Source organism: Protomyctophum parallelum (genome assembly GCF_964188405.1).
Source record: "Protomyctophum parallelum genome assembly, chromosome: 18".
Classification (NCBI taxonomy): Eukaryota; Metazoa; Chordata; class Actinopteri; order Myctophiformes; family Myctophidae; genus Protomyctophum; species Protomyctophum parallelum.
In genome coordinates, this window is record NC_139716.1 from 17,591,081 (window position 1) to 17,735,259 (window position 144,179).

At 42.6% G+C, this 144,179-nt stretch overlaps 2 protein-coding genes across 8 annotated transcripts; one reads left to right on the forward strand and one right to left on the reverse strand.

The window, feature by feature from the left end:
* Positions 1 to 2,119: 2,119 nt before the first annotated feature.
* Positions 2,120 to 98,085, reverse strand: LOC310875650 (protein phosphatase 3 catalytic subunit alpha). Of its 6 annotated transcripts, none has more exons than XM_083788938.1 (15): positions 97,793 to 98,085; positions 59,138 to 59,338; positions 41,167 to 41,291; positions 40,232 to 40,343; positions 39,607 to 39,752; positions 38,398 to 38,537; positions 32,422 to 32,499; positions 28,993 to 29,087; positions 20,224 to 20,349; positions 16,984 to 17,055; positions 15,781 to 15,807; positions 13,319 to 13,403; positions 13,043 to 13,140; positions 7,627 to 7,656; positions 2,120 to 4,069 (listed from the first exon to the last, which is right to left on the reverse strand). In XM_083788938.1, the coding sequence occupies exons 1-15, from the start codon at positions 97,860 to 97,862 to the stop codon at positions 3,867 to 3,869; spliced, it is 1,608 nt and encodes a 535-aa protein (XP_083645064.1). In that variant the 5' UTR covers positions 97,863 to 98,085; the 3' UTR covers positions 2,120 to 3,866. The 6 variants fall into 6 exon arrangements, with proteins under 6 accessions (XP_083645064.1, XP_083645063.1, XP_083645066.1 ...); XM_083788937.1 differs by having other exon boundaries at positions 15,781 to 15,810; XM_083788940.1 differs by lacking the exon at positions 15,781 to 15,807.
* Positions 98,086 to 103,877: 5,792 nt separating this feature from the next.
* LOC310875378 (B-cell scaffold protein with ankyrin repeats-like) lies at positions 103,878 to 139,811 on the forward strand. Of its 2 annotated transcripts, none has more exons than XM_083788585.1 (15): positions 103,878 to 103,914; positions 105,046 to 105,447; positions 107,968 to 108,092; positions 109,010 to 109,148; positions 109,709 to 109,851; positions 111,386 to 111,506; positions 114,906 to 115,102; positions 129,550 to 129,616; positions 130,547 to 130,804; positions 134,772 to 134,834; positions 135,827 to 136,029; positions 137,172 to 137,232; positions 139,022 to 139,101; positions 139,311 to 139,349; positions 139,505 to 139,811. In XM_083788585.1, exons 1-14 carry the CDS (start codon positions 103,902 to 103,904, stop codon positions 139,341 to 139,343), a joined length of 1,905 nt encoding a protein of 634 aa, XP_083644711.1. In that variant the 5' UTR covers positions 103,878 to 103,901; the 3' UTR covers positions 139,344 to 139,349; positions 139,505 to 139,811. The 2 variants fall into 2 exon arrangements, with proteins under 2 accessions (XP_083644711.1, XP_083644710.1); XM_083788584.1 differs by having other exon boundaries at positions 139,311 to 139,345.
* Positions 139,812 to 144,179: the final 4,368 nt, after the last annotated feature.

Sequence of the window (144,179 nt, forward strand, 5' to 3'; positions counted from 1 at the left end):
ACAGTGGCATATCTACGGACAGGTGTCCGCCTGTCCAAATCCATTTTCTGCCTGGCCAAAATCCATACACTGAGGACAAAAACAAGACCTGAGAACTATTAGTGGACAGCGGATGGCCGAGCAAGAACCTCAATCACCCATTTGAATGCAAATGCGCCTTTCAGCATTTGTATCCTATACTGTCTGGCAGGTATATCTCTTTGAAAACCTTTAGTGCTACCGATTGTGCACAGGGGGGACGACAATTAACACATCTTGCCTGCCCAAAATGTAATTATTGCCTGCCCAAAATGTAATTCTTGCCTGCCCAAAATGTAATTCTTGCCTGCCCAAACTGTAATTTCTGGAAATGCCACTGCTTCAGGATACAGAAAGCATTAACTTCTCCACACACGCGCACACACACACACACACACACACACACACACACACACACAGGGTTTTGTCGTGTACAATAGGAAACATCCCTGAGGGAGCCGTTCAAATGGCAGCCATGACGTTTCCCCATTCTTCATTGTGTTCACAACGGTATACGGGCGGTGACACGCCTGCAGATGACCACTACCAAGGTCACCTTTTCTTTACCGATCTTCCTCCTGAGTGACCACAATCAATAATGTAACAGTCAAGATAATAATGTAATAATAACTGTATGTACCGTAAAGTAGCAGACAACCATAATAACCATGTAAATGTTTCTAATCAATAAACCTCTGTCATCATCAACTCCAATAGAAATACTATTGACATTGGTTCTTTGCACAGTCAAATGTTCCTGTAGTCAAGTGGAACTCCATTGGGTTTATTTCTAAAGGCAACTGGAACAGTGTTCTCAAAACAGGATGCTGCCGGTTTAGCTTCCTTCCAGTCGAGCATTGTGCCTCAAGTCTCCCTGCCTGGGTTTTTAGGGACTATATACAAATGGTACACTAAAAAAACAAAAAAAGTTTTTTTAAGGAATCGTCATAATATCTGGCTAATAACGTTATGCTATAACACATCAGCCCTTCCAATAATGTCTGGATGTTTTATGGAGACTGTCGTTTGAAAAGCAGTGAATGACTGGCGTCCTATACAGTTTCTTAGATCATAAAACATTTTGACCAGAGTAAAACACTATCAGTGATCTCCAGTATGTCGTTTTATGATCACAGACATAGGTACAGCATAATAAATATGCATGTGTGCAGTAGCCTGTTGCAATGCATTCTGTCCAACGATAGCACAATGCATGCAATGCTTACAAACATTTCCTGCTATTTTGTTGTACTGTACTGTACTGTACGTTTCCAAGGTCAAAAAGAAACTCACACCACATTTAGAATCTCCTAAGATGTAATACTGTATGTTTAAACTGGACACAACTAATGGGCTAAATCATCTTTCTTGCTAAGCACACACACAAAGGTGTTTGGACATTTCTTGGCATGGCCCTCGTTGAGTTTTTTAATCAGGGTTAATAACTCCATTCAGAGGAAACACCTTTGCTATGCGGAAGTGCCAAGTTGTCATTTCCGTACACTGAGCAGTCAGAGCCAAATTCCTTAGTGAAGTCTAGAACGGCGAGAGCCAAATTTATGTTCCGTCGCGCGACAGTGTCTCGCCCTCGAAAATAGCAGGTCTACGTGCTCTCAATGCACCACGGCCGAGATGCGTTGTGAGTTTGTAGATCTGCTATTTTCAGTGGGCAAAACTGTAGCAGCAACAAGACCATTGTCCTGAAGTTTGCGCACAACAGAGCGAGACGTGTGATTTATGGCGAATACTGTACAAGACCTATACCAGTGAGATAAACGTGACAGTGGAAAACGCAAACAATAGACTAACTGAATTTAAGAAATCCTAGTCCCTCTAAAACTGCATAACCTTGCCCTATTCGTCATTCATTGCACAATGAATTACGCACAGCGAAAATGGCCGATATACAAGCTCAGAATGCGCCACGCGTTCTCGCTCACTCATTTAAATGTGTTTGGTCTAACGAATACATAATATGAAAACACGTTACTTTGTTATTCAGTGTAGGTTTAAGATTGCTAATGCAACAGCAATAAGTAAAGGATTATTACATTTTATGTGTGATGTTTGCATAACCACCCCCATCCACACAAATTGCCTCTTTTCAAGTTGAAATTCATGCACATTTTTATTGAACAGTTATATAAAATACTTTTTCCATAGTTGCAAGTGCATGCCTCATCTGCCAACAGTTTTGAAGTTAAATTACAAAAGCAAGGCTTCATGTTGTGTAGTGAATTACTTGGGCACTTAAGCAGTTCTTAAAAAAGTTTGAAGTTTTTTTTCCTTGTTTCATCTTAAAGTATTGAGCAGTATCAAACCTGTAACTGATATACAAAGCAGAGACCCAAATAATAATAATAGTAGTAGTAAGTAGTAATAATAATAATAATAATAATAATAATTATAATAATAATAATCAAATTACACTTTCTGTGGCACATTTACAAAACAGAACAAAACTGATTAAACCGTTACATGACACTAACAGCTATCATGCATTTTGAGTTTCCACATGTAACCACACCTCACAAGAATTGTCAAACATGCTTAATTGGACTGTGTGCACGTACAAGCGTGGATTAAAAATATGACTTCCTCATTCATCGTAGATAGGTAAATGCTTCAATTACAAAAGAAGTTGAAGGCATCGCATTATTATGGTGTTAATTTAAAGTATGCAGGTATACATTTCCAGTATATGATCACTAAAGCGCAATATATTTCAAACCAGGCCACTACAGCCAAGGTATTCAATTTCTCTATCTCAGTTTGATTTTTATAAAACATGCATAGGCAGACAACTTTATTGTACTCTTAGTTTTTACACAATATAGGTTCTCTATTTTTTTTTCTTACTTTGTTCGCAATACTTAAAAAGAGAGAGAAAAATAAAAACACTCAAGATTTCCAGCAAGCCACAATAAATCTACCCCCCATTCCCCAAAAAGAGACAAAAAAATATTTGCAAATGACAGATAAATGTAAATTCCAGTTATGAAACTCAACAAAATAGGTATTCATTACCAAGTAATTTTTAGCCATTATACAGAAAAATCAGGTCAAAGCACACACCAAAGGAACCTGAGGTAAGCAGAATCTGTACAAAACCAGAAAACGTTCCATTATTTGGCATTTCGACAATGTTGCAACATTCTGTTTTTAAGACTGCCTAATTCATTTCAGAGCTATTGTTTTTCTTTTATATAAGAATAGCAAAAAAAGTCATCAATAAATAGTCCTCATTTAGTTTGTACACCCTTATATGTTAAAAACATAATCTTATGTTCTGTCTTTTTTTTTTAGTGCTGTATTTTGTAAACGTACAATAGTTAGTAAGAAGTTACACAAGCCTTACCATTTCCTTGTAAATGAGCGAGGGCGCTTCGATAAAAACATTGTTACTTCTCTGATCTTACTCTCTTCCCTCCATCTTCCATCGACATACCGTATGTGTGTTGTGTACAATCACGTTTGTGGCGGCGCGATCGTTCCGAAATGTGAACCCACAATAATTTAGCAGATTGTTTGACTGTGTGTGAACTAAAGATTTTGTTTTTTGTTTTTCTTTGAAGGCATATCCAAAAAGACTAGCAAGTGAGATGTCACGCGCCCTGAACCCCCCACCCCCCGCACGCATTCTGAGAACTCTGCCTCTCCACACACCTCTCTGCATCTCCATCCATCCCTTCTTTGTCCCCGTTTTTTTCTGCGGTACCGGCCGAGACGAGGATGAGGGTGGCATGCCCCACGACCACGCCAAACCCACCCCACACCCCCATCCCCAGCAGTCATGTTGGGCCCCAACCCAATACCTCCACCTGTCCGGTAGGAGCGGAGGGGTCCCCTCACTGGATGTCGCTGGTGCTGGTGGTGCCCCCCTTGGTGTCCGTGCCGTTGGTCTCCGAGGACAGCGCCTTGTTGAGCGAGTTGAGGCTGGCGTCGGTGGGCAGCGCGTCCCGCCGCGGGGGCATCCTTTCGTTGATACGGTCCAGGCCCTTGGCCTCAGCGAAGCTCGTGATCTTGTGCTGGGGCGAGAAGCCCTTGATGGCTGTTTTTGAGCGTGAAGGAGAGGGGAGGGGGGGTTTGAGAGGGGGAGAAAACAAAAAAACATTCAGGAAGTGGTTGAGAAGCCAATTGAGGGATTTTCGTTAAGAAAAAAATGTAACGGGCCGGCACTTTTCTTGGGACACACTCACGAAATACGACAATGTGCTCCTGTCTGATGTTTGGCTTCATTGCATATCACCGATTGTAAGTTTTTTTTTTTTTTTCTAAAGATGTTGCGTAAATCTGATTGACAGTTCAGATAAGTATCTTGACAGGCCTAATGCTCCACATTAATCTTCATTCATCTGTAATGAGCCCGAAAGAGTACTGCTGAAAGAGGCATTAACAAAATAGAGTGAAAAGTGTGTGAACTAAGAACTAATAGATCAGGCGTTATCGAATGTTTTACTTTCAAGGTCACCCAAAATTAGTTACAGACCTGTAAGGGTCCATTTGGAACCCCCTCAAGGAACCTGAGGGTCGCTGGACCCCACGTAGAGAGTGCAGTACTTGGACCACAGAGAATATTAGCTCCAGCCTCAGTAGTCAGTTTGAAAAGTGAAGATTCTGCTCATACCGTAGCTTTTATAAGCTTTTGCTGCGGCCTTGCTTGTCATCTCCATATTTGAGCTTTCATCTGACCACCATGTTTCAATAATCAGGAAATATATATATATATAATATACACCGTAGGTCTAAAATGACCAAACTTACCCTTCACGTCACAATTAACTCTTCTACAATAAAGCAATAGTTTAATTTGCGCGTGAATGTATTCATCGTGTCGAGCGTGAAGCATTTTAAGGGCTTAACACATGGAACACTTAATACAAACTCATTTGGGGAAACAGTGACAACACAATATCAATGTAGTACCAATTTATCATTTTTCAAAGTGATCTTAACCCGAAGAAAGGACCTTCTAAAACTACATGGGGATGCTCCTGGCATTAGGGTCAATAGGTGTTTTGTGCCATCAACAAATAATAATAATAATAAAGTTAAATAACACTGTCCAATCAAAAATAACTGTTGCTTGAAATAAAACTAATGTGTTTGAAACGTTAATTTATTAAGTTTGTTTTAAAAAGTAAAGGACTGCCATTTCACTGAAATGTGTGTCCTGTGGACACAAATTAAAATAATTATAAATGATTAAATAATGACATAATAAAAAGGCACACAAAAAGAAAAACACCCGGCGACCCCAAAACAACCAGAGCTCCACACTAGCCACATCACAGATTAAAACACAAAAGATTGACAAAAAGGAGAATAGTCAAAGAGAAGACAAAAAGATATGAGATTTTTAAAAGAAAATGTACAAGAGTGAAGTTCACTCCTACAAGGTATTTCCACAGAGCTCAATATATACAGAGACACTACAAAAAAGGTACTTGGGGTGCTAACCACTTGTTACGCCTGGTTGGAGCATGCAGCAAGTACTGGGAGGTCATTGGAAGTCCATTTGAGGGGTGGATGGATGTCCCAAACGCTATTTTCAAAGTGGATCGAATTAAATGGAAAACGGGATTGAGGCAAACTCAATGGATTTTGCCACGCGTTGGTAAATAAATAGGAACCAATTTGGCATATACGTAAATCAAACGAATAGAGTATGTTTACAGGTGCGTATGGATTTCAACACCAACCCCTGCGTAGTTGTATTCAATCTAGTGAGATACGTTCCATATCGTTGATGTCCGGAAGAAAACAAGACAACTAATGTTGTCTTTTTTTAGGTTTTCACATATTTATTTTTCATAAATCAATGCTGTTGAACTCCCTTTACGTCTGTGTTGGTTAAAAACATATTGAACCAATGGAAAAGTATAAAAAAGTGCTTCGGCGAAAACCTCCTAACTCCACTTGAGCTGGATGTCTTTTCATTTCCTGAAACATTTACATTTTGGAGTTAAGTGGTTTCTTCCAGACAGCAGAGATATATTACACTATTAATTTGTTTAAATGGTGAATACACCCACCTCTCATAGTGCTCTGTGCTGTAGTGGTGGTAAGAGTTAAGTATAGCATTTTATAAAAGGGGATTCTTTGCTGATTGATTATTGAGGGACACCATGTTTTGTTTAGAACACAAATTGGATGCGGGTGTGTGGAGAGAGGAGGATTATGGGTAGTGTAGTTGCTTTGCTGCATAGCACAGGTCAGACACAGGTTATTAGCAACTCACAGCAGTGAACACAACACAGCAGGGCAGGGCCACGGAGGAGCCACATGAAGAAAATAAGCAAGAAAAAGTGTCTTGACACTGCAACGCACCGTCCTCTAGGGGGTGCTAAAGAGGAATCACTGAACAATTCCAACGTAAATAGCAGCTGGCAAACTACTATTTAGCTCACAGTTGAGGTTGTTCTTGCGCCACAGGTGGTTTTAAATTACATTTTCTTTTTGGAGAGAAGAAAATCCAATTATCGGGTGGAATATCTTTTTCCCCATCCAATTCAGATGTACAACTATGGCGAATTTCACAATATGCTATTGCAAAAACAATACACAACTGCTTTAATTGTTTCAAAGGGGAAATGTGATTGTAAACATTCATAGCAAGATTTAAATTTTATCGTGAGGGCAGAGCAGAGGCTAGAGATAAGATAAAGGTGAAAGATGCAGAAAGTCTCAGAAAAACAAAATTTCCAACATCTTCCTGCAAAACAGAACAGCTTCTATTTGTGTCAAATACAACAGCACTGATGAGCCCTCAAATTCAACTAACTTCTTTAATATATATCCTTCCGGTATAGCTACAAAATAAAGTCTACAAAGCCTCCTATAGCTTCAATAGTTCAAACATGCTTATGCTCGAGTCTGTTTCGCTGTTCCGGTTTAGAGTTGGAGAAACATGGCTAACTTCCTGACTAATTTTCTAAAAAAAGTGAAAGGGATGAAACCTCAATCCTAATCCCTATTATTGCAACGCATTCGAGTTAACTGGCATTACAGAGAGGCTTCCATTCCAGGGAAAACCTTGTTGTGCAAACTAACCATTTCAGAGAAATAGGATTATTGACTGATGTGGTAATCTTCAGTGAGCTGACAAAATGCAAGGCCTAATAATGAGATTCCCCTAGAAGCTGCTGAACATCGTTTGATTTTCATACCACTATATATATATATATATATATATATATATATATATATATTTTTTTTTTATTATTATTATTATTATCTGGAATTAAAGCAAACAATCATGCCCATTTCAGATAATACAACATGATGTCATTTACTTTGCACTCTCAAAAACATAATAAAATAATAAATAAAACTAGAATTACATGAATTCACAGTTTATGAAATCTTGATAATGAAAATCTGTGCTATGAAATCATTTCCCCTTTAAAACAAAGTGCACAACTTGTAGGATTTCCGTACTTACTTACTTTTTCTTTTTGTGTTAATAATTGTGCCACAATTTTTGTTAGCCCAAACACCCAACACACTCTACTCAAGCACCAGCGAGATGGATGGAAAAAAACCCAACGGGAGCCCAACTGTCTATTGCGTTCACAGCAACAGAAGAGGGCGGCCGGCCCCATTTACCTTCGTCAGCCTCAATAGCTTCAATAGTAGCTGAAGAGAAGAACAGGGGGGAGGGGGGTTGCAAAACGAATGAGAAGTGAGCAGAGGAGTTCCATTTATTTGTTTGTCTTTTTGTTTTGTCCCAAGAACAATGAGCAGAGAGAGAGAGAGAGAGAGAGAGAGAGAGAGCCAATGCCAGACAACACTTAATGTTAAAGAAAACAGCCTTGTTTGTGGACACTCAGACACACGAATGTTAGCAAAGGGGCGGGCGGGAGGGAGGGGGGGCGCTCTGGGGGAGGAAGAGGAGGATGAAGAAGAAGACAGGGAGGGTGGAAACAGATTTTGTTTCTTTTTTTTCTTTCAGACTTCCAAATCTGTCGGGTGGAGGGAGGGCGTCACTGTGGGGAGGAACGTTCATGGAACTCGACCTGAACTTGAACCCGAATCGCCTGATTAAACGGATGGTTTAATCACAGTCTAAACTGTGGGGCTGGAAGGTGATAAGCAGGAGTGCATGAAGATCACAATGGAGATAACGACTGGAGGCAATTAAGACCACTTCTTTTTTTTTTAGAGGCTTGGATTGTTCTTACCTTGTTATGATCAAACTAGTCCATTGTATGACTTGTTTCAATCCTTTGTGCAGTTTAATAGCAAATTAAGAAATAAAAATAGGGTCTCGTTCACTTCCATTGTAACGGGGAAACAGCTCTCAAAGTTGCCCTTTCAGCACATAAACGAATGCAAAACAAAAGTGGATTCTGACAATATATTAGGAAAGCGAGCATGGAATGTTTTTTTTAATACAAAATTGCAGCTTTGTGTTATTTTTAGTATTTTATGTAGAAAGAAGATCCGGTATCTGCACAGCTGAAGCGAATGATTGGAACAGAGCCTGCTGCTACCATAGGCAGCCATTTGATCATAACAAGGAGAAAGCAAGAGATATGGGGGGGGGAGATACTCCCTGGAGAAAATAAATGTATAAGCTAGAATATTTGATGATCTCAAAGGGATGTCCCTTCAATAAAATCTGTAAAAATCTATTATGTTTGTCCAACATTGACTAAATCATGCTAAGTTCAGCAAAATCTTAGCAACATTTACGGGACAGTGGTCTGTTTATGTGCATTACAATATATTGCCATAAGCAGTGACCAGACAATGATACTACTGCCACTTTTGTGTCCTAGTGATTAACAATAATTCTAAAACACACAGCATATTATATAATATAATTGCTTGTAGTTGCGGTTTAGTGTAGTGGAAGACTTCCATTGGGTAACAACTTACCAGTAATATCGCGTGCTTGTAACACAATTCAACGATGCTTAAATAAAGAAAATTTGGGAAGTGCTGACATATACATGTTCACATGTGGGAATAGAGCTCTTCTATTATTAACAACTAAATTACCCACTGGAGGGAGATAATGCAGAATGAAAGGGTTTAATCCATTCTGGGCGGGAACCCCTTTTGGTGTTTTAAGTGTGTTGTGCTTTAGCTATTGATCTTTTTTTTATTTATTTTTTGAAAATGTGGCGCAAATCTATATTCTTTCAGAGTGAACGTTTTTTAAATCAAATCTTTGCTTCTGGGGGAACAACATATTTTCAGATGGGGGTCTGCGGCCAATTACATATATTTTTGGGGGTCCTTGAAATGAAAATGTTTGAAAACCACTGACATAGAAACATAGGGTTTTTCAGAAAACTGTCAGAATTTAGAAGGCATTTGTAGAATCGTCCTCAGGTCTAAATGGGTTAAAAGAACGCAGGCGAGACAGAGATAAGGTTTGAGGGTGACTTTGGATGGAAGCAACATCATTCTTGCAGCAGTGTGTATGTACAGTATGTATGGGCTGCAGTTGAATGACAGCTGAACAGATGTCACACTCAGTGTTCTGGGGGCGGGGCTGGACAATTAAACCAAAACATAATATCCTAACCGAAATTTAATTAGAACTTCTAACAGACTCTTGTGGGTTCATCGAATAGAAGCCGGGGTTTTTTGTTTTGCGAGAATGTAAAAAAACAAGGCTTATATATCAACGAATCGATGCCAAAAAAAGGTTGAATAGAATTTTTATAAAGGGCTAAATCGATTAGTCAGATAACACTTGAGATACCACTTTCACTTAAGCTCTCTGTTATACAGTACGTCGTACAATTGTGGCATGCAACAATAGTGAAAGCTCACAACGCGTTGTAGATAAAGTCCATTAATCATAATCGAGGCAAAGGTTTTTAATAATAGTGATATTGATTTATCGCCCAGCCCTAGTTCTTGGGGTGGAGGAGGGGTGGGGGTGGGGGGGGTGGGGTCTGGAACTGCAGAAGCATCCTTTGATAATAAAGAAAAACTACTACACAACAACTTTTGATCAAGAGTGCCGACATACCTTCAGAGTGCGCGAAGGAACGATAGGAGGTGAAAACCTTTACCACTTACCACAGTCTCAGAAGTAAAGCCAAATATTGGTTTACCGTGTCAAATACTCATCCTTGAACGTAGTTATTTAGTTTAAGCTATGTACGCCAGATGCGCGCGCGCACGCACACACACACACAAACGCACACACAGAGACACACACATACAGACACACACACACACACACACACACGCACACTAGATAGATGAGGTTGACTGCAAAATAATAAAATACAGCTCTACGATACTTGGGAACTAGACACTGGCATGTATAGAGGATGGGAGAAAAAACACGGGGAGGAACACAATGACAGTGGACGGCTAAAGCAAAACCAAGTGGCTGATGGATAGATAGATAGATACACAGCATTAAGGTGGAAGCGCTCAGGCTGTGTCCGTGCGGTGGTGGTGGTGGGCGGACAGGGCTGGGCATTTCCACTAATGCTGGAGCAGGAATCCTTCAATGTCACTCTGCCTTCAAATCGAGGCTCTTTTTTTCCACCCTTAACCCCATCGTGTCATTAAGGTAATTTGCCATTTCTGAACGGCCTACTTAACCCATTCTGGGAGGGAAATCCCCTTTCGGTGTTTCAAGCTTTATTTTATACTTTAGCTATTGAAAAATAGCTATATCTACAAGCTCGTAGCGCGGCACCGAGTACCACGCTACAAGCTTGTAGGTCTGCTATTATTGTGGCGCAAATCTTTGAATATATATTCTTTCAGAGCGAACATATTTATTTTACTCAAATCGTTACTTCTGGGGGGGGGGGGGGGGGTCCCCTGGAACAACATATTTTCAGATCGGGGTCGGCGGCCAATTACATATATTTTTGGGGGTCCATGACAGGAAAATGTTTGAGAACCACTGACATAGAAACATTGAGTTTTTCAGAAAACGGTCAGGATTTAGAAGACATTTTGTTCCCAGGTCTAAATGGGTTAAAGAGGGATGTAATGCACATGTTAAGTTAACCACAGGCACCGAGGAGGGTTCAGCCGACTATGGCGAGCGTTCACGTTCAATGTTCTCTTACGCTGCTATAAGAGCAAGGAAGGTCCTTTACACCAACATTATTATGCTTTTTAAACACATTATCTATCTTTTTACTATATTTTATACCATGGATGGATATTGTGACAAAATATAAAAATATAAATCACCGAAATCTAAATCAAGTGATATGTAACCATAATAACGGTAACAAACAAACCACAGCGGCAGTTTGTTGGACTAGACAGCGGTTGCCAGGACAACGCAGCACTTTTTCTTTTTTTACTGCTCTAACACTGGTGATATGTAACCATAACAACATCTAATAAACAAACTGTTGTAGCAGAGGTTTGCTGGACTTAACACGGTGGTTACCAAGACAACTAAGCCTTCGTCTGCCGTTATAATATCATATTTCACACTCGTCCTTAACATTTCTGGTATCAATATCTAGTCCAATAAACTAACTTAGCATGCAGTATAGATGGCCAAAAGCATCCAATGGTTCACATGTCAATTTAATCAGCTCTCTGTGCGAGAGAACATCCTATTGCTCAAACGTAGACTGAACCCTCCATTCTATAGCCATGTGGATAATAACACTGTGTCGAGTGGTGTTCACAGTCTAAAAGAAGCGGCGCAAAATGTCTTTTTCAGTTAACTATGAGGTATGTGGGGCCTACACTTGCGTTACATCTGATCAAAGAGATGTCTGTGTTGAGAGCCTACATCAGAAGAGTGTCATGATGGATTTCTGCTCTATTTCTTTGTTTTTGTAAATGACAAGGTAGATAATAACTATCCCCTTTCATTCACAATTCTTTTTTTTTTAATGTCAATTCCAATTCATCCTTTTAATCAAAGTCAGTCCCTTGTCTCACCAGACAAGAGCACTGCAAATAATCTATTTAAAAAATAACCTTAAAAAGAAACAAATGAATAAATACTACGACTACACTTCAAACGTATAAGACAATAAATAAATAAATATGCCCATTGCTGTTTTAGGAACTAAAAGAGCTCCAGCTAAATTTGATGTGTTGCCAAGAATGTTCTGGATTGATCCAGAATGCTTATATCCAACTTCCTGATAGCGGTAGCGGGCTGTCAGATCTACTGGAGTGTTTGGAATGTAACATGTGGAGGATGAATTCTATTACTGGAATCACAATATGAACACTCTGGACAGAATACTTGCACAACCGATTATACCTGCAGTTTCTAGTGGGGAGAAACAGAAGAAGAAGAAGAAGAAGAAGAAGAAGAAGAAGATGATGAAGGAGAAGAAAATAAAACAGTATTTGAGTCGGAAACCAAAAACAAAACAAAGGGTTGGATCGCAGAGAGAAACAGGGATGGGTAGATGGGAAGAGAGAGAGAGACATATGAGAGAAGACAAGGATTGGATGCATTCCACATCGTTGGGGAGGAAGGGTGTATAGACTGCGTGAAACAGACCCGGCTGATTTTTGTTTAAATCACTAATCCAGGGTTTACACCCTCCCTCCACCTCAATTTCTCAGCTTTACAAGATTACACAAAATTCCAAGTAAAAGTGTGTACAAAAGTGTGTATTTCTAACTAATATTTATAGAAGTTACCCATGGCAATATACTAACATGAGTGAAACACTTAAATACGTAAATCAATCAAGAGATTTCTCTTATCGTTGGAGGTATCAACTGAGCCTCATTTGAAAGCTAGGTTTACATTTTGCTATAATGTGGCCTGGAGACTTTACCATGCTCGTTAAGAAAAAGTGGCAAGTGAAACTGCAAAATGTAATCTTAAGGAGTAAATAGGCCTACAAGATGCCGAAGCGCAAACGCATAAACAAAAGGAATGGGAGGGAGATGCGGCTGAACAATGAGATAGCAGTGTATTCAAAATGGCACTGGGTGGGGACTACTGAAGCACATTGTACATCGGGGCCCTGTGTGCGTGTGTGTGTGTGTGTGTTACCTTTTAGGGGCAATAGATGGTAAGCAGGCGTGCTGTGAGGGGTCTTACCATTCTGGAGCTTTTCTTTGCCGCCAGACAGGACTCCACTGGGCAGCATGCCTGTCGGGGTGAGGCCCTTCAATGTCAGGACACTCTCACTCTCCTCTCTGAAAGACAGACACAAACAGACACAGACACACACACAGACACACAGTCCACGAGCAGTGTCGAGGTGAATAGGTTGGTCATTAACGGGCAAATACCCGAAACAACTCGCACATGAAAAGTGGCGGTTGAAGAAGATGTCGTGAAAGCTGAAAGTCTTCGGTGCTTGTCTGTCTATACCTGAGCACAGAGAAGACCCTGGCCATCTTTCCAATGGCACGGATCTTGTTTCGAATGACCTCCTTGCGGGCAGAGGCGGTGGCACCTAGACGGGGGGCCAGAGAGCACAGGGTCAGAGAGCATGTCGCAGTAAAGCACACAGTGAGTGACGAGGAGGCATGCGCGCACATCATAGGTGCTTCTCCTAGGCTGATCAATCAATCAATCTCCTAGGCCGATATAGGATATACCCGTAATTTCCGTACTATAAGCCGCTACTTTTTTCCCATGCTTTGAACCCTGCGACCTATACAACGGTGCGGCTAATCTAGGGATTTTTTACAGCTAACGGCCACTAGGGGACCTACTAAATCTATCTCTATGTTATTAAATTAAAACACCTGCGGCTTATAGTCCAGTGTGGCTTGTATATGTACACATTTGTTTTTTTCCCTAAATTTAGCTGGTGCGGCTTATTCAGGTGCGCTTTATAGTCCGGAAATTACGGTAGGTTAAAAATTGGTCAAGTTGAGACTTTAAAACGAATTAAGATTGTGTAAAGATACGTCGGAGTAAGATAAAGAGTAATTTGTGGGTATCAGAGATTTGCTGAAATTGTACAATATCCCAAAACAAAATCAGACCATGAAAAGAAAAACACACACCAGGCGAAACAATGTTTTTTATCCAACAACGCAGTGTTAATTTCGTCGACTAAAATTATGACGAAAAATATTCTTCGACTACCCTTTTCCACTGACGAAGACTAAATAAAAACAAAATAAAAACGAAGCTCCGAGGACAAAAACTATGCTGAAATATATTAACAATTTCGTCAGCAAATACAAACTACGCAAGTGTTAGGTAGGGACTAGTGGAGAGGAGATCCAATAGAACTAGTAAGATATTTTATGATTGGTTGTGCGCAGGTGTCATGCTCTGAAAATAGCAGATCTACAAGCTCACAAGAGTCACAACGAATTGCGTCGTGTTGTGAGCTTGTAAAAGTATAAATCAGGCATTACGACACCATCAGAGGCCGCCGAAATTTATTTCAGTCGACTAAATCAAGTGGAGATTTAGTCGACTAAAATCTTATGATATTTAGTCAACTAAAACTAGACTAAAATCTACTAAAACTTCAACAAAATCTAAATATGTCAAAATTAACACTGCAACCACTCATCACAGCAACGCCAGGATAGTGCTCAGCATTCAGTGCATTCATGCTGCCCGTTTGGGTGTCCAAACTACTTTTTAGTCCAATTTTGCTTCCAGTAGGATTAGGATGTGAGGTAATCTGGGAAATCTGTACGGTGACTGCACACTTGTTGTCTACATGTTCAGATGAGAACACTCTTAAATCTATGAAGTTTTTCCTAATGGAGAGACTCTTAATAGGACTTATATTTTTTTACCCCCAGATTGGAAAAGAAGACTTGTGGAGAGAGAACCTGTTGAGCATAATAGCTAGCTACACACATGGGCCCGGGAGAATACGCTGGGGAAATGACAGCATGTTGAGTGTGAGAGAGATGGAAATGGAGAGAGTGCTTGGTGATAAGTTGGGGGGGGGGGGGTGGGGGGGACTTGCTCAGGGACACCTTGACACATGTCCAGTGCCGAGAATCGAACCCGGAAACCTACTGCCTGCTTCACAGGCGGGCAGCTCTCTGCCCATTCAGCTGGGATCACCCATTCAATTAAATTGATTCAAAACACGGAATTGCATTTTGTTTCAACATAAAAAAAATCTCTCCAATTCAAGCCATATTGCAGAACAAAGCTTTCACTATCTAGTATAATAAAGACTTGTTCGTTTTGGCTTTTTTTATTAATTAAAATGAACAAAACGACTAATTCCATTCCGAGGTACGGATTTTAGTCGAGTCATAGAACAACTGAATGGACTTCTTTGACGGTCCAAAATCTGCTAGGCGACCGGATCTGTACTCCTCAGAGCATGACATCATCGCATCAAACAGCAACTTCCTGCCCGGGAAACGTCTAATTGGTTCCTCTAGCACCACCTCTATTGATTTCTTCCTCTAACCCATTTAGAGCCTGAGGCCCATTCTAAAAAGGCCTTCGAAATCCTGACCTAAGTTTTCTGGAAAACTTCAAATATTTATATAGCAGAATCACATTTTTTACATTGACTTTTAATACTGTAGGTCTACATACTGTACAGAACCCAAAAATGGGCTCCCCGGCCTGAAGGGGTATAAAACACCAAAAGGGGTTCCTGGCCAGAATGGGTGTAAGTAAATAACACCAACAGTCTAAATTAGTACACGCGTTAGAAGGGGTTTTTAAGAAGTGGAGTTAGTCTACAGCTAAAGTGCAGAGTGCAAGCACGGCAACACAAGGTCTAGTTGCTGCTAGGGCTGTCCCCGACTAAGGATTTGTATAGTCGACTGATAGATGAATAAATTTGCTGTTAGTTTGCACACGTTTCCATAGAGCCTGGTGTTTCGTAGTACCTTTCTTGGGGGCATATATTAGCTGGCCTTCTTATGACACACCCCCAGAAGAGAAGAGAAAAGATAGAGTGATCAGTGGATGGCTGTGGAATGGGACAGGGGAGGCACAGCGGAAAGAAGAGGTAGGGGCGCAAAAGCAACAACAACAACAGAGGAAGTGTAAAACAGAAAAAGGGCAATGCCTCAAGGAGACAAAACTCTGGAAAACATAGAAAAGAAAGGAAGGAGAGATAAAAATGACGTTAGATGCGACAACCAAGGTAGTGACAACGTCACAGCATGTGAGAGAAATGAAGAGACTGAAAGAGAGACTGAAAGAGAGACTGAGCGATAGATAGATAGATAGATAGATAGATAGATAGATAGATAGATAGATAGATAGATAGATAGATAGATAGATAGATAGATAGATAGATAGAAAATAAATAAATAAATTGTCATGATGAAAAGAAAAACAATGTATAATAAAACAGAGGCAGTGAAAGGGGGGGGGGGGGGGGGAGTGAGTGAGTGGATAAATGCGTGAATGATGGAGTGGGTTCAGCTGGTCTAACTGTGGGACAACAAGTCCGCCTCATGTTCCAAACTGCCAACGCCCCCCCCCCCCTACCACCACCCCCCGGCAACCAAACAGGAAATGATCTCACCGGTCCTTCCGCTAGGTCTTTGAGCTTTCTGACGCACACAACTGTGGCTTTGTAAACAATTTCAGAGGGTGCTGGGGGGGGGGGGATCTCAGGCACTATCTAGGACAAAACCACCTCTGACAACAACAATAGTAAAATTAATGCTGAATGACACAGGCGGGGTTGCGGGTAGAATTGTCGATTGTCCCTCCCCTTATGAGTCAAGTTGTGAAACTTTAAAAAAAAAGCAAAATAAATTGCTGCTTCTATACTTAGTAGCCTAAATAATGTCCGACTTTTCTGACTATATACCAGACACGTTACATAGCCTACTGTATGCATGTGGTTGTGTGCGTTTTGTGTGATATATGCAATATGCACACAAAAACATTCTGACAGAATACTGAGCGTGAAAAATACATCAGGCTCTGATCTTTCATTGGCAAGGCAGTGAAGGCACACCCTCTAGTGGACATGGTGACCAGGTGCAGTGAGAACGGTTGGCCATGGCAGCACCACCAGTGACTGTAGTCTTGTTTTCCCCCCACTTGGGTCTGTCCTGATTCCACACGCTTACCATCCATCTCCTCCTCAGTCGTCAGCTCATCGTTGGAACAGATGCTCAGCACGTTCACCAGCATCTCAGTGACTGTAGAGCAGAGCAAAACGGAGACAATTGTATGAGCAATGCATTTGTAACAATGGAACGCTGAACAAACAAAAAAAGCGGATTTCTAATTACAAAGCGAAAGTTCTAATCAGTGTGGTTGCCCAAAGGCATAGCCACACTATAGTTATTGTCACAACTTTATTATTATTTTTCTGGAGTAACTTCCGCTGTGATTTGCATAACGTTTGTAGTAGCTAAGTGGCTGTTGTTGGTTACGTAAGGAATCTCTGTTTTACAATCGTTTATAAAGACATAAATTCCCTTGCAGGGGCAGAAGACCAAGCGATTCGAGCGCTATAGACATTTTCTAATTAGCGAGGGGCCAATGTAAGCAGTCAGCTTACATTGGTACAAATACTGCCACACCCATGTGACTATGTCGCACCGCCATGTATGGAGATCTCTGTACCCGTCAGTCCTTGTCCCTTATATGCCCATGTATGTAGATCTCTGATGTCATCATCAGCATATTTCCATATAATCGTTTAAATCGTGCAATAACTCTCCATTCTCCTCTCCGATTTGCCATCCATTCGGAACTCATCTGTGCGCTATATGCCCTCATCTCTTCTAATGGCACAATATATTACATATATATATACAACCACACTCACAACTGAGCAGGATTCCATCTAATCTTTCTAGTTCCAATTATGCGATCAGCCTGTCTGATCCAGCCTGTGCTATTACCTTAAACCCATTTTGGGCGGGAACCCCCTTTTGGTGTTTTAAGGATTACCGGTATGTTATTCTTTAGATATTGAAAAATAGCAGATCTACAAGCTCGTAGTGCGGCTGCTACGAGCTTGCAGGTCTGCTATTTTTGAAAACGTTTTTAACTCAAATCTTTGCTTCTGGGGGGGGGGGGGTCCCTCTGGAACAACATATTTTCACATGTGGGTCGGCGGCCAAATACATATAATTTTGGGCGTCCTTGACATGAAATATTGAGCACCACTGACATAGAAACATGGGGTTTTTCAGAAAACTGTCAGGATTTAGAAGACATTTTGTAGAATCTTTTGTCAGGACTAAATGGGTTAAAGCTTCATTGATCATAAGGCTGGGAAATTAACCAAAAATTTAAGAGCGACTAAAAGACAGACTTAATCTTAATCTTGTTTCTTACATCAACAAATCGACAGAGTTATTATAATGTTTTCTTTATTTTTGTCCGATTAACCACTACCTGTATTGGTTGGATGCACAAATTATTCATTCATCGGAATCAAGGCCAAATCAAAGTTTGAAATGAGGCCTGTATGTAATAATACATGGTAGATAGAAAACATAATACACATAATAGGCCTATTGCACAGAGCAGGTGTAGGGTTTAACCTCCATAGAAATGCCGCCAGTGTAATATTTCTCGAACCTCCAACTTGTGAAGTTGTGGGTGTAGGAACTCCGTCTGTTCACTCCACACAGTGGAACTGAGGGGGGCGATGTGCCATGTAACACTAGCCTGACGGACTGCAGTTCATTAGAATCATGACAACCTTAACCTCACCCCAATGCTGTGGAGAGAAGGGGTGGCTTTACATGACACCGCTACTCTGCTAGGAATGGCCGTGCGTCTGTGCGTGCATGCGTGTGTGCCAAGTCTAAAAACAGGCCAAGCAGTGTGTGTGCGTGTGTGTGATTAATTAAAACAGATAACAAGGGACCTGCACCGAGGAGTGGTAGATGTCAGCGAGACGCTGAAGATCACATTACAGTGACACGGCAGAAACGTGGAGGGAATAATGAGAGCAGAGAGGGACATTCATGCTAGAGGCCGTTCCATCCAAATGACCAAAACATAAAACAATCACTTTTAATAATAAAATATAATATATATATATAATTAATTATATTTTGTTTTTAACCCATTTAGGCCCGACGTCTTCTAAATTCTGACAGTTTTCTGAAATACCTCGTTTCTGTATCAGTGGTGCTCAATATTTCATGTCAAGGACCCCAAAAATGATATGTAATTGGCCACTGACCCCCATCTGAAAATATATTATTCCAGGAACCCCTCAGAAGCAATGATTTGAGTTAAAAACGTTGGCTCTGAAAGAATATAATTTCAAAGATTTGTGCCACATGAGCTTGTAGATCTGCTATTTTTCAATAGCTAAATTATGTTTAAAACACCAAAAGGGGTTCCCGCTCAAAGAATGGTGAAAATAAATGTTGTACATGTGCAAATGAACTAAACTAAACCGCACAAAATGACATCAGATTATGTCATCTGACAATCCTGTCTTTAGTCCTGGGTTGAAATGATTACACGGCAGACCGGGTACTAAGTTGTATATCTTAGAATTAGATGTATCAAACCATGGAACTTAATGAAAACCAACTGATACATGTTTTTTCCCGTAAACACGTGTCCCATCTTCCCCAGAGGCATAATACCGACTGATGCTTGAGTTGAAAGTTGAAACCATCTAAGCCTCTATAAGCGTGTGTGTGTGTGTGTGTGTGTGTGTGTGTGTGTGCGTGTGTGCGCGAATGATGCGTGTGTACGCACATGGTTAAGCATATCTTCACCCTACATCACTAGTCTGTATGTCTGCAAACAAGTGCATTTCCCCCCGTCACTCATCAGCTGCATGTTACGCAACTCCAAATGGATTAGGGATGACATTTAAGTGCATATATAATGTATTTGCAGACAGACAAGCTCCGTGTCAGCTGCCTCGTCGGTTACCTTTGTGTCAATACTGGCTGTTCAAAACGTACGCTCTCATTACAATGTCATATACTCAAAACGTTATTCATATTCACTGTTGTCACTTCACTTGACTGATCATCTCTACTATATGAATGCATATGTGCATGCATATGCATGTATACTATCCATCATTTATTATTATTAATAGAGTAGTGAGCTTTTAAGTAATTTTAATATATATTTTTTAATAAAACGATTAGCCCAATTAAACCCCTTGAGCCCCATTATATACTTGGTCATACAATATGTATAAATAAAAGACAAAATAAAATACAGAAAATAGCCGATCTACAAGCGATTTGAAAATAATTGACTATTTGAGTGGTGCTAGCTACTCCTATATGCAGCAATGTGTGTATGTGCCTATCTCTGTGTCTGAGCACAGTACCACTCTTTTTTCTTTTATGCATGTCAGCGTCGCTCACCTTTCTCTCCGACGAAGGGCAGGGACCATGTGAACACGTCCATGAAGTTGGGCAGCCAGTAAGGGTGGGGCGAGCAGTTGAACTGTCGTATGTTCATCACGTTGTTCTCGTACTTCAGCACTGCCGCTGTTTGGACACACACACGGACACACACGGACACGGACACACACACACACACACACACACACACACACACACACACACACACACACACACACACAGAGAACAACACGTAAGAGGTTTGGTGGTGAAATTCCGGCACATCTTTTCTTAGTTTGAGTGCGGCAAACAAAAAAGACTGTTTGCTCAAACTCGCTGACATCACAGACAGAACATAAATACACACCATCTGTTTTTTATTGACCGACCACAAAGTAGAGGTGTGATCCAGTGGTTAGAACTTCTAACCAAACTATTCAGTGCACCAAACCAACGGTCCAGTGACCTGTGTATGACTCACACGTATAATTGACATTACTACAATTTCTTACACGAAAATCTGTGTTCAGTGTAGAGATGGCCCAGTCTGACTTCGAAAAGAGGGAAGCGGAAAAAACAAGAAAAGCGTTGGCAACCCTTCAACCCCTGTGCATGCAAAATTCTGTTAGTAGCAAACAACAGCATGCAAGCCTTTGTTTTCAATTTAAATGGTCCCCCATTAGCAATTCAGCAAAACCGTGCTTACCTATCTATCGCGGCCGGCCTGCCCACGCCCCGCTCGCGATGCTTGGGTCAAAATGTTCCCCATCGTCGCACAGTTTTTAAAATACATGCATGCGCATACTTGTAGGTTAATAAAACAAAAGGTAGCTGGAAAAATGTTCCTAGACAAGGGAAATCGTCAGTGTTCACTGTTCATTTATCCGAGTGTCAAAATGCGGCCAATACACAGCCCCAAAATAATTCTCCATGGTGTATTAATTAAAACTGCATTTTACAAAACCAATCTTGGGGTTTTAGCAAGGTTACATACAACTATATGTATATGTCGGCAATGAACAGCCAGGTTAGGTGGATGAGCATTCCTCCAGTTCTTGGCTTTGTACAACATGTCCTTCACGTACAGGACCCTCCATGGACTATTGACATACAAAACCCACCTCCCCCAAATCCCGACCTAGGTCTCATGCCAATAACCTTGGCCATGACTGAGGCACAGCGCAAATTTAGGCACCGGGGACAGCCCAGCACCACCCGTACATAAATATATCCCACAGAGCGTACTGTATATAGACGCCCCCACCCCCCACCCCACCCTCCCCAACACAAACACGCGACGCCCACACACACGAGGCCCGGTCACAGTGGCCAGAGATCTGGACGGGGGGAAAGCGGACACCGTTGGCTGGGTCACCACGGGGGACTTTCCTGCCTCCCCGTCTCCCGTCCAGAGTTCAGAATAGCAAGTCATCAAACCCGGCATGCCAAGCAGCCAGCTGGCTGCTGCCTGCCTTCCAGGCAGTTCAACGCACCCTGTGGGTGGGGGTGTTTCTGTGAGTGTGCATGCGTGCGTGACCGTATGCATACAGTCGGGCAGAAAACCTCATATGTGCCAAACAAACGGTTATAAAACCGTTTGTGAAAATGAAAATAAGAACCCGTGAATATTTCAAAAGGGGGGAGGGGGGGCGAAAATAGCCGTTCTATACAAGCTCACAACGAGAGACTGTTGTGGCTCGTTGTGAGCTTGTAGATCAGCTACAACTTGTACTGCTTCTCATGTACGACGGATTAGGGCATTCATTTACAGTTGAAATAGATGCGAGGATGTACACTCTGCCCGGCAGCGAAGATATACTGTACAGTGCACAGTAAAATAAATCCTGCAGTGCTCAGTTAACGGTGTGTGTGTGTGTGTGTGTGTGTGTGTGTGTGTGTGTGTGTGTGTGTGCATGCCGTGGGTGATGAAATGAGCATGGCTAAGCATTAGATTCTGTGTGGAGCACTGTGGCCCTTTTCTTTTCGTACATTAAATGCGCAAACGCACAATCTATAGACCGGAAATACCCCTACAGGGAAACGCGGCGACCCACTGAATTATTCACACGGCATTTGGTATTATCAATATCAGCAGAATAGACAATGCTAGTGGAAGGCACTGCATTAGTCGGATTGTTCTCAGACCAAGGGCTGTGTGTGTGTGTGTGCGCGTGCGTGCGTGCACAGCACACGTATATAACAAAGCGAGAGAGAGTGAGTCCCTACAAGAGTTTGACAGCGCGTATAAAAGCGCACACGTGGGCAGTCATTGCATAAACATCACACCATTAAGGCACTTGATCAAATGCAGCTCCGGGAGCCGAGAGCAAAAAGGCGTGGGGGGGGGGGGGGGGAGTTCGCATATCGATGCTCTCTCTCCTCCATATCGGACTCCCTTTAGAAGGAGCAGAACCGCAGACGAGACGCGTCACCTGCACTAAACAAACACGACCGTCTCCAAGCTTTTATACAAGGACGGGCTTGACCAGAAAAGTGACATGGGATTTTTGTCCCTCTTATATTCAGCTATTAGTGTAGATTTTCGTCTCACACAAACATTAAATTCCCATAGACAATGACTGGAGAATTCACGTTATATGGGTCTGAGCAAATCAGATATTTACGTCCTACACAATTCAATTCCCATTGAAAATGAATGGAGCAATGCGTCACATTGCAAGCTTGAAGTTCTGCTATTTTCGGTAGGCCACGACTCTTAAATGACTAACCCTGGCTCCAACTTGAATCTTTTCCTAATTATTTCCCTAATTTCAAAATTGTAATCATCAAACAACCATTAAATGGTTGACCTCTATTCTTCTGAAGAAAATCGGGTTCACAATGTGACTGACACACACACACACACACATACACACCTTTGAAGAGTGAACAAAGGGTGCCTACAGAGCCACTAGATGTCTCTGTTGTCCCGACAGAGACGTGAGGGGGAAGGGCAGTGGGGCGGTGCCTGCCTGCTGCCATGGTAAACGTGTACATTCTGATGGGCAACGCCTGACCATTCATTATTCATGAGAGAGAGTGCCTCGACAACGCTCGGTATGCCCACAGTAAACGCCTCACCTGGGGAGCACGGGGAGATTCCCCTCCATGATGTACAGTATATCCCAACCGGTCTGTCTCTCTCTCCCCCTCTCTCTCTCTAGCAATTAAGTCTCCGTCTTTACATCTGTCTGTTTGTCTCTCTCAGTCTCATTGCCTTTCTTCACCTCCCTCTCCCCACAAGCTCTCCGATATCAAGCTCCAGCAGGCTTAATATTCCACACATGCCGTCGTTCTTTCTTCTTCCCAAGTCCATTATGTTGAGCTGTATCTGAGAGAGCAGATATTTCTGCCATTCCAAAGGGAAATAAATTAATGCTCAAGTGACGGGAGAGCCCAACTAGTGAGGCAACATGTGTGGGTAACTGTGAAAGTTGGAGCTCACCTCAACAGTATTTATTTTTGAATGATGTACTGTGGTTTTGAAAGACTATACACTGGTGGAATGTCAACTTTAATGTCAGCATTTTGGACAGAAACCCATTCCATGTGACGTTAAGTCGCGTTATGAACGCTACAGAAGAGAATACAGAATACTACGGTTCAAACTAGCTGCTGCGTGAATGCATTCTTCACAGCGTGCGTATCATGCTGTTGGCATGGCTACCATTAGCAAATATATAGCTGGTTAGCGATGCCGACCGCGGTTCATGTACTCGGTTGTCACTCACGCGAGCCCATTAGACTTTGTCACTCTTCGTCAATAGAAGTCTATGTAAAGAAGACCCCGCCATTGGACCGGCCCCATGAAGTGAACGGAGATGTCGTAAACTCTCCTTCAATGGCTCTGGCCCCGCCATTCAATCGCAATCACGGGCTAGTTCTGGGGAGATGGTGTCGTGACAAGGGAAAGGTTTCCGTCACAGTTTGGATGGAAAAGGAAGAGGGTCTGTTTTGTGTCTTGGCTCTGTACCCCCCTGCCCCACCCGCCTCATTCGCTTTAGGCCTTCTTTCCTGTCATGTGCTTTAATCAATGAAGGCCACCAGTGAATGAATGCTGCAGTAGAAAAAGTGCTGCTTTATTTCATAGCTGGATTTATTCCTACGTAAAAGTGACCCAAATGCAAAAGAAACCAGTGATAAAACTGCCGGATGAGGTACGAACAGTTGCCTTTTCCCCCAAAGAACTGTAGGCCTACAAAGATGACAAATGTTCATCGACTTCCTTTTTTCACTGACGAAAACTGGAAACAAACTGAAAACTAAGCTATGATGACTAAAACTAAGACTAAATATACTGACAATTTCGTCAACAAATAAAAACTAGACTAAACTGTTAGGAAGGGACTAGTGGACAAGAGATGAAGTATAATTTTACACTTGGTTGCATGCTGAGAATAGCCGATCTACAAGCTCACAACGCGTCGCAGTGCTTGTAGATCTGCAAGTGTCTGGAATTGCATAGATGTGCAAGTGTAAAATCAGTCATTACGACGACATCAAGGCCCGCCAAAATATATTTTAGTCGACTAAATCAACTGTAGATTTAGTCGACTAAAATCGTATGACATTTAGTCGACTAAAACTAGACTAAAATGTGACTAAAACGAAATGAAAACTATTCAAAGAGACAATGACTAAAACTAAAATCAAGATTTTCTGCCAAAAACAACACTGGTTAGAACCATTGTGTAATAATGTATGACAAAGCCACATGACCTAAAATGAAAAAAAAAAAAGAAAGCCCCAAAAGAAAACCCCCAAAGATTATCCGTGTGGCGACCAGTGGACAGGCATGTGTGGACTGTGGATTCCAGAGAAGGTCCGTTTACCAGTGGCATGCCATGCGGTGACGAGAAGGTCATCACTGTTCCTGGCTTCCATCCTGCTATTTCTTCCATCTGCAGAGCCAGAGCCAGTCATGCCAGCGGCCCATCCCACCCCACCCGAACAGCATCACTCATGTACCTGACCTGTCGCCACACGACCGACCGCAGGTCCCGGGGGCAGGAAACGACGAAAGCGAAGCGGCCCCTGTCAAGTTTGACCCGGGAGTGAACTGTGAACTGTGACAATGAGCTATAAACGCTCAACACTTGGATTTCCCCCCCCTCGACACCGACGGGGCACATTCCTTTCATTCACCTCACTTTCCTTTCCATTCCGTCCCATTCCCATTTTCCGTTTGTTCAAAACGACAGCAGAGAAAAAAAAATCAAGGGAAATGTTTAATTTGGCTGCGAGATGATAACCCAACTCTGACATGAGATGGATTTACAATTTAACAAACTATTATTTCACTGTCCTGGGGGCAGTAAATAACAGCATCAACATGGCTTAAGCCTTCTGTTATACACAACAACGCAATGATGTTCCACTTCTTATTTCGCACAGTCCCAACTGGAGGCTGAGCAGCATCATCATCATTTTTCGACCGCGGTCGAGTCCATGGATTTCACAATGCCACGCCAGACTTTCCGGTCCTTCATTGCCATCCCCAGTTCCTGCTGCTTACTGATGCATGTGTCCCTACAGCGATGACATCAGGGAACGACAGTTGTCTACCTCTGGTCTGCTTTGAGGCAGGACTCCAGAGAAGAAGTACCACAGTCTGTTACTATTGACGAGACCAAAACAGCGTTGTGGAGCCTCAGCACACAAGAGTTATCTCCTTATTCACGTTCCCTGCCAAGGACCAGGACCTGTTGGCCTAGAGGTCTTACGGTCACTCTCAAGCTGTGTGTGCGTTATATCGCCTCCCTTGCCTTTCGTTGGGAGGAACTGCGACCATTACACTACAAGGACACGGACGCGCAGTTTCGTAAACAAGTCAAGTGACGCAGCGGAAACACGCGCCGTTAATAGATTAGAGACTAAAGAGTCGAGAAAAACAAAAAGCATTACGACTGCCAAGAGGTCCCCACACCCCCACCAACACCAGACACCTGTCTCCCTTCACAGTCATTTAAACACTTCAAAGTAAAAAACTGCACAATCACGGCTGCCTTGCACACACACGGACTCCCCTTCTGTTAATGTGCATCTGCCCGCGGTTCTGTTTCCATGGGGGGTGGGGGGGGGGGTGGGGGGGGAGATAGTCAGGCCACAACAACTCCCGAGCTATAGCAGACTGAAAGAGAGACAGACGACGGGCCAGAGCCAAAAGGAGAGAAGAAGGGATGGGGGGGGGGGGGGGGGGGGGGTTGTTTATCTGGCAACCCCCAGAGCTAGGATTGATGGGACCTGCTGATGGGCTCCACATCCCCTCCCCCACACACCCCATCTTTAGATTTATGTGATCGCTCGATTGACCATCAATCACCAGGCAATACTCTAACCCCCCCCCCCCCCCCTTCTCTCCCCAAGCATAGAGCAGAGAGTAATTCATTACACTGTCTTTTGGGTTCCACTGCTCAACCCCGCCCACATGACTGATTAGACCAGCATCAGCAGGACTGCGGCGGTCTCGACCAGCCGGTCCACAACAGCACTGATCTGGCTTTAGTGTTGTGTGTGCGGTGCGTGCCGTGCATGTATGACGTGATGTAGTGACGTGTGGAGGACGTACGCAGTAAATATTAACCACATGACCCCCCCCCCCCCCCCCCCATGAAAATAAAAAATGCAAACATTGGGGAGGGGATTCCTCTGCGAAAACAGCAGATCTACAATTGGGTTGGCTATTTTTGCACAACACAATATGTAGCGTTTAAGAGAGAAGAAGCACATGTATGAAATTCCTGCCATATGCTGCCGCCTCCCTGTTGTTTCCCGGGTCATTCCTACTGCCTGCTCGTCTTTGAAAAAGGACAATTGTGTATTAAAAGATAAAGAACGAAAGCAGCAATCTTTGTCCCGCAGATTACCACGAGTAATGAAAGGCAGTTTATCTCCTTAAGGCCAGCCTGTTGCTGCTAACATAACCGTGCGCTTACGGAGCTCCGAGTAGGGTAACAAAAGGATCACAAGGGAATTGACTGCCAAAACTGCAAACGCCACGAATCTGACACCAGCGTTGTTTGTTCGAGTCGCGTGGAACGTGAGCCCCGGGTTAGATTAGCCGGGCTTGGCAGTGGCGAATGGGAATCCTGGGCAGATAAACAATAACACAAGGCAGGCCCAAGCAAATTGCCTTAACCATATCTTGATAATCCTATTGTGTGCCCTAGAAGGAGTGGCTGTGTACTGTACGCTTGTGACTCGACCAACAACACCGCCTTAGTTTTGAGCCGAGGAAAATCCCTGAGCAAATAGCAAATAGAAAACGCACCGGCGCTTTTTATCCCGTCATGCAAACATCAGCGAACCCTGTGTGGCCCGATGCCTTCAATATACAGCACGCCTCGGTGATAATATTTCACCAGGGGAGATTCTCATGTTCCGTAAAAAACATGTGTAAACCATGCATGCTCGCTTTGCCTTTTCTATTTCCTCCTTATCTGCCTCCTTGGGCACTTCCCTGGTATGCATTAACCACCCCCCCCCCCCCTCCTCCTCCTCCTTTCTCACTTTCTCTCCCTCCCTCTCTCTCTCTCTCTGGGGCAAAATGCTGACTCACAGCACAAAGGCGAGTCTATCTTGTCGCGTGGGTACCACAGTGCGGTGACAGGCTTTGCCACAAGAGCAAAGTGGACCGGCGCCAGCCCTGCTAAGAGCGGACCGGGCCTCTTCCCTAAGTTGAACCGACCCCACCCAACTTTTTCATCTACTGGCAAGAAGACTCTGCGGCACTGAGTATTACATACCTCGGGTTTGGGTCGTTTTGCAATGGATGTAAAGTAGGAATGTACTCTTAACACTCTTAAGTCTGTCTGGAAATTAATGATTAAAACTAGGGTTGTCCCGATCCGATCACGTGATCGGAAATCGAGGCCGATCACATCATTTTCAAATAATATTGATAATAGACTATTGTGATAGATGGCATAAGTGTTCAATGAAAATGAAATATATCGGATCGGGGGGAAAATCCGATATCCAGATACTCAAAATCAAATGATCTGAATCAGAGCAAATAAAACATGATTGGGACATCAAAATTAAAACCTACTGTAACCTTAAGATGTGTAGAACTTGAAACCGGTCGGTGTCCAGACTCTCAATCATTTCACAAAGCACTAAGAAATATGGGACCTTGTGGCTCTAAAGGTCCAGTAGAATGCTTGTGATTTAACTGTATATGATGCTTGTAGGAAAGCTGAATTCATGACTACTTTTTTGAATGAGTGACAATTATGAGATATTTGCCACGAGGAAAGCAACGAGCCGTGGCATATTACATGACTCAATGATATTTAACTACATTCCAGGAGTCTTTAAAAAGTCACATGAAAATGAAAATAAAAGTAACTACATAAAGTGCCCCTCGGGACACAGGTCTCCACCAGGGCAGGTCAGGTTGTGGCCTCCTGGTGGCGCTATAATAGGCCAATGTGAAAAGGGTGCCATTTCTTCTTACGCCTTGGATGGCAATTGGATGATTTGAGGCACACACACACATGGACGGAGTGCAAAACATACTCTCTCCCCATGCCTTCGGCCTGGTGGAGACAATAATATAAATAAAAACATACCGGTAGGCTGTTTGGTACAAACCTGCTGCTCAACGACGAGCATCAATAAAAACATTGCCTCACAGAGTGCCTGTCAAATGTGACTTGTGTGATGTGAGCACCGGTGCTGAACTTCAGATTCTGTGCCATTCCCAACGTGGACGACCATTCATCGCCAAGCACAATTTATACTTTGTCAAGACATACGACAAAAATCTGCTATTATGCTCTGCCTTGCCTTTGTTGTTGTAGACATCCAAGTAGTTGGGTGCAGAGAAGATGGTGATTAGGGAGGGGAAGCCAGTGGTCTGACTCTTCCTGTACATCCGATATCTGGCAAAAAAAAGAAAAGCGAAAGAGAGATGAATAATACAAAAACAGTACAGTATGAGCAGATGTTACAACATGATTACTCATCATAGCCCTTTTAAACCCCCCAAGGGGATATGATTAGGATCAATCTTCTCGTAACATGTTTGTGTGTTCTCGTCCTCTTGATAAAACAGTCGATGCATCAGCGAGGGAACCAGTCACCCAGGAGGCCAGCTCCCAGAGAGGCAATTCACCCAGGAGGCACCTTCCAGCAGTGTTGCCATGTTCCAATGTTTTAAGGTTTTATTTTGGTCTTCAGTTCATGTACAGAATGAAAAGGTTTTATAAATAAAAGATACTATGACCAAAAAAGGTGTAGGCTGAAGCCCAAAGTCACTCATAATTGTTATGAGCGACTTCGGGCGTCTTTTTATGTAAGGTTGCTTGTAAATAATAGTTAAGACGACAATACGACATATAGAGGCTAGATGGCACAAGGCGGAGTCTCCGGCGTCGTTCACTGGCGGCCATCTTGCTACAGTCCTACAGTATGTTCTATGGCAGCTCAAATTAAAAATACTTGCTCATAACTTGCTCAAATCTCGACGGGTTGGTTTATTACAGACGTTGTCAACGTGGCTATGATTCAGGACGTCATATAAAAGCATATAGCTATGCTGACGTCTCTGGCGTTTATAACAAACCAAACCGTTTGAAATTCAGTTGACCAAGTTATGGTTATTTAAAAAGAACAGTCACCATAGACACAATATTATGAGCGGGCGAGCGACCTGAAGCAAGATGGCCACCACATAGTGATGTCGATCCCCATTGGCCAACAGCGCAGGTGAGCCATCTAGCCTTTCTTATATACTGTAGGTTGCAGTTTGTGGGCTTGTTTCTAAAGTTTAGTTGCTTATTTGGGCTTGCTTCCCCTTTTTTTAAACTAAAGAACTCTGCGTTTTTGGTGAAAACAAGCTATATTCAACTCCCAACAACTAAAGCAGGGGTAGGCAACCTTTGGCACTGGTGCCAACCTTGGCACAAAGGACGGTGATCACTGGCACACTGGCATGGAAAAAACCCCCAATTACCGGTAAATAAACAATTAAAAAAGTCAAATAAATGAATTCACTCATATTTGTATGTAAATTACATCCTGCACATCATTCAACATTCATTAAAACTCTGAACTCTGACTGGGGAGGGAGATAGGAGGCCTATGATCTAATAAGTCTAATGATCATTATAACAATGTGAAAGAATATTTAAAAAGGGAAAAGGTTATAATCGTGGACAATCAAAACATGTTGTGGTGTCATTAAAGTGACACACTGACTATCTACTTATCTAGAAACTAAAAACATGGCACTTTGTTTCAAAAAGGTTGCAGACCCCTGAACTAAAGAACTGAACAACGCGGTAACACTCTTTTTTCCCCGATGAAAGCAAGACTTCTTTCTTTTGAAATATTTGGCGTTTACATAGTCAGAGAACAGAATATTCTGTGGGTCTTAAAAGATTAGTAGAAACGCTGGCAGTGTGTGCAGACTGTTCTAGAGAAGCTCTGGCAAGTAAATTAGTTCATTACAATTTAAACTAGTGTGCATGTCATGGACCCCCAAATAGTTATTTGTCCCCTAATAACCCCCACGTGAAATTGTTCTGTGGCAGGGAGGCCCGTAACTAAATTTGTGGTGTTGTTAGAAATGTTTTAAAAAAATCTTCCAAATATTCCATGTTTTCTTCAAGATGTTTTGAAATGAGCAGATCCACAAGCTCACAATGTTGTGAGCTCGTAAATGGGCTATTTTCAAATAGTATACAATATAGGTTTAAAGTGCCTTGTCGCCCCCCTTTTGAGCTCGTTTTCCTAGACCTGGTTGCTTATTTTCTCACAAAATCTGGCAACCCTGCCTTCCATTCAGGCGGAGAAAGCCCTCTCCATCCTAACAGTTAGGTTCGGCAGAAACAGGTCATTCATTCAAAGACAGATATTGTGTTTTTGTTAACACATTCCAGGCGGGAACCCCTTTTGGTGTTTTAAGCATTATGCTATACTTTAGCTATTGAAAAATAGCAGATCTACAAGCTCATAGCTCTACGAGCTTGTAGGTCTGCTATTTTTGAAAAATCATGAAAATGTGGCGCAAGAATTATATTCTTTCAGAGCAAACATTTTTTAACTCAAATCTTTGCTTCTGGAGGGGTCCCTGGGGGTCGGAGGCCAAATATGGATAATTCTGGGGGTCCTTGATATGAAAAAGGTTGAGCACCACTGACATAGAAAAATAGGGTTTTTCAGAAAACTGTCAGGATATACTGTAGAAGGCATTTTGTAGAAAACGTCCTCAGGTCTAAATGGGTTAAATCTGGACAAAACCTCTGCATCATCATCACATACAGTACAGTAGTACTACATTTAGTACAGTAACTGTGTTGTCTCTGTGTGTGTAGTCGTGTAGTTGAAGCAGCTTGGGGGCGAACTGCCTCGTCCTGTGAGTACAGGCGTAGGTTTCCCCATGTGACTCTGCTCCATGGGAGTGCATCGGTAAACAACCTTGCACTGTGCCTCCCTCCCACCCACACGCCCTCACCCTGCCTCGGGGGAAACCTGCCGACACGTCCACCCACACACACACACACACACACACACACACACACACCCACCGAACCACCCCTCAACCAAACCAAACCGACCGCTTCCACCTCCTCTCCGTTTAGAAGAACGAACTCTTGACAGCAGCTTTCCACAGTCCCTTGGTACAAAGCCAGGGTGTACTGTACTGTACTGCAGGCTGCTTTTGTTTCAAACGCCTTAAAGACCCTACGTGAACCCTAAGCATCCCTTTTCTGGGGAGCAAACATTCAGCTATTTTTTACCGAAGATATTTGGTGTACAATGAAATAAGCAGGGGGGGGGGGCGCTAGTGTAGACCCCTGGGAGTCTCGGTTCAATTAATTATATATAGGGTTTAAGTGTTTGTTTAACCGATTAAGACCTGAGACCAGAACAGATTCTACAAAATGTCTTCTAAATCTTTCAGGCAGTTTTCTGAAAAGCGTATCAGTGGTGCTCAAACCTTTTCATGTCAAGGACCCCCAGAATTGTCTGCATTTGGTCGCGGACCTCCATCTGAAAATATTTTGTTCCAGGTAATGTGATGACACCGGCCACTGCACCCCCTGTGGTGGTGTGGAACGCGTGTGTCGAATTTGAAGTCGGTGGGGAGAGACTTAAAAATAGCAGACCTACAAGCTCGGTGCCTCACTATGAGCTTGTAGATCTGCTATTTTTCAATGGCTAAAGTATAACAATGTTTAAAAGAACGAACGATGAATAAATGAAACTCACCCGGCATCCTGTGCTTCGTGTGCTCGGATCACGGATAATAAATTATTGTGTTGTAGAAAGTCACAGACTGCAGGGTAGCTGTTGAACAGAAACAGACAGAGGGAGAGAAAGAGATTTGTTTACCTCTACAGAGAAATCCCTGTCACATCAGGCAGGCGATCAATTTCAATAATAATGTGTGTGATTAAGCCGAGAGGTGATGTCGCTCAGGTGTTCTCAATCTATGGATTAGGTTTCCCCATGTGACACTGCTCCTGTTCAATCTACGGTAAGCTAAAAAGGGGCCATGACCCAAAAGAAATCGCAATAGTAATCGTTCAAGGTTTCTTATGATCCTTAGGGTCATCCAAATAACATATTAAAATTTGTTGTATTGAAAAATTGTGGCTCATGATAAATTCAGGGGTTGAAAGTCGTGGTACCATTAAAAACCTAAAAAGGCAAAGATAGTAGCATGTGACTTGTCAAACTAGGGTTTTTTTTATGATTCTGAACCCAAGCATTAGTTTTGCACGAAAAACATTCCTTGGGATAAATTCGGCCACAGCGACTTGCCCAAATGTGATGACAGCTATGGCCGTTTTTAGCCAAAGGACTGTTTTTCGTGCAAAACAAAGGCTTGCAATTGATTCAGAATCATGAATAACCCCTAGTTTGACACGTCACATGCTACTCAAAGCATAGTTTTTTGCCTTATAGCCAGGTTTTTACTTTTTTTAATGATACCCCACCCCGGGATCACAGAGCGCTACTGCAGCTGTCTGTACTGAAACAAATGGACGGACGGACGGACGGACGGACGGACGACAGAGACAGACAGACACATCAAAAATGTCAAACATTAGCCAAATTGTCAAATAATGCAAGAAACACAGTGAATAAAGTGAAAATAGCCTAATTTCTCAATCTGATTTGGTGTTGGGAAACACTACTGCGACCACATGATGCCCTTGCTGGCGCCAAACTCACGACCATGCAGCATGAAAGGCGTGTGCTCTGACCCTCAAACAACTCCAGTTATTTGTGAAACAGTGGACATCAAAACAATTACATATAACACTGTACTGTATCTTAGAAACAGCTACGGGAGCATTGAGTTTATTCCAGCTTGTGTATGAATAGCTAGTTTCCTTTTAACCTTTTGTGCTGCAAGAGATTAAGTTTTGCGGAATAAATAAAAGCACTTAATTGTTGTTCACCGAGCTTGAATTTACTTCAGGGAAACGGATATCACAGCTTGGCATATCTTCTTAAAGGATGCGGGGCTTGGGAGGGAAGTCGGGAACCCCTGTGTGTTTTAAACATGTTATAATTTAACTATTGAAAAATAGCAGATCTACAAGCTCATAGCGCGCCACTCGGTGGCACGATATGAGCTTGTAGATCTGGTATTGTTGAAAAATCATGAAAATGGGGCACTAATTTGGAATATATATGTTTTTCAGAACAAACGTTTTTAACTCAAATATTTGCTTCTGGGGGGGTCCCTGGAACAACATATTTTCAGATGGGGGCCGGTGGCCAAATACATATAATATTTAGGGTTCCTGACATGAAATATTGAGCACCACTGATATAGAAACACAGGTATTTCAGGAAACTGGAGGATTTCTTTTTATTTCGAGGTCAGGCCTAAATGGGTTAAGCATGCAGTATTTCTGGTTACAAAGATTCCTTTTAGGCATGTTTAATTTATGCTTTATTTCAGATCAGGTCAGTGTTAAGAGACACAGGAAGCTAAGGGCAGAAAGTGGAGAGACATACGAGACAAGATCAGGGCTTGGATTGGAAACCTGGGCCCTCGATCTCACAGGAGCAGCCACCAGGTATAGTGTTGTTTTTGACAGAATTTTTTGATTTTATATCATAAGATTTCAGTCGACTAAATCTACAGTTGATTTAGTAGACAAACATTTATTTTGGCCGGGGCTTGATGACGTCGTAATGGCTGATTTTACACTTGCTGAAAATAGACGATCTACAAGCTCACAAACCGTGTGAGTTCATAGATCGGCTATTTTCAGCATGCAACCAAGTGTAACATTACTTGTGTCTTACTTATACTGGATCTCTTGTCCACTAGTCCCTTCCTAACATTTTAGTCTAGTTTTTATTTGTTGACGAAATGGTCTATATATATTTAGTCTTAGTTTTAGTCATCATAGCTTCGTTTTCATTTAGTTTCAGTCAGTGACAAAAGGTAGTCGACGAACATTTTTCGTCATAGTATTAGTCGACAAATTCAACACTGCCACCAGGCATGCTCTTGTGAAACATTCAAGACAAGGAGGTGCTGGTATGTGCACAAATACACTGTACATTGTAGTGTTAAATGGCAGCCATGCTCGCATGCCACCAGGAAAAACTACTGCTATTTTATGGAAGGAATAACTGCCAAAAGATATTATATATATATATAATATATATATATATATATATATATATACACATACTGTATATATATAATATATACACACACACAGTATATACACACACACATAAAACATCATGACTGATCTTGACAAAAACATAATGAATGTTTTGAAGGAGTTGAAGCTAGAGTGGTTGCTTAGAAGATGTCTTACTAGACAGCAGATACCAAAACAGAAAGGCACGCACACACACTACTATATGTCAAGGGGGGGGTATCAAGGATGAGGAATAAATATCTTATTTCGCTCATGATTTGCTGCAACAGATGTAGTGTTGATTCATAGCATTTGGAGACCAGCAGACTAAATGCAATTAGGCTTAGTTCTGTTTTTGGCAGTTACCGCTTTGAGCGTTTCCCATCTGCCCGAGAATGGAGTGCAGATGTTAATGAGCTAGAAGTGACAAGCTGTACATTAAAAAACTGAAAAAACTTAAGCAACAACACTTACTTGAGCTACCCGTTTGGGTATATATCAATGGCTAAAGTAGAAGCTGTTTTTGTTTTTCTCCTCTCTTTCATTTTATGCCATTGCAGCTAAGAATGACAGCAAATAAAATTCCAAATTTCATGCCTCAGTTGCTTTTGTAAAAGTGTTACGAGGGGGCCCGTGGTGCTGGGGTAAAAAAATCTGCAAGGCAGGAGGAGAAACAAGGAAACAAGGTTTATTTTGTATTTTTTTTGTGGGAAGGGTGCACGGAATGACTCCTTCCCTCGGTCTGGCTGAAACGGGACTCATAAATCCAGAATGCCAGTGTGATGCCAATTAGTGGTGCACCCCCTCGGGCGGACAAAGTGCAGGACACTGATGAAAACAAGGCACTATAGCCCATTTAGACCCGAGGACGATTCTACAAAATGTCTTCTACGTCCTGACAGAAACATGTCAGTGGTTCTCAAACTATTTCATGGCAAGGACCCCTCGAATTATATGTATTTGGCCGCCGACCCCATCTCAAAATATGTAGTTCCAGGGACACCCCAGAAACAAAGATTTTAGTTAAAAACGTTCGCTCTGAAAGTATATATATTCAAAGATTTGCACCCACATTTTCACGATTTTTCAAGTTCATAACGCGGCACCGAGTGCCGCCCTATGAGCTTGTAGATCTGCTATTTTTCAACAGCTAAGGCATAACCATAATGCTTCAAACAACAAAAGGGGTTCCCGCCCAGAATGGGATAGAGGAAAAGTGAAACCAAATGACTAAGTCATGCTGGCACAGGAAATGGATGGGACGGAGGTGGATGTTTGTCATGTCACGAAGCCCTGTAACGTGTAAGTGTTGTTCTGTCAGGTTGCGTTCAAGTGACAACCAAAGCCGTTTCATTCAAAGTGTCTTTCTGTAGGATATGATTCTTGCAATACAAACAAAAGCACTTTTGTTTTACCACGGGTCCTGGCAATTATGGTATTCATGGCTCATATAACCCAATTTGGGCGGGAACCCCTTTTGGTGTTTTAAGCATTAATGTTATGCTTTGGCTATTGAAAAATACATACTGCTATTTTTGAAAAATCGTGAAAATGTGGCGCAAATCTTTGAATATATATACTTTCAGAGCGAACGTTTTTTTTCAGAGCAATTTAACTCAAATCTTTGCTTCTGTGGGGTTCCCTGGAACAACATATTTTCAGATGGGGGTCGGCGGCCAAATCCAGATAATTTTGGGGGTCCTTGACATGAAAAAGGTTGAGCACCATGGAAACAAGAGGTTTTTCAGAAAACTGTGTAGGGTTTAGAAGACATTTGTAGAATTGTCCTCGGGTCAAAATGGGATAATCTACAACTACAGGTTATAATATAAAGAGTATTTTGCCCATCAGGCAAAATATTTCTTCCCATTAAAAACCGTATCCAATAACAGTGAGAAAAGAAAATCTGTGAGCTGTGACATTATACCTGCTTTCAAATGATCAAAACAAACCATAAAAACAGAGGGATTGCATCTTAGTAGTCGAGGGACTTTTTCTTCAGCCATTTCTGACTGCCCTGGTGTGTGCCTGCTGGCACGCCGGGGCCAAGATGGCATCACTTAGGCCATAATGAGCACAGGGAGTGCTGAATTTGTTTCAAGGGAGGACTGTGCCCTGTGGTGATGTGCAACTTCATTACGTCTCATGACAGTGTGGACTCCCTTCAGGTCACAGCACAAATCTCTCATTTGTTCAGCCGCTCCATTTGAGGTTACATAAACACCACAAAACAGCCAAAGGAGAAGTTTAGTGTTAAATAGCTCTGCGGTATATTCTGATATGGTTAAACATCACTGCTAGAAAATGTTGGAACGACAAGGGTGTCATATAGCGTAAATTCTCCGTTCATTGTCAATGGGAATTTAAACTTTGTGTAGGACGAACATAGCCGACTTGCTCGTCTACATACTGTATGACGTAAGTTCTCCATTCATTGTCAATGGCATTTAATTTTTTGTGTTAGGACAAAAAGCTGAATATGGGAGGAGTGAGGGGCGCTCTTATCATCGTACATCATCAGTTGAAAGCTTCCTATACAACATATCAATGTTTGTGTTAGTCAATGTTAGTTTGTGTTTACACTATGACGTCAAATTGTCCATTCTTTGTCAATTTAATGTTTGTGTAGGACAAAGTTTGTGCACACACACTAAAAGCTTGACATACAGTAGGAGGGGCTGGTGCCCCTAAAAAACCGGGCCGGCAAACGGTTGAGAAATGACAGAGTTACCGTGTGGGGGTCCCTCTACTGTACTGTACTGTACTGTACTGTACTGTACTGTACTGTACTGTACTGTACTGTACTGTACTGTACTGTACTGTACTGTACTGTACTGGCACACCCGAAATGACCATATACACAGTTAATATGTGCAGTTAATATGTGTTTGTGTGTGTGTGTGTGTGTGTGTGTGTGTGTGTTAGCTTGCACACATGTGGTGAAAAAAACAAAACATGCTGTTTCCGTTGCACCACTCCAAGAAAAGGGTAAATAGTCTGCATGTTTATCACATGCCTCCAGAGATAACGTGTAGCATTTTGTAAGCTAGGATGAGTAGCAAAAGGTTATGCTTTGAAGAAAAGGCAGAAAATCAGAGCAGAGCAGAGCATTACAGAGCAACGCAGAGCTGCAGAGAACAGAGCAGAGCATTACAGAGCAACAGAGAGCAGAGCATTACAGAGCAATACAGAGCTGCAGAGAACAGAGCAGAGCAGAGCATTACAGAGCAATGCATAGCTGCAGAGAACAGAGCAGAGCAGAGCATTACAGAGCAATGCATAGCTGCAGAGAACAGAGCAGAGCAGAGCATTACAGAGCAATGCAGAGCTGCAGAGAACAGAGCAGAGCAGAGCATTACAGAGCAATGCAGAGCTGCAGAGAACAGAGCAGAGCAGAGCATTACAGAGCAATGCAGAGCTGCAGAGAACAGAGCAGAGCAGAGCATTACAGAGCAATGCAGAGCTGCAGAGAACAGAGCAGAGCAGAGCATTACAGAGCAATGCAGAGCTGCAGAGAACAGAGCAGAGCAGAGCATTACAGAGCAATGCAGAGCTGCGGAACACTCACCTGTAAAAGTAAGAACATCCACGGACGGTGTTGTGTGTGAAGTGCTCCTGGCTCTTCTCATTCCCAAAGTCCTCCAGGGGGTCGGACCACAGCAGGTCACACATGGGCCCGTACGCCGGAGGCTCTTTGAATCTGTCTAGCTGAGGGAGTAGAACAGAAACAGGCATCTTGTCAACTTGTGTGACACCACCGACGTTCTAACTGGGAAGGCATTGTCATTTCCCAGGCTATTTTGTTATCCGACATGCACGATCGAAAGACACAACAATAATATTGTAGTACTGTATCTATATGTGGCCAAATTTGACTGAGGGACTGCCAATTTTCGTTTTTTTCATGTCATATGAACGCAGGTAATCATAGCTTCTTCAAATTGACATAATTGGTTGTTCAGTTTGACCCACCAGTTTGGGAGATATGGCTTATAGAGTAATGCCTTGCAGAAAACAGCGAGTTGAGAAAACAGGCTTGAAAGGTTCACTTCTGTGGTCTCTAACATTACACCTACATGTTTAAGCATTTATTTACACCTCTGACACTTATTTCAGACATGCTCTAGTATGTGAAGAGTCTGCCTGTGCTATTAACTCATTTTGGATAAAACATTTTTGAGTGGTGCAACCACTCAAAAACCTATTTTGAGTGGTCCTAACCTATGTGACCTGTCCTAACCTATGTGACTATGTCCCTATGTCCCGATGTTTAGAGTACCAATAGGGGGTGCTGTTGCACCACTCGCTTCAGACTGGTCTGATTTTCTTTGTTCTTCTCCTCTGGTGAAAAGCTGGAATTTGTGCGATGGCAGGATCTCAGTCAAATTTGGTCACATATGTGGCTCAGGAGGTAGATGCGGACTTGGATGTTTCCCGTTGAGTATTATTTGATATGCTGCACGATAAACTGCAGAACTCTGTTACACACTTTATGTATATCCGACTGTAGATACAGTGCACATTCTCAACACATTTTATTATGTGTAACGGTATTTGTTTTTATATGTTGCTAATTAGGCACCATTATTGCACATTTAGCTATATCTTAGCTAAAGGCCATTTTTTTACTGTCACATTTTATTCTTACACTTTATTTAATGAAAACGAGTCACATTGATTATGGCCTTTTCAGATACACAACAGCCGCCGCACCGTTTTTTTGTTTTCATTTCTTTTCAAATGGCAAAACAAAAGCGTTCAGCCTGGGAACACATACTTTCCTGATGTCATCAAGATTTGTGATTTCTGGGGACAGTCCTCCGTGTACACACAGGAACTGCTGGTTCATGAGAGCGGCCAGGGGAAGGCAGTCGAAGGCGTCCATACAGGCGTCATACACCCTCTCAGAATACTTAATTCTACCTGTCGAGGGGTGGGGGTGGGGGGGGTGGGTGGGTGTGGGGTGGTAGGAGAGTGAGGGGAAAAACGCCAAGTCAAACACCACAGGACTCACACACTAAGGGCAGTGTTCCTGGGCTGGGACGGAAAGCCTCTCAGAAAAGTGCCAAAAAACATCCCAAAGACATAAAAAAAAAAAAAAAAAACGTAGCATGGACTCACTGTGCCCTTGTATTTTTCACTGCCCCGAGTCCAAGAGCAATAGCTTTGACATGTGTAAATATCAAGGCAAGCAAAGAATGTGCCCAACTCTTTTCACCATGCCAGATCGTGAGGGCACTCATGCATTTGAAGTCAGTGGTAGGAATTGGATGCACAATGAACACCAGAAAGAATCACTCAATTCTTCCTTCCACTGTTTTTACTCAACAGGATGCTTTCATAACATTATTCTCTTAAATAGTAAAATGGAAGTATAACCAGTGATTTTAAGTGTTACTTACATTCCTGCTTAAATGTGAAATACTCTGTTAAATGTCTACATTCATGGTTCCCACGCAGCAAAAACAGTGTTTTGGGGTATAGGATCTTTAAGGCCCACAAGTACAGCACACACTGAAATGAAGACAGAACAAACAAACAAGCAGAAAAAGGAAACAGCAGTTAGGTTTGCATCTTTATACACACTGAAAAAAAGAAACACAACAGGTTAGTCAGTTTCAAGGAGTGACGTACTCTAATAAAAGGAATTACATTGGCTATTAAACATTGATACGGTACAATTTTGCAATATTAACGCTTCCTCCCCCCATTCACGAGTTAAAGCTGCTATAAGCAATAATATGTCAAAATTTGAATGACCTTTTATTTTTTATTTTTTTGTATTCAGACGGCCAGCAATGGGTAGAACATAGAACGCTCCCGAAAATGTTAGTCTCTGTGACACATCTAGGGGCCGCAATCTGCATTCAAAGATTTTCCTAGAAGCTTTGTCATTGGTCACTTTGCCTTTCTGCTTGCTGATTGGTTAGTCATTGCGAACGGGCGAGTGCCATGCTACGAGCTTGTAGTTCTGCTAATTTTTAAAAATCGTGGAAATGTGGCGCAAATCTTGAATATATATTCTTTCAAAGCGAACATTTTTAACTAAAATCTTTGCTTCTGGGGGGGTCCCTGGAACAACATATTGGGGGTCGGGCGGCCAATTACATATAAACTTGGATAGTCCTTAACATGAACATGTTTGAGAACCACTGACCTAGAAACATAGGGTTCAGGAAACTGTCAGGATTTAGAAGACATTTTGTAGAATCAGGTCAAAATGGGTTTCAATAACACGAGGCTTCAGAGACGGGAAAGTGGCGAGGCGTGAGCGTCAAACTTAATTCCGCGCTCGTGGGAGGGAAATGGAAAACGCCAGCGCACAGATAGTACTTACTTCAATACTGAAATACCCTCTGTCAACGTAGTCCCCCAGGAAAAGGTAGCGCGTGGTTGCTGGCGACCCTCCTACTTCAAAGAGCTTCATGAGGTCGAAGAACTGCCCATGGATATCTCCGCAAACTGCAAAACGAGAACAACAACAGGAGAAGGACACACATCAGAAGGCAGTAAGGCACATTGGGGGGATGGCAGCTATTTCCCCCGCAAGCAGGATTTGGCGAGGAGGAGTGACGCCGAGTGAAGGCATCCGCTTGTTTCGCCAGCATTTTTTTTCTTTTTTTACCACTCGTGCGCGATGTCAGATCTTCTGAAACACTGTCAATCTGTTCCCGGAGGATGTTTTTCTGTAGCTCAGTGGTTTTCAAACCAGTGGTCCTTGAGGTGGTCCCCAGCTAAATGATGAGACAGGTGGAAACTCAAATGGACCCTATTTTGATCTTTAAACTCTTGAGAGCGTATAATGAGTTAAATTATTGTTAAACATCCGCATTGCTTAATTTACAAGAAGTCTACACAATTAGGCTAGAGACTGTAAATTAATTGTTATTTTGATCAACGTTTTCCTGTCATCTCTTCTATGGTACGACGTCAATATAGCATGGAATTGTGGACGATAACCAAATTTGGTCTGCGAGGCTAAATGTCATCAAACGGCGGTCTGTGGCTCAAATGCCGAATAAATAATGGACCTTGATATGAAAAGGGTTGAAAACCTCTGCTGTAGCTCTCCATGAGGATCTGCGATGCTGGCAGTTGTATTTTCACCAGATCCAACTACAGTAGTCTCTACATTTATAGTACATCTCCGCAAACTGCAGTTGGTCGTGGCACTTTTCAGTCATGTGACTCATGTCACATCAACATGCCACAAAGTAGAGGTCAAAGTGGTGATTTACTGTATGATAACTTGCCACTGATCACGGTAATGACAGAAAGATACATTGTCAGTGTGCAGAAAGGAAGAGGAAAAGAATGGAAAGGAAGAGAGCATAAGGATCTGTGAACTTCTAGAACAGCTAGTATAAATAAACCCCCTTCTAACTCCATGTTTTGTCATAAATCAGTGCTATTGAACACCCTTTATGTCTGTGTGTTGTTGGGAAAATATCGAACCAATGGAAAGTAGTAAAAGAAATGCTTTAAAATATAAGGTTTTCTTAATTTCCTGATAAATGTACATTTTGGAGTAAAGTGGTTTCTTCGCGACAGCAGAGATATGTTGATCCTTCCCCACCGGTCCTTCCTCTTCGATGTCTCTCTTTTGACTGACACCCGTCTATTCAAACTCTAAATGGGCCCGCCCAAATGTTATTAGCGCAGACGTGCCCGGAGTTCTCAACAGGCCCGAAAATGAAGGCCCCGACCCTACCTAGGCCCTAACTGGGCTAGCCCGAGGCCCCACCTGGCCTTACTAATTAGCACACATTTTACGCCCTCCCCGGCCCCAAAAACATCAATCGAAAAAAGAAAAGAAAAAGTCCATATATGGGCAATCCCAGACCTGTCGCTTCACGCCCTCAGGGAGTCTTACTGGTGTTAATTATGACATATCACACGCACACGCACACACACACACACACACAGAAATGACACAGCATCTGTGTCATTTTAGATTTTAGCGCTGGCTATTAAAAAATAGCAGATGTACAAGCTCACATCGCGTCACTTGGTGGTACACTGCGAGCATGTACATCTTTGAAAAACGTTTCCGAATTACGTAATAGTTTGAGCACTACTGATTTAGAAGGCATTTGTAGAATCAGTGTCAGTCAGGTCTCAACAACAAGCCAGGAAGTAGTGTCTGGGGATTTGTTTTGTAGAAGAAGAGCCCACCTCCGTGGAAATCAAGAGCCAGTGATTTAATACTCAAAGTGGACGATTGCTTTCCAATGGCCCTAGTGTGACCTACACCCTATTGGTCCCCTGAGAGGCCAGCAGGAGAAGAGAGTTCCAATGTATCCATTCCAATGTTATGATTTAGTCACAAGCGCTTGTTAACTCTTTTGATTGATTAATCCATTTAGACCTGAGGCCAATTTAAAAAAAAAAGTCTTCTAAATTCTAACAGTTTTCTGAAAAACCCATGTTTCTATGTCAGTGGTTCTCAACCTTTTCATGTTAAGGACCCCCGGAATTATCTGTATTTGTCCGCCGACCCCCATCTGAACATATGTTGTTCCAGGGACCTCCCCCCAGAAGCAAAGATTTGAGTTAAAATGTTCACTCTGAAAGAATATATTCAAAGATTTGCGCCACATTTTCACAATTTTTTTTTTTTTTGCAGATCTACAAGCTCGTAGATGAGCTTGTAGATCTGCTATTTTTCAACAGCTAAAGTATAACATAATGCTTAAAACACCAAAAGGGGTTGCCGACGTCCAGAATGGGTTAAATATTTATATATAAGAAATTCACGGAAAGATCACGTTAACTGAAGAACAAATTCAAACTGCAAATACAGCTCACAACGTGCCCGCATGGCAACGCACTGTGAGCTTGTAGATCAGCAATGGATTTTAGCTGCGTTTGTTTTGTGTGACAATATGAGGAAGCAGAGTAGAGAAAAATAAATAAATAAATAAAGTAAAAAGCTGAAATGATAAGAGATATAAGGTGTCCTGCTTAGCGATTGCATTGGGACAGGAGGCCAGGTGGGTTGGCTGATTAGAGCGCTTGTTGCAATGTGTGTCAAGACAGCGACTGTCAATATCCCACAACACATTGATCGCCAGATTTTACCTTATTTTGTTGACCCCCGATGTGTCCACGACTGTTCATGTTCGCTGAAAATTTTCATGTAATGTAAATGTTCGCTTACAAATATATACCGTATTGTGCCGAATATAAGACGAGATGATTCTGATTATAAGACAACCCCCATTTTTCCAAGACTCATTTGTGGAAAAAGAACATTTGAATGTCAAATAGTTTAGTCCCCGATTATAATACAACCCTGTTTTTTAGGATATTTCCATTGAAAAAAAAAAAAGTCTTATATTCAGAACAATAGATTAAATTCAAAGCAAATTCCCTTTTTTTCCCTCTCTTTTTATTAAAATAGGAGATTTACAAGCTCATATCACAGCACAAAGTGACGGGCTATAAGCTTGTATATCTGCTATCTCTGAATAGCCAATCAATGTGCTATGTCTAGATACTGTAAATAAAATCTAAAAAGACAGATGCTTTCCCGGCCTCAATGGGTTAAGCCTGAATTCTTAATGCTATCGTTTTAAATCATTAGTTATTCCATATTAAGATCTGGTTCATGTTTAGGGCTCAAAGTTAATATTTTGTCAAGAGTATCCAGTTTTATACTCTGGCTGTGTTTTGTTATTTTGATATTTGGCATGCCACTCTGGAGAGTCGAGTTGGTTTGTAGAAATAAATACAAATACATAATAATTATATAATGCATACCGTCATTAATTAATGAATATACCATGTCATTTCCACATGACATGTTCTTATTAGGTCAAATTACTAGCAAGCTGCTTGGAACACGGTGCTGGTTAATTGCTTCGTCTTCATTTCTGACCTCATGTGACCATCGTGAAAAAAACTGCGTGTACACTGCCATTAGTGATGCTGCCCGTTGCAGGCAACTGTAGCTTTGAGATAGAGCAATTAACACGACTCTTCAGGCAATTATCCAGCTAGGTAGTTAAAAGGGTGACTAGAGTGACATCTAAATGTGAAGGATGCGACAGCTAACGTTACTCGCGTTCGGTTGATGCCGCTTCATGAGCTCAATCTATATGTAGCTGTGCGAATTAGACTTGAAACCTGTAAGCAAGTCTTTCAGAGAGACAGAGCTAATTAAGAGCTAATTAAGCCACATGAAACCTAGTGTCCTTATTCTAGGCATCCCGACACGTTGATTTCACAAGTTCACAACGGCTCGTTCGTTGATAACTTGTATCTATTTTTCGGCGAAGAGATGTGGTCGGTGTAGAGAAGGGGTCTTTACCCCTATAGGGCAGGGGTGTCCAATTATTTTTCAAAAGGGGCAATATTAGAAAATATAATTTAGCTTCGGATTTAAAGGATTCTATTTAACTATGACCATCAATATTTAATATCAATTGGTCTTTTGTCAGGTGTGTGCTGTGAACAGAAAGTCCTCAGCCTTTTTTCAGCCTTATGTCACATTACCAAACTTAACCAAGCAAGCAAGGTAAAAAAATTAAAAAAATACAAGGAACACTGACAAATAATAGTTTCATTTGCAGATGTACAAGCTCACAGCGCATCGCTTCGTGCCACGAAGATCTACTATTTTTAAACATTTTGAAAATTTGTGAAAGTGTGAGAATACCGATGTAGTAGAATCGCCCTTGGGTAAACAGATGGTGTAGTAGTTCTCACAGCTCTGAACTGGCACATACATTTCCAGTAAGTTAGTTTATTTACACAGGAGTAACATGGCCATTGATGTGTAAATAAACACATTTACAGTAAATTAATTTAACCAGTGGGATCATTGTTCCGATATCTGCTCATTAGGATCTCTTGTCAAGCTGGCCAATTTGGCAGGAAGGAACTGTATAAGCGCATCTCTAATGTAAAACGTACGACCTTGATGCACCATTTAATAGTTGCTATAAAACATATTCTGTGCCAAAGACAATAATTAAGTCATCTTGATGATTCATCTGGCTCGCTTCATCCCGTCATTGTGCGCAAGGCAGGGGAAATCTCTCTCATCCTAACCACATGAACCCCAGCATCCCTGTTCTGGGCATGCAAAGATAGGCAAACATTTGCTGAAAATAGCATATCTCTGCTGTCGGGAAGAAACCACCTAACTCCAAAATGTACATTTTTCAGGAAATGAAAAATATAAATTTTTCAGGAAATTAAGAACACCTTATATTTTGAAAACAAAGCAATACAGCCTCATCAAAGTTGCTGTTGTGACTTTATATATTCTCAATTACTTGGTGTTCAATAGCACTGATTTATGCAAAAAATTAATCCCAAACCTAAAAAATTGAGTTATGGAGTTTCCTCCCGACAGCAACGATATTATCTAAGTTCACAACGCGCAGTTGCTAAGTGATGAGATTTGGTGTAGATGGGGGGGGGGGGGGGGGGGGGGGGTGAGCGGACCAAAGAGAGCCCCCATGGGGGATCCCGGTCAACCAATATGAATGTGGGGTTCAAGTGGTTTTAATGGCATGGAAAACATTACTCTGCAGTTCAACGATGTCAACTCATGTCACTGAAGAAGAAATTCTAACCTGACATTAAAAGGATATCCTGGAGTGAAGCCGAATACAATACACAACTCTTCCATTGTTGGTTGGAGGAAAAACAATGGAGGAATGCTGTTGGTATTAATGTCTTGACATTGTGCAACTCTAATTGTCCTGAAAACATCCACAGCACTTCCATGAATGCAGTGTACACAACACAGCACTCTATTGTGTCAAAGATAACTAATGAGTAGACCAATTATGGTGGAAATACATTGTTTACTGTTAGCCTCTGAAATATGTGGACCAGATTCAAGTGACATCTACAGTAATCGGGGCTGTCAAAGAAAAAAAAAAGCAGCCCAGTTGTTTGAGATAAACTCCACATTCTTTGAAAGTTCCAACAGTTCAGCTCTGCCACGGCTTCTGGGACTGGGGAGAAGCGAAAGGTTGCAACCAGCCTAGCGCCACCGAAATCAACCTTGGACAAACAAATGGTTGTGTGGGGAGGATGGATGGATTTAGGGGTGCAACGGTACATTTTAACACCCTGAGCGCACAGGACGGAGTTCTCCGCCCCTATCAATTAGTAACGCCCAGCGCTCAGGACGGAGATTGATCAAAAGGACGGAGATAATTGATATCAAAACCGATCGCATTGCCCCACAGGCTGGGAGCGTCTTTTGTGCAACACTCGATATTATTAATTAATAAAATAGTTATTTTAATTTCCGGTGGGACGTCATCGAAAATGCCCCCCCCCCCCCCCATTTTAGCCAATTCTAAGAAAAGATTATGTGTTAGACGGCCCACCGCGGTCACATCGCTAGTCGCATTGCGATATGGAATGAAAAAGTAATTATAAAATATTTGCTAAAAATTGCTAAATACAGCACACAAGTGCTTAGTATTGACAGTCGATTATTTGCATTGCAAAACGATTCAATACAGATTATTTGCATTTCAAAACGATACGATAATATGTTGAGTTTCCATTTTGAAATACTTTGATTCATGAAATTAAAATAGATTTTTCGATGCAGTTACTATATCGTAACACCCCGATCTACATCTCTGGACAAGACAACCCTTGGTGGTGGAAACAACAGCGAGGACTCTGCAATGTCTCCCGTTCAATCACAAGGGGGACATTGCAAAAAGGCTAAACGATGATATTAATAATAAAATAATATATTTTGCGTGTCATTATAGGCAAAACAAATCAGTCACTTTCAAAAATATTGAATGTATCAGATCCACAAGGTTGTGAGCTTGTAGATCTGATATTTTCACTACTGGAGGTTATCAATCGTCACACTTCTTCTAAAATTGCACTTAGTTACTGTCCACCAAACCAATTCATAGAATGAAACACAAGTTAATCTGTTAGTTTTTTTATTAAATTTTATATATTTTCTAAAGCATGCTATTATTTAGGGGATATGATTAAATGACACCTCAAAGTAAATGATTGATTCACGTGGCTCATGTTTGTGCAAACCAAAACACAAAATACTAGGGCTACAGCTACAGTACGTGCGCACGCACGCACACACACACACACGCACGCATGCACGCACGCACGCACGCACGCACGCACGCACGCACGCACCACTCATTCCGTCTGCTTTTGTCTCTCGTCTCTCTCACTCCATCACGACCTGACACACACACACACACGGACAGAAACAAAAAGCCCACACAAGGAGAGCAGGTGGGAGTACATTATATGAAGTGAGATTCAATGTGTTCTGTTGCTGCTGGAGTGATCTCCCTGAGCTGCAGGGTAGAGTGAGGGGGCGCCGACCATTACACAACTGGGCTTCAGTCAGAGCCTGCACAGGCCACTCCAAATCGACAGGCTCCTCTGAGCTGAGAGAAGTCTGGGGGAGGGGGGGATGAACCTGACTCAAAAACCTGACACCACTCGAGAAGTATAGTATGAAGAAAAAGTGGGAAAAAAACGTGTTTTTTTTGTTGTTGCTAAAAGCTGCAGAGATTGCAAGTCTGTTGAGATGTCTGAGGCATGACATGTCCACAGTCAACCGTCAGCGCTAAGCCCTATATCTGGTCATCTGGGAGGATGGAAACTAGCATGTGTAAGGCTGGGCAATTAGTCAAATTTATATCATAGTCCGGCAGCCGACAGGCTTCTTTTGTTTAAAGTGGGAAATGTGGTGTATAGTCTTTTTTATTGGCCAAGAATATTGTCTATATACATACATTCATGAATCCACTTGCTGACCGGCTGTTAGTATTGAGCCTTTTTTTATAGAGGTTTCTTGTGACCCTACCATTAACATCCAATGGCAGGCAAAATTGTCAAACTTTCCTTATGCTTTAAGTAGCATGTGACTTTATGATTCTGAATCCATTCCAAGCATTAGTTTTGTACAAAAAACACTCCTTGGGCTAAAAACGGCAATAGACGTCATGACAAATGTGATGAGGTCAGCACATTTTGGGCAAATTTGGGCTATGGCTGTTTTAGGCCAAGGAGTGTATTTTGTGCAAAACTAATGGAATGGATTCAGAATCATGAAAATCCATTACTTTGACATGTTACATGCTACTTAAAGCAAAAGGAAAGTTTGACATTTTTAACATGTTTGCGGATGTTAATGGTAGGGTCACAAGAAACCCCTATACAAACATTGCTCAATACTGACAGCCGGTCAGCAAGTGGATTCATGAATGTATACATAGACAATATTTTAGGCCAATAAAAAAAAGACTATACCAAATTTCCCACCCGTCCACCTCGGCTGCCGGACTATCAAAACCTGTATTTGGAACCAATAACCACATTCATCTTCCCCATGTATATCGAATACTCAAATGTCTCATACAACGAATCAACACAAAAAAACAACATTCTTAGTTTGTTTATGATCAACTAAATGGATGCGTGTTGGGCCTCGACAGTCACCTCAACAGTTTCAACGTGCTTTGGCATACACAGTGGGTGTACTGTACAAGTATCTGGAACTCTATTGGAGGGATGGCATGGAACACCATTCAAAGAAAAGATTTGATCGGGCCTACATATCCAACCACAATCGGCAGGGCTCATCCTCAGGTGAGCATTAACACATTTAGGCCTGAGGACGATTCTACAAAATGCCTTTTGAATCCCGACAGTTTTCTGAAAAACCTGTTTCTATGTCAGTCATTCTCAAACATTTTCATGTCAAGGACCCCCAAGCTTATATGTAATTGGCCGCCGACCCCCCCCCCCCCATCTGAAAATATGTTGTTCCAGAGACCCCCCAGAAGCAAATGTTAAGACAAACTGAAGGATCTACCAACAGCCATAGCCATCCTTAGCACCACTAGCAGGGATAATAACTCCATATACGACATCATCATATCCTTTATTTAACCAGGTTGAAAGAATTCAATGAGATTCAAATCTCTTTTTTTTTTTCTTTTTACTAAATTTTTATCCCACGATTTTGTAACCCAGTTTTCTTTTCACCCAGTGCCAATTATCTAATGTAATCCTGGGCGCTACACTTCCAAATCTCTTTTCCAAGAGTGACCTGGCAGCATGAAACACTACAACAAATGGTACACAATGTCCAGTTAAAGAGCAAAACAGGATCAGGAACTAAAATAAGGTTGTAAGGACCATGACGACCTGATGACCTTATCATGCAACGAAGGCAGCCGGAAAACAATGCAGGTTCAACCACGAACGAGTGCCTTCTTCCAAAGCCCATTCTCTCTGTGGTTGTACACACTACCGTCTAAGAAACAGCAGGGTTCTGTTGGAGCCCAATATAATATCAGTGTCTTTCCTCCCCCCCCCCCCCCCCCCCTGCAGGCTCTCAGACTTGTTTTGGTTTAGTTTTCACCAGCTAATCTAACCCAAATCAGTGACAACAACATTGGCAGCAGTAAAAGAAACAACACGTCTCGTAATAACGTGTTTGTTTTTCTTCTTTTTTGCTCTGCCCACAGCCAAGTTGTGCGAGAGCCATGTAGGAGCAGCTTGCACTCCCTGGCCTTAGCCTTGCTCCTCCTGTAACACCACCCCGTCACCCACCCACCCACCCACCCACCACCCCACCCCCCTCCCTGAAACCCCCACCTGCCATCTGGCTCAACCAGGAAGTGACTGTGTCGTCCGTGTACAGTACAGGGGAGGGGCTCCGCGGTGTTGTGATATCGCTGGCGCGTTGTTCTGGTCTCCTGCGTTCCGTGATAAAAATTTAGGCCCCCGAAATGTGCTGACTGTGTATTACATACTGATTGCAGGGCGGGTGTGATCAAGGGGAGAAGGGGGGGGGGGGGGGAAGAGAGAGAGAGAGAGAGAGAGAGAGAGAGAGAGAGAGAGAGAGAGAGAGAGAGAGAGAGAGAGAGAGAGATGGTGAGGAGTGAATCGGAGAGAGCCAGACGGGAGAGACGGGGGTGAGGTTTGCATACAACAGATAGGCAAATATGGCGTGTGCGCGGGCGGGGGTGTGGGGCTGGTGAAGAGTCTTGTTGAACAGAACTGCTGAGTGGGCGAGAGGATGATACAGAGGCGTTGTGTGGGTGGGATCAGTGACTCACACTGCAGCCTCATAACGTACACAAACACACACGCTCGTACACTGGAACGGCAACTTATTGTAAGTACCGTCTAGTGTCTACTTTAGGGGCGAAACAAGTAATCAAACTAATCGATTTAATTGATTATCGATAATTTCATGGTACAATCGATGAACCAATTTTGGGCGGGAACCGCTTTTGGTGTTTTAAGCATTATGTTATGCTTTAGCTGTTGAAAAATAGCAGACCTACAAGCTCGTACGAGCTTGTAGGTCTGCTATTTTTGAAAAATCATGAAAATGTGGCGCAGATTTGGAATATATATCCTTTCAGAGCGAACATTTTTAACTCAAATCTTTGCTTCTGGGGGGAGGTCCCTGGAACAACATATTTTGAGATGGGGGTTGGAGGCCAAATACATAGAATTCTGGGGGTCCTTGACATGAAATAGTTTGAGAATCACTGACTGAAACAGTGGGTTTTTCAGAAAACTGTCAGGATTTAGAAGGCATTTGTAGAATGGTCCTCAGGTCTAAATGGGTTATAATCAATCCCTATTTTGGGGATATAGGTGAAAAGGTACAAATTAAAAAAATGTATTTGATATTCACAAAAATAGTGAAAATAGTACGGTGTATCTAGTACAGTACAAGACAAATAGTACATATACTGTATTCTACAAACCAGTTAATCAGACCAGCCAAACGACTTCTCCCTACGTACAGGCTGTACTGTACACTTGTGTACAATATGGGCCTTATGGCTCGGCAAGGCTTACTACTTATACTGTTCCATGGCGTCTTCACAGCAGTGTTGATTTTGACAGCACTTTTTTATTTTAGTTGTAGTCATAGTCTTTTGAATAGTTTCCATTTAGTTTTAGTCACATTTTAGTCACCTGGAATGTTTTAGTGTTAGTCTAGTTTTAGTGGACTAAACATACAGATGATTTAGTCAACTAAAATGTATTTTGGCGGGCCTTGATGCTGTCGTAATGGGTAATTTAACACTTGCTGAAAAAAGCAGGTCTACAAGCTCAGTGTAAAATGACTTGTGTCTTTTGCTTATCTCTTGTCCATAGTCCCTTCCTAACATTTTAGTCTAGTTTTAATTTGTTGATAAAATTTGCATCTGTAGCTCAGCGTTGGCAAAATCAAACATGTTTGTTGCCAACAAGTGCCTGCAATTTGAGCAAGCCCCACCTCAGCATACATCTAGATAGGACACTGCCCTTCAAGCAACACTTAGAAGAAGTTAAGACCAAGGTGTTATCAAGGGTCTCACTGCATGACCTGCACGGCGAGTCGCCGCCAAGACACTGGATTTACAAATATCCTTGCAAGCCCTGGATCTTATCTGCAGCCAGTCAAAAAGGTTGACGTTGCCATCAACAGCTCCCTTCACATCATAGCTGGTTGCCTGAAGGCCACCCTGTGTTCCTCATGGGACGACACCAGCCATCGATGGGAGGCTGCTACCCTCGCCCTGGAAAACGAAAGCCCAGAAACATGACTGGCACATCCTGCATGCTATCACAACGACAGCAGCACTTACATACAGACTCAAGTCCTGCCATCCCTACAACAAGAGATGCTCCGTTCTATCCCCGAGGACCTGTCTATCAATGCATGGCTGACGAGATATTGGGAGCAGGAGTGGGAGATGGCCGGACCCACACAAATCCATCAGTACATCCGGTGCCCAGGGGATGCCATCACAGTTGAAGGCAATGGACCCTCCTGAACCACCTACGCACTGGGGTTGAATGCTTCAAATCATCAATGAAGTGGGGCTTGGAAAACACCTGCACAAGCCTGCCTCTTGGACGTATAGGGCCAGAGACGAGGGTATGGATATGTGATGTAATGTTAAGCTGGACATCTGACAATACATCAGATTCTCTTGAGTAGCTCGAGTGATGGTGCCACTATTGGACACATTGGATGTGGTCCACAGTACATTTATACCACACAGTTAAAGTTAAGTGGTCTGATGATGATAATGATGATAAACATAATTATTCCTTCATACAGAAAATGCAGTGCTTTCCATCAACAAAATCACATGAACAGTACTTCACATAATAATGCATATGAAATTAACATAAAAACCGAGTGCTTACTGTAAACATAATATAGCCTACAGAAATGGCACTTGAATGGTTATTATTATTATTATTTCTTTCTACAAGCTGCATCCAACACACTTTATGGTTAATTGTGGACAGTTCTGAACCTTTTCTGTAGAAATTAAACAAGAAACGAATGCAGCATTTACTACATGGTGACAGAAATGCAAATGCCACTTCTTGCATGTTCAGCATTCAGGAGAATAGCTTTTTTTATCCGAAGTCTCCTGAACTTGAACACAGTATTTTGCGTTGAACAAATTTGTTTAGAAATCCGATGTCGTACACCGCATCTCCCAATACCTAAAGAGTGCTGTGTTGCGCCCCGAAAATAGCTGCTCTACAAGCTCTCAACGCATTGCAGCGCGACGTGTTGTGAGCATGTAGATCAGTTATTTTCGCTATTTTTGTCCAAAAGTGCCCCCTCTTACGGGATTTCAGCCCCTGCCCCTCTTAACGCTCTCTGCACGTCCCTGCTCACCAGTGCCGGCTCCAGAGACCTCAGTACACCCCTCCTTCATGACCTACACGGGCTTCCATCCTGAATGTCAAGCACCGCTACAAAACCCTGCCTCATGTTTCTCACCACCTTACGAGTTACTCAATAATCTGGCACCGTCTCTGACCTGCTCCACCACTACGCCCCCCTCCCGTTCCCCTCAGGTCCAGTGAAGCCAAGCCAACCGCCTGGAGGTCCCCCCCCCCCCCCCCCGCCCCCCAAGACCAAGTACCAAAATTGGGCGTGATATAGGGCTTTTTCTCTGTTGCTGCGAATACAAGAAGACTCACCCCGTTTCTGTTTTCCTCCCAGAATTTTCCCCAGTGAGGGGTGGGAGAGGCTGGACAGCAGACGGCTGGATTTTGAATTTCTCTAACTATAAACTTTCATGAGAGCAGACAGCCTAAGTACAAATATAATTTATGAAAAGCTACTACAGGCCCAGGCCGTAGCGTAACGGTCTGGGCACCGGACTGGTGATCCAGTCGCGGTGTGCCGCGGGTTCGACTCCCGGACCCGACACGGCCTTTACCGCATGTCATCCCCCCATCTCTCTCCCGTTTCCTGTCAGCCTACTTTCTATCCCTTAAAAAATCAATAAAGATAAAAATATCTTTAAAAAAAAAAAGAAAAGCTACTACAGTGAAGTCTGTTCACAGAAGTTGTTGTAGGATATGTGAGGATTATCTGACGAGGTACCATTTGAGGGGGCAAAACCTTACATATACTAAATAATACTAAATTGTTTATAGGGTCAATATAAGTAATATAATATAGCCTTTCCACAGGAGTATCTTTTTATATTTTTCCAAAAAGAATACAAACAGCCAATAGCATATTACAAAGTTATCCCCTCACTGGGGAAAATTCCGGGAGGAAAAACGGGCACGCACCGGGGTGAGTCTTCTTGTTACCGTTGCTGCAGCCCCCTCCCTCTGGAACGCACTCCACAGCCATGCTATAGAGCCTCTTCCTTCCTTCAAAACCACACTCAAACACCCACCTCTTTAAGATAGCTTTTCTACAGCTGAGGTTGAGTTAAGAGGTCTCTCAAGACAGGCTTAACCTTTTTTTATCGATTTTAGACTAGAACTTTTATGTAAAGCGACTTTGGGTACTTAGAAAAGCGATATATTAATCGGAACTATTATTAATCAAATTAATACATTTATATTTAAAACATAATCTCTAATAATACATTAATAATAATGAATTCATTAATAATATCGCCGAGTCACTGAGTCACCTACAAGCTCAACAAGTTGTTAGCGTGTAGATCTGCTATTTTCAATGTTACACGACAATGTTTCACAATGAAGCTTACAATTATTTTATTAATCAAAAAAAGTGCTATCGAATAATCACCAAGAAAATAATCCATAGTTAAAGCCCTACTTATCTACATCAAATTGATTATGTCCGTCTCTAATGTGCCAGGTGTTTCTCCAATCAATTATAACTTGTCTTGTTTTTTGGCACGTCGACCAATGAAATCTCGCAGGTCATTCCGGGTGGCCGTGCTAATTTTAGGGAGACTTCTGCATGAGAGATAAAAAATAGCCTGACATTACCACCCATTGACACCAAAGAATATACCATGCAGCCATTTTAAATGACACGCCCTGAAATAATCTTGAAACGCCCCGGTTTTACGACATGAATAACCGGAATACGATCAAACGACGTATGGAAAGCATTGATTATAATTATGATGGAAAGCCAATACAAAAAAAAGTTTCGCCTCGCTGCCTGTCATGTCCGCACCATTTAAATGGTTTAAAGGACCACTTCACCACTTTTCAACCTATCTTCCTATAATAGGTCCTCACTAATAATCATGAAAAAATGGCACGATTTTTTTTCTACTCAGTCTGTGTCTCATAGGAGGGCTGTGGGCAGTTTAAAAACCGTCTTCCAGTGACATCATCATTAGGCAGATCTTTTTTTAAACAAGATTTTTTTACAAAAATGTTGATTTTCATTATCGTGAGAACGATGGCTTCAATTTTCGCATTGCAACTTTTCATGACTAGAAAGCCTGCCGTTTCTATTCGATGTCACTGGAAGACGGTTTCTGAACTGCCCACAGCCCTCCTATGAGACACAGACAGAGTAGAAAAAAATTGCGCCATTGCGTCATGATTATTAGTGAGGATCTATTACAGTATATGAAGATAGGTTGAAAATTGGTGAAGTGGTCCTTTAAGCTAAAAATTTCAAATATTGTTTTTAACCCAGTCTGGGCGGGAACCCCTTTTGGTGTTTTAAGCATTATGTTACACTTTCTGCTATTTTTGAAAAATGTTAAAATGTGGCCCAAATGTTTGAATATATTCTTTCAGAGCGAACGTTTTTGATTCAAATCTTTGCTTCTGGGGGGGTCCCTGGAACTACATATTTTCAGATGGGGCACGGCGGCCAATTGTAAATAATTATGGGGGTCCTTGACATGAAATAGTTTGAGAACCACTGACATAGAAACATAGGGTTTTTCAGAAAACTGTCAGGATTTAGAAGACATTTGTAGATCTAAATGGGTTAACTTGTAAAATTTCAAATATTGTTTTTAATTGCTTGTACACATACACACATACCAACTTCATATGACATGCGTTTACAAAAATAAAGAGTGAATACATTATGTTTAGACAGAGGCCTGTCAGCTAGTCAGACAATGCTGCTCCACTTGTCTACGACAGAACGACAGCTTCCAACCAGATTTGGCGTGAGGTACGTCAAAGTCACGTTGGAAAATGAAAAAATGCCGGAAAATTGTGCCATACGACCATGATTTGGTGTAAATCACGTTGATAAATGAGGCGTTGAAGAGCGGTACAAATTGGTTCCTGGAAGAAAATAATGTATTTGGTACAGCTCTACTGATATAATAGGCTCCTTCTCATTGTGGGTTACAAGATGGAGGCCATGCATGCACTCACTCACTCAAGTCACTGAGGATGAAAGCCAGCGGAAAATAGATCCATTATTTGAGAATGCTCTCCATTAGGAGATGATTGGTTACCATTGTTCCATCGAGAGACTCTTTGCTGCCTCTGATTGTGAAGACTTCAAAGGCAGCCTCATCACAAAGTCTGATGGGACTTACCAGGCACTTGACCAGTTGGACAGGCAACAATGGATGCTTTTTAGGCCCATGCATATGCATCAATCCACCTCCTACTGTTCCCACTTTACTTGCAAAGGGAGACCAGGGAATTGGCTGTCAAATTACACTAGGTGGGGTTGGCAAAAAGGTTGTCTGTTCTGTTGAAAGGTTCAGTCACCAGGTGTGCTGAGCTGACGACACACGTTGTGAGCTTGTAGATCGACTGTTCTTGAGGGTCCTCTTTGGCTTTTTGAAAATATGCTCAACCTAAATGTGTCTCTTTTTTTGTTTTCAGACGCTATTGACTGTGAATGTTGATATCCCTGAAGGAGGCTTGAATGCTTTTCTTTTTGGTTGTTTAAGATTAACATTCAGGGTTCAGCAAGCTGCTATAGGAAGGAACTGTAATTGACCCTTGTTCCGCAGAAGGGCGATTTAATGTCACCTACAAAGGCACCATGGCGAGTCAATGTCAGGAGAGCTTGTTAAGTTTTGATAAACCGACTTTGACCCTCTATGCTTGTTAAAATATACTGATAAACTGGCTTTGACCCTCTATGCTTGTTAAAATATACTGATGAACTGGCTTTGACCCTCTATGCTTGTTAAAATATACTGCCATGATGGCACAGCCACAAGACCCATGCAAAGCCTCAAGGTGCACCGAGTCACCTGTTGAGTTCTAATATCACATCTAAAACACACATCACCCTCCCGGGAAGGTATTATACCATCTCCGCAATTAGCACAGGGGTGCTGTCTCGCTTATCTGGCAATATAACAAATGTTCTCTTATGGGAGTAATGTATAACCAAACAACAAACACTAAGTGAGTTTTTAAGTAGTGTACATAAGGGTCTTATTGTCAATATCCGTGTGTTGCACCTGCTATAGTCAGTGCTGATAAAAGTGCAAAATAAAGGGGGAGAGGCACGCACCAGAGCTTGCTGTATCTTTGTCGAACGGAAACAGCTAGCTTAATATTACATCTAGATATAAAACTAAAATGCAGTAGAACACTTAGAGTTATGGGCTAATGAATACCAAACTGGGGGTCCGTGGAATTAAAACGTTTGAGAACCACTGCCCTAGATTAGATGATTACATTTAACGAGGTCATGGTCTGGTCATGGTCAAGGGCAAACGTCACAAAAATATCTAATCGTTTTTCAGTCTTAACTTCATCACAAATGTGACCAGATTTGGCTGAGAGGCTGCCATCGTGCAAATTCCAGCACGATGGAGAAAAAGGGAAAAAATCCTCAAAATGAGGCACTCTTCACATACTAGAGCATGTCTGAAATAAGTGTCAGAGCTGAAATCGACATGTAAATATGAAATAAATGCTTAGACATGTAAACATGTAGGTGTAATGTTAGAGACCACAGAAGTGAACCTTTCTAAGCCTGTTTTCTCAACTCGCTGTTTTCTTTTATTACTCTATAAGCCATATCTCCAAAACTGGTGGGTCAAACTGAACAACCAATATGTCAATTTGAAGCTATGATTCCCTGCTTTCGTATGACATGAAAAATGAAAATTCAAACTAATCCAATGGCAGTCCCTCGGTCAAATTTGGTCACAAATATGTCTGACCCACCGCACTGAATATAAGAAGACAAAGCTCATCTATTATTTGTTCTATTGAAAGGGGGTTTATTTGCCCTTGTTAATGCAACACAATTGCAATTATGCCAAATAATTGCGATTAAGCGATTTTTCAGGCTGCTACGCAGCTACTCCAGTCCTATATTGCGCAGCTCAGAGGAATCGTCACCAAGTAATGGCCATGTGAAGTGTTAAACACTGCAGTTGTGTGTGCAAATTTGTTTCTTGGGTGCGAATATTTTCATGGCAGAACCTTGGATAGCGTTTGTGCCATCTTTGGTGCATGCAGATTGGAGCAATGGGGTACCTGTGGCCCCCCCGATGCCCCACCAACTGGTGAAGCTGGTATGACCATTCTGATGGCAGACCACTGACCAGTGTTTGGCAGCACATCTTGATTGTAGTTTTAGTCATAGTCTCTTGAATAGTTTATCTAGTTTTAGTCACATTTTAGCCACCTGGAATGTTTAATGTTAGTCTAGTTTTAGTCAACTAAATCTACAGTTGATTTAGTCGAAAAAAATAGCCCGCCCTACAAGCCCACAACGCGTCGGAGCGTGACGCCATTGTGAGCTTGTAGATCGGCTATTTTCAGCATGCAACTAATTGTAAAACTCTCTTGTCCACTGGTACCTTCCTAACATTTTAGTCTAGTTTTTTGTCTGTTGATGAAATTGTCAGTATATTTAGTCTTAGTTTCAGTCATCATAGCTTCGATTTTATTTAGTTTCCATTTAGTTTTCGTCAGTGGGAAAAGGTAGTCGACGAACATTATTTTGTCTTAGTTTTAGTCGACGAAATAAACACTGGCCTCCATGTAACGTTTGTAAATTTCCCCCACCCACCCAACTAGGCAGTGTTTACTGTAGGATTGTGACATGGGAGGCCTACCCGTCACAGGTGCCTCGATGTCCAGAAGGTTCTTCTCTGCTCGTAAGATGGTGGCGCCCTCGCCGATGAGCCTGAGGGCGACCGCTTCGTCCACCCGACCCTCCTTGGTTAGGTGGGCCTTCAGCACGTCCACCTTGGGCTTCCCCTCGCTGTCGAACACCTCCTTGGCTAAGAGCCGGTGGCTGGGAGGGAATGGGACCGCTGCAGAAAGAAGCACACACAAGTTGCAGTTTACTCCTCCAAACGTTTTCATATCAAGGACCCCCAAAGTTAGTGGTACGGAACCCCCCATCTGAAAATACTTTGCTTTGCCCCCAGGGGCAGGATTTGTGGTGTTAAAAATTATTTACAGTATTCAAATATAGCCGACCTACAAGCTTGTAGATCTGCTATATTCAAATAGCCAATTTATATGCAGTATGTATGGTTTTAAACTGGTCAAACGGATTTTGATGCCGATTTTGATACTTTGAAAAGCACCGGTTTACTGATTTTGAACAGCGCCTGAACTCACAGCATCTTCTTAATCCTGATAGACTTGAAATAATGGTGATGTTTGAACAAGATGCCACGGTTCATTGCACATCAACGAGGAAATTGTGGTCAAGCTGTTTGATTTGCATAATGCACTCCACGGGATGCACTCAACTCGGCGGTGCTCACCTCCCCTGCTTAGAGGCCGCCCGCTGTGAGCCTCCACATCTATTTGATTTGCTGCTATGACCCGTCAGTTCATTTTGAATGTGAACAACAGACCCATACTAGCTTGAGGTGCCAAAGCACACTCTGGAGAACAGTGAGTTGGGGATAATGCGTCGGACTGGCTGATTCTGCCGTCCCACAAGCCACGACCACCTGTGATAAACCTTTACAAACTAGTGTCTTGCTAAATTCCCCCATTTAGGCCTGAAAAAAATGTCTTCTAAATCCTGACAGTTTTCTGAAATACCTATGTTTCTAGGCCTATATCACTCAATATTTCATGTCAAGGACCCCAAAAATGATCTGTAATTGGCCTCCGACTCCCATCTGAAAATATGTTGTTCCAGGGACCTCCCTAGAAGCAAAGATTTGAGTTAAAAAACGTTTGTTCTGAAAAAAACTATTCCAAATTTGAGGCACATTTTCACGATTTTTCTAAAATAGCAGACCTACAAGCTCGTAGATATGAGCTTGTAGATCTGCTATTTTACAATAGCTAAATTATAACATGTTTAAAACACCAAAAGGGGTTCCCGCCCAAAATGGGTTAATGAGCTGTAAAGCTTAGATACTTTCCGATCTCGAATGCATCTGTCCAATGTTAAGCATAGACAATGGGGATAAAAAAACGACACTGTTGTGTGGCATTTGTTTTCTCATATGTCACTCAGAATTATCTAATAGTCTGATTACAAATTTCCATCACAAAAGCAGTTGGAAGCACACAGTAAATTAGTGTGGCATATTTCCACAACAAATTGCATTACTCTCAATTTTCCATAATTGGACGACTTGAATAGAACAGTGTGTCACTTCAATTCAATTAATTCATGTCCCAGTGAGTAATACTGGATGTATTGCAACCAATCTGTTCAGAAGACTCAGGGCACACTTGTGGATTTTCCATCTGTAACCAACCACTTTACACAAAGTGTGGTACGTTTAAAGGAGAATTCCATACTAGAAGGCTTTCTTACCTTTATTTGTAGTCGTTATATCCCCACCAAAGAGGTCCAGGTGTTATTTTGTGCAAAAGTGCATTATTGACTATTTCCCTTTCCCCTAATATAAGCCCTCAATAGGAGTTGGGTTTTTGTGCTAATTCGCTTATTTCCATCGAAATAAGTAGTAAAATATATATATACAAAATTTTCAAAAAAAAGTTGAGCGATGGAAATAAGCGAATTAGCACAACACCCCATAGCTTCATTCAATTCAATGCAATTCAGTGAGGGCTTATATTAGGGGAAATAGCCAATAATGCGCTTTTGCACAAAATAACACCTGGACCTCTTTGGTGGGGACTTTTTTTGTGCTAATTCGCTTATTTCCATCAAAATAAGTAGTGCTGCTTGGGCTACTATTTACATTATGAAAATAAATAGAATTTTGAGCGATGGAAATAAGCCAATTAGCACAACGCAATGAATTGCATTGAATTGAATGGGGATTCAATTCAATACAATTCAATGCAATTCATTGAGGGCTTATATTAGGGGAAATAGCCAACAATACGCTTTTGCACAAAATGACACCTGGACCTCTTTGGTGGGGACGTAACAACTACAAATAAAAGGTAAGAAAGCCTTCTAGCATGGAATTATCCTTTAATATTATTCTATTTAATGCAAATAGCCCGTCCTCAAACCAAATTTGAACTGAAAGGGAAGGTTTTTTCCATTTACCCTCCTGTCCATCCCAATACCAAAAAGCGTTATGTCAATCTCGTGATCCACATGGAAAGCTTGTGGCTCCAATGTGCACCTCGGACTTTGTGTGGTCACCCTGCTGCGACATCAGTCATCTATGACATTATCTTATCATTGCTTGTGTCACACACATGAAGCACCAAAAGAAGCAGATCTACAGGCCTGAATCGCGGCGCGAATCGATGCGTTTTCAGCTTCATCTACTATTTTTTGGACATAATGAGTTTTCCACCTGACAAGACGTTTGTGATGTATGATTCCAAATAATGGGAAAGGTTTCAACTTTCAACCCAATCAGCTCAAAGTTAATCCATTTTCCATTCTGCTATTTTTTGAAAGAACATGACAATGTGGCGCAAATCTTTCAATATTATTTCAGAATTCAAAGCGAACGTTTTTAACTCAAATCTTTGCTTCTGAGGGGGTTGGGGTCCCTGGAACAACATATTTTCAGATGGGGGTCGGCGGCCAATTACATATAGTTTTTGGGGTCCTTGACATGAAAAACTTTGAGCACCACTGGTTTTTCTGAAAACTGTCAGGATTTAGAAGGCATTTGTAGAATCGTACTCAGGTCGAAATGGTTTTTAGCTTTTTTAAACAAAGCTAAAATAAAAAGTTGTAATTCCTTTATAGAGACCCTCCACCATGACACATTGCATTACTTACCAACTAAAAAACATTTCCCCCGTCTCCAAACAAAGCTGCAGGGAGAACTTTTTACTGAACCCCCCCCCCTTCCCTACCCCAAAAAACAACAACAGATAAAAGCATCCAAACTGCTACCCCAATGACTGCAACGTAAACTAGAGTATACAGTTAGTTCTCTTCACAAAGCAAAACTCTAATTAATAAGTTCTAAAATAAACTAAGGAGACCTTTATGAATGAGTCACAATTCCCCCCACAGACTTTTCAATTCAGCAGTTTCTCAGAATACATTAAAAAAAAAAGAAAAACTCATTCTTAATTACCATCCCCACAATTAGGCACATTGCATACTGGCATGACTAACCCATTTAGACCAGAGGACGATTCTACTAAATCCTAACGGTTTTCTGAAGCCCTATGTTTCTATGTCATTGGTGCTCAAACATTTACATGTCAAGAACCCCCAGAATTATCAGGTATTTGGCCGCCGACTGAAAATATGTTGTTCCAGGGACCCCCCCCCCCACCCCACCCCCAGGAGCAAAGAGTTAAACTCAATCTTTTGAATATATATTCAAAAGATTTGCCCCACATTTTCACAATAAAAAAAAATCAGCTATTTTTCAATAGCTAAAGTATAACATAATGCTTTAAAACACCAAAAGGGGTTCCCGCCCAGAATGGACTAATGTGCTCTGCCACTGGGCAATGCAGGCATTATAAAATATCAGCTGACAAAACGAGGGGGGGAGGTGGATTTCACGATTAGGACCCATTGATTTCCCAGAGGCGACATCAACAGTAATCAGATCCTCACTTTATATTCTCTGTGTCACACCATGCTAATGACGTCTGCGCAAGTGTGCAACGGCGCTGTCCTAACGACAAGGGTGAAATCTTTCTAACAGGTGTGTGCCAATTAACTGCAATGTCACTCAGTAAGGAGGACCTCCTGGTGTTTTGTTGTGTGGTCTTAACAAAAAAAATGTTTTATCGCAATTGGAATACACATTTTCTGCCATTTTGTATGTACTGTATATGATCTTCTTGATTATTTGATTCAAACCCATTTAAACCCGTGCACCTGACACTGATGCTACAAATGTCTTCTAAAATATTTTTCAGAAAAAACCTATGTTCTATGTCAGTGGTTCTCAAACTGTCAAGGAGCAGCAAAATGATGTGTGATTCGCTCGTAAAGAATATATATTCAAAGATTTGCGCCACATTTTCACGATTTCTCAAAAATAGCAGACCTACAAGATCGTAGCGCGCTTGTAGATCTGCTATTTTTCAATAGCTACAGTATAACATAATGCTTAAAACACCCAAAGGGGTTAACGCCCAAAATGGGTTAAGGTTCAAGGTTAAAAAAGGGGGTTCCCGTCCAGAATGGGTTAACCAACATGAGCAAGATTAAGTCTGTTTTTGGTTCTAGATTCAGTTTCAGGTTGTTGTTTTTTTTAACTGTCCAGGCCTAACCTCTCCCGCAACCACCACCCGCCATGGTAGTACCAAAGCAATGCAACAAGCCAGAGGTGCATCAAGGTGTCCTCAGAGCCAGTCCTATAGCAATTTTATATTGCATCTGGGGAACAGTCAGTGAAAGACAGCTATAATCTGGTCTATTGCTAGTGCAGAGAGGAGAGGAGACAGATGGTTGACATTTATAACGAGAAGAATTATAATAACTGATATTGTGCTATTCACTTCAACTTCACCACTCAGAATGCTGTTATATTACTTGTGTATATATAACTTGTTACAAACAATTACCATTATTGTGTACTACTCACTACTTCATAACTGTAACCCTCTATAACCGCCAGGATTTATTAATAAAACACATTTCCTGCCGACATGTTTTGTACAAATCACGGGACCTGTGACCATCCATCTTAAACCGGGAAGTAAGAGTCGCATGATCGCATCCTGTCCGTCGGTCAATCGGGTCCCAAACTAGCAATGCAAGACGATAATATGCTAACCAGAGCGAAGCGCTAGCCTTTTATTAGCATCCAAAGAGCATAATTTGTCACCAAATCTGAGGATTTAATTCCGAGATATACTCAGCTGAAGATCGCGGCCATTATGGGACTCTATGGACGGAGAATGGACTGAGATCGGATGACCGTTTTAACATTGTGACAGTTATCCTCTGGCAAAATGCGGAGGGAGCCCTCTGAGGCAGTCGAAACCCTTCAAACCTCAAACCAAAAATAATTGACAATCTGATTGACCTTTGCCTTGATTGATCTTTGAACAATATCAGTGTCACCAGACAGTCATGCATCCGAGGCATTCAGAAATCCCCAACTGATATAGAATTACCGTAACACCCCCTTGTCTGGCCTTTCCCAAGCACCTGCTGTGCAACTCTAGCCCCAGGCCTTAAGTGACAGGCTTGGTGGCGACTTGAGGAGCAATGTCATAGTGCGAGTATGGTGATGGTAGCCAAGGCTGGGAAATGATATCGGAAACATGTAGGTTCATCAAAGTTCTTAGATGGACTAAATTGATTCATTCGATTAACCACTTGACCCTGCATTATACTTTATTGTACTTTGGTGGATTATAAGAATAACAATAGCCGATCTACAAGCTCACAACGCGTCACATCTTGAACCGTTGATAACTCATAGATCTATAGATCTTTTTATTTTTTATTTTTTTTATCATTCATTACCGGTACTTGCTTTAGTGATCACCAGGTATCATGAGCCCGACTTTGACAAACTTAATAAACATTTTGACAAACATTTTAATAACATCTTTAAAGTCGAAACAGATACAATTTATAGAGGGATTCCAGGAATGTGGAATGTCAAAATAGCATCATAAAAATGGCCAGTGTGATGGAATTATGCATTTTTATAGAGGACATGCTGTCAACACTTTGCATTTTTGTATTTGGAAGTTATGACGCTACATTTTTTCCAAGACTGGATTGGGAACATAGGTATTTACCTAACCCATTTAGGCCAGACGTCAATATTTTAAAAATGTCTTCTAAATCATGACAGTTTTCTGAAATATCTATGTTTCTAGATCAGTGGTGCTCAATATTTCATGTCAAAAAAGATTTTGGCCACCAACCCCCATTTGAAAATGTTATTCCAGGAACCCCCCAGAAGCAAAGATTTGAGTTAAAATTGTTCGCTCTGAAAGAATATATATCCAAAGATTTGTGCCACATTTTCAAGATTAAAAAGAAATGGCAGAGCTACAAGCTCGTAGCGCTGCACTCGGTGCCACACTATGAGCTTGTAGATCTGCTAGGTAGAGCAGGTCATCCAATGATCCCTGGGTCGGCGGTTCGAATCCCGGCTCCTCCTGTCCACATGTCGAAGTGTCCTTGGGAAAGACACTGAACACTACATTGCCTCCAATGAGTCAGTCGGTGTGAGCTTGCCACCATTGGTGTGTGAATGTGGGAAGTGAGGACGCTGGCGTCGACTGTTCGCCGCGTCACCTCCCAATGTATGAAAGAATGAACCATTGTAAAGCGCTTTGAGCACTTGGAAACTGCGCTATAAAAATGCAATTCATTATAATGCTTGAAACACCAAAAGGGGTTCCCGTCCTGAATGGACTAAAACACTCCCATCACAGCACTAGTCTAAACTAAATATGCACCCTGACAGAACAAAACTCTCAAAGGCTCAAAAACTTTTTTGTCACCATGATAGGCTTTCAAAAAATATCCAACCACTTCCACTCACATTGAAGTGACATAATAGCCCACTTGAATGGTCAAAATGGTGAAAAAATAAAGCTCCAGAAATGTTCCATGCAAAAGCTGTAGTTCCTGGCTTTGCTGGTAAAACCTCCCAACACAACGATCCCAACAACCCCCTCCCCCCCCACGTTTCCTAGGGTCATGACAAATTGACAATGGAAACACTGAGGACTTTCCCCAGTGGAATTTCTAATAGTTCTCTCCCATTTGTAAGAGCAACACCCTCCACCTTGCCAGAGCATTACATGGCACATTGTTATGTCAGCGCCTACAACCCTCCAAGTTCAGTCGTGTTTGCGGAGGAGCTCGAGGCTGGAATGACGGGTAGCTTCTGACACACATAAATGTTGGAAAAAGTTGTTCAGATGTAAAAGGTTTACATACAATGGCAAAGTTGCGAGACAACATTATAAGCGAGACAGACCACTCAAACCTCTACACACACGTCTTTGAACACACACACACACACACACACACACCATTAGGACCGGAGGCATCCCAGACTCCAGTACATCTCAACGCCGGGCCTCCATTAGCCCCTCGCCTTCGCCTTCATTAATTCACCAATTCTCTCTGTTGTATAACTAGGAAATTGGGCCGCATGCGTGCTTCTAGTGCGAGAGAGAGAGAGGGAAGGGAAGGAGTGAGTGAGTACAGATTAGAAGGAGAGAGAGAGAGAGAGAGAGAGAGAGAGAGAGAGAAACAAGAGTGAGGGAAATCATTGAGAAGGAAAAGGGGAGAAATAGGTGACAGAGAAAGAGTAAGGAATTGGTTTATTTAACACATAGTGGTATAACACAGCGCTGAATCTGGAGGGTGTCAATGGATGTGATAGACTAGAGTGTAATAGAGTAGTCTACTGCAGGGGTTCTCAACCTGGGGGTCGCGACCCCTTGGGAGGGCCCGCCAAATTATTTTGGGGGGTCCACAGATTAGTATTAAAACAAGAAGAAAAAAAAGTGTTCACATAGTACATGGATACACTTTCCTAAACGATTATATTTGGTTTCAGTATTTATTTATGATGATGATGAATTGATAATGAATTCGGTTGGCGGTCTGATGCAGTCTAGAGTGGAAAGCATAATTAATATGCAAAGAACACAAAAAAGCCGTGTGGCTTTGATTCTTCGGAGACGTGCGTTTACCAAAGTGCAGCATCTCTCATCTGGAACAGGCCGAGCCGTGGGAGAAACGGACAGCTTGAATTGTTCGGGTTGGTCTACTTTGAGTGCTTAACACGGTTTCTCCTCACAGTCTCCAAAGGAGGAGAGAGCAGGGGGGTTTGCACAGTCATACGTACTGGACGGATCATCTTAATTGGGAGAAAGTGAGACGGGCTAGACTATAGCGCTGAGTTTGCCAGGCTCACTGAGCACATAACCGCACGCACACACACACACAGGCGAAAGCACACACACACACAGTTTGTAGTGCACACCGAGGGCTTAGCCCCGCTCCGGTAGCATTAGATGTCTGTTCACTTCTCGCCCTTGCCTTTTAAACCGCCACAGAGAGAGCTGCATACTGTACATGTGTGCAATAGGTGTGGAATCAGAAAATGAGCAATCAAGGCTAACAGTGCAGCCAAATCTGAGGGGAGGTCGTTACGCATAGAGTCAAAGCTTGTTTTACTGCATTAATCCTGAAAGGCAGTAGCAAAAAACACTGCTTCACCGTCATATTTCCAATTTAGGCTTTCTGGGTACAAGTGCTCTTGCAGAGAGTGGCTTACACAACAACGCGGCCAACGCTGGTTTGTAAGCTTCAGTTACGATTGAGGCATTTACCAGGCACTCTTTATCCAGAGTGGCTTACAAGTGTGAGATCAGGTAAATGTCATGAACCCTAGTATACAAACAGCAGGATAAGTGGTCACGTAAAGTAGAGTGCAACCAAAAATAATTTTAGCGCTTCAAACTACTACCAATAGTGCTGGGGATGTGAAAAAAAAGTCGACCAGATTTTATTCCCTGACCTTAAAATACAGAATTAATTATAGGGTCCACCAAAATCTCCCGGAGGGGGCGTTAACATATGTGTCACGTGGTAGCGGCCGCCATGTTGGCAGGCATTTCTCGTTTGTTTACAGTCAGCGGCCATCCGTGTGCGTTCTAATTTTTAAACACCAGAGGGAGTTCAACGAGCTCGTTCCTGGCGACAACACAGTGAGCCAACACCAGGATGGAAAGAAAAATCGTCGGCCTCGACATACCTTGCTTACAAGGACAAGCTTAACTTTGAGGAAAAGGAGCGTTACCTCAACAAAATCAAGGATATTGACGGTCTCGACCCCTATGAACACACTGACTGAACAGAGGATTCGATCTTCTACCACCACTAATGCGACTATATTTAATGCTTGTCCTTGTATGGTATGTCGAGGCCGACGTTTTTTCTTTCCATCCTGGTGTTGGCTCACTGTGTTGTCGCCAGGAACGAGCTCGTTGAACTCCCTCTGGTGTTTAAATTAGAACGCACACGGATGGCCGCTGACTGTAAACAAACGAGAAATGCCTGCCAACATGGCGGCCGCTACCACGTGACACATATGTTAACGCCCCCTCCGGGAGATTTTGGTGGACCCTATAGGACGCATTGTTTTTTGTTTCCAAATAGGTAAAAGTGGGAGCTTACCACTGAAACTTGGGCAGGTTGACAACAGAGTCCTACAGTATGTGACATCAATACCGCTCACTATTTTGAAAGCAGATGTTGTGAAGAATGCCATCCTACAGACTCAGTACGGTTAAAGCAATGCCAGAGACATACTGCAGAAAATATGACCAGCACTGGAGGCTGCAGACAGTTGAGTTGGGGCATAGCGGCTAGCATAGCCGATAGTGCTCTCCTCGAGTCTCAACCAGGTCTCAACTGTATAGGAACTTGCAATGGGCCTGGTCTACAAGATACACTACACCTCATTGATACCCATGTACCTGTCCCATACCAGGTAACCATTTAACCTAAAGTAGCATCTGTAAACTACATTACAAATTAGCCCCGGCTTTTATTTTCGTTCGCATTCAGCTCAAAAAGAAAAGCCCGGGGAAACCCATTGGAAAATGTATCTCGCCAACGCTAACCAATAACAGGGCACAGGGGCGGTGTCTCTCCAAATGTGGTGATGACCGTGATGTCAGTGTGTTTTCTACGGGGGAGGGGAGGGGAAAGGGAGGCGGGGGGTGGGTGCTCAGAGCGGTGAGCCGCTATGCTAGCGGCCACCTGCCCCTCTAGACCAGAAATCAGACAGGCTGGGTCTACATGCAAATAAATAACATTCTTAGCATTTGTGGTCAAGCAACCAACATATAACTGCATAGTATAAACTAAAGTAGCATCCATCAAAAAGAAGGGATACTGTACAAGCTCCATGAAATACAATAATGAATTGCATTTTTATAGCGCAGTTTCCAAGTGCTTTACAATGGTTCATTCATTCATACATCGGGAGGTGAAGCGGCGAACAGTCGACGCCAGCGTCCTCACTTCCCACATTCACACACCAATGGTGGCGAGCTCACACCGACCGACTCATTGGAGGCAATGTAGGGTTCAGTGTTTTGCCCATGGACACCTCAACATGTGGACAGGAGGAGTCGGGATTCGAACCGCCGACCCAGGGATCATTGGACGACCTGCTCTACCTGCTGAGCCACAGCCGCCCACAATGAATCAACCACCAATAGTGAGGAGTCCCTTCATCAACTTCTCCAAAGCAAGCCCACAGCAAACTATTTTCTTTCGCTTGGCTGTGTCAGGGAAAAAGACCATAATCCTGACCTTTCCCTTCCACTCCAGTTCATGGGCTTGCCTTATTGCCGCAATGGTTTACTACAGCAATCCCTTATCACACCAGCACTTTTACTTGAACCCCGAGTGCCCCAGACAGGCAAAACAACAATGTGATAAGATAAGATCTGCTTCAACCACCAACACTAAATAAATACTAAATCATTTCAACCCTCGTCGGTATACAGAGTTGGGATGTTGGCCAATAAATGTGCATTATTAGAATGACAGAATGCCTTTGAAAAACAGAAAGCGGGGGGAAAAGTACACTCACTGCAAAAGGTGGTGTCATCCCAAGATAAGGCTTAAATATCGGTGTTGAAATCCTAAATCCTGCAATGTACAGCATCTTTCAATCCAATTTGGAACTGACCCCTGCCCAGAGATTGCTGACAGTGTGTTATGTGGTCAGAGACACAAAGCGTGGGTGGGTGCACCATTGGTTGGCAGTACCCGAACCTCCAAAACAAATGGCCAGACCAGCAATTTCTCTTTTTAGACATTTATATATGCTGTGTGTGCGTACTGTATATATATATATATAGCCACAAGGCGCTTACACCAAGATGTTTCCTATGCAGTCTACGTGTGTGTGTGTGTGTGTGTGTGTGTGTGTGTGTGTGTGTGTGTGTGTGTGTGTGCGCGCGCGCGTGCGGCTGCGCGCGTGTGCGTGCGTGTCTATGAGAGAGAGAGAGAGATTGATCAACAGTCTTTATATGGTAACTTTGGTAAGTAGTCTTATTGGCATTTCGTAATGAGACCCTGGCATGGTAAGGTGGCAAAATAAATTCAAAAGTCTCTTCATCTCTCAACATAATTCAATAATGCTCTTTGCAGCCTTTGTGTTTTTTTCCCCCCAATTGGAAACCTTTTAGTGATGAAGCATCCACTCCGTGTGAGCAGAGGGAGATTGCCTGGCGTTGAACGGGGCACAAAGAGAACGCAACTCCCTCCCAGAATGAGACACTTTCAGGACTCTTTAATTAAATGATGAATTCAATGAAATGATGGGGGGATGAGAGCAGACGAGGATGAGAGTAAAGACGGACCCAGAGGGAACCCTTTTTTTATTTTTTTTACATTCTCAGAGTTTAATTTAGCAGATGACGACGACGAGAGGATAAAGTACGTGAAACGCTGTCTCGACCGTCTTTACACCTTCGGAGTAGAATGAACAGACGGACGCCGGGGTATTTTTTCTGTGTAGGCGTCGTCGCGAGGCAGGCAAAAGGACGTGTGTGTGTGTGTGTGTGTGTGTGGAACAGTACGGAGCAGCAACCAAACTTCAAATGTCATTTGGCGTCGGTTTCATTACTCCATTATTACACGCCCACCAGGTCCATTCGGGAAGGAGATTACTCTGCATGCATAATGCAACAGATTCAGATCATATGGCTCTCCCCGTTCCCGACAACAAAACAAAGAGCCGGAGCAGCTCGACCATATAAGACATTAAACTGGGCGAGGTGATGAATTATTTGCAATGTTCTCTACCTCATTCAACACGGGGCACATCAATATGGTTAACACTGTGTATGTATGTATGGGGCACAGGGCACACACACACACACACACACACACACACACATCGGTACTCGGGAGTCGGTTCTCATTCATGCTTAGTCGCACACGTGGGTGTCACGTGCCGAAAATGGCCGATCCGAAGCATAATGGCCGATCGGCTGTTTTCAGTTTGCGGTGCTATGCGCAAAACCAATTACAAATCAGGATTTATGGAGCTTCACCCTTCTCAACCCATCTTGAATGACTATATGCAGTCAATCTGTCAATCAATAATTCACTCCAGCCTCCAGTTTGCCGCGATGGATTCTCTCTCTCAATTACAATTAAGATGCAATGTATTCTCATTTGAATTACCAAGCATCCCCCCCACCTGCAGACGCCCACGTCGCCTAGACATAGACACGTATGCTGCATTGTAATATAACATGCATGTGATTACAAGCTCAATGAAGACAGGCCTCACGGCTGCCAGTTTCATTCAGAGATCACTCAGAATTCAGAAATTAGCGATATAATCCCACAAAACCATTATTCCCATAAATGGAGGTTCCCAACGCAACAGACAAAAGGACAAGGTGGTCGTATTCAGTGCAATTCTCCATGGTCCAATAAGAAGAGAAGAAACATGAATGACTCGGTCATCATTGCCAGCTGCAGCAAGCTCTCGTTTATGAACATCTATAATCAGTGTGTGTGTGTGTGTGTGTGTGTGTGTGTGTGTGTGTGTGCGTGTGTGTATGTGTGTGTGTGTGCATGCGTGTGTGTGTGTGTGTGCCGCAGGCAGCCTCTGCCTCAGCTCGCGGCTTCACGTGGCGGTGTTCAGAATATGGGTTATATGCCGTTCAGACAATGGGGTTTTATGCGTAAGTCGCCCATTGGCTTAGAGGCAGCCTATAGAGGCAAAGGGAAAAAGTCAAGCCCCTCCAGTGAGGCTCTCCAGCGTTGAAGCACTCCAGTTGGAGCATTTGCCAACCAAAATTTGGTTGGCAAGCGGAAGTAGAGGGTTCTTCCGGGTGCTTCAAAACACCACTGAGCAACCAAATACCCTTGGCTAACGCTCCGGTTCAGTCTCTATCCTTTTATTACTCTATGGAAAAAGTGCCAACTACGGTCGCGTAGGTGAATATGTCCAGACGCTTTTCACGTAGATTGCAACAATGAATAGTGTATATGAAAGCATTGAGGAAGCATTTAGTAACCTGAAAGAAAGCAACTGATAATGCTTAAGACTATCAGGAAGCCAGAATGATTCTTGACAACCAAACCTATACCTGGCCTGGCTCTTCAGCAGCCATCTGTCCACAGTGGGGAATAGGAAGTCATTACCGGACAGGGCAGACCCATTTTGTGTTAAATAAACTGCCTGTAAACTAAATTGGGTCTGGGAGCTGGTCAGCGGCCAGGAGGCGGGCTGTGTGCGTGTGTGCGCGCACGTGTGTGTGACAGGGCGCGTTCGGAAATGGCGCACTGAGCCCACTGCGCAACGCAAACTAATAGGCGAGTGCACTCCGGTGTGGTATTTCCGAACGCGCCCTAGAGAGGAGGCGGAGCACGGAGACTGCACGGAGACGGAGTCAGTGCACTCGTCCCTGACTCCCTGTGTAGTCTGTGAGAGGACTTGATGCAGTAAAGACGGAAACCATACTGGTTTTCCATACTCTGCAAATATGCAGATGAGCAGCAATGGCATTTGAGCTCAGAGAAGAAAGACATCTCTTCTAAACACTAGGACACACATCCCGGTTTCAAAAGCGCTGTGGGCTTCAAGAGCAATCAAAAGGTCATCTAGAGTTTGGAGTGCAAGGCTTTGAAGTCAGGATTGTGGCGATGGTGGGAAATGGGAGTGTGTTACCTCTGTGGCCAGGTCACAAACCATTGGACCAATCGGCGCAAAATGTATTGTAATGTGCACGCTGCCAGTTGGGTCAAGCATGTACATGTTGTGCCCACCAAAACCCCTGCCATCTCCCACATCACCCCCGTTCTTCACCAACTCCACTGGCTACCCATCAAATACCGCATAGACTACAAGATCCTCCTCAACACATTCAATGCCATCCATAACCTCTCCCCCCCTTACCTGTCTGATCTCATCCATATCAACACTCCCACCCGGTCACTCAGGTCTGCCTCCTCCACCAACCTCACTGTTCCCCCAGCTCGTTTGTCCACCATGGGGGGTAGAGCTTTCAGCCGCTCTGCCCCTCGCCTCTGGAACAGCCTTCCCCCCGACATCCGAAACATGGACTCACTCCCCACCTTCAAATCCCACCTCAAAACTCACCTTTTCAGACAAGCCTACTCCCACCTTGAGTAGAAGTCTGCTGCAGGCCTTTTGTGTGTTTTTTAAACTTGCTGTATTTTTAAACTTGCTTTATTGTTTTGTATTTTTCTGTTTTGTTAGGCGACCTTGAGTGACCTGAAAGGCGCCATATAAATAAAATGTATTATTATTATTATTATTATTATATACGGAGCTCGAGGTTAGACAACGCACTCCATATTTAGGCGTAGACTAGTTGCACTGGGAAGTACTTGCGCAAGTCTGCCTGTCCTACAACAAAAAAAAACCCTGTTGTATATTTGCCACCCCGACAGATAATCATTCCGTTTTGATCCTGCTGTTCATTGTTATCACATTCGGTGCAGGGCAGATCCAGTGAGGTAAATAGCTTTTCAATGTAATGAGTCCCGGGATGCAGGGGTGGTCTTTTAGATGAGTCCCAGGGACATTTTATGAGTCCTACTTCAACGACGTTGCAATTTACAAATTGCAGCATTCAATTCCCATTTCATTTTATATGGTTATAATGTGGTTATATTCATGTAGAAAACAGAAGAAATTATTATTATTATAACTAAAGCTATAGCAAAATAAACTAGAATAAAAAAACAGTACAGTAGTACAGTAGTGCATCCCGTGGATGCAGAGGTCGTTGTTTTATTGCGTCCCTTAAGACCTTAAGGGACCGGGATAATTTAATCCATTAATAAAATGAGCCCATCGTTTATAGCACCCGGAGCCCTTTTACCGACGGACCGGATGTTGTTGATTGTTGTGAATGTCTGTGTAGCAGATTTTCGTTGTCGTCGGCTAAACAGGGGGGGAACATTTTCGATGACGTGTCACTGCTGTGCAACACCTAGGATTGCGCAACAAGCGCTCCCAGGCTGTAGAGTGATGCGAACGGTTTTGATATCACCAACTGAACAACATAAAACCCCCTCAAGGACCACTGGTGGTTCCCAGACCACGGGCTGAATGTTCTAAATGGTGGTGGTTAGTGTTTGGGGCCATAGCCGTCTTCACAAATGTGATGAGGTCATCACATTTGGGCAACCCTCAAAGCTGCACATAGGAGGGACTAGCGCCCCTCACAAATCTGGTGTTTTATCGCTATTTAAATAACGACCAGTTCCTGTTTTGTCCGTTTCTTCACTTCACAATAAAAAAGGAGCAGTGACTGAGGGCTCTCATTCCTCCACCCGAGCTCTGCCTGCAAAGATATGAGCTTTTACACTGCATCATCACACCGGAGAGAAATTAGATAGAAGAGAGTTTAAAAAAAGGGGGGGGGGGGGGGGTTGCCAAGGAAACAGCCGTGGAGCCTCGGTCTCAATCTTTCATCAATCAAAATATTGGCTTAAAAGAAAAAGTCCCTGCCTGCCAGCGTGTTATGTTAGTGCCTCCGTTAAGCACACACACACTGCTTTCCAAGGCAAAGGACGACACTTTCTGAGCACGGGTCTTGTAGTTTAACGACCCGGTCCATCCATAAATCACATATCTTCAGATATTTTTTTTTACATGCATGCGAAGAAAAAGAAAACACATTAGCGGCGAGACGGCACAGACACCAGAGAAGATTTTTTCGACTGCCATCGAAGCTCCGAGGTCAGGGTCAGGGTACTTTTTTCATGTCTCCTGTCAAAGTATACCCTTGATTAGCAAAATTACAACAAGAAGAGTTTCACGCACACGCGAGGGCACACACACACACACACACACACACACAGTCACACAGTCACACACACACACGTCAAAGGCTTATCACACGCTACCAGAAAATATGCTTTTACAGTGCCGTTTTAGAGCCAGCGAGAGGAAGAGTGGAAGCTCAGGAGAGTTAAGTGAAAAGCAACATAAATCCTGCTATTGGCTTAACAGATTTTAGATGAGAATTCCAAAACATTTCGGCCAGTAAAACAAACGGAGGAAGCTCTTGTTGGCAGTGGTAGCGAGAGAGAGAGAGACAGAGAGGTGATCAAAATGCTACGCGGCACAGCCAGCATTCTTCTGAGAGTAAGTCCCCATTTAATTAGCCAGGGTAGGAGTGACTGTGTGTGAGGGAAGCTGCCGTGCGTGGGTGACCACCGGGGGAGGGGATAGATATGAATGCAGGTGGGTGGGTGGGAGGCAGGGTGGAAGATGAACACAGGGGGGGGGGGGTATCCGTGGTTTTATGAATCAGTGGTTTTCAACCCGTTTCATACCAAGGCCCATTAATAACCCATTCTGACATGAGATCAGATTCTAAAATTATCTTCTAAATCTTGACAGTTTTCTGAAAAAGCTATGTTTCTATGTCAGTCGTTCTTCGATTTTCAAAAATAGCAGACCTACAAGCTCGTAGTGCGCCACTCGGTGGCGCGCTATGAGCTTGTAGATCTGCTATTTTTCAATATATTATAACATAATGCTAACACCAAAAGGGGTTCCTGCCAAAAATGGGTTAATTATGTATATGAGCCACCATTTGGACCACCATTTGATGAGTTTTAGCCTTGCAAACGCAAAACTAAAGAATTCACAATTCCATGTTGGTGCCATAGTAGAGATAACAGGCAAATGTTGGATCAAAATAATTCTTCTACATTCTCAAATTGTGTAGACTTCTTGTAAATTAACTTAAGTAATGCAGATGTTTAACAATAATGTAACTCTTGAGTGTAAAATGTAAAATATTACACTCTCAAGAGTTAAAGAGCTACTATAACGGTCCATTTGGTTACCAACTTTGCATCATTTAGCTGGGCACCACATGGAACGCCCTCAAGGACCACTGGTGGTTCCCAGGTCACTGGTTGAATGTTATGTTCTAAATGGTGTTGGGGGGGGCTCAAACAAACAGAAAGGGGGGACCAGCATTCACGTTGTGAATGGCTACTGTCCGTGATTTTATTTTAGGTGGCCGCGTACGTGAGCAATGAGCCCAGAAAGTAAGAGGCTAAAATTCTGTGTCACTGAAATGAAAAATGCTGATGGAGGGGGGGTGGGGGAAATAAGCAGCGAGATGGCCAATCTATAAAACCGCCCACCCACTCCCCTGAGCGAGAGTCAACCAATAGGACGTCTTTAGATAGATTTACTGCGCCTCATCACACCACTTCCTGTTTACAGAGCAACACTGTACTCCACGCTCCAGAATGGACAGCCGTTTCAAAATGGCCCGCACGCTTTTCTTTTTTTTAAAACAATTTTACACCTAGCTGTTGATAGCCGAAAGCGTTTCCACACTGATCAGATGGAACTTGGCATCCTCTTACAATGCAGTGGCTTCATCCTCCCGGCTATTGTTCCACCCCGACAGCCTTAAATGTGACACTAAAGACATCTTATAAAGACACCCTTTAGTGGAGTAGTCTGTTCAACCAATATGGACACACACACACACACACGCACACACACACGCACACACACTTCTGTGGCAGTCCACAGCAACAGGACCTGTTGGAATGGTACATAGTAAAAAAAAATAGGAAAAAAAAGAATTATTACAACACTTGCGTGGCAAGTGTTAAAAGACTTAAGAGGCCAAGCATGCAGAATATCAAACGCAGTGGGGGGGAAAAAATCCATGTAGATGTCCATGTTTTGCCAGGGATGTTAACTCTCTCTGGCATCTCCTGTGAGAGTGAGTGAGTCAGCCCAGTCTGACTGACGCTGCCTAAAGAAGACATTCCCTCCTAGCAGGGTTGTGTGAACCCCCCCACCACCACCACCCCACTGTGCCATCCCTTTCCCTCCACACAATGCTGTATTACAGGATTAGCTTCCATTAGAGAAAGCGACATAATCAGCTTTTTGAGGCATAGCGAAGAGGGAACAATGCGAGATGCTGAAAGGCACCAGGGAGAACATGGGTGTCGGTGGTGGTGGTGGTGGGTTTGGTTGGTCTGTAATATCCGGATCATTGCACACCGTTTTTTGGGGGGGAGGGGGATAAAAATCCATTTATATCGTCCGCTGAATTGCAGAAATGCTCTCTTTTTTCTGCAAATTGCGGTGCAGTTTGTGACATCCTGGCCATGGTCATTATTTAAAAACACAGATAACTTAAGAATCTTACTATTTTCTGCACTGGTATAATACTGTAATACTAGCAATATTCTGTGAAAAGTATGGTTTCTCCTCAAATGACATTAACTTTAAAATGAAGACTGCCTTTAAAGTCCCTTTCGAGGCGTTAACAATAGGACATCTATCTGCAGGACGGACTTTAAATCTATCTGCACAGTTTAACACTCTCAGAACCTCTCAAGGAACCCCTTTAGTGTTTCAAGCATTATGGTATACTTTAGCTATTGAAAAATAGCAGATCTACAAGCTCATAGCGTGGCACAGAGTGCCACACTATGAGCTTGTATGACCTACAAGGTCTGCTATTTTTGAAAGATCGTGAAAATGTGGCGCAAATCTTTGAATATATTCTTTCAGAGCAAACGTTTTTAACTCAAATCTTTGCTTCTGGGGGGGGGGTCCCTGGAACAAAATATTTTCAAATGGGGGTCGGTGGTCAATTAAATATAATTTTTGGGGTCCTTGACATGAAATATTGAGCACCACTGATATATATTTCAGAAAACTGTCTCTCACGAAATTTGTAGAATCGTCCTCAGGTCTAAATGGGTTAAATCTAAGAGAGAGACGGCTGAAGAAAAACACTGAGTGTGTTTGGATTCCATCCTCGTCGCCGCGGACCTGGCCTTCGTGCACAGAATCGCGCTTCTGCGGTATATCCACCGCGCCACTCTTCCATCATGCTGTCAACTGGCTCTCGTGACGGGGAAAGGGCTGATGACGAGAGCATATGTCCCCCACTAACCCTTGAGAGGTTCGCCAGTGCCCACTGCCCAGGCTGGCCACTTTACAAAGCGGGCCTTGTTTGGTGGCTTGTTTTGAAGTGTGAGCGGTGACATGTGGGCTGGGTGGCTGGACATGGCACAGATATAACACCCACACGCCTTCTAGGGGTTGCAGTATAACATCAGCGTTTAGTAATGTTTGGATTTTTTTTTAATCACGGTACAAGTAGGGTTGGGATCCGGAACTGGAGGAATCGGCGACTAATAAGGGCCTTTCTCGGCCCAACCCCTCTTCCCACTGTTTATATTGTGTTTAGTTTCAAAATGGCCGCAGCACCAGTAGGGGGTGGGGCGGATGTGAGCGGGCGGGGTCGACATACAGTATGCCTTTACTGGGATGCATTCAAGAGCACTTGCCTTGTGTCTGACATCTAGCTTTGATGGATGTGTTCTGCCCCCCCCCCAACCCACCCCATCAAACAAAGACGGGTGTCTTGAATGTGTGAACGCAGCCCAGTAAGGGCATATGTCAACCCCAGCCACTCACCTCCGCCCCACCCCCTCCTGGTGCTGCGGCCATCTTGGAATAAAAATAAAAACAATTGGAGAGCGGTGGGGCCGAGAAAGGCCCTTATTGACTATTGGCTGTCGGACTATTGGCTGTCATAATTGGCTGTCGGACTATTGGCTGTCGGACTATTGGCAGTCATAATTGGCTGTCGGACTATGGAGTCTTCACTGTACTGCCTATCATCATGCACCAGTGCATGTGCTACACCGTATAGTCTGTACTGCACTGTGCTCTGTGCTGGTGTTACACAAACACTAAAAACTCAGCTTCCCATCATGCACCTGTGCACAGTGTGAAGCTCAACGGCGCTACTTTGTCACCTGTTGGTACCCTAAACATAGGAACAGACACACAATGCTGTTCCTTGGAGTGGCTGCACCATTCAAAAATACAGTGGGAACAACAAGACCAACATGAGACCATATTGCTCGCTGGCATCCAGAGTTGGCAGGAAGAGACACGGCGAACACACTGACTAATCTGCCCCCCCCCCCCCCCCCCCATTCCAAATTTGCGACACAGATCTGCAAGCTCGTAGCACGGCACCGTGCTTTGAGCTTGTAGATCTGCTATTTTTCAATAGCTAAAGCATAACATAATGCTTTAAAACACCAAACGGGGGTTCCCGCCAAGAATGGGATAAATCATGAAGGGCAAAAAAAACCCAGTAAAGTGTTGATATGTTCTACTCATCACATTCACAGTACTACTTTTTCACAGCTTGCCTCTGAGCGAATATGCCTCAGTCAACAGGCGTGATCGCACCTCACTGGCAGACGAAGACGTGATGTTGGCATTTCTAGAATGCAATTACTATACGCAATACGCATACAAGGAGGGAGTGAGGGCGGCCATTCTATATTTGCACCCACACTTAGCAAACAAAGCAGAGCCGGGCCGCCATGAGTCTGTGACCCATATTAAGCCATTTAGACATGAGGATGACATTTTAAAAATGTCTTCTAAATCCTGACAAAAACGGATGTTTCTCAAACATTTTCATGTAAAGGCCGTTGACCCCCATCTGAAAATATATTGTTCCAGAGAGACCCCCCCGCCCAGAAGCAAATATATGAGTTAAAAACGTTTGCTCTGAAAGAATATAAATTCAAAGATTTGCGCCACAGTAGACCTACAAGCTTGTATAGCGCGGCACTCGGTGCCGTGCTTGTAGATCTGCTATTTTTCAATAGCTAAACATAACATAATGCTTAAAAACACCAACAGGGGTTCCCGCCCAGAATGGGTTAAAACAGACAACAACTGTAGATTAAACTTCCCTCGCCTCCCTTATATAAAACTTGTTCAACTTAAAAAACAAACTGCTGACCCCTTTCCTGCTCCGAGACAGAACAGCAGGCTTCCCAAACACGATACAAATCGATCTACTTTAACTGAAGCCTTTCCAGCAACTTCTTTTTTTCCCCCCATATATCCTTTGATGTCTTCTTTTTCGCCTTAGAGAAAATGACCGTGCGACTACAAGGACAGCAGCATGCAGGCACAAGACTTGGCAAGAGGGACCATGGCTGATCTGGGGGACAGGTGGCCAGCCGATGGGACTGCACAGCCAGTCATCCACTGACTCCTCACCTCCTGCCAAGACAACAAAGAAGACCCTCCTGGGTCCTCTCTCTCTCTGTTTGCCGACTACCTTTCATTCTGCCCGTCTGTCTGGGGAAGGTGGAGGCAACGAAGAAGAGTCATAGAACAAGGAAGGGGCAGGCAGGTGTATTATTAAGGAAGTCCTACTACACACCACAACAGCTATGACTCAGCACGGAGGAGCAGCGGCTAACCAACACCAACCCCTCTCCCCCCCCCCCCCCCCCCCCCCACACACACACACACACACACACACACACACACACACACACACACAGTCACAGATAAGCTCACGGACATTCATGCACATACATACACACACCACATGCACCTTGTCTCGCCTACTCTCCCAGGCCCTTTGAAGGAGATCTACTGTACCAGAGGAGAGCTATATGACACAGCCCCTGCTGGTTGTCTAGCTACTATTATCCTGGTTCCTTGTGGGGCTAAAAGCGACTAGAACGTAAATCATCTGGATCATTTTCCTCTCACTGGAAGCCTGACCTCCATTGTGCAGAAATAACGCTTAAAAAAAAATCTGCCCAGCCCAGAGTACTTACACCGAAGGTACCATCTGTGCCGGCTTTATACTAGTAGTGTCCCAGAGATTAAAAAGGTGGCTTAAGAGGCGCTTTCGAAAGACGAAGATTTTCTGCGATCCAATCAATGTTTGGGGAGTAAAGAGGACATTTTATATTTGTATCAGTCATTCTTCTGACTTTTGGTTTAACACGTAAAGAGCTAAAAAACGTTAAAAAGAAGAGCTGAATTACGGGCTGCTGCTGGTTAATGTAGTGCAGGCATCATTAGCAATGTGCAACGGAGGTCATTCACCGTTTCTTCCAGGCAGAAAAATCAGGCCAAATGCCAGTGTCATGTCGGCCCAGATCCTTCACGGTTAGGGTAGTCCGTACGTTCACAACACAGAGAGGGGGACATTTGACAGCTTGAATGCCCGAAGGGAAACTGTGCTCACAGACGCTTTTCAGCTGCAGTGCAGACAGATGCTACGTCTACCTCTTTGGCTTTAAACCTTTTCTAGTCAAGACTCTCTCAGTCCAGAGAACCCGGAAACCCACAGAAAGAAATTCTAAACATTTGATCCATTTACTGTTTTTGTTATGCTTTGAACTTTTTTTTAAATGCACCCTCTCCTGTCTAGGTCAACTGCTTCTCTTCCTCTCCTGACATGACATATTTTTGCTAACTGGGTTATTGTAGGGCCAAGATTTATTTATTTATTTTTGACCCAAATGAAGCCAGTTTTTGGCAGAATTTAAATGTTCTCTCTCCATCAGATGTGGGAGGGCAGTTCAAAACGAATGTTTTTTTTGTGTACACGACAGTGGCAGCTGCAAGGCATATAATAAAGTCTGGTTGGTCCTTTTGACACACTATACATTCACCTTGGCCTTCTTGATGAACAGCAAATGCACCCCGTCAAGACATTGCAGACTGCATAGGCAATGTCTTGGTGTAAGTAGCTATATATACAAACACACACACACACACACACACACACACACCCCCGCTTGTCAGGCTGCAAAATACTTTGCCCTTATTAACTGCCTTCAACAACACAGGCATGAGTTACAGTGAGCTTATAGCCATTATATCCAGCATTGTTGCTGTCACACACGCAAGATTATCCCGAGATCGAAAATGACCGTGAATCAGGTCTAGGTTAGGAGGTAGAAGGGAATGATTGGACTCAGAACCAATTTGGCTTTTCCAATTGCCGTCCCTGGGGCAGACCTACGGCACATGCACACGCAGGCTCAATATGCACTCCGAGATATACTATCCTTCGGGCCGAGCGGCTGATTCGTATCTCGATTTGGCCGTCCCTAAGGCATGGCGCATTCCTCCAGGGGGTGGGGGGGGGGGGGGGAAGATCGGATTACGTTCTATACAGGGAGATGAGCCTAGGGGCATTATGGGCCCTTTCTGGTCTTACAACGTGGGTCTGACACGGTTGAGCTGTGGAATGAGGTGCCCGCGTGGCGCGTATAGGTTGGGTAAACACTGAACAGGTAAGCGCAGACCCATAGGAAGCACTGTGTAAGTCATGGTTGGAAAGCTATAGGAGGGTGAAACCTCAACCAGAAAGAACAGTGCGGAATATATCGTAGGATACGTTTGTAGGCGTGCTGGGGGCTGCTTGGAACACACAAGTGAGAGAGAGAGAGATGAGAAAGCTTGAACCTGAGACCTGAGAGAAAGAGTCAACATGTGTGTCTTGGATTTACAGTATGGGGAAATAGACAGCAGCGTCTAGTCTACCGAACAACAGACAAGCTGTCTGCTACGGACCTGTCAAAGGAAACATCCTAGTGTAGCATACCAGGGACTCTCGGCTGTGTGGGCACCGATACAAAAGGCAGAGGAGTCGAGGACATAGGCAGACCCACGCACAAAGTGTTTCACGACAGTGTTGCAGGGCAGGTTACTACTGTGCCTGTGTAACTAGATAGAGAGCAATAGAGAGATACACACACACGCACAATTGCACGCACGCACGCACGCACGCACACACACTCGCACAGCTGATGAAAATGACATACGGCAAGCATGTCCGTGTAGAACTAAGGCGTGACAAAGGCTCCAGTCGCCTACAATGGACCGCATGGTTGGCTCGAAAGTGCACACAGAGTGGAGATTAGCTTGTTTAAACATCGTGTAAACTGGTGATTTCACAATTCAGGTTTCAGTAGGCCAATGATGACCCAAAAAAAGGGTTGGGGTAGGGTTAAGCTTTCCGGCCGAAACACAAAGAAGGATATAATTTCTTGATTGTAAGTCTATGGCCTTCTAGAACGAATGAATGAACGAACGAACGCGCACGCACACACACACAGACACACGGTCAAAACGAGATACCGGATCCCACACGATCGATAGCAAAACCCAGCCATCAATACACCACACTGTCTTTAGTGGCAAAGGGAAGCACCACAAGGCCATTTGACAGCAGAAAAAAAAAGATATAGTGAACAATCCATGAGCCCCTCCCCCTCCTTTTACTGATCCAATGGGCAGTGGGGCTGACATACTGTAACTGCCACGACAGATTGGCCAGTGTAACGTATGGGTTCCTGTCAGTGTTGGGACAGGGGCAAGATCAATGGGAGCCAAATGGGCCCGTCAGGGTCCATTTGGTTCCATTTGTACACTCTCTGAGTTACAGACCCATAAGGGTCCATTTGGTTCCCAATTATCATTTATCTGGGGACCCCCTGGAACTCCCTCAAGGACCCCACTTTGGGAACCACTGCTCTGACCTCTCCCCAATCGGAACACGGCTGCAAGAGGAGCAACTACGGCCTGGAGAGAGATTCGTTTGCGTGGTCGACGGACGGAGGGAGCCCGCCTTCGGCAAGTCAGCACTGGCAACTGTAGATGCAGAGTATTTCCAAGTCAAAGCTTTACAGCTGACCTCTCTCACGTGTTGCTATAGCATGCCTGGCAAGCTCAGGCTACAAGAAGGGCTGCACAAGTAATGGCAACAGAAGAACATCTGGATACAACATCACTTATTCCAGTCCAGTAACGCGATACCGTTTCTACTTACTCCACCTTCATATTATACTGTATATAAATTTGATATACATACTGTATGATATACAATTGTACTTAATGTATTGTTTAGCCACTTCAACCCTATGTACTATGTTCTCCGAAAATAGCTGATCTACTGTCCAAAGCATTTCGTAGAATTGTTGATCAACAAAAAACTGAGATATTTTAGATCATGTTCAGCTCAGCCTTGCAGCAAAACATAAGCTACTGTCCCAATTTAATTACCCAATGTTATGCAGTCCTATACCATCAAATATATGACTCTTATGCGGGTGGTTCTGAGCTGCAGGGTATATAGACCTAACCCCATTTCCATTGATTCTAGAGTGCTCGTGTTCGTGTTTCATTTGTAGAGAGTAGACAAATTACTCAGACGAGCCCATCTACCAGAAAATGACAGATTGTACCACGCTGTCCTTCTGACTTGCCATATGGTGTGGGGGGGGAAGGGGGCAGCCAGGCAGGGAATGTGATCAACAAACATCAGCAGTATACATTCACATCACATACGTACTGTATGTGTACAGAATACACACCCACACACCAGTCACGATTCTGGCTCCGGTCTGCCTTTGCAGTGGGCCCAGCGAGGCAAACACCCTCCCCTCCCGTCCTCTCTCCAAGTGGGCACAAGAGACTGAGTGGCCTGCCAAACAACAGCTCTGGGGCAAACTTAACCCTTATGCGTGCGGCGTGGTCATCGTCCACCGTGATTCACACGGCAGCCATTTTGCTCGTTACGTCATACTTCCCGCCCCCCCCCGGGGGTCCAAATTTCCATCTCATGAATATAGTCTCTAACCTCGTTATGTTCAAAACCGTTTACATTTCAGGACTCAAATTCAAATTGATGTGAGGTGATTAGCGGTGATTTTGTGCACCTGCACTGTCACTATACTCTAAAGTATACTTTACACTACACTTTACATTACACTATACTTTAAAAAGGAACCTACATTCAGTCACTCTCCACACTGATGAAGGCTGGATATCCGAAACGTTCAAAAATGAAATAAATATTTTGAACTGAAGTCTTGGCGTGTGTCAAGACTGTTACCGTTATCTTTGATATGTTTCGAACGGGTAGCGCACCTACAGTCAGAGTGCGGTGGTGACATGAAGAGGATTTCAATTCCAAAATAGCAAAAGTAGCAGATCGACAACCTTAAAGACGCTGCTTGCAGACATGCTACTTTTGCTGCGTTTGTGGTATGATCGAGTAGCAGGGCATTACAGCAATTTACAAAAAATATATATACACAGAAAGTTAAAAGATGGAGATAAGAGGTTTCTGCCCGACAGCAATGATATGGTTGACAAAGTCGGTCTATGTGAAACAGTAGATGCACTTGCATTGATCCCACAAGGGTCGTTCAGTTGTCATGGCAGTACTGCAGTGTAAACTGTAAAGTAACTAACTTTTACTTCTACTCCACTACATCTCAGAGCCAAAATGTGTACTTTTACTCCACTACATTTATTTGAAAACTTCAGTTACTAGTTACTTTGGAGATTTGAATTTTGATTAGAACACACATTTGAAAATAGCTGATCTACAAGCTTGCTAATTTCAAAAGATTTTGTACACATTTTGAACTTGAAAATTCTGCGATATTAGTGCTTTTACTTTTTAATTCAAATCTTTGCTTCTGGGGGGAGTCCCTGGAACAACATTCTTTTCAGATGGGAGTCGGCGGCCAATTACATATAATCTTGGGGGTCCTTTACATGAAAATGTTTGCGAATGATTCATCATGACGATGATGAATCGTTCCCAGGTCAAAATGGGTTAAATGACTATATATAGAATACTGTGTACAGATTTAGGTCATGTTTGGACAATATCTGTAGGAGTAACTACAATTGCCTCCTGGTGCCACTACCCCCCCCCCACACACACACACACACACACACACACACACACACACACACACACACACACACACACACACACACACACACACACACACACACACACACACACACACACACACACACACACACACACACACACACACACACACACACACAGTTCAAAACATAGTTCAAAACATAGTCTCTGCCATGCCATCAGCCTGGCAGAGTAAACCGGTAGTAATGTACTACGGGCAAAACCAACAGGAGATCTAGGGTCCTTTCTCTGTGGAGATATATAATCCTGACTAAACTCTAGTCTAGATTGAAGATGAATAGAAGATGAATTTGTGATACCAGTTTAGCTGAGAAGCATTAAAAGGCTAATAAGACAAACATTCCTTAAATTCCTTAAAAGAACCTGGACAAGAATGAAAACCATGCCCTATAACCATTTTTCTTGCTGGACATATTGTACAAGGTCAAGGATGAAGAGTAACTGTAAGAACAAGGCTCGACTTTAAAACAATATATTTTCCTGCATTAGCACCAGGCTCTTTCCACGTACATCAACACAGTGACAGGTGGATTGCGGCATCCATCGAGACCCACCCAGCTGAAAGTGTTGATTCCTCTTTTGTGAACCGCACTAGGGAAAGCCAAGCAGACGGCCAACTCACCTGTACACAGGATAAGAGGGTTAATTTTCACCCCAGCGGTCTATAATTAACGTGCGTGTGTAAATAGACCTGAAGGCCTAGACTCACCTCCAGCTGTATTTGTATAGCTGGAGTTCCTCTCTTGTCCACGCACACACACGCACGCACGCACGCACGCACGCACGCACGCACACACGCACGCGCGCACGCACGCACGCGTCATTTAGTGGTCTCTAAAAGGAGACAAAAACGCCATTAATTCCGTCATTTGGTGGTCTCTAAAAATTTGATAAAAACACGTCCCAATTAGAAAAATTAGGTATCGAGGCTAAATTCAGATCTGAACAGAATTATTTTCCACAATCCTCTTAATTTCTAAAACCTGAAGAATATCACACATCGACTTATCTGAACTAGTCAGTCAGATAAACGTTAAAACGTTTGAGAAACTTTCTCTCTCCTCTAATGGTTTTATGTCCTTACTCCTTTGTTACTCAAACGTCTAATGATGAGTCCAACTCATTACAGCTAACCAAAAGTACTGATCAGCCCATTAAAGGGGTCTGTGTGTGAGGAATCAAGACTCATGGATTCTTGTCCAATGAAAACCTGTCCAACAGAGGATTCCCAGGAAGAAACACACACACACACACACACACTAGCGTCCCACCTGCACATAACTCCAGGGGTCTCGTTGCATGACGGAAACCTATTGGAAATGCACCAAGCACTGAAATGTTAGGCCTGAAAAACCTAGCTTTGGCCACTCTGGAAGCTTGGCTGCACGTGCATCAGTGTGAAGCCATGTTTGGCCAGCGCCGTCCGTTCCCAGTGCCCACCATGCCTTGCGATGGCCAGCCAAACCAAACCCTCCGGCTCTCCTCCCGTCGCTAAAAAGGCACAGCCATGAAGTATCCAGGGGGAACCCCCCCCATGGCGGCACTGGCAACTGATGTAACAACATTTCCCCCATTCCACCGCAAAATAAATAAACGAGTCATTGCGTGCCACTGGTGGGTGGAGAAGGAGATATGAAAATGGCATTTGTTGCAAACGAAGCCTCGCGCCTCCTTCGAACCTTTAACATTTCCACGTTTGACACTTTTATGGAGGGTCAGACGGAGTGAGCAGGTAGTGTTCCGGTTCTTATGTGCAAGGACACCTTGACGTGGCACTGTGCTGGTTATAGACACATGTTGACAGAACCGCGCTTATAAACCTCGTGACCTTTCAGTTATGCAACCGTGCATATCTCTGTTTACCACTACGCTATCCTGCCATGGCTGCCTCCTTCCTTTTGATCTGGATTGGTGTACCGGTGTTACAGGGCAGGAACCCCTTTTGGTGTTTTAAACATTGTTATAATTTAGCTATTGAAAAATATCAGATCTACAAGCTCATAGCGCACCACCGAGTGGCGCACTATGAGCTTGTAGGTCTGATATTTTTGAAAAATCGTAAAAATGTGGCACAAATCTTTGAATATATATTCTTTCAAAGTGAATGTTTTTAACTCGGGTCTAAATGGGTTAAACACTTCCCTATTATTGGCCATGTCATTATATATTTAAAGTGGGAAAATTGTCAAAACTTGTCAATTTCCAAAATGTTCAATACATTTTGCCAAAATTAGGGAAAATAGAAAATTTCCAAGCATGTTAATGGACTATTTTCACTATTCGTCATACAACAAGTGATCAATTTGACGATTTTGTTAACATCGTCCAAACAAAACAATCTGATTAATTAAAGAAAAATCGATTAAGCGTACAGCCCTACTTGGGCTGATGAGTCACATATATTGTTGTCTACTCAACCGCACAGAGCAGTATAAATCAAGCCCTTAGGGTTTCCCCCGTGTATGACGTAAGAGGCAAATGGCACCACAGTGTGATAAGTCACAATATTAATCGTTGTTATTAAAATGACAAATGCATATATGCAATAGACATTACACACACACACACCCCGCAGACAAACACGGTTGCATTCCCCAGATGTGCTGGCACAAGAACATGAACCCCCCCCCCAACCCCCCGTGGTGACAAACTTTCCCTACTAATCCGCTGTTTACAGGCAGCATACAGATGGCTTTTCACATTTCACCCACATTTAAATACAAATGGCCACCTGCCACGGCACAGCAGCACACATTTGTTTACGTATGCGCGTTTGTGTGTATACGTGCAACGCTGTGTCTGTCTGTGTGCGTGCGTTTTTTATGAGAGTTTGTGTATACATCTGTGTGTGTGTGTGTGTGTGTGTGTCACACACTGCAGCGTGCAGGGGCTTGTCCCATCTCTCAGAGCAGAGCTGCAGCCCAGAATTTAGCCTTCCATCAGGCATACAGACAGAGGTATGTTTTTTGAGTGGTGCTCAACTACTCCTACATGTGTCTGTCTGACTGTATGTCTGTCTCTGTGTCTGTCATGTACGTCTAAGCACGGAAGTACCATTCTTTCACCACCAAGTGTCACTGTTGTTTCTTCTCAGATCTACAAGCTCACAACATGTTGCCGTGCACAACACCTGCCAAAGTGGCGCTCAACAGCTACAGTAGAGTACTACGAAGAACAGTACAGTATGTGTTTATTCACCAAAGGGCACCTCACTGCTTTTCTCTCTTTTTTTTTTTACAAATGAAAGCAACAAGTGTGGCGGTCGAACTCTGGGGCAAAACACTGCGTGTCCTAGATTCTAAATATATTGTCAATCATCATTAAACATTTTATCCAACAACAAAGCAAAACGAACTGTATTCAGCTCCTCATATACGTTCTTATTTAACAATAAACTTACCGGTATGTGTATTGCAAAAGCCTTTACATACAGATGTACAGTGAAACGAGATGGCAAGTAATTTACTAAAACCACAAACATTTTTGAAATGTGGAAATAAGAAAAATAAATCTATAATTAAAAAATTATAATAATAATAATAAATCAAAAATCGATTTGCTTCAGAAATTTAAAGCAAGTATTCCGACTCCAAGCTGACCTGGTGTAAATGTGCACATACTTAGTGCTAAACGTTCTGAACTGTCCAGTCTCATCTCCAACCCCAATAACCCCTTAACCCATCTGCTGCCTCCTGGTGGACGCAGAGCCGTTTGTAATGTAACACACGCTGGACTCACATCCTGTTTGGGCCTTAGAGTATATATATGAATAGAGAAGACACCCAGAGGAAATCTTGAGGCGAAATGGACATAGTGGCCGAATGAAGGTATTGCAGCCTGGCCCCAAACACATGAACGCGCTGTCCGTTGACTAACATTGTACACGTTCACGACGGACGACGCTCGTGCGCGTTCAACGGCAGCGCGTTCATGTGTTTGGGGCCACTCACCATTGCAATCCGTCCCAGAATGCACTCTGTTCCTACCAGGAAGGAGGAGTGAATCCGCCTCATGCGCTTTTGAGCAACTTAATGCAAGTGGATGGGAGGAGAACTCGGGTGTCTTCTCTATAGATATATAACTCTATGGTTTGGGCAGCCATCTTAGATGCTAAATAAATAGCGCCAATGCTAGCGAGCTAAAATGAAGCTATTCTTTCACTAGAAAGCGCCAATGTTCCCATCTAGACCACCGGATAATCAGCAAAGACCTCCGAACATCGCACGTTTTATCCAAACATGGAGAGCTCCATAGCTTTCGAATTATTCAGCCTGAATAAAAGGGAGGTGAACGGTAGTGCGGTTGCGCAATCCAGTCTAGGATCGCTAAAGTAAAATATCAATAATAAAGCTTATCAGACGGAGCGTTACGCCAGAAGCAGTTGCCGGTTGGATTCCAACTGGCGGAACCTTCCGTCAGAAGCAGTACATTTATTAAATATGTGCTAGTTCCTACTCTCCAATGAGAAAGAACTCCCTGCCCCTCCCCCAAACTCCCAGTGTGCCGAACACCCGACATGTACTTACATTTGTAGTAGACACTATTGATTGATCTGCAAGCGTGCCATGGACAGTTCTGGTGGGGGATCTAATGACACGCCACTGTGTCTGCTCTAAATTACTTTTGTTAGCCACTGTGGCTCACAAAAAGGAGTGTGTGGGAGTGGGTGCTCGCCAGCCATGAAATAGGAGATGGTGGCGAAAGGAAGAGTAGCCTATAGTATGTGTACTAGGACTGGGCTGCTTTAATTTATTAAAAATAATAATAACACAACTGGGTAAGAGCCACTCTATGTGTGATCATACAATTTATGAAAATGTATTTAAAAAAAATTAAGTAATAAAATACCGTGTCAGTCATCACTTGTTAGTCATCACTTGTTAGTCATCGCGCCATTTAGAAGGGCACAAATTTATAAGGCTCGTACGTGTGCCAAATCTGCATATCCATAAAACTGTACTCTTTTAGGCCTCAGGTGACAATCTCAAATGGCAAAGATGGGTAAACGACGACAGTATTTTCCCCCTCCATTGCATTTATATCAACCCCGTCGTCCGATTTGTTCCCATGAATTAGCAAGCGCAGCGGCTAATGCACGGAGTCAGATTACAACCTCTTGAGTAGAGCTGCCTTTATCCCCCCTATACGGAGCGTAATCTGTCCAAAGCCACCGCTTTGCCGTGCCCTAAATCCACAACACAGCCTAATTCCTCTTTAATCTAATGAGGGGACGAAGGTGCACTCACACAGGTTTAGAATGCCACTGACCGTGTGTTTGAGTGCAACATCACAAGTAAAAAGGTGGCTCTGAACACCACCAGAGAGCCAACCAACAGAGCCTCAGACAAACAATTGGCCCAGGGCTCGTTTTAGTTGAGTAGAGCATCTGGCAACATCTGACTCCTTCCATTTCCATTCGTGTCGTGTCGTGTCGTGCGGTCCAGAGTCCTCGAGCCTTGCCTGTCTGTTTCCGATTTGTCTGCTGTTTGACCATTGCCTGCCTAGAAGAGCTGATTCTACAGCCTTCTAAAGCAGTAGTTCTTTCACAATATGGTCGAAGAAAGAGACGACATGCAATGCGAGAGTGCGAGAGCATACAGCTCTGCTTAGGGTGACTTTGAACACTGCTGCAATGTGAGCCAATGGAGAGACAATTTTGGATTATTCTTTTAATCCATAGAGCAACTATTGGAGATTATTTTTGAAGATTAATTATTTCAAACTTTTGCCTTGTTTTTGGGCTTCTCTGCCTTTATTTACAGTATATACAGGAAACAGGGATAAAGAGAGGGGGAGTGACACGCCGCAAAACTCGTAGGGATCGGGATTCGAACCCGCAATGCATTAGGGCCTACAGGCATGTGGTTATTGTGGTATGTGGCCGATATGCCAGCAGGTGCCCCCGATAATTCTTATTCTTAAACAGCGAAAATAGATCTAGAAGCTCACAACGCGATGTGTGTTCTGTTGTGAGCTGCTTGCAGATCTGCTATTTTCACTAGAAAGTAGTCATTAGAATGTTTATGTGGTGCAGTACTTGTTTTAGACTAGTCATTGGTTAGACCAGTCATTAGTCCTACAACTACAATCTATCTCAAACCCTCACCCTAACCTCCCACGGGGCAGCACACCTAAACCTAACCCATGTCTAACCAATGACTAGTCTAAACTAAGTATGCCCCCTGTTTAGGCATTGATATATTATTATATTATCAACAACTTTCTTATAGGAAATAAAAAGTATATATATATATAAAGAAAAACTGCTTCTGGATTATTTGATTAACCTACATAGCAAAATAAATTAAATTATTGGTTCTAATTCTAAATATTGGTTTCGATACATTTCGGTTAATTGCCCAGCCCCAATATCTTGCCAATACATCATAGTCACATCACAGCAATGTGCTTACATAGCCAAGACCTCTAACATTGTTTAATGATGCATTCAGTCTGGGTTGATGCCTTTGTTCTGACGGGTACAGGCTTTAGTTCCGACATACTATTGATCCGAAACCTCTATCCCTAACCTAACCATAACCGCAAGCACGGGAGCAGCGCATGTCGGACCATCGCATGTCCCCGCGCTCCGGACCTTTGGTCACTGTCGGATCTGCATGTGCACCCTGTTCTGACTGCAAAACAATCAGTGCATTCTCCACAAGCACTGCAGACTATTAGCAAGGCTATGAGGAATGGCTCATTTTCAGCAATGGTGGCCTGGCTGTGTCCTCACATAAGGGAGGGCATTGACTATCTCATTTACTGTGGCTCCTAGGAATAGCTGAGGGGCTAGTACCATGATCCTCTTTACACACACCCACAACCTGTCGGAATCACCTACAATATTGCATATTTTTCTCATAATTTACAAAACAAGAATATACAGTAAGTGGAGAAGTCACATAGAAGGAAAATAAGAATGCGGCAACCTTGCATGTACTGCCCTCTCAACAACTTGTAATTTCTGTGACGTTAACAAAAAGAAAAGAAAAAGCTCTTATGGCGCTCCATTCATTATCAATGGCATGTAATGTTTGTGCTAGGACTAAATAGTCGATTTGTTCATCAACATACGACGTAGATTCTCCATTAATTGATAATGGCATTTGATGTTTGTGTAAGGACAAGAATCTACACTATAGCTGAATATAGGAGGGGCTGGCGCCACACAGAAACGAACGAAACAAAAAAACAAGAACTGATCAATTATCAGTAAATTACCAGTGGCTGCCTTATATCTCCAGAATTGTGCTATGAAATGTACCTGACGTGCACAACGATTTTAATTGGTTTGTATTTGTCACAATGGCCAAAAATTGCACAACCTCTACACTTTAGTGTCAAGCTGGTGGCACTGAATTTAACAACAGGATCCGTCGAGGTGACTCTGTAACTGACAGTGTAGCCTTAGCCTACTACAAATGGAACCAAAGGACCCTTTTATAACAATAAACCCTGATGGAAATACAAATGGACTGTTTGTATTTGGTTGCATTTCTGCACTCTCAGGTAGCACATTCTCCAAGCCATTAGATGTCGCACCTCATGTGCACAGCTGTCGGTTGTAGTGTTGACATTGGCTTGGCAGGTACAAAGAACATCTCTCATGTGTCAAAGTCGCGCAGGTCCAACGGGGGTCCCCACGGAGGCACGGTAGTCTGCGTGGGGATCCGAATGTGTTATTTACTGTAAAACGTGTCTGGTTGCGTCCCCCCCCCCCTCTATGGGTTGCGTAGAAAGGCAGCCAATCTGAACTACTCGTCAGTATGACTATATATCAAAGTTTGCATGGCTATTCATAGACCAGTGCTTTTCAAAAGAAAGAAAACTGTGGTAAGAAACTGTGATATCTTCTGATTTAGCATCTTCCCTTTTCCTATCAGGGATCTGAGAGACATCATTTGTGTCTTCATTAGTAGCACTGTGAGACAGAACAAAGGATCAGGGATCTGAGAGACATCATTTATGTCTTCATTAGTAGCACTGTGAGACAGAACAAAGGACTGAATCACGAGAACAGCAGACAGTTTATACGCACACACCGATAAGCCAATTCACTCACAGTAACAACATAACAAGGACATACTCTGGGGAAACCGTAACGACACAATTAGCACATTACACAAGAAAGCCTCCTTTTCCCCACATTGGTACCATCAGCGTGTCACATCGAAGTGATTCATACAAATAGTGATAACCACAAACACACACCATGGCAGCCTAAAGCGCAACACTATGGAGGTGATTACACACACACACACACACACACACACACACACACACACACACACACACACACACACACACACACAAAGCCACGATGAAGTATGTGGCATTACTTAATGTTCTGTTCTATAAATGACTCTGCCATCCAGCTGGGATCAGTGGCCAGCATTGCGAACCCCCCTCTATGCACGTCTGAGTGTGAGGGCCTCTCTTCAAAAGTCAAATGTCAGATGTTATCCATTCCCGGTCATAGGAAAGGCCCCAGCTCACTGTCGGGGAGCACGGAGGCCTCGCCTCTCGGCTGGTGGTGTCGGGAAGGGGAGACACCATTACTAACCTCGTTTTGCTTTGTAGGGCACTAGCTGCAGTGGCCATTACATGTATATGATCTTAATGTGATTAAATGCACTGTTGTAACCCTTATATAACCAAGCAGGGCAATGGAAGATTACGTTCTATGATGGTCCCATACGACATTCCATCTGTTGACGTAAATGGTAATACTAAGCGGCTGACAAACCATTCCATGTTAAATATCCATTCAGATTCATGGTTATAGAGCAGGGAGTGTTTTTAATGTTTATATCCCTGTATCGTGGGATCAGGAGGACAAGACAGACGGGGGGGGTGAATCCTGCGCTCCTGTCTCAACAGATTAAAACTATGAGCAATTATAACGGCATAGTGCCTTCCCGGGGAACGTCGTGATAGCGCATTTGGAGAAGAACAGGTGGATGCAAACCACTCGTGATAAATTGGACTGACAGCCTGCAGCATGGTGAACCGGGGCAACAAATGACTTCACCCGTAATGTAGCCTCCAGTTATTTTAGATGGGCTGCTATGTGTACGGCTCTGTGTTGTCACAATAGGACTGACACATGGCCCAAAACAATGATGTTGCATGAATTTAGTCGTGGGGGAAATTACTTGACGGGGCGAACAACAGCGGCTGTTTGAAAAGCTGTCAAAAACACTGGACTTTGAAATGTCCTGACACGCCGATCTAAAATGACCGGTGATCGATTATATATGTGATTAACAGGAAAATTCAAAGGACTCCGATTTTCTGCTTGAAGCGAAAGTGTGTCATTGACAGACTGGGCTAGCAACCAGTGCATCAGTGGTAGAATTTAGATACAATATACGATAAGCAGAGAAGAAAAACTAATCGATAAGCGATTCAATGTTATGTTATACTCAGTCGCACAGTGGTGTTGCGCAAAAACTGTGAAAATAGCAGAGCTACAAGGTCATATCATGGTGTTCTGTGACATTTTGTGAGCTTGTAGAATAGATCAGCTATTTTCACTATGACTTTTATCTACTTTTAGGCTACGTATGACATGCCCAAAATAGGGACATATTATCAATTGATTATTTTATTAATTGATCATGGATTTCTTTTATCGCTTAAATATATTAGATTACTTCACTTAACTTTTGCAGCCCTATAAACAAAAATGATACTGAGAGGTGTGAACAATTCATCCACATCAAAAGGGAACGGTAGCTTAACAGCCTGACCTGGGCAACCAGTGATATTGGCAAATCTTTTAAAAACCTATATTTGTCATGTATTTTTCATCACCCATCAACTTGCTATCCGGGCTGAGAGCCGGGAAGCAGGTTTGAAATATTCATTGCAAAAAGCATCCTAGACATGGCTTGCTTGACCCCTATTTCCAGAGCCAAACGTAGCCTCGATACGGCTGTTTGCACCCTCTGCTCGCTGAGAAAGGTTGCAGGTTCATTCACTTAATTTAGGCAATGTTTTTTTACCTTCTGAAATGTTGCAGGCAATGCCCAAGAGAGTAGCTGAGTGGAACTATATTTGTAATGGGCTTCAGCATGCAAGTGCCCATGGCTTTCTTTTCAATTGACTGCCCTGAACAGTGCACCGTTCACAACATGGTCATCTGAACATTGTGATGTTGACTTTCCTCCCGAGTCCCGACTCACTGCTGCAATCTCTCTCTCTCTCTCAATGTCTTAATGTCCAATGGTCACCAATGATGCGGTCATTTTCTACTGGTGGATGATGATTTGATCATTTCTACTGGTTGAACTACTTAATTTTCACCAAAAACAACATTACTCAGCGACTCACTGCCTGTCTTTGCCCCCTGTACTCCTTTGCAAGGCAATGCAATATAGAGAGACAATGGTTTTGTTAAGTATTCGCTCACGAAATACTTCACTCGCCGACCTCGGCTTCGGAGAAGCCTCCCGTAGAGTGAAGTATTTTGCTCACTTCACTTACGAAAACCTTGGTTTCTAAAGAAACCTTTTTCAATATTGCAAACCTGTGCTGGGGATCCAAAGGAAAATGAACACACCAGCACAGAGATGTTCAAAAACAAAAGCATATAAATAACTCAGAATGCCACAAAGGAGTCGCATTCAATTTCTTACACAACAGAAAAGGAAAATGTGAGGGGGCTTGATGCTGCAACTTGAGTGGAACGCTGTCTGAACAGAGTACACAGTCAGGATAGCCATCATCACAACTCAGACTATAGAAGTGGTCCTCAAACTCTCATTTCAATGACCCCCAAATTCATATTTATGAGCCCCTTATCTCAAACTCAAATGCTTTTGTGCCAGGGACTGCCTGCCATAAGAGAAGTTACAAAAATAATCATATGCTCAACAACTCATCCTATTATCAGCTTATAAGTTGGTTATTTTTCAAGTGTTTTTATTTTTTCAAGTGTAAAATAGGGTTAGTGGTTAAGAGTACTGAGTGTGATGCCATTTCGTTGTGCTGGGGTCCTGGGGACCCCCCGGGAGTCCCCACTGCCCAGACCCCCATTTTGAGGACCACTAGTCAGTCACTAGACTTCTTATGCACTGTGTAGGAGACAGGTCTGCCTGATTACTGCATTTGTATGGAACACTGCTAAGGTGGAATGCTGGTCCTATAAACAGACCAGAACCAAGGGGAGAGAGGGAGAGAAAGAGAGGGACAGAGAGAGAGAGACTCCACATTACTACTGTGCATAGGCTACCAAATCAATTATGCAATATATTAAATATTATTATGCCATGATAACAATAAAAAACAAAAGCCAAACTGTTTGGTAATGCATGCAAAATAGGGGGAAAACGCCCATGGGTTGAATGCAATGGTTGTGCAACAATATAACCCTGCATAAATACAATACATTGCTTTCTTTCTGCCCGTGCACTGGGCACCTTGATGATCAACATGAAATTGCTCATGCAAACTGGCATGCTGTGTAATCTGTGCATTCGCCGTTATTGACAATAAAGGCGAGTGTAGCCTACGCGATTATGATGAGCAGATATTCTACTATTCTTTTGCACCCGGGGAGACGGAACATGACACATTTTTAATGTAAAATGCAGCGCCTCTTTGCCCACAAACTGGAGTTGTTACTTCCTACTTCAGGGGTGTCAGGCTCAGGCACCACCACACCACCAGCCCCTCTGTGAATTATTTTCGAGTATGCCACAACAAAACGAAATCTTTGCCTCTTCTTTCTGTTGCAAATGTCTGTTTATGTATATGGCATGCGATTTCAATCAACTTACATTTCACCACCCTATCCGTCGTAGATAACTTCGGGTCATCATCATTCGGCTTGTTTTCGTTTTCGGACATTTCCAGTGTGATATATATATATTGAGATCTACAACAAGAAACTGTGTCTTGAAAATGATCCCGCCGGCGGTGTTGCCCTTGTGTCGAACAACTCAAGTCTTATCCGAGAGGAAGAGACCGCTGGGTGATCTCACTTTGGCTCCGATCACTCGCCAAAAATACTTGCAACAGGGGTTACAATTTCAGTGCTAGTGGCTGTAGCTCCGTCTGATTTACTGTTACACTGTATCAAGTTCCCTTTCTGCAACGCAGTGCGCAACCAAGCCTGCAAGCTGCTACGACACGCCTCCAAACCCCCCAGACTGCTTTCCCATTGGCGGCGGAGAGAAGGCAGTAGCTCAGCTTTTACATGGATTTTCATCAAAGGACTATTTCTGTGTCAATCTAGTGTTGTATGAATAAATTATGAAGTCAGTATATCCAGCTCTGTGTGACTGGCTGGCAGTGGCAGAGAGAGAGAGAGAGAGAGAGAGAGAGAGAAATCATCATCCGTTTTTGAATAGAGCTATTAGCTACAAAGGGGGTGGGATGGGGTCCAAATGCTCTGTCCCATTCTGTATGTCATTGGAATTGCATGAGCCAAATATAAGGGCCAGGGGGGCAAATGGCTTCACAAATAATGTGTAGTGAGAATGTGGTTTGCAAAAAGGCGTCCACACTCCACAGGCACAGATTAGACACTCCCCAGGGTACATCTACTGAAGCCCCCTGGCCTATAGAACCACCACGCACCCACAATCACTCACTACACACCAAGGGAGACCCAATGTTGCAGCATTTTGTTGCAAACAAAACAGTCGTCAAAATTAATGCCTATTTGCTGCATAGCATTTTTGATGATCAGTCAAGTATTTTATATGGGTGTAAATTGATACTGTAGTCCTATAGACACTGTACACATGCATTGGACATCATTAATTGAAAGGGGGGGGGGGGGGGGGAATCACCCTTCCCCCCCAAAAATATAAATTTATAAATCTCTGGGAGTTTTTTTTTATTCTCTCTACCCCTGGCCTGGCCTGATGTTTCTTGAAACAACTTGTGATTTGTTTGGCACTATAATACAATTGAATTGAATATAATTAGAAGGGATTGACTAAAAGGTCTTATAAATCACAAATTAGCCTCGAGGTCTATGTTAAGGGACATGTCAGCTCAGGTCATATATCATCAACATGAAGTACACCATAAGTACACTCAATTGTCCCTTATCATTGACTTATCTCTGAGGAGGAGCCTTGGATGCCATGGAATAAAGTGAGTTGGTTGAGGGTGACACCTGCTACAGACAATGTTCCCTGCAGCTGTCTACAGTATATGTAATTACCAGAGAATCTCTTTCACAACGGTTTTTATAGCTGCTATCATAGGCAAGAGCACATGTTGAGAATATACATTATGGGCACTTATTTGTGTGTGTGTGTGTGTGTGTGTGTGTGTGTGTGTGTGTGTGTGTGTGTGTGTGTGTGTGTGTGTGTGTGTGTGTGTGTGTGTGTGTGTGTGTGTGTGTGCGTGCGTGAGTGCGCGTGCATGCGTGGATTTCTGCAAATGTTTGTTCCTATGCACTTGTGCTGTGCATGTGTGTAGCAGTGTGGAACATCTATGCATGCATCCACACACATACATTCTTGGAACTGGCATGATGTGTCTCTGGTGAGTCACCATGGTACACAGTGTCTTGAAAGGTGGTCTAGTCGCTCTGACACAAGCAATAATGACAATGCCTTGCGTGGTGGAGCAGACTTCAACTCTTTCACCTGCTCATTTTCCACAGTGCATTTCAGGTCCCCCCCCTTACTTTTTTTCCCTCTCTCTCACAGAAAACTACCATTATTAGTGAGACACTGGCCTGGGTAGGATTCAGTCACTTGTCAGGTGAAGTCACTTAATGGCACCGAACATTTCTCTCCATAAGTGACTGTAAGGATGCATACTTAGCTCCCTAGAACATCCCACATGCCCTCTCTCTCTCTCTCTCCCCCTCGGGCTCCATGTAGCTATCCATCCCTGATATCTAGTGTTGCCACATCGCACACACAGCCCATTCGGTTAAACATGGATTTGGTGTGCTCTGGCTCTGCGAGCTTGACTTTGCAGATTTGCATAACATTCAGGTTCAGTCACAGAGACAGTCTCTCATGTGGTTAAGCAAACACATTTCCCATAACCTCACCGCCATTTGCCAGTTACCTCTGGCACCATTAAGCTTATAAAGCACCCCCGCATTCTACATTAGGAGTGAAAATACTTTACACAATGATGGCAATTTAATACGGGAGGACCCCTCCCATAAAAAAAAGTACGGTGTATTTTGCATTTTTAGAAATATGTGAAAATGGCGACAAAAAAGTAAGTAAGTAAGAAATGGATGAACACTCAATTTAAAATTCAGCATAAATAGCAGTTCTACAAGCTAGTCAAGGACCTACAGGTATGCTAAAATGGAACCAGCATCATTATGTAAAGAAAGCAGGGGAATTCTTTCTGTACGTCGTGTGCTATTCCGATTGTCACACAAACAGTCTGGCCAGCTGGGAATCAACCCGTGGGCATGCTGAAGGGGGCATTTTGTGCCCACCTGGCACAGTATGTGCCCTAACCATCTGACGATCGCTGCCCACAGCTTGAAAATATTAAAGTTATATTTCTCAGTTCAATAGTAATCTAAGTCAATCATGTCATTGTCATATTATAATAATATGTAATGATATTATGATAATAATTATATTACATACATTTCGTGACAAAATAGTCACAAATATTGACTTATCCATATTGGGTCACCATTGCCCCTCCACTATACAGGTTTAATGATTGTCTTTAATGTTTGTTTTGTAAACGCCAGAGACAATGAAGGGAATTTTACGTCATAATGTGCCTCATTCATTACGTCATATTGTCTCTATATTGTTAATGGCGTTTAATGTTTGTGTTGGTACCGTTTGTTTTACATCACCATTACATCACCTAATCAACGTGAGTTAGACTTTAATATATTAGCGCCCCTCACTTCACACGGGTGTGATTTTTTTATTACAGAATTGCTAAAAAATAAAAACAACCAAACTACAAGCTCACAAATCCACGTCCTGTTGCAACGTGTTGTGCTTGTAGTTTAGGTTTTTTATAGTGCCTTCGAGTGGAGAGAGATTGAGAATAATGACTAATTCAGATTGCTATTGCACTGAGAAATGAAAATGCAATATCTTCAAGTTGTATAATATGCAGCTCAATGACAAAACCTTTTTTAATAACCTTTTTCTCCTTGTAGCTTTAGTGTCGCTGCTCAAGAAGAAAATGTGACCCAAAATTTGATGTGTCAATTTAAAGTGCCCTGCTGAAGATGCCATCCTCAAGAGTCAAGCACCTTGAGAGCTCAACAAGCAATGCTCAAATTCTAATTATGAATGAATTATGAATTTCGTTCAACACCTAATACGGTCGAATATTAACGCCACCCTTAGTTAGTTTGTTTTTTTCATTTTATATTGTACACTGGTGAGTGCAGGAATGTATATTCATAGGGTATAAATATATTATAATATTAGCTGATAATCCTGTAATTTTGTGCCTTCTACATGCACTCTTCCATGTGCCACAGCGAGAAATCTGCATCAAGTGATGTGACAAGTGACAACAACCAACTCATTCTAAACATCACCAAAACACAGGACCTGACCATGAGCCAGTTGTCATCAGAACCACCATCAGAATCATTCATGTCCTTTGTTTGTAACTCCTACTGCAGTTCTGTCCCTCTGTCCTGTCTGTCTGTCTGTCTAACTGTCTGTCTGTCTGTCTGTCTGTTATCCTGTGCAATAGACTGCAACAGTGCAACAAAAGACTTAACTTTTTAAGGCGATTGAGTCTGTACTGTGAGTCTGTATGGAGGACGCAGTCAGATCATGCTGATGGTGTTCTACCAGACAATCCTAGAGCATCATTAGATATGGAATTAGAGCATGGTTTGACAACATGACAGTTCAACTGAAAAGCAGGCTTGCCAGCTATGAAGCTATGCACTGTATAAGCAGACAGTCATGAAATAAGCAACCCAAAACATTGTAGACTCTGAGGAAGAAGGACGTAAAACATGCAAATCAAACTACTATAGTTTGTTCCAGCCTCCATCAAGCTGCTGAGCTCTAATGCTAGATCAAAATGCAATACATCAATGTGCAATAAATACACACGCACATTAGCACTCTGCAATGTTGAACTTTACTCTAAATGTTAGTTTATTTTTTTAAGCTGTATTGTTGTAAATAATATGCATACATGTATATTATTCAAATGTACGGAGCCCTGGAGTGGCCATCTCAGGGCTCCGTACAAATGCCTCTTTTACGTTCAACATGTGTTTTCTAACATTGTATCAGATGCTGTGTTTTTGTGATGTTGGTGCCCAAGATACGTTTCCCCTCATGACATGGTCACCTGGTCACTGGTGACCCTGCCCTTTAGATGATGTTTGTCACTATATGCCTGATGAAGATCCTTGACCAAAATGTTGACAATCAATCCCCACTTTCAGCCTGGCGTCCCTAGTTTAGGTATGTCATAGGCAAAAAATTATCAAATTTTAGAAAAGTGAAAATAGCCGGCCTACAAGCTAGTGCTGTAGATCGACAATTTTGTCCTATTTTTATACCTCTGCAGTCTGCCGGTTCCCTCTGCCCGCCTAACCCTAAAACCCCAACACGATATCTCTGGAATGCCTCGAGGGAATTTCATGACATTTGGCACAAACGTCCACTTGAGCTCAAGGATGAACCGATTAGAAGTAGGTCGTCAAAGGCCAAAGGTCAAGGTCACTGACTTCACAAAACATGTTCATTAATTCCCTTCAAAGTCTTCATTAAACTAGTATAATACTATATGATAGCACAATGTAGTATTTTCTAGTTGAATATAAATACAGGCCAAGTAAAGACAGTGTAGGTGTCCCTGAGTCCTTCAAATATATGTATTATTATTGTATTGTCTTTACTATATTCTTAATAAAAAATAATGTTGTCATGTACAGGTGTAGGTAGTTATTATCATTGAGGTGCTAAGGCTATCACTGAGGTGTTATCACTGATGTGTTAAATATATCTGTATTTCAATTTACTATAAAAATATATTGTCTATCAGAGCTTCTCAAAGTAAACCCAGGGATTCTTGAAATTAAAATGAGTTAATGTTAACCCTATTTTACGCTATATATTGCACCACCCCTTATCCCTAAACATATTTGCCTTTTTTTTTTACTATTGTGAAATAGTAAAAGAAAAAACAAAACAAACAAATAACCATCTCCTCTGGGGGTCCCTGCCACAAACTCTTTTCAGATGGGGGTCTCTGGCCTAATACATTTGGGGGTCTTTGACATAAAAAGGCTTGAGGTTCATTGCTGTATACAGTAGTAAGGGTAGTAAGGGTTTGGGTTGTAATTTTTTCAAAATATTATGGAACATTGTATATTATGGCATGAAAGCAGTGATGGAAAGTAACTAAGTAGATTTACTTGAGTACAATTTTGAGGTATTTGTACTTTACTTGAGTAAATGCTATTTCCAAAACTTTAGTTAGTAATTACGTTATAGATTTTGATTGTTATTGCAAAATATACATTATACCCACTTCAGCCCTATATTTACAATCTGTAAAAAATTTAAGTACCGAAATAAACTATTCATTCAAGAAAAAATATACATTCTTAGACCGCTTGAAAATAGCCGATCTACAAGCTCACAGTGCGTCGCGATGCTATTTTCAAACGTGTTTTATACATTTGATAACTTGAAATGGGACATTTCCGCATAATGAGTACATTTTTAATTCCGGTCATTTACTTGCAACTGATAGTATTTATAATATTGCAGTGTTGATACTTTCACTTGAGTAATAAATGTGAGTTATTTTTCCACCACTGAAGATTGGACTGTACTCATATTCTGGTACAACAGGAAACGCCCTCTTATCGTCCCCAAGCCAAGCACAATAGTAGCACTGTTTTCCATATCAATGTGCAGTAAGAAGAGAGGCACTGGCAACATGAGTCACAAAGGTGAGTAAATCCCTTTTACGTTTAATTCAATAAACATTACCACCGTCATAACATTTATATCTAATCCAAGGTAGGGTGTGGTTTTACGATTAACCACTTTATGACATGTCTTGCAGATTTAAAATGTTGTATATTGATGCCAACATCTGTGTGGAGGCGTTTTAATATTGCAATGTCTTTAAATAACTGCATGAGTTTTTCTTTGGCAATGTTTGTGTAACACAAACGTAATATCTCATGTTCACTGTCGATTCTCCTTTATCTCTAATCTAATATCTCTCTTCTAGGACTATGAAGTTAGTTATAATTTAACCATTACATGGGTCAGTACAGTAGTGGGGCAGTCTGCTTCAACTTCAATAGCTTGGAGAATTGGCTTTCCCGTTTGTTGCTGACTAAAATTAAAATATTAACTCTGTGAATTGTCTCTATTTCCACCTATTGGTGGCATATACACTATACTGACCAGCCCAGGTGCAGAAAGCAAGGTCGGAATAGACATCTTTATGCTGTATATTATATGACCCGTTTCTGATATTTGTGACATCATTACTTCCCTGTACTTTGTTCTCTACCTCATACCTGCAACCTTTATCTATGGCAACAGAATTTCCCTCAGGATTAATAAAGGTCTATCTAATGGTCCTGATGCATTGCTATACATTTTTAACCTGTAAAGTACATTTTGTAACTTATATTCGTCTTTGCTCAAGGGTCCATTTGGTTTCATTTTACGCTCTCAAGAGTTAAATCATTGTGAAACATCTGCATTACTTCATTTACAAGAAGCCTACACAATTAGAGAATGACAAAATCTTATCCAACGACAACAAAATGCTCTTTTGTGATCCTGGGCTCTACACACCCTCCGCCAACCTGGGGAGAGCAACGGACTTGAACTCATGGTTCCGTCATGCATGAGTGTCCAAGTCGCTCCTTTCCACCTGACAGGGGGGAGTTTCCCTGGTTGGACGTAGCGCGTGGAAGGCACACGTTACTCCAACCAGTTCCTTTCCCCTCCATCAGGCGCCCCGGCTGGCCAGGGGGAGGCAGTTTAGAGACCAGGATTACTGCATGTTGTGAGGGTACCAACCCATTTTCATCCAAACATGTGGGTTCTTCCCAATGCAGCAGAGGACCTGCTCATCGTCTACGAGACCGAGGCGGAGCAGTGGGCCACGTATCTGCGCTCTGTCTTCGCCGCCCACATCCGCGAGGGCGGCATACGCTGCTACGACATCGCCACGGTGTCCAGCCGGAGGAGGGACCAGGACTTCCTGGGTCTGGCCCGGTACCAGTGCAAGCTCCTGATCCTCTCCCGGAGCATGCTGGAGGGCCTGTGCCAGCTCCGGCGCTTCTTCCTGGCCCGCGTGCTGACCCCGGCGCCGCGCGTGGTGGTGCTGCTGTGCGGCGTGGAGAGCCTGGCGCCGCTGCTGGAGCTGGTGCCGCTGGCGGGCAGCGAGTGCCTGCAGATCTCCAGCGAGCAGGACGCTCACGACTACCTGTCCGCCGTGACGGATATTGTGAAGAAAGGTAAAAAACGACGGCGGCACCACGACCCACTGAAGCTCTCTGTTCCGTTTAATATGAAAAGGACCAAATGAAACACCATGTGGTTTACAATACACTGAAAGATCAGCCAGACAGTCAACACCAGCGGTCAACAGAGAACCTGACCTACAGTATAACCACTTGACCGGAGTCGCTCAGGGCTCTGTACTCGTGTATATTCTGTTCACTGTTATATGTGGGGTTGCTGAAATTAGCCAATCGAGAAGCTCACAAAAGGGTCAATTTAGAATCAGATGCTCCAAAGCCGCGCTGCCTGTGAGCTTGTCGATTGTCTATTTTCAGCGAAAGCCTTACCCACAAATTGCCACAATACGGATGCTGGGGTTTTAGTGGTTGATTGGATAATTCCACTCTAGATAGAGGTGTGCCTCTGGAATTTGTGACAGCCTCATATTATCATTGCAATATACAACTATATAAAGAAATTATATTATCGCGTGTAAGAATACAGGTGTGCCTTGCGATTTTGACTTGCAAAAAAAAAGCAAGAAAAGCAGGAAGTGTTAACTCCTTATTAACATAGATTTGTGTCCAGCTTCGTTGTTGTCACCCTGTCATGAATAAGAGCTGAAAAAAGTATGGCAAATCCTCAGTATCTGTTTCAATTCCCCTAAGACCAGCTGGGAGAAAATAACGCATATTACCTCCACCTGCATGGTCTTCTTCTGGTTAATTAGAAGGATCTATTTGTGCTGCTGTAAATAAGCGTTGGACCATCTCTAAATTGACCTGTATTCTCGCTTCCAGAGGGCATGATGCGACAAAACTAATACAACTAATGTGTAATTTATTTAGTACCAGCTGCTGAGGGGGCGCTCTCTGTTTTTCCTTATTGAGATATTTGTGAAAAACAACACAGATGAATCAAAGTAAGGATTCTGCGGCTGTATGTTAATTGAGGAGGCCATCTCATGCAAATGACTAAAGTTTCCTTGTCGTCACTAGAGATCGGTAATCTCTTGCCATGCAAATCCAGATGACCCTTCCTTCACTCATGACTAATGACACTCAGTAGTTACTACTAGTTAGTCACCATATCTTCTCTATATGTCAGATTGTCAGTGTTTCCCAAACAAAAGGGCCGTAAGTGACCCAACCTGTTTTTATCGGTCACGACTTGAGTAAACATAAACATAAACATGAAAATAAAAAATATAAACTTTCCTACAATTAATTTATTTTTAATTAATTCAACCATAAGAAGTGGTTTGGGTTTTGCCAACCCTCTCCACCCCAGGTCGCCGTCTCTCTCCGGCCGTCCTCTGTCTCTCCAGATTTCACCACACTCTTCGTGGTCGTCTGTTCCTGGTCGTCACCGGTACTGCCAGTCTTTCAGTAAACAAACCATCTGATGCACCAACTTGGACAAATCATCAGTGTTGTACTTGTAATGTCAACAACATTGTCAAATAGGGGGGACAAAAATCGGGAAAAATAGAGCTACATGTTTGGGTTAATTTCACCGGAACCAATGTCAGGTGTTTTCAATGAATCTTTCATGGTTAAAGTAGCTATGAGTAATACTATATAAAAAATGTAATGACATAATATTTTTATTTAGTTTGTATTCAGACAGCCAGCAATGGGTTAAACAATTGTTTTTGTCTCTGTGACACCTCTAGGGGCCGCAGTCTACATTCAAAGATTTGACTAGAAGCTTTAATTGTCATTGGTCCAATTTGTTCTGCCGGCAAATGACTAACCAATCAGGAAGTGGACAGTCAAAAACATGTATGTAATAAATTAACGGTTTGCCTTCAACACAATAATAAGCACTGAAGTGGATAATGTATATTTTGTGATAATAATACCTCATAATTCTACAGTACTTAGTAAATGTACTTTACACCACTGGACTTATGTCTCTTCCTCCTTCCTTACATTGTCAGAATGGTAATTTACTGTAAACATTTACCGTCCACAGATTCCAAGTGTGTAATTTATGAAGTATTTCATTTAGATAGGTTTCATGTTTACCTGCTATCCTAGTTAGTATAAGTATCATAGCAAACCTAACTAGTAGTTTAGCATGTAGCATAACCCTTTATACTTATACCGAAAATAGCCGATCTACTGTACAAGACTATTCTTTTATCATGTTATCATGGTAAATGGATTTCTTGACACTGAATTTACTTGACCACTGTTGTTGGTTGAGGCATTTACAATTGTTTATAGTTGTAAGCAATTGTAAGCAGGGGCCAACTTTTCCCACTTAAATGATCACTCTGGATTTGATGTGTGTATATAGGCCTATCCAATAAGGAATATTACTTACATAATAACAAACTGCATCAGAACATTTTATAAACGGACATCCTCATACTGTGTACACAGACAAGAGAGACAGTCTCATTAAAAAAAAAGCTTTGCAAAACTAATTAGAAGCAAAAATGCACTAAGAATAGTGTGTTGTAAGAAAAAACAAAAAACACACTGACAGAATTCCAACTTGTTTGTGTATTATTTCATCCACAACAGGAAATGCCAGTTCCTTGCCAAGCAGGCCAGCGGGAACACATGCAAAGCTGCAGGAACAACAAAGCTGTGCAGAAGCAACCACTGTCAGATCCATGGTGGTCATCCCTGGCAGAATTCGTTGCGGGGTGAGATGCTGTTTTTGTCGACTAATACCGAGACGGAAAATATGTTCGTCGACTACCTTTTTTCACTGACTAACTAACTGACTAAACTAAATGGAAACTAAATTAAAACTATAAGACTAAATATATTGACAATTTCGTCAACAAATAAAAACTAGACTAAAATGTTAGGAAGGGACTAGTGGACAAGAGATCCAGTTTAAGTCATTTTACACTTGGTTGCATGCTGAAAATATCCGATCTACAAGCTCACAACGCGCCCGCTGCGACGTGTTGTGAGCTTGTAGATCGGCTATTTTCACCAAGTGTAAAACCTGTCATTACGACGGCATCAAGGCCCGCCAAAATACATTTTAGTCGACTAAAATCAACTGTAGATTTAGTCGACTAAAACTAGACTAACACTAAAACATTCCAGTTAACTAAAATATGATATGATATGAATATTTGCTGCCAAAAACAACACTGCCCTGAGGAGACCATTATTCTGACGTTTAGGGTTAGGCTTAGGCCTCATTCACACCTAAAAGACAGCTGTCTTGTGTCTTGTCCATGTTTAATAGCCGCCCCAATGTATTTCCAATGGAAGTCACATGATTTGACCAAACCATGTGATGGGGGGAAGGGGGGCAGAACACAGCCATCAAACAAAAATGTTTGGTCAAACCATGTGACTTTCATTGGAAATGCATTGGGGCGGCCATTAAACACGGACAAGACACAAGACACGGACAAGACAGCTGTCTTTTAGGTGTGAATGAGGCCTTAGTTATATCGGGGGCCATCGAAATAATGGTACTTTGGACCAATGGATCGTCTAATGGCACATGGTATCCCCCATATAGTCCTCTATCTGGAAGAGTCCACACGGAACCAAGTAGAACACAGTAGTACAATGCGTTTTCTTATCTTCTCTCCAGGTTTCTGCTGAGGTGTTCATTCTCTTAAAAGATACAGAAGCTAGTGCTGACGCAGAGGTCCAGTTCAGCGATGAAAGTCAGAGTGTGAGAGTGAAGCCTATCCACTGGAATGAGCGGACCCTCTGTGTCAATGCACCAGGTACAACAATAATGAAACCAAAGTCTGCTTTCTTTTTGCTTTGCATTGTGTAGCCCAAAACATCAAGAGGGTCGGTATAGCGCCACTATATTTGATTTATTCTTTCTGATCAGTCCAGTCTGGTTTCTGTGATTAGCCCAGAAAAGACAGACAGACAGATACACGCACGCACGCACGCACGCACGCACGCACGCACGCACGCACGCACGCACGCACGCACGCATCTACTAACCATGCTTGTTTTTTTCCGCATGCAAGCAGGCTACAAATAAACTGGCTAATTTTCTTAATGACACAGATACACACTTTTAACACATATCATGTACGGCCCTAATAAAATAAAAAAAAGAATTACATCTTCAGCCTGGCCATAGATACAGTAAGTATAAGGGAATGCTTATTACAATGGTCTCTTTCACTTAATGTAGGTGCACAAGGCTTCAGGGTAGCGCTGGCAGATATGAATCATTATTCCATTGGGGGTGAAATGAGTCCTCTGAGTCAGAGGGTCTGTGGGGCTGTAAAATCGCACGGTAAATTGTATTGTCCTCCCACCACAGATTTTCCCAGCGGAAACGTCAGCGTGACCCTGTATTGTGGTGGAGCGCAAGTGAGGAAAGCACACGTGCAGTACTACACCCTTATGACAGAGGTTGCACACCTTCTGACGATGGCGGCAGACCCTGTCATTTTCATGTGTCAGGTAAGACAGAGCTTTTTCAAACTTTTTAATGTCATAGAAAATTTACTTTGACGTACAGTGCTGTCTGACTGTAATAGGCTACTGTATGGCCCCCTTGCCCCCCCCCCCCCCCCCCCCACTGTATAAACGTTCTGTCTGTCTGTCTGTCTGTCTGTCTGTCTGTCTGTCTGTCAACCGGTGGTCCTAGATGGGGTTACAGGTGGTCCCCATGCAGCTAAATGATGGAGAGTTGGTAACCAAATGGACCACCGTCCACCGTAGATATTTTACTCTCAAGAGTTACATTATTGCTAAACAACTGCATTACTTATTTTTCAAGAAGTCATACATACTTTGAGAATGTAGAAGAATTGTAATTTTGGTCAACGTTTGCCAACAGCATGGAATTGTGTGTCAACGATAATGACATATTCTTTAGTTTTTGGGCTAAATCTCATCAAATGGTGGTCCAAGGATCAAATGGCGAATAAAATAATGGGCCTTGATATGAAAAGGGTTGAAAACCACTCATAGAATAGAACAGAAACAATAGGGGGGAAATGGGGGAAAATAGTCATTTCTCCTTCACAGTAACTAGTGTGTCTAATTTTACTCATCATTATCCATCGTATTAATGACAAGATTATTCCCGCTGCCGTTTATGACTGCATGGTGCACAATACATCGTTAAAAAAAAAGTGTGGAAGACAGCAGAGAAATTGCATCAGCGTATTTCCATTCTTTCTGGGGTTTTCTTCATGCAAAGGTTCTGTTTACCATCTTCACTCGGAAACTGAAGGGATGGCAGCATTTGAGACTCCAGTCAGCCATGAACACTCAATGTGATTAGATTTATTTCGCTGATGAGGCAGCTTTTGAGCTGCCCACTTCCCTTTGCCAAAAGCACTGTCTTGCCAAAGAGGATGGAAGACAATAGAAGATGTTGTTGTTATCCTTTAGAGTTACAACTTTAAATTACCGATACACGACACTGATTACTTGCAGTGATGTGAGTAAACTCAACCAGGCCCCATTACACAACAATTACAATATTTTTTAACAATGCGCAAAGTCATTTTATTTGTGGGCCGTTGTTTGTCATACTTTATTATGCAACGTCAGACTGAGATCTCTATGCCTGTTTTCATTGTCAAATGAATTGGGATTCCGGGTCCTCATTGGAGCCATGCCACAATCCAAGGTTTTAGTAGTTGAAGTTTACATATTAGTTCATTAGCTGAATAATACGGTTTTCTGAAAAACCCATGTTTCTATGTCAGTGGTTCTCAACCTTTTTCATGTCAAGGACACCCAGAATTATCTGTATTTGGCTGTCGACCCCCATCTGAAAATATGTTGTTCTAGGGACCCCCCAGAAGCAAAGATTTGACTTAAAACGTTCGCTGTGAAAGAATAAATATTCAAAGATTTGCTCCACATTTTCACGATTTTTCAAAAATAGCAGACCTACAAGTTCATAGCGCGGCACGCTATGAGTTTGTAGATCAAATTGTGCTGTAGACATAGCGTGGCCTTCATTCTCTCACCCTGTCAGGCTCTGCAGGTGTCCTGCGTGGAGAAGCTGGACCAGAGGCTAGCCTCCATCTTGCTGGAGAGAATGCCTTCCGGGGGGTTTCAAGGACTGCAATCTGATAGTGACGCCGCACCTGAAAGAGGTACAGTAAGGAGCCAAACGCATGCACATTGTGAGCTTTTTGTCAACCAATAACTATGTCATGTGAATTCTGAATTCACATGACACATTACACATCACATTACAGTATATGCCTATATTTCAAATTCACTTCCACTAACTCACTTTTCAACCTTTTTCATATCTAGGCCCATTAGTTATTTGGCATTTGAGCCATGGACCACCATTTGATGAGATTTAGATTAATTGACGCCCAAAACGAAAGAATATTTTGTTATCGTAGGCTAAGATGTTGTTCACAATTCAATGCTGTTGGCAAACGTTGATCAAAATAACAATTCTTCTACATTCTCTAATTGTGTAGACTTCTTGTAAATTAACTAATTGAGTAATGCAGATGTTTAACAATAATGTAACTCTTGAGAGTTAAAGATCTATATGGGTCCATTTGGTTACCAACTCTCTCATCATATCGCTGGAGACCACCTGGAACCCCCTCAAGGACCACTGGTGGTCCCTGGACCACTGGTTGAAAACCACAAACTCAACACAGCTCTCATTCTAACTTCCCAGTCGCACAAATCATGGACCACGCCCCTTGAATGTTTTCAAGTTTTCAGGTGATGAAATCTGTAGTAACTAGCCAAATAATTTGATGCATAAACATTGATGTAAAATCAGTGAACACAGCAGTGCGCCAATTTGCCCCCCTTTGTGCCCATACAGAATGGAGCTGACTGATTTGTTTGCACCATTTGTTTGCCATGATGACAAATTGAAGTTGGAGAACACACTTCATGGAGTATTGTTGCTGCTAAACGTTTTTCGGGACGAATTTCAGAGCAAATGTCGGAGCACGGGGAAAAACATTATCGGCCTCACGTAATGCACACTGGCACTGCCACCGAATATCTTTTTTTTTTCTTTTTACTTTTTTTTAATTCAAAAGTTTTCTTTTTTTTTACACCAAATAATAATAAATGATCGAACACAAGTAAAACATACCAATCAATGAAAACAAAAAACAGAAGAAACAAAAAACATTAAAAAAAAAGAAAAACTAAAACTAAAAAAAAACAGAAAAACAGCTTGACATAACTACTATAATACAGCATTATTTTCCAAGTTGAGTTAGGCAGGAGAAGAGCTGGAGACATGAATCACAATACACTTCAGTTATATAAAAGCAATTTCTTTTTTTCAGACACAACCACTCCATGACACTTTTACAGACCCAACAACCTCTACACATATATTGAAACACCCAAATACAATATCACAGAAGTCCATCTAAGTATGAAACTGTATAAACCTGCTTCAGTCTCTGCTTCCATTGGGTTATAGTAGGTGGCTTTATTTCCTTCCAATTTACTGTTATCATTTTCTTAGCAATCAGTAAAAGTATCCTTAATATGTAACTCCATGCACGCACCTCCTCTGGTATAATACCAAGCATCCATAACTCAGGACCAAAAGGAATATTCAACCCTAAACATTTTTCGATTTCCTTATTAACCTTTTTCCAAAACCTTGAAATTATTGGACAGTCCCAAAAAATTTGTGTATGGTCCCCGATTTCCCCACAATTTCTCCAACACAATTCTATGGATGGTGTTTTCACTATGAGGAGATGACCAGAGGAGTATTGAAATACATAGTTTTGAGTTTCCAATCGAATTCCTTCCACATCTGGCTATTTATTCCCTTGTGGCAGCCTTCACACATATCCTCCCAGGTTTTGTCTTCAATAATTATATTTAGTTCCAATTCCCATTTATCCTTAATGTCCGAATATCCATTTTAATTAATGTATAATGCCAGACTGCATAATTGTATTATTTTTATGATGAATAAAAAAAAACCATTGATAACTCACACAAAAAAAATAACACAGTCCATATTTGGGTGTAAGAACTGCAGAACTCCTTACAATATATGGTTCCTCCCATTAGCCAATTTTAATACACAGACGCGAATGGTAAATGGGCTGCATTTTATACATATTTCACATTGGCTCATTCACAAACCAAACTCATTCACACTGGGGACGGAGGCAGTTAGGGGTTAAATGTCTTGCTCGAGGACACTTCGACACACACTCAATAATCTCTGGGGATCGAGCCGGGGGAATCTGTGGATTCCACGGCGGACGATCTATCTCCTGAGCCAATGCCGAGCCAGCCCTGTGACATTTCCTGTCACATTGCATTCCGGCTTTAATGATTCACCCATTACCTCCATTCATCTCTGGATATCCACCGAGGAATAACTTAAACATCTAAGTCTATTGGACGGACGATAATAAAATAAATGCAGAAACTCTGGTATAGAGAGAGTACTAAATAACGCAGAGTGTTCCTTATGCTAAACCTCTCGTTATTCACCATGTCACTGGCAACGCACAGTGTTCACAGTTTGAGTCTCTTTTCTCTCGCATCACGGATAAACATTTCTATCAATTCTTGCCTCATTATGCGGGATACAGACAGCCTCATCAGCCCACGAGAATGACTCTTGACTCTGATAAAGACGGCATTTTAACTACCCATAGATCCGAAGTCCCGTTAGTCCGAACATGCACTGCTCCCGTGCTTGCGGTTAGGTTTAGGTTTGCTCCCGTGCTTGCGGTTAGGTTTAGGTTAGGGTTAGAGATAGGGATAGTAATTTCGGAACAATGAACCTTCTGACTAATGACACGGCACCATTTTAACGTGCTTTGTAATAGTTAATAGTAATAGTAAGATAGACAAAAGCCTTGCAAAGGAACAACAGGGGGCGAAATAAATTTGGCATCTACAAAATGTCTTAAAACCTCTTAAACCCCAGGGGGGTCCAGGAGGGAAAATCAAAAATATCGGAGTTGGAACCTGAGACCTTGACCAGCCCCATTTACCCGCTGAGAGCTGTTCATGAGCTGGACAGCCGCTGCCCCAGCCGGCGGGGGATTGGGGCTTAAGAGGCTGAAAATGTGTGTATCAGTGGTGCTCAAACCTTTTCAGGTCAAGGACCCTCAAAATGTTTTGTTCCAGGAACCCCCGGAAGCAAAGATTAGAGTTAAAAATGTTCAATGTTGCAAAGTTTTTGTTTCATAAAAATCCAGCATAGAAACGTTATGAGCTACTTTCTGTCAAGAAATGCCCTGCATTTGATTATGTGTCTAAGTGTCAGAGTTTGGAAGTGCTTGTTTTCAATAACACAACATTTTGCTGCCTCCTGCATTATGTGACATTTAGAAACAGGTGGTACGCAGGACGGTTGAGTGATTTCCAACGAGCGCTTCCAAACTCCAACACTCCATGATGCTCAATGTTTTGCCACTCAGTCTGGTTAAGGCGGGCGTGTCCTGATGGGAAAATCATGCATGTGCATACATACCCTCTATAGAGTCTCTACTAACCTGTCCAAACACTGTCCTCGGCAGGGCTCCCTCTTGAGGATGTCCCTTCTCTCCTCCACTTTGCTGCCCAGAGAGGCCTTAAGAACGTGTCCAGTCTGCTCCTGCAGTGTCCGGGTGCTAAACAAGCACTGTGCACCGCTGACCGCCACGGACAGACACCCGTTGAGATCGCCCAGAGTCACGGCCACACTGAGCTTCACACCCTGTTGAAGGAAACACTGGTAAGCATGTTGTGCTCCTTCCGTGCAGTTATCTGAATTTCTCTTTTTTTTTAATATATTCTTTTATCCCACGATTTTGTAACCCATTTTTCACCCATGTGTCAATTATCTAATGTGATCCTGGGCTCTACACATCCTCCGCCAACCTGCGGAGAGCAACGGACTTGAACTCATGCTTCCTTCATGCATGAGTGTCCACTCCAAGTTACACCTGACAGGGGGGAGTTTCCCTGGTTGGACGTAGCGCGTGGAAGGAACACGTTATTCCAACCAGTTCCTTTCTCCTCCATCAGCCTGGCCAGGGGGAGGTAGTTTAGAGACCAGGATTACGTGAGGGTAGCTACCCTAGGGGACACGGGGAGAACAAAGATGCAAACTCACACACAGAAAGTTATCTGAATCTATACGGTATATTTCAGGTATCATCAAAATATAATTAATAGCCTATATACAATTTACAATTTACAATTTAGGCATTTAGCAGACGCTCTTAATCCAGAGCAATTTACAATAATCAGGAACAAAAGCATGGGAATACATCACAAAAGCATTTATCATAAAACATGCGTAAGCTAAGAAAGTAACAGTGGAATATCTATATTATGAGACTATACATATAAGCTATATATATACTACTATGCTATACAGTACATATGTACTATGGCGTGCTATGACTATATACAATGCAATTATAGTGCCGTCTACATAACATGCTATAAGTCTGTATCAGATGCTATCTAAGTCTACAGAAATGCTATCTAAGGGGGTAGGGTAAGTGCTATGGGCCATGATGGAGTCTAAAAAGGTGGGTTTTCAGACTACGGCGGAAGATTGGGAGTGATGCTGCAGTTCTGACTGCAATGGGAAGTGCATTCCACAGTTTTGGAGCCAGAAGGGAGAAGAGTTTGGGACGTGTGGAGCGTTGTCCCGGCGTTTTTAGTGAGGGTACTTCCAGCTTCCCTGCGTTGGCTGATCTGAGTGCGCGGGAGGGTTTGTAGGGTTCAATCATACTTGCAAGATATGGGGGAGCCATACCTTTGGTTGCCTTGAATGCCAGCATCAGAGTTTTGTATTCTGTGCGGGCAGCGACCGGGAGCCAGTGGAGGGAGCGGAGCAGGGGGGAGACATGTGAGAATTTTGGCTGGTTGAAGACCAAGCGAGCTGCGGCATTTTGGAAGTGCACATGCTGGTAGGCCAGTAAGGAGGGAGTTACAATAGTCGAGTTTTGACAAGACTGTTGTCTGGATTAGGAGCTGGGCTGATTCCTGGGTGAGGAACGGTCTAATTCGTCGTATATTATAGAGTGTGAACCTACAGGATCGAGTGACAGCTGTGATGTGAGCTTTGAACGAGAGCTGACTGTCCAGGACAACACCGAGGTTCCTGGCTGTTTGGACAGACGTTACCAGGGCGTTGTCTACGGAGATAGTTAGCTCCCGCATAGGGCAGGACTATACAGTACACTGTAATGTTTTTGGACCTCTCCTACTGTATATGGTGTTGAAATGTTCTAAAATATCAGATTGAAAATGGAGTGCTTGTTTTCTTCGAGGTGCCCCCCCCCCACAAAAAGTGCGGACGGTTCTATAGTGTGTGTGTGTGTGTGTGTGTGTGTGTGTGTGTGTGTGTGTGTGTGTGTGTGTGTGTGTGTGTGTGTGTGTGTGTGTGTGTGTGTGTGTGCGTGTGTGCGTGTGTGGTGTGGTGTGTGTGTTGTACAGACAGATAGACAGACAGACAGACAGACAGACAGACAGACAGACAGACAGACAGACAGACAGACAGACAGACAGACAGACAGACAGACAGATCAGAGATAAGCTGCAATATCTTCCCAAAAGGCCAGGGGTTGTATAGGTTGCTGACCAATGAATGCAGGCTTAATCCATATCAGCCCATGGGGTTATATAGGGCAGCTAAAGTTACAAGGCTGACTGAACGGGCAGCGTGGTGAGCGACCTATACTGTATCCGTATAAGGAACTCACTATGTGAAACATGGCCGCAGGTTGGCCGTCAAACACAGCTGTGTCTGATGATGGGGTGGTAGAATTGTCGGCTGAGGCGACAAGTGTCGGTTACCCGGGCACCGAGGAGTCAGAGCACAGGGTTACCCGGGCACCGAGGAGTCAGAGCACAGGGTTACCCAGGCACCGAGGAGTCAGAGCACAGGGTTACCCAGGCACCGAGGAGTCAGAGCACAGGGTTACCCGGGCACCGAGGAGTCAGAGCACAGGGTTACCCAGGCACCGAGGAGTCAGAGCACAGGGTTACCCGGGCACCGAGGAGTCAGAGCACAGGGTTACCCGGGCACCGAGGAGTCAGAGCACAGGGTTACCCGGGCACCGAGGAGTCAGAGCACAGGGTTACCCAGGCACCGAGGAGTCAGAGCACAGGGTTACCCGGGCACCGAGGAGTCAGAGCACAGGGTTACCCGGGCACCGAGGAGTCAGAGCACAGGGTTACCCGGGCACCGAGGAGTCAGAGCACAGGGTTACCCGGGCACCGAGGAGTCAGAGCACAGGGTTACCCGGGCACCGAGGAGTCAGAGCACAGGGCTACCCGGGCACCGAGGAGTCAGAGCAAAGGGTTACCCGGGCACCGAGGAGTCAGAGCACACAGCGAGAAAACATTTTGCATCCTCCGACAGTTCACAATATGGCTGCATAACAACTAGGCGGATGTCTAGTCCAAGATGATTCAGCTGCCAGTAGCGCACGTACTTCCTCTGTGTCGGTCCACAAACGCCGGCAGAGGAATAGAGGGGACTGTCTGATGTCATGAACTGACAAACAACAAGACTATCATCCCAACACAACACCACCTGCCATGTTCTCAGCCAACTCTCTGCACACACGGTTAAAACAGCCTTATAAAATTGGCACATGAAAATAGCAGTATACAGGTATAGCAGATTTTTACACAAGCTCACAAAACAAGGAGCGGACAAGTATAGACCCCTGGAGGACTAACAAAGTGGTTTAATTGGTCAAGAGCCTTTCTTCAATTTTGAATGACAGGAGCTAACCACATTGGCTGAGGACAACCATTGATTTATTATTATTTTAACAAGGCAGAAATAAATTATTTTGACCCTCTGGCCTGCATAGGTGTCTCAGAGCAACACTGATGTGATGTTCAGGGAATGAGATGGTAATATCTTTTCTTTTTTTCTTGCGCAGACCTTCTGCATAAAGATGTCACACTGACATTGTGCGTGCGTGCGTGTGTGTGTGCGTGAGTGCGTGCGTGCGTGCGTGCGTGCCTGTGTGTGTGTGTGTGCGTGCGTGCCTGTGTGTGTGCGTGCCTGTATGTGTGATAATCCAGTGCCCTAGCTACATGATGAGTAAACCATTCACAGTGGGGGTTCTGCCCCTGGTTCTGGGACTCATGGTCAAGGCCAGTGTTGGTGATGGATACCTTTGTTCCATCAATAATACATAGAGCAAGGCCATTAGATACAGGTGAAGTAGATGGAGGGAGGGTAGGCAGAACAATCTGTGATTCTGAGTTTGGAGGCCATTCTCCTTGTGAAAGATGCCGCAATCTAACCAGAGTCATCTATATTATATATAGGGCATAGCAGTGGCGGACATTATTGAGGTGCCACAGATCGAAAACCCATTAATTCTTCTTTTAATGGTTTGCGGAAATATTTATATTTTTATTTTAAACCTGGATCGAACCAAGCCATTTGATTCTGTGTAAAAAATAAACATTTAAAAACCGCCCGTATATATGATGATTTCTGGTGTGACAGTACAGTACAGTGACAGTACAGACAGTACAGTACAGTACAGTACAGTAGAGGGACCCCCCGGGGGCCCTCACATGGTAACTCTCTCATTTCTCTACCGTTTCGGACGCGGGGCGGCTCCCCGGAACCGGGCCGGGCCGGAACTTCCAGGGACCCCCACACGGAGTTGCACCACTCACTTCACACGGGTGTGATTTTTAAATATTGTTTTACCGGACCAAAGCCGGAGATTATGTTCAGCCTGTTCATCTGTGGGCACATATTCTCCGGCACCGCCAGACCGATCAGCATGAAATGTGCAAGCACACTTCCAGTACACCAAGAAATGACCTGCCAAACTTTTCAAATCGGCCTCATGGCACTGGCAGTGCTATAAAAGGCTGCTTCACATTTTGGTTGAACTTTAGATCATATAACCTGTATTGTGTGTGCAATAGGGTGGCCATTTTCTGATGCAAACCTCTGCCTGGCAGTGCAATAAATAAAGTGCTGCGTGTCACCCACTAATCCAAATGGTCCAAATTAACCATAGACTTAATTAGACATTTGACAAAGCTAGTGGACACTGTAATCATAATAACGCTCTTTGCAATTCTAATTCCATCTGACATTGAAACCCATAATCAGCACAGTCATTCAGCTTATTAGTGACACAGCCAATAGAATGTTGCCTAATTCATTGATTCATATTACATAGTGTATTCTACAATTCTTTGGTCAAACAACACATTGAGTACCAATTTACAGTATAGTTAAGTGATGGTTGTGTTTGATTGATTGAATACTACTATCACGTTGTTAACAGTAACACAGTCAGAGGTTCTTATAGGCTATGCAAAATAATAACAAAAAATCACAGTCGTGTGAAGTGAGGGGAGCTCTTAGCATCATACATCACATGCTGATGCTCAGCCACTGTTCATTGTACTCAATTAATCAGTAACACATACAATAAATACAATACATATCTGTAGAAAACTTTGGGTTATAACATAACCCTGGTTATGTAAACAAACATTAGCGAGCAATTCACTTATTGTAATTGTTTTCCCCTTCTGTCGAATATGTCTAAGAAGCCATATTACAATAAGCGAATTGTGAAGTTAATGTTTGTTTAACAATGTTTGATGTTTAATGTTTGTTTGATTAAAGTTTAACATAACTCAGTGGCATCAAAAGGTACTTAAAAGGTATTTAAAGTGAAAGGAGGGGTAGAGGAATGAGAGGATGCTACTACCAAGTGTGTTCAAAGATTAGTTAAGGTCCTCAAGCTTTGCTGTCATTAACCCCCCACTGGCTCTGGTTAACAATACCAGTCGACGTGTTTTTGCTCGACAAAAAAGAGCTGTGTTTTCTCTGATGTCTTGGAAAGGCCCACGGAGAATTTCCCTCCTCAAGGGAAATTTAGACACGTACCAACAGCTGTTGCGAATATATTCATCCCCCTAGCAACGCTGCTAATTGTGAACGATTACAGATGGAGCGAGGTTTGATCGGATTGCTCCAGTGAGTCGACGTGCGCGCCGTGAGCCTCCGTTGACTGGTGTAAACTGACAGGGTAACATTGAAGACAATCAGAGGTCTCTCCCTCGGGGAATTACCCACAAGGCTGTGGACGTTACATGTCACACAGAATCGACATGCACCAGCAGGACAGAATAATTCTTTGTGGTTTTGTGAGGGGGTTAATTAAAATGAGTCCTGACAACTAATAAAAAAATATATTCCATTTATTTTACAGCCGATATGCATATATATATATATGCATAATATATACCATTATGTAACTGTGCATTGGTATAAGATGGTTGAGATGCAGTTGAGAACTGTGTGCTTTGTTTGAGCTCAATTAGTTGGGCACTTTCATTAACGCATTATGCCCCCTTACCTCCAATTAATCAACCCATGATGGAGGAGTAGTTTGGGGCCGTTGGTGGAGCAACAAGCTGCCAATAAATCCAAGATGGATGGCTTCCCTGGATACGATAATTGTGTCCGTATATAGGATCGCCATTCCATCCACTCACGACACCCACAACATTGCTAATTAGCTCTGAGTCTGAACTACATCTGACAGGAAAGCTGTGTGTCGAACTTTATGGAATAGTACTGGGGAAAGCAAAGCAAACTAAAAAGAAACGCCAGATAAACTGGTAGATGGTAGAAATCTAGACTGTCATTCAAACTGATGAGTTGCTGTTAATTACTGGGACACAGCTGTCATGTCCAGTAGAAAGGTGGAAACGAGGAATACGTTTATCTCGGACTGAACTTTGATATAATGGAAATAATTGTTTGCAGTACCTTAAAAGAGGTGTTGTGTTTAAATGGTATTACTCTCAATTTATCTCATTACTGCTCTTTAATTGGGAGTTGCCAGGCAACTGCAAGCATAAGACTATGGTAGAAGATTTTGCAAAAACGGGGTAAAAAGCTATGAATGTCTTGCGTATGAATCCTTTCTCTGAATAACCAAACGCAGCCACATTCTCTCCCTGAATTGAACAGTTGGTCACAAATTCTAGCTAACCCATTTGCATGCTATGTCAATTTGCATATCTGTCATGCTGTACAATGACCAGATTGTGTCAGGTCATGTGATTTGTTTAATATTTGTATGATACGGTCGTCTTATGGCTCTGAAGGCAAGTCAGTAAACTGACTGCTTCCCCTGGAAACACCGTTATTGTGGAGCAGACTTTTTGAAAGATTATCTCAGATCTCATGAACCTAACGTTTTCATAACTCAGTAATGGATTTTTGGCATCATGACTCTTGCAAGCAATAAATCCTGTTTTACTGATTAATAATAGTTTTCCAGACTGCGTGGAGAGGTTTGTCAGGCTATTGAGTCAATCGCTCATTGCTATTCCTTGCCAGAAAAGTTCACAGAAATCTTTAGGCCTGATTTTTACTTACGTATGCCAGATCTACAAGCTCACAACTCGCCACACGGCAACACGCTTGAGCTTGTAGATCTATTTGTGATGCAAGCACGACATAATTCACAGTGTAGTGCTGGTATGAACCAGGCATCACAGCTGCCGAACCAGAGAATGAAATGTGATGGATTATGTTTCAAGAAGGAAAAACACAATCTCCAGCAGGCTCTACATCAAAAATATTCTTTCTTTGGACCCTATTGTGGAGTACGTGACTTGCAAAGATTGAAAGCACAGATGGCTCATGCTTGCTTGCTGGCAAAAACATACCCACCAGAGCCCGGGATAGCCAGTCAGTGATTCAACCGACTCAACAGCATCCCATAAATTCACATTATTCAGTCACTCAAATGAGTTTAAAATGTTCTCCTACTGACAAAATAATGTTTGACTAACGCTGTCAGTTTGTTTTTGGACCGCAGTGCGGCAATAGTGATGGAGTGATTTTTTTCCTTCCAGAATGCACCAGAGGTTCTGGTTTTAGTTTAAGAACTGCACCTGCTAAAACATTTGCAATATTCCATAAGGAACCGCCTGCAAAAATTACTGGCAGATTATGCTAAAGTGCAACACCAAAGTATTACAAATGCTAATGTACTAAACCTTGCCATAACCTCAACCTCCTACATGCATCGGCTCAATTTATGTAATTTAAATATCACTTTATGTAGACATAACACTCTATAGTGTATATATAATATACACTTATAGTTTCATTAGATAGATATTAGGTTAGGTTCTTAGCTTACGTATGATTCATGATGACTATTTTTATGTATCTGATGTATTACCATGTTTTTTGTTCTTGTTTACTGTAAATCGCTCTGGATTAAGAGCGCCTGCTAAATGCCTAAATTGTAACCCAGCCTCTGCCTATCGGTGGTTCCCCACTTTTCTTTCCACACGCACAAACGCATGCACGTACACACACACACACACACACACACACACACACACACACACACACACACACACACACACACACACACACACACACACACACACACACACACACACACACACACACACACACACACACACACACACACACACACACACAACATGTTTAAAATTGGGTGTCCGGGAAGTATACTTTGCTGCACCAAGAATATTATAATAATGTAATTGAGTCATGAGTGGCTGCGTTGCTAAGAAACGGCACACTGAGTGACTGCCTATGAGAAGATCCTTGGCAAACGTGAGCTACTGTATAGCTTTCATCCTGCTACTACAATAGAAGTGGCGTGTACAATGGGAATACAGTATATTAATTCCCTATTAAGATCTGAGGCCCATTCTACGAATGCTAGTATAGCTAGTAAATCAGTATAGTTCTCACACTTTCAGGAATTTTTAAAAATGTTCAACAATTGCAGATGTACAAGCTCTTAGTGTGAGCTTGTACCTGCTATTTCTCAATAGGCAAAGAAATTCATCTGAAATTACACAGATGCTTTCCCCAGTATAAAAGCCTTAAAAAATGCACATTTGTTGTCCGGAGGCCATCAAGAAAACTGAAACAAAAATTAAATAATAATACTGAATTGCATTTTCATAGACACTATGGTGAACGATATAGATCTAGAGATATCCTTATAGTTACAGTGCACAGAACAGCCCTTAATTCTCCATATGCAGACCATATGGCGGCCAACTTACCATGTAAGTTAATGGCAAGGTGCTACCTGGTGCAACTTCCCATTCACCCCATTCATCCAAACAGAAAAGTCCTATCTAATTGTATTAAACAATGTCAAACTCACCAACATTGCTTGAATTATTCTCTTTCTATCCTCAAAGAGTTTGTTTCATAAAAATCCACTGCAGACATGTTATGAGCTACTTTGTGTCCTTGCAGGTGATTCTTTTTCTAAAGTGCTGGAGTTTGGAAGTGCTCGTTAGATATCACTCAACTGCCACCTGTTTTGAATTAGCACATAATAATGCAAGAGGCAGCAGGACATTGCTTTACGGAAAACGAGTGCTTCCAAAATGGATGGAAACATGGCCGCGGTCCGCAAATGGGCAATTCCACGAAGAGTTCCTTGGACCTGACTGAGAACAATATATGACAAATCCAACATAATTCTATAAATAATAATAATGTACAACACTAGTTCAACACACCAAGAGTAGGTTTGATTCATACTTAATCTACACCCCCCCCCCCCAAATAATAGGCAGTAGGCCTACATTTTTAACCACTTAAATGTCATTGTATGTCAAATACAGTAGCTAAATTAGCCTATATACGAGCTGCGATGTGATCACGTTTATCTGCTACTTTCGCAGAATGTTCACTTATTGTTGGTAAATGCTTTGCAAGATGTTCACCTATTATATTATAAAAGGGATACTAGGGTTCATGTGGTTAAACGTGGTTGATACCGACCCAGCCAAAACCATGGCAGGAGGATTAATGATATGCCCCATTATGGTTTTTGTCGCCATTACCTTTTTTCCCTTTGAAAGAGTTACAACCTGTGACAGGTGGTGTCTGACAGACAAATATGAACTGAGTATGAACTGGAACGCACAGTGCAAAATGCAACTTGTTTGATTTCAGATGTAGGGCACAGTAGGGAGCTGTGCTTTGAAGAAATATCAGCACATTTTCTGTACTATAGATTAGAAAGAGATCACGCTGGCCTGCATTGCTCCTCTCTTTTCAGACAGTTTCTCATATGAGCTAAATCATCTTGGAAAGTAGATTACTGGTGGCGGTAGCAGATGAAAGACACCAGTGTAATAATCCAGCTCTCAATTCAATTACTAAATCACGGACAAAGCGTGTACAAGTGAGCTGTATGTTTTGTCCTGCTCACAACATTGTATACTAAGGGAATATACAGTATGAATCCTTCAAATAATGATACAATGAGAGGTTTATGAAATAATGGAATGGAATGTAATCTAATGTTCTTTTTTTATGAGTGAAGAGGGCTGCAATAAGAGTGAGAAAGTGACTGAAGGCGCTCTTTGGTGAAACCAGACGAGGCAAAACAAATGACTAATCACAGACAGGGCTCACAAATCAATCCAACTGGCTTGTGAACCAAATGACATGTTTGAGTGGAAAGGGGAAGATTGTCTGTGATTTATATTATTACTATTATACTGTGAAAACCAAACTGTACAGGTTAGACTTCTACATGCAGGCCTTGGAATACCACACGACTGACTGATACAGATTTAAGTCACCCCAGTTGTTTCAACTATTGTTGCACTCAATTAATACACAAGTAAAATACTGAGTTCTTTCTGAGCCACTGGAGGTGAATGTAAATCAGGGGTATTGTGTTACAGTGCGCTTCAGTTCCTGAGGGATTCTCACGGCCCTCTACCATATTGCCGAATTTCGTGAAGAACTAATTACAGAAACAATAAGGGGTCTACGCCATTTGGGCTTGACCCCTAATTATAATGATTGTATTAATATCTGTAGCGATAATCCCGGATTGATACAGGAGAAATGTACGGTATGAATTGAATAGCGTGTAGTGTGTGTGATGTTTGGCAAAATGTTTAGGAGTAATATAAACATTTGTTTGTTGGTTTTTTTGCAAAACATTTCTTCATTTTGTTGAGTAAATGCATACATAAACAATGTGTGCAACAATGTGTGCAGAAATCAGCCTCATGGTGGCACTATAATTGGCAGATGTGGAGTGCGCATAGATAAGTTGTATACCGATGATGCAGTTATAGGTAAAAACAGGAATTGCCCAGTTATAGCGCCACCGTGAGGCTGATTTGGAAAAACAATCTTAGCCAATCAGGATGGAAGATGGGAAATGGTGCAGATCTGTGTTGATCACATGACTATATGGAGATAGGGTATACAGAATTGTGTGATGTATGGATAAAATATGTACGAGTAATCTACGGAAATGTGTTTTGCCTAAATCAGCCTCATGGTGGCGCTATAACAGGCCGTTGTGGAACATTTGGGGCAGAGGTTCGTCGTTGGCATCCAGGGAGTGTGTGGGCAAAGTTTAGCTTATCTGTACACATATGGACGGACGGACGGACACACGCACACACACACGGGCGGAGTGCAAAACATACTCTCTCCCCATGCCTTTGGCCTGGTGGAGACAACTAATGTATAATAATGAATTATAAGGGATGACGATGATGATGACAGAACCTTGCAGTCATTTTCAATTGAATGCATTAAGGGAGGGAGGATACTCTATGGTTTCCTGTCTGAAACGCTTTGGACCAGAGTGCACAATTGAGTAAACAATTTATGAAAGTTTACAACAACAAAAAATTGATTTGATCCAACTCATTATATGTGACCAGATTTGACTGAGAGCCTGCCATCGCACAAAATCCAGCTTTTCTTTCTTTTTTTTCAAAAATGTGTTAATAGCACAGGCAGACTCTTCACATACTAGAGCATGTCTGAAATAAGTGTCAGAGCTGAAATCGACATAAATATGAAATAAACACTTAAACATGTAGCTAGGTGTAATGTTAGAGACCACAGAAGTGAACCTTTCAAGCCCGTTTTCTCAACTCGCTGTTTCTCTGCAAGACATTACTCTATAGGCCATATCTCCAAAACTGGTGGGCCAAACAGAACAACCAATATGTCAATTTGAAGCTATGACATGACATGACAAAAAGAAAATTCTAAAGAATCCAATGGCAGTCCCTCAGTCCAATTTAGTCACATACGTATACCGTAGCGACCATCATGATTGAAAACACTTGACAGCATTCAGTGTCACTGTCAGTCTAATTCATGTCAGCACAATAAATGTCAGAACATCAATGTCCGCACATTCTACATCATAACAGATCTATACAGTTTCAAATACATGGGTATAAAAACGACTGGGAGTTTTGTAAGAAAAACTAAAAAGATCTCTCTATTTAACCTGAAGTGTAATGACAGTACAGCAGTGTTGTCGACTAAAACTTCGACTGCCTTTTTCCACTGACGAAAACTACATGGAAACTAAATAAAAACTAAGCTATATGATGACTAAAACTAAGACTACATTTTGACACGATTGATCATTCAATTTTAATACAGCGTCTGGAGCACTGGATAGGCCTGTCTGGTACGGCCCTGTCCTGGTTCTCCTCCTACCTTTCAAACAGAAGTTACTTTGTCAATCTAGCCGAGTTTGACTCAGACAAACACGACATCAGTTCTGGTGTTCCGATTGGTGTTCGATTCTTGGTCCTCTGCTGTTCTCCTTGTACATTCTGCCATTGGGCGAACTCATTACCAATCACGGAGTCAATTTTCATTTCTATGCTGATGATACCCAACTATATCTTTCTGTGGCCCCAGATGATCCCTGTGCTTTAGACCCGCTGTTGACCTGTCTGTCTAGCATAAAATGTTGGATGAGTGAGAACTTTCTCAAGCTAAATGAGGATAAGACAGAAGTTCTCATAATCGGTTCTAGCGAGCAGAAATAATCAATAATAAGCAGACTTGGCAACCTGACTGTAGAAAGTAAGAACCTGGGGGTTATTATTGATTCTGAATTGAATTTTAATTCACACATTAATCATGTTACCAAGATTGCCTTTTTTCACCTTAGAAATATTGCACGAATCAGAGCCTATTTGTCCTTGGACGATGCAAAAACGCTAATCCACGCCTTTGTTTTTTCTCGGCTTGACTACTGCAATGCACTCTTTTCAGGACTGCCTAAGAAAACGACTGACAGATTACAACTTGTCCAAAATGCAGCAGCTAGAGTTTTAACCAGAACTAAGATGAGAGAACATATTACTTGGCATCACTGCACTGGCTTCCGGTTGTTTTTAGGATTGATTAAAAAATTATTTTACTTGTCTATAAAGCTCTCAATGGTCTCGCACCTCCGTACCTCCGTGACTGCCTACCTAGATATGTCCCTAACCGCCCCCTCAGGTCCTCCAATGCTGGCCTACTTGAAGTGCCTAAAAGAATGTGCACAAAAAAATATGGTGAGGCAGCTTTTTGCTTCTACGGCCCAACAGCCTGGAATAAACTTCCATTCGAGCTCAGACACGCACCCTCTGTAGACATTTTTAAATCTCAACTCAAGACTCACCTCTTCACTCTTGCTTTTTAGTTGAGTTTTACTATGCACGTTCCTACCCTGCCCTGACTGATTGCTGCATGTGGTGTTTTTATTTGTTTTGATTTATTTTATGTTCTTATATTAAATTTTGTTCTTTGCCATTGTTCTATCATTTTAACTACTTGTGTTTTATTGTTTTATATTTCTGTGTCCTGCCCTGTGAAGCACTTTGAGCTGCATTTATGTATGAAAGGTGCTATACAAATAAAGTTTATTATTATTATTATTATTATTATTATTATTATTATTATTAAATATACTGACAATTTGGTCAACAAATAAAAACTAGACAAAATGTTAGGAAGGGACTAGAGATCCAGTATAAAGTCATTTTACAATTAGTTGCATGCTGAAAATAGCCGATCTACGAGCTTGTAGATTGGCTATTTTCAACAAGTGAAAAAACTGTCATTACGATGGCATCACGGCCCGCCAAAATACATTTTGTTCAACTAAATCAGGGGTCGGCAACCCAAGATGTTGAAAGAGCCATTTTCGACCAAAAATAAATTCAAAATCTATCTAGAGCCGCAAAGAAAATGTACGCATTATAATGCAGCTTGCCAAACTTTATTATCTCCCGGGTTGCAACGAAACTAGCAGAATTTAGCATGCTTTCCCTGGAAATGTCTTTCAACGTTACTTTTTGTTGTTGTTTGATAGCTTCTCACTGCAGATTAAACATACAGGCAGTCAATCTGCATTGGCTGTGAAGGCAAAAGCCTCTGTCCACGAACTGTTAAATCCTCTGTTTTTCGTCGGCTATCTTTCTTTTTCTCCCCGTAGAAGCCGTAGTAGCGTAGCAGGCAGCAGCCTCACACACCCACTGGTTTGTTTATAATAGACACCTGGCTGGTGCGGCGCCGAGTGTGTCGCATGCTATGACGCAAATTTTAGTTTAGTTAAGTTTTCCAATTTTGTAAAAATGTGTAGAATAAATATTAAGAATGCTTGTCACGTTTGGCCTCCTACAGAAACCATAAATGAAAAATAATGTATTGCTACTTTTAATGCTACAGGGAGCCACTAGGGGAGTGCTCTAGAGCCGCATGCGGCTCTAGAGCCGCCTGTTGCAGACCCCTGAACTAAATCAACTGTAGATTTAGTCGACTAAAATATTATGATATTTAGTCGACTAAAATAGACTACACTACACTTTCACACTAAAACATTCCAGGTGACTAAAATATGACAGAAACTAAATGAAAACTATTGAAGAGACTATGACTAAAACAATAAATCTAAATGTGCTGCCAAAAACAACACTGCAGTACAGTGACTTAAACCAAGCCTGGGAGAGAGATGACTGACATTGCCAAAAAAACCCCACTAAAGCCACCACCCATAGCAAACTATCATGATTTATCACCGGTGTGTTAATGTCTGCGGGTAAAACACAAAGTAATGTAATCACCCAGACCCACACACAGCCAAGAAGGAAGACAATATATATTACACGTGTAGTTTGAGATGAGAAGTTACCTCTAAAAGTAGATTTTCTGTGGCCCGTTAGAGTCGTAAAACACTCACATGTCCTCACTGCCTGTTACAGAATATGTCTTACTGTCCTCTCACTGTCTGTTACAGAATATGTCTTACTGTCCTCTCACTGTCTGTTACAGAATATGTCTTACTGTCCTCTCACTGTCTGTTACAGAATATGTCTTACTCGGGCGAGGAGGACCACGGAGACGCGAGTGTGTATGAACTGATGGGCACCGCGGGTGAGTAAAAAAACTATTGAAGAGTCTATGACTAAAACTAAAATCAAAATGTGCTGCCAAAAACTGTATTCTCTAAAATACCGTACGGTATTCTCTAAAATATCTCATTACAATGGCCAGATTTGCTTTGTTTGTCATTCCTTTAGCCCAGTGGTTCCCAAATCTTTTCGTGTCAAGGACCCCCCAAATCAACATTTATTAGGCCGCCCCATTTGAAAATATATGCCAGTGACTCACGCATTATGCTACGGACCCCCCGATGTAATGGCATTTCTATCTCTGGTACCCCGATTTCTATTGTAAAACCACTGTTAAATGAACTACACTACACTTTTACATTAAAACATTCCAGGTGACAAAAAATATGACAGAAACTAAATGAAAACTATTGAAGAGACTATGACTAAAACCAATGTGCTGCCAAAAAACAACCTACACCTTTTTTGGTCATAGAAATGTATCTTCATGTATATACCGTTTCATTCTGTACCTGAACTGAAGACCAAAATAAAACATTATTTGAAAGTGAAGTGAAAGTGAGGTACCCCCTGGAACTCCCTCAAGTACCCCTAGGACCCCACCTTGGGAACCACTGATGTAGCCCACCATACCCCTCCCCCCCCCGTCCCCTTGGGGAGGAGCGTGCCGTCCAACATCTCTGGAGCTGATGACATTATGCGTCCGAGAGCAGCAGAGACGCAGGCCTTTATCACGCCCATCTGCAGCTAGAGAATGAAACATGACGCCCCGTGCGTCGCTTTGCTCGCCTCTGACCCCCTCGCCGTGTAAAGCGCCGCTCTCTCTATTATGTTGCTGCCTTGGACAATAACAACCCACCCCAGCGCCACCCATATCTCCTAATAGGACAGAGATGCCGCCGGCGATACCACAGTGTAATCGGTTTGTGTGTGCATTATACTTCCACATCAGGGAACCCCCTCCCGACCTCCTCCTTCGACGTCCAGAGAGAGGAGGAGCACGAGAAGGGGAGAGCGAGCGACACAGAAGGGGAAGAGGAAGAGGAGGAGGATCTCTATGCACCACTCGGGGTAAACGACGAGGAGGAGTACGACACCATCCTGACCTCCAACAGTGCGACGCTTATTGCCAACCGCCCGCCGGCGCCCACGCCTCGACCCGAGGCCACCACTGTCACGGCAGCGGCCCGCAACTCCTTCATAGCTCAAGGTGAGAACGGTGCCCCCCTCGCAGAGCGTCGATTGCTTTGATCTATAGGAAGACGAAGGTATACATACACATTTATTAATCCTGTGGGAAATTCAATTTCGGCTTCATCCAGCTGAGGGGGCTGCATCTCGGGGGCCTTTCCCCATGAGATGTTTAGGGGTTAGGCTGTCACGGTGAGACATGTGTTGGACCAAAATGTAGAACCACAAGCAGGCAGGCTGGCCAGGACATACATGGGCAGTGTGACACTGTGACTACAAACTGGCAAGGGCACACTGAACACAGGGAGGTTTTAGACACAGGTGCAACATAACAACAATCAACACACGATAGGCTGAGACTTAACTGGGCACAGGTGAACAACAAATGCAATTACAGACTGGTGAAACAAATGGAGCAGACAGGAAACACTAGGAACATAACTACACAATGAAAGTACACAGTTCATGACATGGGCATCTTGCTCAGGGACGCTGCGATGTGTACAGTGGGCAGACTGGGAGGCGAACTGGCGACCTTGTGATTACCACACGACTCTATCTCTATCCAACTAAGCTACTGCTGCCACAAAGCCTTGTGAGACTAAAGTCTCATACAACAAAGTATTTATAGGGTTTGACCCATTAAGACCTAGAAGCCAACTTCACAAATGCCTTTTTGCGCCAAAGACAGACCCCCAAAATGATATGCATTTGGCCCCCGGATCCCCGTCTGAACATGTCTTGTGCCAGGGACCCCCCAGAAGAGAGGATTTGTGTCAATTCACTTTCACGATTTTTCAAAAATCTAAAGTCTAAAATGACACTTGTGGCCTGGGCCATGGCTCAGTGGTCCAGGCACCTTGGCTGGTAATCCAGTCTGGCAGTGTGCCGCGGGTTCCCTCCCGATCCCGACAGCCCTCACTGCATGTCTTCTCCCCATTTCCTGTCAGCCTACTGTCTGTCCCTCCATAAAAAAATATAAAATAAAGGCGAAAGCCACAAAAAAAAACAACATTAAAATGACACTTGGGGGACCAAGGGAACAACGCGTCTTTATTAAGATGACAACTGGTTTGCAAATGAACCCCATGGAGGCCCATCACAGAGTGGATGGTGGGCCATGCAGTAGCGTGGGACTTTCATCATACGGAATGATCAGATAACATAATCCTTTGTAAAGCAAACAGGGCTGAAGCTGTAGAAAGGACCAATTTTATCCTGAACGGCCGAGGGGCTCCCGGTGCCTGACTGTTCAATTTCAGCAGCGTGAATAATTCATGAGGCTGAAACGTCCAAAAGTGACTCGTATTATTAAGGCTTATAAATCATTGATACGGTTCCGACTTCTCTTATTCCCTTCTTCTCCGATGCATACACACACGCACGCACACAAGCACAAGTGCACGCACACACGCACGCATGCACATGCGTATGCACACACACACACACACACACACACACACACACACACACACACACACACACACACACACACACACACACACACACACACACTCACACTCACGCACACACACACAGCTATGATAATTGTTTCTCACAGGTAATCCATAGACAATAGAGTGCGCACACACACAACATACACAATATAAAAACAGTATTATTGTAGGGCACTGGGCGCCCTCTCCCCATTACGTAGTCCTTTAAAGAGCCATGTGCTTATCCACTGAGCCAACTCACCGTCCCTCTGGGACTTACAGGGCAAAAAAATAAATGGAGTGCTCCGGTGAAATCACCCCAATATACCATACACTCTCTGCATCCCAAAACAACTACCGGGCCCACCATCTGCAACCAATCTGGACACGGCTAAGGCCAAGTCAGCCAGAATAAGTCATTACACATGTTTTCCATCGTCCAAATGTCCCCAGAGCACACGAGAGAGAAAAGGAGAGGGATTCTGAGGTTTCCGTCTATTGAGACAGTGGGAGCTTCGAACCACACAAGGACCACATTATGCACTACTATATATCCTCCACTCCCACTACACTGCAGCGAGCCGGGCTATAGCAGGAGGATTGGGGAGATTGGGCTTGGGGCTGGGCCGGGGATTAGGCGAGGTGCCAGTTAACTGGAGAGAAACCGTCCAAGTGGAAATAATGAAGAGTTCTCTTCTTGTCATCTCTGCGGCTTCCAGAAGCACAGTAGTGGCGAAGCTCGCGTTGCTGAACATATCCCCGCTGCTGGAATTCGAGGACTCCCCCCTATTAAGAATAAGTGGACATGCAAATGACATGGGTGGATATTCCTACACCTCCGTATAAGGCAGAGCGTAGTGTGTGTGTGTGTGTGTGTGTGTGTGTGTGTGTGTGTGTGTGTGCGAGTCGACGCCGCTTTCGAGGGAAATCCCACTGATTCCAAAGCAGGGGTCGACCAGGAGGGAACAGAATCTATATTCATATATATAAACCACCATATCCATAACCAACCATTCATATAAACCACCATATCATTTTAGAATCTATAGCCATATAAACCACAATAAGGGTTTTCTGTTACAGTGAAATTGGAAGTAGAAAATAATAATATATAGGCAGAGTGGGACGTTGTGCGGTTTTATGAGTAGGGTGGTGGGGAAAGGGGTTTTGGTCACATAACCACTGCAATTCCGCCACCAATTGACGAGGTAGAAATGTTATGATCAGCAAAATAGTGCAAGCGGGTACTTCACTATGCCCAATCAATAGCATCACTGAGTGTATCCGTCTCTCTGATTCAATCCAGCAGTACATGTATAGATTATCGGATTCTCTCTCAGAGACAAAAGCGTATAAAACACTCTGGCAAAAGTGAAACATTTGCTGTTTTGCAGATCTCATATTTCCACAGTATTTGGAAAACGCACTTGTATTTCCAAAAGACAGTTTAACAGCATTTTTCACAGACAGAACACCATTCTATCCACATTGTCCCCAATCCTCCCAGAAGGTTGCCGTTTTATTTAGAGTAGTAGTGAACCGGCACCCTCTTGTGGTACAAGTATTAAAATACAAAAAGGGCCAAATCATTATGAATAGGTAGACTTCGGCCCAATCCCAATTGCCTCCCTCAAGCCCTGAGCCCTGAACCCTCATTGACTTTAGTGACGTCAGCTGTAAGTGCTTGAGGGTGAGAGGCTGCAAGGGCTCCAAATTGTTGTGAAAGAAATGGGACAGCACTTTGAAGATGAGTCCGCCATTCATGACACTTTGCATCACTTTATACAAACTGTCCTCATTCACAGCCAGTGCCTACCTACATGCTTAGCCTATTTATACATGTCTATCATGTCTATTTTAGTATTTAAGATGATCGTTTTATTATTAGTTTAATAAATACACTTTCCTGTGTGATATGAGTTGTAATATTCATATATAATAATGTGTATTATACATTTCATTTCCATATTCTTTTACTTTGCTCATTAGTCATTTCTCATCATGTTTCCCTTAATATTATTATTGTTATTAAATATATAGCCTATATCCTTCCACTCCGTCTCCTTTTGAGAACAGTAAGAAAGCACTATTGTGTTTGTTGACATTCTAATCGCGATACATAACTAATTTGCATACCTAAATTATTGACGTTCGGAGGATCCCCCTCATTCCACTGGTAACGCTATGAACTGTGGGTAATTTATTTGCCAAAGTCAGCCTAAAGTCAGCATCGACGCTGACTTTGGCAAAGGGCACATAAAGGGGCGGGGCTGAGCCCTCACTGACTTACCGATTTCAAATGGGACATCCCTCAAGCCCTCGCAGACTTCACATGAACGCGCAGCTAAGTCAGTGAGGGCTCATTGAGTCAGCAAGGGAGTGGATTGGGATTGGGCCTTCAAAGCAGAACATAGGGTCCCTGTAATAATACTACTACTAATAAATCTAACAACAATTATTTTTGTTAATAATAATAATAATAATAATTATTATTATTAAGTGTTATAATGATTTAATACCACATTTCACGCCAGCTCTGTGTGTTTACAGTGTTTCAGAAGAAGCTGTCACACGGGGAGGCAGAAACACTGTATTCTCTCCCGACTAAACAAGGTGAGATTGGCTGCCTGCCACTATGTTAACATGACAGAATGGCATTATCATATCACGGTTTGATAGCTGAAAGCTTTCCGTATAGCAACATGAATAACAGAAATACAAATACAGTGCAAAACAAAATGATAGAAATTGCACTTTCAGTGTTTGAGCATATAGCTAAATAAATCTGTTCTTATTTGTTTGATTCCACGAGAGGAGGTATTAAAAATGAGTTTCAGTCCAGGGTGAGATAACCCACTTTTTGTAACTTGCGATTGATAGTTCAAAAGTAAAACTATATAGTGTACCCATTCTGGGCAGGAACCCCTTTTTGTGTTTTAAGCATCATGTTATGCTTTAGCTGTTGAAAAATAGCAGATCTACAAGCTCACAACGCGTCGGGCTGCGATGTGTTGTGGGCTTGTAGATCGGCTATTTTCAGCAAGTGAAAAACAGTCGTTACGACAGCATCAAGGCCCGCCAAAATACATTTTGTTCGACTAAATCAACTGTAGATTTAGGACATTTAGTCGACTAAAACTAGACTAACACTAAAACATTCCAGGTGACAAAAATGTGACTATTCAAGAGACTATGACTAAAACTAAAATCAAAATTTGCTGCCAAAAACAACACTGCTGCAGACCTGGCCTTGTCCTAGCCCGGCCTTTTAATGCTGAGATACGCACAGAGCGTAAAGTCGATATAGGTTGGCTGGTTCGACCGATTTTTGAGATACGCAAAGGACTTATAGAATAGACGGTCTGCGTGTGATGACATCATTATCATCATACCTACCCGGACGTTATGCAGGAACGTCTACCGAGTGGCAAAAAACTACTTTCTGGCCTTGACAGCCCATATACATCCGCACAGAAAAGTCCTTTTGCGTTAAACTCACTTTGCCACTTACTTTACGCATGCTCATACATACCCGGCCTCTATATATTGTACAGCATATTTATAAAAGTACTATTTGAATTGTATGGCGACTTGTTGTTGCGCAGCACCACCACGTAAGCGAGGGCACAGTATCTCCACCACGTATGACAGCATGGTGGGGCCACTGCCCAACCAGCAGAGCCCAGGCCTGGAGGAGCTCATGGAGCTACAGGAGAGGGTGAAGAGGGGCTCTCTCACCATGGACCAGGCGCTGAAGCACTTCAGTGACTGGCAGTGTGGCCAGAAGGACACGGACGCAACTCAGCAGGTTACACCCACCGTCTACGTCGAAATTAAAAAAATGTCTTCTAAATCCTAAAAGTTTTCTGAAATACCTCATGTTTCAGTATCAGTGGTGCTCAATATTTCATGTCAAGGACCCCAAACATTATATGAAATTGGCCTCTAACCCCATTTGAAAATATGTTCTTCCAGGGACCTCCCAGAAGCAAAGATTAATTAAAAAACGTTCGCTCTGAAAGAATATATATTCAAAGATTTGCTCCACATTTTCACGATTTTTCAAAAATAGCAGATCTACAATTAAGCTCGTAGCGCGGCTATTTAGATCTGCTATTTTTCAATAGATAAAGTTTAAAATAATGGTTAAAACACCGAAAGGGATTCCCGCCCAGAATAAATTAACACAGAATAGAAGGCCTCAGTGCCCAGAGTGAGGGCCAGAATCAGAATGAGAAGCATGTTATTGACCTCCATGTCTTCTACATTGAAATCATCATGACATCAATGATAGAAGAAGCTCACAAGGGGAGCGTTAGGGGGTTCTTCCCTCCCTCTCTCTCTCTCTGCCTTATGTGGAAGTGCCACACAACTCCCCGCCCCCCCCCCATGGAGTTGACGCTCCACTTCAGTAGGATAATAAGCTGTTCAGGTACAGTGCCAACCAGCTGTGATGACGGAGATGAGGTTTGATCCAGTCTGCACATAAAATACACTAAACCGAAAACGTGTTTGAATTCTGCCATGTTTCAATGTGTGTTGATACTGCAGACTGCTCTATGCATGCTCTATTTATTTACCTATCAGTACACTATGCATTACGGAAAGCATCAGGTATACGTAAGCAGAATCTTTTGTTATTTTCATAACTGAAGGAAGGGAGCGAGACACATGAACCTTACGGGATGGTATCCATCGAAGGTGTGCTCAACAAAACCAGGCATTAAGCCATATTATGTGATATTTAAGTGTACACGTCTTTGGACAAATGTTGTGTACTCAGAAACCTTTTAATGGCGTATGCTCAAATTACAACAAAGTACAGCTTTAATTAAGCTATGTAAGCACAACTGCACAATGATGGTTAAATCCCAAGAACTTTGTGTATCAAAGATAATAAATAAGCTAGCATTTATCATGTGTATGAAATTGAATTGTTTTACTCTGCAGGAGAAGTTACGACAGCTGAGAGCCAGCGTCACCAACAACAGGGAGGACGATGGGGTCTACGGTAAATATGTTTTATGTTCATGTGCAAAACATTGTGGAAAACGTTCAGAAGAAGTCAGAAATGAGGTTCTAGAAAGAAAGTAAGAAAGAAAGAAAGAAAGAAAGAAAGGAAACAATAAGTGCAGTTGTTGCTGGCCAGGGACAGGTCCAGTGTGCACTCCTGTGGGCCAATGAGCGCCGAGCCGGCACTAACATAAAGCTAGGGTGGAGTTTGCATTCAATTCAATCTGTCAACTGTTTTCTCAAACAAAACAAAAGGCCACATGGTTGAAAGACCAATTATACTGATAAACAGAAGATGCCTTGATGTTTCATCACTGCGTTTGAAACTCTCAACCTATCATGACAGGGAGGATACTCGCCCAGTCATGATAGGCATGATAGGCAGTAGGTGCACTCGTTAAACGAGTGCACCCAACGCACCCAAAAAGCAAATACAGGCTTCACATCCAACATTCAAGTCCCTCACCCCACTTCAATTTGTTAGCTTAAAAGGATTAGCTTTTGCATTGAAAGTATGTACAGAGAGAGACATTTCGAGCTGCACATAATCCATTTAACTTTCCTGTTCTACCTCAGATTTGAACCCCATGGTGTCCTGTGAAGGTGCATCCATGCTATGTATTTTTTAAGTGAAAGATTCAGATTCTTTTTAACTTAAGCAGTATGAAATACTTGCCATTAATATAGTGGTTGCAACTGTATTAATTGATTGCCCGAGTCCCGTGGTGGGAGTTCTGCTCTGGTTTTGGTCGATATTAAGTAGTTCCGGTCATTTTGTGGGGGGCACTGGGGCCACGCAGTAAATCCAGTTAATCCACAAAACTAAAATAATTTGTATTGTCTAAAATATTAGCGTAACTTTCGTTCAACTTCGACCCCTCTATCCCTTGGAACAATTTTTTGGGCATAGTGACATGGACACAAAAAACATAGTTCCGTGTGATAGAGGGGTAAAAAATGAACGAAAGTTGCACTAATATTTTAGAAATAGGTCAACAATACAAATCAAACGCAGCTCGCAGAGTCAGTTCAGTCAGTCAACCTCAAGGGAGGTTCTTGCCATGCTCAAAGGCCCATACTATGCTCAAGGGGTTAACATGCTGCATTTCTATGTGGGAGTATACGTGTGTGCAAGTCTCACACGTCATTCGCCGATGCGGCAGTCAGCTGTCTAATTGGGCAGGCTACTTAAGCTCACTAGACTCCATGCTCTTCCTGCCTTCATCTGCTCATGGTTCCCGGTTGTATGTGATGTTTTCTCCCACCACCACCCCAGCACCACCGGTGGGCTCTGCTATCTATGCTCCCCATGGGGGGGTTATTGTATATCTATCTCCCTGCTCTTATGTTTATGATGTTGCTTAATCATGCCGAGCAGGGAGAAATCCAGCAGAGCCGAACGCCAAGTCAAATATCATATGCACACTCATTACTCATTCTGCAATAAATATTGTTTAATCTATTCGTGAGTTGTCTGACTGAAATTACGTTAGTTTTGTGGATTAATTTACTTTTACTGCGTGGCCCCCTGTGCCCCCCACAAAATGACAGGACTACTTAATATTTCACCAAAACCAGAGCAGAACTCCCACCACGGGACTCGGGCAATCAATTAATACAGTTGCAACCACTATATTAATGGCAAGTATTTCATACAGCTTAGGTTAAAAAAAAACTGAACTATCCCTTTAAGATAAATGATCCCATTTTGTCATACATGTTTCCCACTAAAAGATATATTTTGGTTTAAATTTTACATAATGTGTACATGGATGATTTCCTCCTAGATGTTATGGGGAATGATTGCCGGCGAGGAAGCCAACCGGTAGAGTCTGGATTTTACAGCAAGCCGCTTAAAGGACAATCTGTAAGTATATTTTTTAGTATTTCCCCTCTAAAGGGAGAATGAACTATGAGTATAGTAGTATACTATAAACATAAAAAAACAATAAAAACCTTTAGGAAACCTTTCCATGGCTAAATTCTTGTCATTCATATGTAGGCCTACCGTATAGGCAGAAAATGTCCTACATTTCAGACGAGGCTGATGAATTTCAAACTTGAATTGTTTTACAGGCAAATTTATTTTGGAAAGCTGACAAACGGTAATGGTAGGTGGGTGTAAATTGTATATAATAATATATGTAGCATCAGATCTTCTTAAATTGATAAATAACATTAAAAATATATATATACTGTATACACACACACACACACACACACACACAATATATATTCAAGCTGATGAACCATATTTCATATATTTACAGATTCCACTTCCAACCCACTGACAAGAGTGAATGCTGTGAGATGTGCATCTCTTGTTTTAATTTGATTTGTAATGTGATAAATTAGTATTTATTATTATTACTATTATTAGGCTACTACTATTATTATTTTTGGTTATGCGCCTCAGAGTTCAGTGTGGTTTAAGAGTTTATTGTGCATTGACAAGCTTGTATATAACAGTAGTAGACCAAAGTAGTTGATCTGTGTGATTTTTTGCTGTCCTGTGAAAGCAAGGGATTGATAATAATGGCATTAGAGTGTACTATAAACACAATGTAAAAAATGTTCAACCTGAAATTTGACTGAGGTCGATTAAAAAAACATTTTTCTGAAAAACCCATGTTTCTATGTCAGTGGTGCTCAACCTTTTTCATGTGAAGGACCCCCAGAATTATCTCTATTGGGCCACGGACCCCCATCTCAAAATATGTAGTTCCAGGGACACCCCAGAAGACAATATTTTTGTTAAAAAGGTTCGCTCTGAAATATATATTAAAAGATTTGCGCCACATTTTCACGACTTCTCAAAAATAGCAGACCTACACGACCTACAGAGCTTGTATATCTGCTATTTTTTTATATCTAAAGCATAACAATGCTGAAAACACCAAAAGGGGTTCCCGCCCAAAATGGGTCGTTAAACCCTAAAGAAAGCTATGAGTATGGAACATTATGCTGATTAAATCTTAAGACACAAATAACGTGTGCTCCCGTCTTCCACTCAGTGTATGGGCCAAAACCTATGGAGCTTAGTTGTAATGTATAAGTTAAATGCAGTCATATATATGTTTATAATTGAACATATAATGGCAAGCTCATATACAGTAGTTACAGCCTATGCTGCAAACCACATGCAGAACTGGGATTTCCTGCCTTGCGCAATGGGAGCATTTCTACTTCAACAAAGTGGGTTGGAATCCAGAGGTTTGGACGAGTGCAAAGAACAGCTTTAGAAGAGGATATTGTGTCTCTGACTTTACGTTCAGCAACGTAACTTTGTTCCCAGTGCAAAACCATTGGAACCACAAGTGTCTATGGCATCCTGACCATATTGATTTGGACATGAATATATTAATGCTGTGGTTCTCAAGTCTCAATGTGTATTTTCAGACATTAAACCACTTAAACCGTCAATGCTAAGTAAACTTCACTTTGGCTCTGTACTTGGTCTTCTCTCCCCCCCCCCCCCCCCCCCCCCTAGTCTACACCAGACCTTTTTGGTGAAAACTCATGCGAGGGAAACGTACGGTATGATCTGAATTTTTGAGGGGCTAGCCCCTCCTATATACAGGTTTAATGTTTGTTTTAAAAACGCCATTGGCAATGAAGGGAAAATGTCATCTTGTCCCTAACAAACTAAATTAAATGCCATTAACAATAAAGAAAATGTAATGTTTGTTTTGGCACCGTTTGTTTTACATCACCATTACATCACCTAATCAACATGGGTTAGACTTTAATATATTAGCGCCCCTCACTTAACACAGGTGTGATTTTTACCCTATACCCTAAACACAAATGACTGTGTCAGCTCACAACCCAATCAGTGTGTAGTCAAGTTCTCTGACGACACCGTAATCCTTAGGGCCGTCACATTGTAGGCTCTACAGAGCCGAACCAACTTTTATTCGGCTCTAAAATAGGAGTATGAATCGGCCCTTAGTCTACTCACAAGTGAAGGTAAGTAACATAAGTAGCCATACAACTGGAGTGGACAGGTTTGTAACCTGGTGTGATGAACATCACTTACAAGTTAATGTAAGGAAAACCGAGGAGATTGTAGTGGATCCCAGGTCTATAGGTGACCACACCACCATCACCATACATGGTCATGACATCAAACAGGTCACCAGCTCCTATAAATATCTAGGAGCGCACATGGATTGTGATATAAGCTGGCACTCCCATGTGACAAGTATGTGTGCAAAAATACACACCAGTGCCTACATTTTCTCCGTAGGATCAGACTTTTTGGTGTAAGCAGAAACATAATGCAGATTTTCTATAGAGCTAGTATAGAGTCAATTCTAAGGTATGGCATCACCATTTGTTTTGGAAACCTAACGGTAAAGTACAAATGGCAGGGAAGATCATGGGTATGTTTACACCTCCCATCACCCCCCAGGTCATCTTTGAGCAGGCCACCATCGTGCAGGTTAAGAAAAGTGTGTCTGACCCCTCCCATGTACTATACCCTGAGTATAGACTTGTACCTCAATCATGTACGAGGGACGAGGTCCATGCGTGTAAATATAATAGGTACAAGCATTCCTTTGTCCCTCTGTCAATCACACTCCTTAACAGAGTCCTTGCAGAGGGCAGACAGGGTAGGGGTCGAAGGTTTTGAGGTGATGCTCTTGCACTAGGTATGGAAAAAGGGGAATATCCGCACTCTCTTAATACAGTTTCTTTATTTCGTGAAATCACATGCAGCATGAGCAGTCCATCTAGAGGCAGGCCTTTCTAAGCGTTTCAAGTTGAATCTGCACCCAATCAGCTACAGAGACTCAACTTGACTCTCTGAGTCAAGAGCGCGCCTTCACCTATAACGGTTCTGTTGTTCTTGCACTAGGTATGTCAGCGTGTGTGTTATTAAAATGTTGTACGAGTCACTGTGTATACCTCTACAGTTTGTATTATAATGATGTATTGCATTATGTATGCTGCAGTGCGGGTCCTTGGGGTCCAAGACAAATTTATCCTTCGGGAGACAAATAAAGACACCTTGAACCTTGAACCTTAACCCATTTTGGGCGGGAACCCCTTTTGGTGTTTTAAGCATTATGTTATACTTTAGCTATTGAAAAATAGCAGATCTACAAGCTCATAGCTTGTAGATCTGTGCCGCACTATGAGCTTGTAGGTCTGCTTTTTTTTTTTTTATTGTGAAAATGTGCCTCAAATCTTTGAATATATTCTTTCAGAGTTTCAGTTTTTAACTCAAATCTTTGCTTCTGGAGGGTCCCTGGAACAACATATTTTCAGATGGGGGTCGGCGGCCAATTACATATAATTTTTGGAGTCCTTGACATCAAATATTGAGAAACACTGATATAGAAACATGAGGTTTTTCAGAAAAAAGTAATTTCGACGTCAGGCCTTAATTTTACTTGTAAACCTGTAATGTGACAATAAAGCCAGTACATTCTCTCATTGGACTACAGTACCTTCTAGCTAGTGAAATTATAGTAAAAGTAACAACTTTCAACCTGAACCTAGATAAGACTAAAATAGAAAAGCCGTTACAAAGAAGACTAATGGAAAAAAAGAAAATGTGTCAATTTCTGAAACATTATTTTGATACTCAAAATGGCCACAAGGGGGTGATGCAGCACCAAGATTCACATACCATGCTTACACTAAAAAGTCAGGCTTGAATTTCCAAAGAACTTTGCTCACTAGGAAGTGGTTCCAGCTCTCCTCCTGTTCAGCTGTGGCTTGCTGATAATAGGCAGAACCCCAGGCCAGTACTGTGTATAATATATACCATGAATTGAGGTACTGCATGCAAAAACATTACAAGGATAGACGTTATAAATGGCCCGTTGGCCCAGAAGTGCTATTTCGCCCCTCCGGACCAGCAAAACACACGTTTTCACTTGCCCACTTGGGGCCACTATAAATTAATGCCATTAATTCATTATTTCTTTTAAAGCCTGAAGTTAACATATAGTTTTCCTGCGGTACTGGTGTTTTGTAATGATTTTGTGATACTGTACTGGTTATAATTTAATTACAACATATCGTTCTGTGAGGCCGTCATTATGAGGGTTATTTGACGATTCAAAAATAATGTTCCTGGGCCCAGTAGCACCTACAATGGTGGGGCCAGTGTAAAAAGGTCACCGTCCCCAGAGGACCAGTGGCGAATGTCCCCTTATGTCCTGCATTACATGCATTGGTTAGACCCGGTCCATTAAAACCTATGGCTGAATAATCGAATAAGAACCACATGGGTAATTCATTCGAGTGTACGTATGAACATGGCTGAATCCAACCCTGGGTCTTGACACTCTGGCAACGGCGCTACGTCTGCCAACAAAGCAGCTGGGTACGAGCCCGGCGCATTTTCCTGTTCAATCATGCTCTTTGTGAATACTGTGTATTAAAGCCGTCCCTAGTTGGACCTGCCAGTTAGCCTTTGGAGAGGATCCGGCTCCGGGACCCCGTGGCATTCGGGGGCATATGTTTAGTCTGTCACCCGCCGAGCATATATTTCAGCCCCGCTCATTCATCGGGCATGCGGCCGCCGAGATATGGGCCCTCGATTCATCATGCATGCATCATGCATGGATGCAAATATCACAGTGCACTAGCCTCCAGGAACGACCGTGCCCCGTGCCCAGAAAGCACAGTGAGTGTGAGCTATACGGAGAGAGAGAGAGAGAGAGAGAGAGAGAGAGAGAGAGAGAGAGAGAGAGAGAGAACTTCAGTGGTGCTACTACTGTACTGTGTCATCCAGGCAGCATCACGTTGCGTGGGCGAATATCTGCTTGTAAAACATGCTTATATTATGAAGGGAAGGCAGCAGTTTGCGAAACGATTACCAGATCAAAGAATTCCATGTGTGGACGAGAACTTATTTTCTTCCATTCCAGAACACTACATTTCCACAGTAGATAAAATGTACTGTAATTATTTAATGTTTGTTATTCA

What these genes read in the sequence shown, in the direction of transcription:
- LOC310875650 (XM_083788937.1), bottom strand. Translation starts at nt 97,862, where the DNA reads ATGTCCGAAAACGAAAACAAGCCGAATGATGATGACCCGAAGTTATCT. An exon ending in CACGAAGCACAGGATGCCGG is followed by an intron (nt 29,088 to 32,421) that starts GTGAGTTTCATT and finishes TTTTTTTGCCAG; the next exon opens with ATATCGGATGTACAGGAAGA. An exon ending in GGATGTCTACAACAACAAAG is followed by an intron (nt 20,350 to 28,992) that starts GCAAGGCAGAGC and finishes GTGTCCAAACAG; the next exon opens with CGGCAGTGCTGAAGTACGAG.
- LOC310875378 (XM_083788585.1), top strand. An exon ending in GGAGGACGATGGGGTCTACG is followed by an intron (nt 137,233 to 139,021) that starts GTAAATATGTTT and finishes ATTTCCTCCTAG; the next exon opens with ATGTTATGGGGAATGATTGC. An exon ending in AGCCGCTTAAAGGACAATCT is followed by an intron (nt 139,102 to 139,310) that starts GTAAGTATATTT and finishes ATTGTTTTACAG; the next exon opens with GCAAATTTATTTTGGAAAGC.